Below are 130,368 nucleotides of genomic sequence, written 5' to 3'. Positions count from 1 at the left end.
GTGTTTCTTTTCACTCAAGTAATACTTTAAATAAAAAAAAGAGTGAAAAATAATAAAAAAATCAAAAAATTCAAAAAAATAAAAATTTACTAAGGCTCATTTTTGCACCACGTTTTGGCTATAACTCGGTCGGTATCCAACGGATCGCCAATCTTTAACCTGTGGTCGATAGATGGCACCAATGGCTACATTTTCTTCTTGGACGGACATGCCCTCAGATGTCTATGCTAAAAGTTATCTGAGAAGCCAAGTTCCATACCCTGTTTGAGAAAATGTAAAATTTTCCTCATTTTTGCGCCAAGTTTTGGCTATAACTCGGTCGGTATCCAACGGATCGCCAATCTTTAACCTGTGGTCGAATGATGGCACCAATGGCTACATTTTCTTCTTGGGCGGACATGCCCTCAGATGTCTATGCTAGAAGTTATCTGAGAAGCCAAGTTCCATACCCTGTTTGAGAAAATGTAAAATTTTCCTCATTTTTGCTCCAAGTTTTGGCTATAACTCGGTCGGTATCCAACGGATCGCCAATCTTTAAAATGTGGTCAATAGATGGTACTGATGGCTACATTTTCTTCTTGGACGGCCATGCCCTCAGATGTCTATGCTAGAAGTTATCTGAGAAACCAAGTTCCTTACCCTGTTTGAGAAAATGTAAAATTTTCGTAATTTTTGAGCAATGTAGCAAAATTTTTAAATGTGATATATTTGAATGCGAATTTGTTGCAATAAGTTTCTTTTCACTCAAATAATGCTTCAAATTAAAAAAAGAACAAAAAATCAGAAAAAAAAATTTTAAAAATTTTCAACTCGAAAATTTCATAAGGGGTACCCCTTGCCATTTTTTTGAGAAAATTTGGAAAAAAAATGAAATTGATTTATTTTAATGCCAATTGGTTGCAATGTGTTTCTTTTCACTCAAGTAATACTTTAAATAAAAAAAAGAGTGAAAAATAATAAAAAAATCAAAAAATTCAAAAAAATAAAAATTTACTAAGGCTCATTTTTGCACCAAGTTTTGGCTATAACTCGGTCGGTATCCAACGGATCGCCAATCTTTAACCTGTGGTCGAATGATGGCACCAATGGCTACATTTTCTTCTTGGGCGGACATGCCCTCAGATGTCTATGCTAGAAGTTATCTGAGAAGCCAAGTTCCATACCCTGTTTGAGAAAATGTAAAATTTTCCTCATTTTTGCGCCAAGTTTTGGCTATAACTCGGTCGGTATCCAACGGATCGCCAATCTTTAAAATGTGGTCGATAGATGGTACTGATGGCTACATTTTCTTCTTGGACGGCCATGCCCTCAGATGTCTATGCTAGAAGTTATCTGAGAAACCAAGTTCCTTACCCTGTTTGAGAAAATGTAAAATTTTCGTCATTTTTGAGCAATGTAGCAAAATTTTTAAATGTGATATATTTGAATGCGAATTTGTTGCAATAAGTTTCTTTTCACTCGAATAATGCTTCAAATTAAAAAAAGAACAAAAAATCAGAAAAAAAATTTTAAAAATTTTCTACTCGAAAATTTCATAAGGGGTACCCCTTGCCATTTTTTTGAGAAAATTTGGAAAAAAAATGAAATTGATTTATTTTAATGCCAATTGGTTGCAATGTGTTTCTTTTCACTCAAGTAATACTTTAAATAAAAAAAAGAGTGAAAAATAATAAAAAAATCAAAAAATTCAAAAAAATAAAAATTTACTAAGGCTCATTTTTGCACCAAGTTTTGGCTATAACTCGGTCGGTATCCAACGGATCGCCAATCTTTAACCTGTGGTCGAATGATGGCACTAATGGCTACATTTTCTTCTTGGACGGACATGTCCTCAGATGTCTATGCTAGAAGTTATCTGAGAAGCCAAGTTCCATACCCTGTTTGAGAAAATGTAAAATTTTCCTCATTTTTGCGCCAAGTTTTGGCTATAACTCGGTCGGTATCCAACGGATCGCCAATCTTTAAAATGTGGTCGATAGATGGTACTGATGGCTACATTTTCTTCTTGGACGGCCATGCCCTCAGATGTCTATGCTAGAAGTTATCTGAGAAACCAAGTTCCTTACCCTGTTTGAGAAAATGTAAAATTTTCGTAATTTTTGAGCAATGTAGCAAAATTTTTAAATGTGATATATTTGAATGCGAATTTGTTGCAATAAGTTTCTTTTCACTCAAATAATGCTTCAAATTAAAAAAAGAACAAAAAATCAGAAAAAAAAATTTTAAAAATTTTCAACTCGAAAATTTCATAAGGGGTACCCCTTGCCATTTTTTTGAGAAAATTTGGAAAAAAAATGAAATTGATTTATTTTAATGCCAATTGGTTGCAATGTGTTTCTTTCCACTCAAGTAATACTTTAAATAAAAAAAAGAGTGAAAAATAATAAAAAAATCAAAAAATTCAAAAAAATAAAAATTTACTAAGGCTCATTTTTGCACCAAGTTTTGGCTATAACTCGGTCGGTATCCAACGGATCGCCAATCTTTAACCTGTGGTCGATAGATGGCACCAATGGCTACATTTTCTTCTTGGACGGACATGCCCTCAGATGTCTATGCTAGAAGTTATCTGAGAAGCCAAGTTCCATACCCTGTTTGAGAAAATGTAAAATTTTCCTCATTTTTGCGCCAAATTTTGGCTATAACTCGGTCGGTATCCAACGGATCGCCAATCTTTAAAATGTGGTCGATAGATGGTACTGATGGCTACATTTTCTTCTTGGACGGCCATGCCCTCAGATGTCTATGCTAGAAGTTATCTGAGAAACCAAGTTCCTTACCCTGTTTGAGAAAATGTAAAATTTTCGTCATTTTTGAGCAATGTAGCAAAATTTTTAAATGTGATATATTTGAATGCGAATTTGTTGCAATAAGTTTCTTTTCACTCGAATAATGCTTCAAATTAAAAAAAGAACAAAAAATCAGAAAAAAAAATTTTAAAAATTTTCAACTCGAAAATTTCATAAGGGGTACCCCTTGCCACTTTTTTTGAGAAAATTTGGAAAAAAAATGAAATTGATTTATTTTAATGCCAATTGGTTGCAATGTGTTTCTTTTCACTCAAGTAATACTTTAAATAAAAAAAGAGTGAAAAATAATAAAAAAATCAAAAAATTCAAAAAAATAAAAATTTACTAAGGCTCATTTTTGCACCAAGTTTTGGCTATAACTCGGTCGGTATCCAACGGATCGCCAATCTTTAACCTGTGGTCGATAGATGGCACCTATGGCTACATTTTCTTCTTGGACGGACATGCCCTCAGATGTCTATGCTAGAAGTTATCTGAGAAGCCAAGTTCCATACCCTATTAGAGATAATGTAAAATTTTCCTCATTTTTGCGCCAAGTTTTGGCTATAACTCGGTCGGTATCCAACGGATCGCCAATCTTTAACCTGTGGTCGAATGATGGCACCAATGGCTACATTTTCTTCTTGAGCGGACATGCCCTCAGATGTCTATGCTAGAAGTTATCTGAGAAGCCAAGTTCCATACCCTGTTTGAGAAAATGTAAAATTTTCCTCATTTTTGCGCCAAGTTTTGGCTATAACTCGGTCGGTATCCAACAGATCGCCAATCTTTAACCTGTGGTCGATAGATGGTACTAATGGCTACATTTTCTTCTTGGACGTACATGCCCTCAGATGTCTATGCTAGAAGTTATCTGAGAAACCAAGTTCCTTACCCTGTTTGAGAAAATGTAAAATTTTCGTCATTTTTGCGCCAAGTTTTGGCTATAACTCGGTCGGTATCCAACAGATCGCCAATCTTTAACCTGTGGTCGATAGATGGTACTAATGGCTACATTTTCTTCTTGGACGTACATGTCCTCAGATGTCTATGCTAGAAGTTATCTGAGAAACCAAGTTCCTTACCCTGTTTGAGAAAATGTAAAATTTTCGTCATTTTTGAGCAATGTAGCAAAATTTTTAAATGTGATATATTTGAATGCGAATTTGTTGCAATAAGTTTCTTTTCACTCAAATAATGCTTCAAATTAAAAAACGAACAAAAAATCAGAAAAAAAAATTTTAAAAATTTTCAACTCGAAAATTTCATAAGGGGTACCCCTTGCCATTTTTTTGAGAAAATTTGGAAAAAAAATTTAAATTGATTTATTTTAATGCCAATTGGTTGCAATGTGTTTTATTTCACTCAAGTAATACTTTAAATAAAAAAAAGAGTCAAAAATAATAAAAAAATCAAAAAATTCAAAAAAATAAAAATTTACTAAGGCTCATTTTTGCACCAAGTTTTGGCTATAACTCGGTCGGTATCCAACGGATCGCCAATCTTTAACCTGTGGTCGAATGATGGCACCAATGGCTACATTTTCTTCTTGGGCGGACATGCCCTCAGATGTCTATGCTAGAAGTTATCTGAGAAGCCAAGTTCCATACCCTGTTTGAGAAAATGTAAAATTTTCCTCATTTTTGCGCCAAGTTTTGGCTATAACTCGGTCGGTATCCAACAGATCGCCAATCTTTAACCTGTGGTCGATAGATGGTACTGATGGCTACATTTCCTTCTTGGACGTACATGCCCTCAGATGTCTATGCTAGAAGTTATCTGAGAAACCAAGTTCCTTACCCTGTTTGAGAAAATGTAAAATTTTCGTCATTTTTGCGCCAAGTTTTGGCTATAACTCGGTCGGTATCCAACAGATCGCCAATCTTTAACCTGTGGTCGATAGATGGTACTAATGGCTACATTTTCTTCTTGGACGTACATGTCCTCAGATGTCTATGCTAGAAGTTATCTGAGAAACCAAGTTCCATACCCTGTTTGAGAAAATGTAAAATTTTCGTCATTTTTGCGCCAAGTTTTGGCTATAACTCGGTCGGTATCCAACAGATCGCCAATCTTTAACCTGTGGTCGATAGATGGTACTAATGGCTACATTTTCTTCTTGGACGTACATGTCCTCAGATGTCTATGCTAGAAGTTATCTGAGAAACCAAGTTCCTTACCCTGTTTGAGAAAATGTAAAATTTTCGTCATTTTTGAGCAATGTAGCAAAATTTTTAAATGTGATATATTTGAATGCGAATTTGTTGCAATAAGTTTCCTTTTACTCAAATAATGCTTCAAATTAAAAAAAGAATAAAAAATCAGAAAAAAAAATTTTAAAAATTTTCAACTCAAAAATTTCATAAGGGGTACCCCTTGCCATTTTTTTGAGAAAATTTGGAAAAAAAAATTAAATTGATTTATTTTAATGCCAATTGGTTGCAATGTGTTTCTTTTCACTCAAGTAATGCTTTAAATAAAAAAAAGAGTCAAAAATAATAAAAAAATCAAAAAATTCAAAAAAATAAAAATTTACTAAGGCTCATTTTTGCACCAAGTTTTGGCTATAACTCGGTCGGTATCCAACGGATCGCCAATCTTTAACCTGTGGTCGAATGATGGCACCAATGGCTACATTTTCTTCTTGGGCGGACATGCCCTCAGATGTCTATGCTAGAAGTTATCTGAGAAGCCAAGTTCCATACCCTGTTTGAGAAAATGTAAAATTTTCCTCATTTTTGCGCCAAGTTTTGCCTATAACTCGGTCGGTATCCAACAGATCGCCAATCTTTAACCTGTGGTCGATAGATGGTACTAATGGCTACATTTTCTTCTTGGACGTACATGCCCTCAGATGTCTATGCTAGAAGTTATCTGAGAAACCAAGTTCCTTACCCTGTTTGAGAAAATGTAAAATTTTCCTCATTTTTGAGCAATGTAGCAAAATTTTTAAATGTGATATATTTGAATGCGAATTTGTTGCAATAAGTTTCTTTTCACTCAAATAATGCTTCAAATTAAAAAAAGAACAAAAAATCAGAAAAAAAAATTTAAAAAATTTTCAACTCGAAAATTTCATAAGGGGTACCCCTTGCCATTTTTTTGAGAAAATTTGGAAAAAAAATTTAAATTGATTTATTTTAATGCCAATTGGTTGCAATGTGTTTCTTTTCACTCAAGTAATGCTTTAAATAAAAAAAAGAGTGAAAAATAATAAAAAAATCAAAAAATTCAAAAAAATAAAAATTTACTAAGGCTCATTTTTGCACCAAGTTTTGGCTATAACTCGGTCGGTATCCAACGGATCGCCAATCTTTAACCTGTGGTCGAATGATGGCACCAATGGCTACATTTTCTTCTTGGACGGACATGTCCTCAGATGTCTATGCTAGAAGTTATCTGAGAAGCCAAGTTCCATACCCTGTTTGAGAAAATGTAAAATTTTCCTCATTTTTGCGCCAAGTTTTGGCTATAACTCGGTCCGTATCCAACGGATCGCCAATCTTTAAAATGTGGTCGATAGATGGTACTGATGGCTACATTTTCTTCTTGGACGGCCATGCCCTCAGATGTCTATGCTAGAAGTTATCTGAGAAACCAAGTTCCTTACCCTGTTTGAGAAAATGTAAAATTTTCGTCATTTTTGAGCAATGTAGCAAAATTTTTAAATGTGATATATTTGAATGCGAATTTGTTGCAATAAGTTTCTTTTCACTCAAATAATGCTTCAAATTAAAAAAAGAACAAAAAATCAGAAAAAAATTTTTTAAAAATTTTCAACTCGAAAATTTCATAAGGGGTACCCCTTGCCATTTTTTTGAGAAAATTTGGAAAAAAAAATTAAATTGATTTATTTTAATGCCAATTGGTTGCAATGTGTTTCTTTTCACTCAAGTAATGCTTTAAATAAAAAAAAAGAGTCAAAAATAATAAAAAAATCAAAAAATTCAAAAAAATAAAAATTTACTAAGGCTCATTTTTGCACCAAGTTTTGGCTATAACTCGGTCGGTATCCAACGGATCGCCAATCTTTAACCTGTGGTCGAATGATGGCACCAATGGCTACATTTTCTTCTTGGACGGACATGTCCTCAGATGTCTATGCTAGAAGTTATCTGAGAAGCCAAGTTCCATACCCTGTTTGAGAAAATGTAAAATTTTCCTCATTTTTGCGCCAAGTTTTGGCTATAACTCGGTCGGTATCCAACGGATCGCCAATCTTTAACCTGTGGTCGATAGATGGCACCAATGGCTACATTTTCTTCTTGGACGGACATGCCCTCAGATGTCTATGCTAGAAGTTATCTGAGAAGCCAAGTTCCATACCCTGTTTGAGAAAATGTAAAATTTTCCTCATTTTTGCGCCAAGTTTTGGCTATAACTCGGTCGGTATCCAACAGATCGCCAATCTTTAAAATGTGGTCGATAGATGGTACTGATGGCTACATTTTCTTCTTGGACGGCCATGCCCTCAGATGTCTATGCTAGAAGTTATCTGAGAAACCAAGTTCCTTACCCTGTTTGAGAAAATGTAAAATTTTCGTCATTTTTGAGCAATGTAGCAAAATTTTTAAATGTGATATATTTGAATGCGAATTTGTTGCAATAAGTTTCTTTTCACTCAAATAATGCTTCAAATTAAAAAAAGAACAAAAAATCAGAAAAAAAAATTTTAAAAATTTTCAACTCGAAAATTTCATAAGGGGTACCCCTTGCCAGTTTTTTGAGAAAATTTGGAAAAAAAATGAAATTGATTTATTTTAATGCCAATTGGTTGCAATGTGTTTCTTTCCACTCAAGTAATACTTTAAATAAAAAAAAGAGTGAAAAATAATAAAAAAATCAAAAAATTCAAAAAAATAAAAATTTACTAAGGCTCATTTTTGCACCAAGTTTTGGCTATAACTCGGTCGGTATCCAACGGATCGCCAATCTTTAACCTGTGGTCGATAGATGGCACCAATGGCTACATTTTCTTCTTGGACGGACATGCCCTCAGATGTCTATGCTAGAAGTTATCTGAGAAGCCAAGTTCCATACCCTGTTTGAGAAAATGTAAAATTTTCCTCATTTTTGCGCCAAGTTTTGGCTATAACTCGGTCGGTATCCAACGGATCGCCAATCTTTAAAATGTGGTCGAATGATGGTACTGATGGCTACATTTTCTTCTTGGACGGCCATGCCCTCAGATGTCTATGCTAGAAGTTATCTGAGAAACCAAGTTCCTTACCCTGTTTGAGAAAATGTAAAATTTTCGTCATTTTTGAGCAATGTAGCAAAATTTTTAAATGTGATATATTTGAATGCGAATTTGTTGCAATAAGTTTCTTTTCACTCGAATAATGCTTCAAATTAAAAAAAGAACAAAAAATCAGAAAAAAAAATTTTAAAAATTTTCAACTCGAAAATTTCATAAGGGGTACCCCTTGCCATTTTTTTGAGAAAATTTGGAAAAAAAATGAAATTGATTTATTTTAATGCCAATTGGTTGCAATGTGTTTCTTTTCACTCAAGTAATACTTTAAATAAAAAAAGAGTGAAAAATAATAAAAAAATCAAAAAATTCAAAAAAATAAAAATTTACTAAGGCTCATTTTTGCACCAAGTTTTGGCTATAACTCGGTCGGTATCCAACGGATCGCCAATCTTTAACCTGTGGTCGATAGATGGCACCAATGGCTACATTTTCTTCTTGGACGGACATGCCCTCAGATGTCTATGCTAGAAGTTATCTGAGAAGCCAAGTTCCATACCCTATTAGAGATAATGTAAAATTTTCCTCATTTTTGCGCCAAGTTTTGGCTATAACTCGGTCGGTATCCAACGGATCGCCAATCTTTAACCTGTGGTCGAATGATGGCACCAATGGCTACATTTTCTTCTTGAGCGGACATGCCCTCAGATGTCTATGCTAGAAGTTATCTGAGAAGCCAAGTTCCATACCCTGTTTGAGAAAATGTAAAATTTTCCTCATTTTTGCGCCAAGTTTTGGCTATAACTCGGTCGGTATCCAACAGATCGCCAATCTTTAACCTGTGGTCGATAGATGGTACTAATGGCTACATTTTCTTCTTGGACGTACATGCCCTCAGATGTCTATGCTAGAAGTTATCTGAGAAACCAAGTTCCTTACCCTGTTTGAGAAAATGTAAAATTTTCGTCATTTTTGCGCCAAGTTTTGGCTATAACTCGGTCGGTATCCAACAGATCGCCAATCTTTAACCTGTGGTCGATAGATGGTACTAATGGCTACATTTTCTTCTTGGACGTACATGTCCTCAGATGTCTATGCTAGAAGTTATCTGAGAAACCAAGTTCCTTACCCTGTTTGAGAAAATGTAAAATTTTCGTCATTTTTGAGCAATGTAGCAAAATTTTTAAATGTGATATATTTGAATGCGAATTTGTTGCAATAAGTTTCTTTTCACTCAAATAATGCTTCAAATTAAAAAACGAACAAAAAATCAGAAAAAAAAATTTTAAAAATTTTCAACTCGAAAATTTCATAAGGGGTACCCCTTGCCATTTTTTTGAGAAAATTTGGAAAAAAAATTTAAATTGATTTATTTTAATGCCAATTGGTTGCAATGTGTTTTATTTCACTCAAGTAATACTTTAAATAAAAAAAAGAGTCAAAAATAATAAAAAAATCAAAAAATTCAAAAAAATAAAAATTTACTAAGGCTCATTTTTGCACCAAGTTTTGGCTATAACTCGGTCGGTATCCAACGGATCGCCAATCTTTAACCTGTGGTCGAATGATGGCACCAATGGCTACATTTTCTTCTTGGACGGACATGCCCTCAGATGTCTATGCTAGAAGTTATCTGAGAAGCCAAGTTCCATACCCTATTTGAGAAAATGTAAAATTTTCCTCATTTTTGCGCCAAGTTTTGCCTATAACTCGGTCGGTATCCAACGGATCGGCAATCTTTAACCTGTGGTCGAATGATGGCACCAATGGCTACATTTTCTTCTTGGGCGGACATGCCCTCAGATGTCTATGCTAGAAGTTATCTGAGAAGCCAAGTTCCATACCCTGTTTGAGAAAATGTAAAATTTTCCTCATTTTTGCGCCAAGTTTTGGCTATAACTCGGTCGGTATCCAACAGATCGCCAATCTTTAACCTGTGGTCGATAGATGGTACTAATGGCTACATTTCCTTCTTGGACGTACATGCCCTCAGATGTCTATGCTAGAAGTTATCTGAGAAACCAAGTTCCTTACCCTGTTTGAGAAAATGTAAAATTTTCGTCATTTTTGCGCCAAGTTTTGGCTATAACTCGGTCGGTATCCAACAGATCGCCAATCTTTAACCTGTGGTCGATAGATGGTACTAATGGCTACATTTTCTTCTTGGACGTACATGTCCTCAGATGTCTATGCTAGAAGTTATCTGAGAAACCAAGTTCCATACCCTGTTTGAGAAAATGTAAAATTTTCCTCATTTTTGAGCAATGTAGCAAAATTTTTAAATGTGATATATTTGAATGCGAATTTGTTGCAATAAGTTTCCTTCTACTCAAATAATGCTTCAAATTAAAAAAAGAATAAAAAATCAGAAAAAAAAATTTTAAAAATTTTCAACTCAAAAATTTCATAAGGGGTACCCCTTGCCATTTTTTTGAGAAAATTTGGAAAAAAAATTTAAATTGATTTATTTTAATGCCAATTGGTGGCAATGTGTTTCTTTTCACTCAAGTAATGCTTTAAATAAAAAAAAGAGTCAAAAATAATAAAAAAATCAAAAAATTCAAAAAAATAAAAATTTACTAAGGGTCATTTTTGCACCAAGTTTTGGCTATAACTCGGTCGGTATCCAACGGATCGCCAATCTTTAACCTGTGGTCGAATGATGGCACCAATGGCTACATTTTCTTCTTGGGCGGACATGCCCTCAGATGTCTATGCTAGAAGTTATCTGAGAAGCCAAGTTCCATACCCTGTTTGAGAAAATGTAAAATTTTCCTCATTTTTGCGCCAAGTTTTGCCTATAACTCGGTCGGTATCCAACAGATCGCCAATCTTTAACCTGTGGTCGATAGATGGTACTAATGGCTACATTTTCTTCTTGGACGTACATGCCCTCAGATGTCTATGCTAGAAGTTATCTGAGAAACCAAGTTCCTTACCCTGTTTGAGAAAATGTAAAATTTTCCTCATTTTTGAGCAATGTAGCAAAATTTTTAAATGTGATATATTTGAATGCGAATTTGTTGCAATAAGTTTCTTTTCACTCAAATAATGCTTCAAATTAAAAAAAGAACAAAAAATCAGAAAAAAAAATTTAAAAAATTTTCAACTCGAAAATTTCATAAGGGGTACCCCTTGCCATTTTTTTGAGAAAATTTGGAAAAAAAATTTAAATTGATTTATTTTAATGCCAATTGGTTGCAATGTGTTTCTTTTCACTCAAGTAATGCTTTAAATAAAAAAAAGAGTGAAAAATAATAAAAAAATCAAAAAATTCAAAAAAATAAAAATTTACTAAGGCTCATTTTTGCACCAAGTTTTGGCTATAACTCGGTCGGTATCCAACGGATCGCCAATCTTTAACCTGTGGTCGAATGATGGCACCAATGGCTACATTTTCTTCTTGGACGGACATGTCCTCAGATGTCTATGCTAGAAGTTATCTGAGAAGCCAAGTTCCATACCCTGTTTGAGAAAATGTAAAATTTTCCTCATTTTTGCGCCAAGTTTTGGCTATAACTCGGTCGGTATCCAACGGATCGCCAATCTTTAAAATGTGGTCGATAGATGGTACTGATGGCTACATTTTCTTCTTGGACGGCCATGCCCTCAGATGTCTATGCTAGAAGTTATCTGAGAAACCAAGTTCCTTACCCTGTTTGAGAAAATGTAAAATTTTCGTCATTTTTGAGCAATGTAGCAAAATTTTTAAATGTGATATATTTGAATGCGAATTTGTTGCAATAAGTTTCTTTTCACTCAAATAATGCTTCAAATTAAAAAAAGAACAAAAAATCAGAAAAAAATTTTTTAAAAATTTTCAACTCGAAAATTTCATAAGGGGTACCCCTTGCCATTTTTTTGAGAAAATTTGGAAAAAAAAATTAAATTGATTTATTTTAATGCCAATTGGTTGCAATGTGTTTCTTTTCACTCAAGTAATGCTTTAAATAAAAAAAAGAGTCAAAAATAATAAAAAAATCAAAAAATTCAAAAAAATAAAAATTTACTAAGGCTCATTTTTGCACCAAGTTTTGGCTATAACTCGGTCGGTATCCAACGGATCGCCAATCTTTAACCTGTGGTCGATAGATGGCACCAATGGCTACATTTTCTTCTTGGACGGACATGTCCTCAGATGTCTATGCTAGAAGTTATCTGAGAAGCCAAGTTCCATACCCTGTTTGAGAAAATGTAAAATTTTCCTCATTTTTGCGCCAAGTTTTGGCTATAACTCGGTCGGTATCCAACGGATCGCCAATCTTTAACCTGTGGTCGAATGATGGCACCAATGGCTACATTTTCTTCTTGGGCGGACATGCCCTCAGATGTCTATGCTAGAAGTTATCTGAGAAGCCAAGTTCCATACCCTGTTTGAGAAAATGTAAAATTTTCCTCATTTTTGCGCCAAGTTTTGGCTATAACTCGGTCGGTATCCAACAGATCGCCAATCTTTAACCTGTGGTCGATAGATGGTACTAATGGCTACATTTTCTTCTTGGACGTACATGCCCTCAGATGTCTATGCTAGAAGTTATCTGAGAAACCAAGTTCCTTACCCTGTTTGAGAAAATGTAAAATTTTCGTCATTTTTGAGCAATGTAGCAAAATTTTTAAATGTGATATATTTGAATGCGAATTTGTTGCAATAAGTTTCTTTTCACTCAAATAATGCTTCAAATTAAAAAAAGAACAAAAAATCAGAAAAAAAAATAAAAAAATTTTCAACTCGAAAATTACGTTTTTTTTGAGAAATTTTGCAAAAAGAATGAAATTGATTTATTTTAATGCCAATTGGTTGCAATGTGTTTCTTTTCACTCAAGTAATGCTTTAAATAAAAAAAAGAGTGAAAAATAATAAAAAAATCAAAAAATTTAACAAAATGAAAATTTACCAAGGCTCATTTTTGCCCCAATTTTTGTCTATAAGTCAATCGGTATCCAACGGATCGCCAATCTTTAACCTGTGGTCGAATGATGGCACCAATGGCTACATTTTCTTCTTGGACAGGCATGCTCTCAGGTGTCCGTACGGGAAGTTATTCGAGGAACCAAGTTCCATACGCTGTTTGAGAAAATGTAAAATTTTCCTCATTTTTGAGCCATGTAGCAAAATTTTTTAAATGTGATATATTTGAATGCGAATTTGTTGCAATAAGTTTCTTTTCACTCCAATAATACTTTAAATTAAAAAAAGAATAAAAAATCAGAAAAAAAATTTAAAAAAAAATTCCACTCGAAAATTTGATAAGGCTTACCCCTTACGTTTTTTTGGGTAATTTTGAAAAAAAAAAATTAAATTGATTTATTTTAATGCCAATTGGTTGAACTAAGTTTCTTTTCACTCATATAATGATTGAAATAAAAAAAACAAGTGAAAATTTTATAAAAAATAAAAAACTTATAAAAATTTGAGAATTTCCTAAGGAAATCGGTGAAAACCCGGAAAAACGGATTTCCGCTGCAGTTTTCCTCCTCTGGTGGGCGGGAGGTGGGCGTTGGGTGATCGGGGAAGTGTTTTCCACGCTCCTCTCGGCGAGACGCGTCGATTGAGGGGTCACACGATGGTGTTTGGCCGGAAAATGTGGTACCCCCAGAAACGCTTTTCCGGCTGGTGTGCCCTGGTGGTGTGGAAATCGGTGCGGAAGGGAGTGGAACTAGGTGGAGGACTTCCACCCGCGCATTTCCGCCGAACACCCCAAAGCCGTAGCTCGGCTAGAAATCGGTGAAAACACGGAAAAACGGATTTGCACTGCAGTTTTCCTCCACTGGTGGGCGTGAGGGGGGTGGTGGGTGATCGGGGAAGTGTTTTCCACGCTCCTCTTGGCGAGACGCGTCGATTGAGGGGTCACACGATGGTGTTTGGCCGGAAAATGTGGTACCCCCAAAAACGCTTTTCCGGCTGGTGTGCCCTGGGGGTGTGGAAATCGGTGCGGGTGGGAGTGGAACTAGATGGAGGACTTCCACCCGCGCATTTCCGCCGAACACCCCAAAGCCGTAGCTCGGCTAGAAATCGGTGAAAACACGGAAAAACCGATTTCCGCTGCAGTTTTCCTCCTCTGGTGCGCGGGAGGGGGGTAGTGGGTGGTCGAGGAGGTGTTTTCCACGCTCCTCCCGGCGAGACGCGTCGATTGAGGGGTCACACGATGGTGTTTGGCCGGAAAATGTGGTACCCCCAGAAACGCTTTTCCGGCTGGTGTGCCCTGGTGGTGTGGAAATCGGTACGGAAGGGAGTGGAACTAGGTGGAGGACTTCCACCCGCGCATTTCCGCCGAATACCCCAAAGCCGTAGCTCGGCTAGAAATCGGTGAAAACACGGAAAAACGGATTTGCACTGCAGTTTTCCTCCACTGGTGGGCGTGAGGGGGGTGGTGGGTGATCGGGGAAGTGTTTTCCACGCTCCTCTTGGCGAGACGCGTCGATTGAGGGGTCACACGATGGTGTTTGGCCGGAAAATTTGGTACCCCCAAAAACGCTTTTCCGGCTGGTGTGCCCTGGGGGTGTGGAAATCGGTGCGGGTGGGAGTGGAACTAGATGGAGGACTTCCACCCGCGCATTTCCGCCGAACACCCCAAAGCCGTAGCTCGGCTAGAAATCGGTGAAAACACGGAAAAACCGATTTCCGCTGCAGTTTTCCTCCTCTGGTGCGCGGGAGGGGGGTGGTGGGTGGTCGAGGAGGTGTTTTCCACGCTCCTCCCGGCGAGACGCGTCGATTGAGGGGTCACACGATGGTGTTTGGCCGGAAAATTTGGTACCCCCAAAAACGCTTTTCCGGCTGGTGTGCCCTGAGGGTGTGGAAATCGGTGCGGGTAGGAGTGGAACTAGGTGGAGGACTTCCACCCGCGCATTTCCGCCGAATACCCCAAAGCCGTAGCTTGGCTAGAAATCGGTGAAAACACGGAAAAACCGATTTCCGCTGCAGTTTTCCTCCTCTGGTGGGCGTGAGGGGGGTGGTGGGTGGTCGGAAAACTGTTTTCCACGCTCCTCTCGGCGAGACGCGTCGATTGAGGGGTCACACGATGGTGTTTGGCCGGAAAATGTGGTACCCCCAGAAACGCTTTTCCGGCTGGTGTGCCCTGGTGGTGTGGAAATCGGTGCGGGTGGGAGTGGAACTAGGTGGAGGACTTCCACCCGCGCATTTCCGCCGAACACCCCAAAGCCGTAGCTCGGCTAGAAATCGGTGAAAACACGGAAAAACGGATTTGCACTGCAGTTTTCCTCCACTGGTGGGCGTGAGGGGGGTGGTGGGTGATCGGGAAATTGTTTTCCACGCTCCTCTTGGCGAGACGCGTCGATTGAGGGGTCACACGATGGTGTTTGGCCGGAAAATTTGGTACCCCCAAAAACGCTTTTCCGGCTGGTGTGCCCTGAGGGTGTGGAAATCGGTGCGGGTAGGAGTGGAACTAGATGGAGGACTTCCACCCGCGCATTTCCGCCGAACACCCCAAAGCCGTAGCTCGGCTAGAAATCGGTGAAAACACGGAAAAACCGATTTGCACTGCAGTTTTCCTCCTCTGGTGGGCGGGAGGGGGGTGTTGGGTGATCGGGGAGGCGTTTTCCACGCTCCTCTCGGCGAGACGCGTCGATTGAGGGGTCACACGATGGTGTTTGGCCGGAAAATGTGGTACCCCCAAAAACGCTTTTCCGGCTGGTGTGCCCTGGGGGTGTGGAAATCGGTGCGGAAGGGAGTGGAACTAGGTGGAGGACTTCCACCCGCGCATTTCCGCCGAATACCCCAAAGCCGTAGCTCGGCTAGAAATCGGTGAAAACACGGAAAAACCGATTTGCACTGCAGTTTTCCTCCTCTGGTGGCCGAGAGGGGGGTGGTGGGTGGTCGGAAAACTGTTTTCCACGCTCCTCTCGGCGAGACGCGTCGATTGAGGGGTCACACGATGGTGTTTGGCCGGAAAATTTGGTACCCCTAAAAACGCTTTTCCGGCTGGTGTGCCCTGAGGGTGTGGAAATAGGTGCGGAAGGGAGTGGAACTAGATGCAGGACTTCCACCCGCGCATTTCCGCCGAACACTCCAAAGCCGTAGCTCGGCTAGAAATCGGTGAAAACACGGAAAAACGGATTTCCGCTGCAGTTTTCCTCCTCTGGTGGGCGTGAGGGGGGTGGTGGGTGATCGGGGAGGTGTTTTCCACGCTCCTCTCGGCGAGACGCGTCGATTGAGGGGTCACACGATGGTGTTTGGCCGGAAAATGTGGTACCCCCAAAAACGCTTTTCCGGCTGGTGTGCCCTGGGAGTGTGGAAATCGGTGCGGGTAGGAGTAGAACTAGGTGGAGGACTTCCACCCGCGCATTTCCGCCGAACACCCCAAAGCCGTAGCTCGGCTAGAAATCTGTGAAAACACGGAAAAACCGATTTGCACTGCAGTTTTCCTCCACTGGTGGGCGTGAGGGGGGTGGTAGACGGTCGGGGAGGTGTTTTCCACGCTCCTCTCGGCGAGACGCGTCGATTGAGGGGTCACACGATGGTGTTTGGCCGGAAAATTTGGTACCCCCAAAAACGCTTTTCCGGCTGGTGTGCCCTGGGAGTGTGGAAATCGGTGCGGGTAGGAGTGGAACTAGGTGGAGGACTTCCACCCGCGCATTTCCGCCGAACACCCCAAAGCCGTAGCTCGGCTGGAAATCGGTGAAAACACGGAAAAACCGATTTGCACTGCAGTTTTCTCCCTCTGGTGGGCGAGAGGGGGGTGGTGGGTGGTCGGGCGTTCGTTTTTCACGATCCTCCCGGCGAGACGCGTCGATTGAGGGGTCACACAATGGTGTTTGGTCGGTCATTCGTCAGCTGGTCCCAAACAATTATCACGAAAACGAACGTTTTTCTGAATTTTGGTACCAGGAGAACATCCAGGCAAGAGGTAACACTAATGCTGGTGCGCAAACGTTTGCATACTTTTCGGCTGATTATTTAAATTAAAAATGTATCGCTAATTGCATACATTTAGGCGCAAAACGATATGTCGACTAATGAGCGCCATCTATTAGTCAATTTTTTAAACTTATCTCCGTACTGCTTTTAGCGCCATCTATTAGTCAGATATAAGTTTTTATAGCACATTTCGTTTTTCGCCTAAATGTATGCAATTAGCGATACATTTTTAATTTAAATAATCAGCCGAAAGGTATGCAAACGTTTGCGCACCAGGATTAGTGTTACCTCTTGCCTGGATGTTCTCCTGGTACCAAAATTCAGAAAAACGTTCGTTTTCGTGATAATTGTTTGGGACCAGCTGACGAATGACCGACCAAACACCATTGTTTGACCCCTCAATCGACGCGTCTCGCCGGGAGGATCGTGAAAAACGACTGCCCGACCACCCACCACCCCCCTCACGCCCACCAGTGGAGGAAAACTGCAGTGCAAATCGGTTTTTCCGTGTTTTCACCGATTTCTAGCCGAGCTACGGCTTTGGGGTGTTCGGCGGAAATGCGCGGGTGGAAGTCCTCCACCTAGTTCTACTCCTACCCGCACCGATTTCCACACTCCCAGGGCACACCAGCCGGAAAAGCGTTTTTGGGGGTACCAAATTTTCCGGTCAAACACCATCGTGTGACCCCTCAATCGACGCGTCTCGCCGAGAGGAGCGTGGAAAACACCTCCCCGATCACCCACCACCCCCCTCTCGCCCACCAGAGGAGGAAAACTGCAGCGGAAATCGGTTTTTCCGTGTTTTCACAGATTTCTAGCCGAGCTACGGCTTTGGGGTGTTCGGCGGAAATGCGCGGGTGGACGTCCTCCACCTAGTTCCACTCCCACCCGCACCAATTTCCACACCCTCAGGGCACACCAGCCGGAAAAGCGTTTTTGGGGGTACCACATTTTCCGGGAAAACACCATCGTGTGACCCCTCAATCGACGCGTCTCGTCGAGAGGAGCGTGGAAAACAGTTTTCCGACCACCCACCACCCCCCTCACGCCCACCAGAGGAGGAAAACTGCAGCGGAAATCGGTTTTTCCGTGTTTTCACCGATTTCTAGCCAAGCTACGGCTTTGGGGTATTCGGCGGAAATGCGCGGGTGGAAGTCCTCCACCTAGTTCCACTCCTACCCGCACCGATTTCCACACCCTCAGGGCACACCAGCCGGAAAAGCGTTTTTAGGGGTACCAAATTTTCCGGCCAAACACCATCGTGTGACCCCTCAATCGACGCGTCTCGCCGGGAGGAGCGTGGAAAACACCTCCTCGACCACCCACCACCCCCCTCCCGCGCACCAGAGGAGGAAAACTGCAGCGGAAATCGGTTTTTTCCGTGTTTTCACCGATTTCTAGCCGAGCTACGGCTTTGGGGTGTTCGGCGGAAATGCGCGGGTGGAAGTCCTCCATCTAGTTCCACTCCCACCCGCACCGATTTCCACACCCCCAGGGCACACCAGCCGGAAAAGCGTTTTTGGGGGTACCAAATTTTCCGGCCAAACACCATCGTGTGACCCCTCAATCGACGCGTCTCGCCGAGAAGAGCGTGGAAAACACTTCCCCGATCATCCACCACCCCCCTCACGCCCACCAGAGGAGGAATACTGCAGTGGAAATCGGTTTTTCCGTGTTTTCACCGATTTCTAGCCGAGCTACGGCTTTGGGGTGTAGGGCGGGAATGCGCGGGTGGAAGTCCTCCACCTAGTTCCACTCCCTTCCGCACCGATTTCCACACCCCCAGGGCACACCAGCCGGAAAAGCGTTTTTGGGGGTACCACATTTTCCGGCCAAACACCATCGTGTGACCCCTCAATCGACGCGTCTCGCCGAGAGGAGCGTGGAAAACACCTCCCCGATCACCCACCACCCCCCTCACGCCCACCAGAGGAGGAAAACTGCAGCGGAAATCCGTTTTTCCGTGTTTTCACCGATTTCTAGCCGAGCTACGGCTTTGGGGTGTTCGGCGGAAATGCGCGGGTGGAAGTCCTGCATCTAGTTCCTTTCCCTTCCGCACCTATTTCCACACCCTCAGGGCACACCAGCCGGAAAAGCGTTTTTGGGGGTACCAAATTTTCCGGCCAAACACCATCGTGTGACCCCTCAATCGACGCGTCTCGCCGAGAGGAGCGTGGAAAACAGTTTTCCGACCACCCACCACCCCCCTCTCGCCCACCAGAGGAGGAAAACTGCAGTGCAAATCGGTTTTTACGTGTTTTCACCGATTTCTAGCCGAGCTACGGCTTTGGGGTATTCGGCGGAAATGCGCGGGTGGAAGTCCTCCACCTAGTTCCACTCCCTTCCGCACCGATTTCCACACCCCCAGGGCACACCAGCCGGAAAAGCGTTTTTGGGGGTACCACATTTTCCGGCCAAACACCATCGTGTGACCCCTCAATCGACGCGTCTCGCCGAGAGGAGCGTGGAAAACGCCTCCCCGATCACCCAACACCCCCCTCCCGCCCACCAGAGGAGGAAAACTGCAGTGCAAATCGGTTTTTCCGTGTTTTCACCGATTTCTAGCCGAGCTACGGCTTTGGGGTGTTCGGCGGAAATGCGCGGGTGGAAGTCCTGCATCTAGTTCCACTCCTACCCGCACCGATTTCCACACCCTCAGGGCACACCAGCCGGAAAAGCGTTTTTGGGGGTACCACATTTTCCGGCCAAACACCATCGTGTGACCCCTCAATCGACGCGTCTCGCCGAGAGGAGCGTGGAAAACGCCTCCCCGATCACCCAACACCCCCCTCACGCCCACCAGAGGAGGAATACTGCAGTGGAAATCGGTTTTTCCGTGTTTTCACCGATTTCTAGCCGAGCTACGGCTTTGGGGTGTAGGGCGGGAATGCGCGGGTGGAAGTCCTCCACCTAGTTCCACTCCCACCCGCACCGAGAGGAGCGTGGAAAACACCTTCTCGATCACAAGCCACCCCTCTCTCGCCCACCGGAGGAGGAAAACTGCAGTACAAATCAGGTTTCTCGTGATTTCTCCGATTTCTAGATCTACGGCTTTGGGGTAGAGTTGAGAATAACAATTCTTTTTAATGAATAAACTCTGAGTGACTGAGTCTTAGCTTTTTTTGAGTAATTTAGCAAACTTTTAGAAATTGATGTATTTTAATACGAATTTGTTGAAATAAGTTTCTTTTCATTCAAATAATGCTTTAAATAAAAAAAAGAATAAAAGCAATAAAGAAAAATAAAAAAAACCTATAAAAATGCCAATATTGTAAGGCTATAGAATTAGTAAGTTTGAATCTTGACGTCTGTCTTCGTTTTGCAAAATATGTTTCTGTGTTGATTCAAATTTCATAACTCCTTCCCGTGGCGGCAGAAGTAACGAAAACACATTTCCAACATTCCAACAACATTCTTTTCTGTCAATCACATACCAGTTTTCAAAATTACCCGTGGCGAATTAATAGCAAAGCGGCCATTGCTTTTTTGAGCTCAACGTTGTGTACTTTTATGACTTTGTACCGTGACCATGTTCACTCTGTAATTACTGGAAGAAAGAAAACTATCCAAACACACACACACACACACAAGCATGCAGCACACCTCAATAAACACAGCGCCCAGGAGGATTTATTGCCACAGCAACAGTGCCATATAAGCCCACACCCGTTATGTCCTCGGTTGATGTCCTCATCGACAACAACGTCATTGGATTTCCGAAGAATTTTAATTACTTTCCTTCGCAACAACATCACAACATCGACCGGTGCATCGCATGCAACAGGCACTATTAAGCTTGGGAGCGTATAATAAGCGAGTGAGGCGTTCGTTGTTTGCAAGCTGTAATTAGTTTTCAAAGCGATTGTCCTAGTTAATCAGTGAAAATAAGGAAAGCAAGGGATTAGTCCTAAGGAAACTCATGTGAGACAACTTTTTTGCTTTCTTTCTTGTACTTTGGATGAGAGTTTAGTTAGCTCAACTTTGTGGAAAAGGTTATAAACAATAAAACAATAATCGAACTACCGATTTAATGGAGTTTTTAACGTATGCGCCTGAAGGTATGCAATACATAAATTTGTTGACACATTTCTATTTTCCGCATACCATAATTTTATTCTGAGAATAATAAACACGGTTGTTGCTAACGTTTCGTCTTACAAGGTAAAGGTGTCAATTGATATTATCATTTATCATGCAATACTCTTTCGGAGGCTTTTCTAGAACGGTAGCGAAAGTGTCCTTAACAACAGCTGTAATTACTCCAAAAACAAAAACCCCGCCCCGCCAAACCCTTGTTGATGTTGGCTCAATCTGCCCCATATACCAGATGACCGACTGGATGACGGTTTCGGTTTTGCTTATTTAGAGAAGGTTAAGAAGCGATGATACTACGATGGCCAACGTACCGGCTGTCCATCAAAACAGACTCATAGGAATTGGTATGAAACAAACATGGCGACAATATGTGGGTGCATAAATTTAGCTTCCTCGCATTACGTACGGCTTCGGATGTGTTTTTTGGAAAGAGCTATAACGAATCCACCGTCTGAGGCAATCTCTTAAAATCAGCTACACGATTCGTACGGCGCGAAGGAAAACTCTCCTCGAAATGGAGTACAATTGACCGGTTACCCCATTTTTGTAACGGAAAGCTGTCAATCAAGCGTGTTATCATGGTGCGAACGAACGCGAACGCGTTGACGTACCAGCTCATCAGTACGATCTTGGTAAGACACCTTCGTTGCGTTCGCATGCCTCGCCCGATCACCGGTGTGTGAAAGAGATACGACACGTGCAGCCGGGGCCAGAGAGGGACAAGGATCAAACATAAACAAAGAAGAGAAGGAAAACAAAACGCCTTGAGTCTTGAGAAGAACGAAAAATGTGAATGGCCATCACTGGTGGCGCCACCTCGCGTTTCTCTCTTCACTCGGTGTGTGTATTTGTTTTTCTTGCGTGGAAAGCTAATTGCGATACGTCACCACATGGCAACGGTTGCTACCTTCACTCACACCACACGTCAACGCGTGTATCGCGTGAAAGGGCGGTGTCGAAAACACGTTGCGTTCGAACTCAGTTAACAAACCTATTTTCTTTCATGATTTTCTTTTCAATTTTTCCTTTTTAACTACAATGTTTCACTTACTCTGGGTCTACTTTAAAAGGGAAAAAGAAAATCAACCATTCACGGTAGTTAAGTAAATAAGCGGAACAAAATCTACATAAACGATTGTTCGCACAATGAAATCCGAATCAATCAGTTCGGTGTGTGAATTTATGAACCATAAAAGGTACGGAAAACTAACACATAAAAATGTACATTTAGTGATCGTTTCCTTTTTCCACCCCCGCAAAAATCGATGAGTGTTTTAAAGGCTCGCTTCTTTTTTTTGCCTTTCCGATCGTAACAACCTGCCACGTGCTTGTTCGAAGTGAATAAACTTTGAATCTCGTCAAAAATTTTACTACCTCTCGTAAAGTTATAAAAATGGCCAACACCATGCGGCACGTCCGTTTGTTTATTTCCTTGTGTGTGTCTGTGTTTGTGTGTGTCTGTGTCTCTGGCAGAGCTCCACTACTTCTTTACACTACTGTGAGAAAATGGCAAGCTGCAACCATATTGCACTAAACGTCCATCCAAAATGGAAGGAAGAACAGTTCCACGCGGTGCAATTGCAGCTGCATCTGAACCACAGTTCTATCGCGGAAAAGCCATTTCATCCTCTCTCTCTCTCTCTCTCTCTCTCTTCCATCCCCACCTGTTTCAGTCTTTGAAGGACCAACAATTTAATTGACGCCAGCCACATTAACGAGACAAGAGAGGGCGCATTCTTCCGCGCGTTGTTTTATTTTCCGCACGGGTTGAGCACGAGGCGCCGTAAAAAATGCACTCGTTCGGGGTTCGCGCTTCAATCAATCAATTTTTCGCTCCGCACCAGATGGGAATCGATTGAAGATGAACTTCTGCTTCCGCTAGCAGATGACTCGAACGAGGTCATAGACGGTTTCCAGTTTACTATCGGATTTTTTTATGGGATTTCCCTCACAGGCAGATCTTGATACGGGGCGCGTTAATGGTATTGCAAAAGTGTACTGTTAAGGGTGCCACGAATCGTAAACGCAGATCCTTGATAAAGTGGATACAAATTGATTACAAACGGTTTAAAGTGTCGATAAACAAGAGTACAGTAACAAAACAAAACTGTCGCGCAAAAAAACACATAACAAAAGCATGTAACAAATGTCTAGTTAAGATGTTCATTCTTTGTAGAATAATTCTATCCGAATAACAGGAAATCTATGAAGAAATGTAAAACCTTATCCTTATCCAAAACACCAACAAACTAGTACGATAAGCATTGTACTTCCTGCTTGACTTTATGAAGCTATTTCCGCTTGATTACATACCAGAGGCCTCGATTTGCGTTGAAAGGTCAATTAGTTAAGCCGTTTTGCTAAAAACAAAGTTGCCTAACGGTGGCTTACGGTTATTAGACGAACGTGTTAAAGCGTGTTATCGTGGTACCGGAATCTTCGTCGAGCACGAATTCGGTTTGGGCTTCATTCCATCACGCACAGGCGAATGGTGCCGGACACCGAGCCGAACAATAAATTAGTGCAATTTATGCACTATTTTAAGAGCAAATCATTAGTAAGCTGCTTGCCGCGTTCGCGCGTCTATGGTCTCGTGTGCCACCCCCCGAGGTCTGTTCAGGTCCATTTGTTTATGAAGCGTTACCGGAGACCACCCCTGAAACGAATGGCGAGCAAAATCGTCGCTGTCGATAGGAACACCTGGTGTTGCCATTCTGCCTGATAGTTGACTTGCTTGTGACAGTATTTGTGCGAAAAGAAGAGACACGTAATTTATAAACACTTGAGCAATGTTTCTGTTCATTTATTGAGTGTTTTATTAACAAAAAAAATGTGTTATAGTTCTTTATTCGACTTTTTTTTATCTTTTTAATCACTTCGCCTGGATCATCTCAAATCAGCTTAAATACATAGGTTTAAGTTTAATTAAACTCCCCAGCATAATGCATAAATTAAAAAGGGCAAAAATTAATGAAGTCTTCCAAAACGGCATCGGTACGACTGCTAGCAAACTTTTCACACCCTTGCACGATCCATTCAGACGCACCTGTATATTTATAGTGGATTATCATGAAACAAACGGACACAGCGGACTCCATCCTTCCTCCATTTTTTACCCTTACCGCGCGGAATGGAATGCTCACACCGTCATCACTTGATGTGGCCACTCTTAACCTTTCCTGCGCCTGCATTGCGCTTCCCGTGCCAATTCTTAGGCGGCAACCCTGTTCAACACCTGGCCCCTAGGGGTAGATTCATCGTCAAACGATGCGCAAAACAGCCAGCAAAACAGCCGGCAAAAGCGTTTGGAAAGCAGTCCACACACACACATATACATTCAACATGGATGGATTGGGTCGGAAGAGATTCATTGAAATTATGTAAACCACACTCTTGTTCTGCTGTTTTTTTGTGTGTGGTTGCGTACGTGTAAGATATGAAACTGTTCGAGTGTCAAAGTGCGGATTTCCCGTTTGGAATGATGGATCGAAGGATGCCATGCACTCGTATGGAACCGAACGACCGAACGACCGAACGACCGTACGGCATGGAGACGGTGTGAAGGCGAATGAATGTTTCCTTCGCTTATTTCTTTCTTCCTTTCCTGCCTTTCCACACACACAGAGACACGGCTGGGGGAGAAGGCCAACGGTTGGGACTGGCAATCGGGTTTGTTACGCCTCACTCACAGCACGTTTCCAAATGCCGGTACAGAGTGCGGCTACGAAACGAAAACCGCTACCGATCCGGACGGGTATCCGAATGGAAAAAGTATACACGCTTGCTAGTGCTACTTATAGCGATTTTTCCTGCCCATTGCGACTGACGGCCACGTTTCGGGGCAAGAACGTCATACACTCAGCGCCATCCTCAGCGCTAGTGTGCTTCTCTTTCGCACCGGTAGCGACCTTCCCTTGGCGTCCGACGAGATGAACCTTTTTCGGAGGTCGTTTTCTTTTCGACCGTCTGGACCATGTATCGGTCCATCTCGGTTTGGAAAACGGAAAGAGACGAGATAACTCGCATGCAGCAAGCGTCCGCCTGTGTGCCTTCGATGTGTGTAAGTGTTTGGAAAGTAGTTTTGTTTTTCCTTTTTGGCTCTGTCAAGTAGAAATATTCAACATTTACCGATCGAGTGAGGGAATACCAGTGCAATACACACACACACCCGCGAGAGAGTGGTCGGACTCCTCACGCATGCTGCGACTCATGGCTGCCTTCCATCTTTCCCCTCTCTCTCTCGTCCCTTGCAACTTTCGCTTTTCCACTCCACAGCAACACTGTGTGTGGAAAACACGGTGCGGTCAATATTGTGCGGAGGAGTTTTTAAATATAAATGATGTTGAATGATATTTTTCGCCTCTAGTTGCCTATTGAACCGCCTTCGGTTAATTAACTGTTTCGGTTTGAAGCGTACACCGACCAAGTCGATCGGTACGTGCGGAGAGTCTTTCGGTGTCTTTCGGTGCGTTCAGTTCGACGTTCGCGGCCGTTTGTGCGTTTGCAAAAGGCACACCTGTGTACGAGTGGCAGTCTTGTGTGGTTGGTCCAGTAACCGCTTTTTCCCTCCCGGACGGAGCAACAGTTTTACGCCACCCTTCGACAGCAAACGACACTACACGCGACAAAATGGTAATGTACTGTGCACGAAAATGCGATACAAATATTTATATAGTTTGCACCGAGCGTCACGCGTGCTTTTCCACGTACGCAGCCACCTAAGTAGAGTGAGGTACCAGGCGTCTCCATTACAAACGAGTACGCGCCAAAGCTAAGGTTTTGCATTCCGGAAATATTGCCAACCGAACGCCCACTAACGCCAATCGGGATGGGAGAAGCAGATAATCAAACCACTCATTATGGGCAGTAAAAGTTGTGATCAATCAAATGTGGCATACAGGCAGAAAAATTGGAAGTGAAACGATGCGTCATTGCTGGCTTTAACCGATCACGAGTTAAAGTGTCGCCCGTTAGTGAGGATGAGGCACACCGCAGTGTCTAAAGGTGGCAGCTAATGTTACGGTTACAATTGCCAAAAACAGCGAACTATTTTGACATTACTCGTCACATTCGCCAGGCACATATTAATTAACCCCAGAGAGGAATCAATGACGAGATCCAATCATATGTGCCCCGCTCGAACACCAACCTGAGCTCCGGTCGAAGGTGTAAAGGAACGAATCATTTTTGTTGGGAATTTGCTTCCTTACTCCACTATCGCGGATGTGTTGATCTATGAAAAAGGGCGTGAAATTGACGATCACCCATCACCCGGCATCCATTGCTCGTGCCGATTCTAGAATGTTTGGCGTGTCCGCCTTCGCTTGATTCCATTTGTTCAGAAGTCACCGTTCGTGGGATTTTATTAATAAATCTCAACTCATTCCACGGTTATTAATCATCAGCTATGTCGCTCCTCCCCTGGTGCGATGCCGTTGGGTGAGTGATGGGACTTTGCAAATGATTCATTAACGATGGAACGCAGCTATGCTACGCCATGTTAGTCTTCTCTATGTACTGTGAAAAGGTTGGTGTAACCCTGCATTGCACCATTATAACAACATTGATCGAACGCCAAACGAACACATTTCTTTAGAAAGCCAAGAGAGCAAAAGATAGGTCCACATCAATCTCGTAAGGGCAAAAAGTGTATTAAAGATAGCCATGAATTTGTTAATATATCTGAGCAAAGGTTCTAATTTAAATAAACAATTCGCGCAATCACTGCACGTTCCATGAAAAGATCAATAATCAATTAATCAACCGTGTTTATTGCATTTACTCAGACAACCGATTATGAGTTATTTTCCAGCACATTTCAAACGGAAGACGGTTACTTTTCCAGATCAAAAACACGACGATAGCAGAAGATTGATTTGCCTGAAGCGAACTTTGATGTTGCTTTATTAATATAAGCTGAGCAGTTAGTTGTCGATGCGCGTAGTATAATTATAGCTTTTCGTTGATTAGCATCCCAGACCACTGAAGTATTTTCTATTTGATAAACATTAACTTAGATTTATTCATTTCAATGATGACGTTCCAATGGTTTCAATGACGATCTCAAAACGTGAATTTATGATATTTTTCAATAAACATATTTTCTTGCTTTCACATGAAACTGAACCGTGAATGGAAATTTTCCAACCAATTGCTTGTTTAAATAGTTTCGAAATGAACTTAACATTCCTGTCAACGAAGCAGAACAAAGAAAGTCACATAATCATTACCACATCGAGCTTCCAAAGATATTTTTTCCTCTTTAAAGGCCGTTATCTGCTTGTTTACATTATCTTTTTTTTTTCTTTTTGCACGGCTGCTCGAGTAGATTAATTAATGAGTCGTTATTTTTAATCCATCTTCCCGTAGCTTTATTTAGCACGGTTTCCTCCCGTTTGTGCACTTAACGCACCACATTACCATCCGTTTGCAGCAATTATATGCCTTAGAACGAACCAGTACAGTATATACACCTTGGTGTGTGGGAGGAGGACAGAATGATAGAGGCAAAAAGAGAGAGAGAAAAAAAATCATCGTAAAAATACCGCACATGAAATAATGTCCATTTTTAGGAGGATAAATTATCCACACTCATTCATCTTGTTCTCGTTCATCTGCAGCTTGAATTTAGCTGGCCATTTTGAAAAAAAAAATGCAAACGAAACAAGGTTCATCATATTTAACCACTTAAGTGAGCGATACAACGACATGACGCGTCGGTTTTTGGAGGCCAATGCGATGGTTTATCTCACACCGTATCCCCGCTGCGTTCCGTCATGTACCCACGTCCTCCAGATGCCAGATGCAGGTGTAAATAAATAAAAGTTTAATTTCTCAATTTTCCCATCAACGGAGGTAAGCCTGTCTGTTGAAAACCATTTCCTGGTGTCCGTTTCGAAACTCTACCCAGGAGAAATATGCACCAACACGCGCATGGATGTAGATGTTTGCCAGGGACGATGATGCGTTCGATGATTGGATCTCAATCGAAGATCACCGGATCGGGATGGGGCACTATTATTGCTGGCGATCGCTCTCTCCCTTTTGCACCCTTAAAATCGAGCATGCACCCTTTTTTTCGATCAAGAGAGCTGACAAGAGCGAGAGACACTTGCACACCTACTGGCTGGTGCTTGCAGGCTTGCAGTACTGCGCCTCCTCGACATCTTTGTTTCGGTACCGATTGGCAAAAGCACTTCGGTGTGTCGGTGCTTAATTCGATCCGACCACAATCGATCGGTGCATCGGGCCTGCAGGTGCTGATCACAATTCACGGCCAGTCTCAGTCGGAAACTGTTTGGTCGCTGTGCTTGCAACGCGTAACGCGTGACCCTGCTGTAGTTTGCCAGCTGTCGGAAGTGGTGTCGTTCAAGTGGTGCTCGTGATCGATAAATATCCCAACCCCAACACGTCTGGAGCATCAAGATGTCGGATTTTTTTGTGAGTTGTAGCTAAGCGTAGTGTGCCCTACTGTCTTCGAATTTAAAGCGTGTGCAAATAACCGTACCTAGCCAATTCCAATTAGTGTTCAGTGCCTCCACGCCTGTCACGATATTCTGTTTCGAACGGAATCAACAAAAAATCCTTTGCCCAAAGCCAAACCGTCCCCGAAAATGGAACGATCAATTCTGCACTAATGGAGCGGACAGTGTGACACATTTCCATCTGTCAGCAGACCGATTTTTCGTTCCCCCTTTCCATATGGGCAAACGTTTTGCAAAGTGGCGGAATGTCATATCGTGGTGGGTGACGAGCATCACTTAATTAGTATCCAGTGACGAAAGAGACGGAATTTCCCCCGAGGCGAACTACTTTCAACTTCAACTCAATTAGTACGAATGCAACACACTCAAACATGTGCCACGCACACTTTAGTTAGGTGGCCGCAAAAATGTGATTAAAATATTGTTTAAATCGATTTCTGCTGATAGACGACCGTTTGATGTTTTTTTGCATCGTTTTTAAATCCCGGGGGTAAAACATAAATTATTGCTCTTTTTTCTCTGCTGCTGCTAACTCCCATGAAGCATGATAATATATGCAATCATGATGTTTGTTAGTGTGTAAAAAGCAATTAAAATTACAGTAAATATTTAATCATATACGAGGTCTATGAAAAAACTGATTCATTTATTAAGAGAAATCCCATTAATAATCAAAATCAGTTGATTTGAATATTAAAATGAATTGCAATATAAATTTTTAAAGCTAAACGCTACAACTAAAGTTCAAACTGAGCTTCTACAGAACTTCTACAGAACTTTCGCCTTTCTAGTGTTTATTAATAAGATTTTTTTGCTAAATAATTTTTGGCTCAGTAATTTAATACGCCAAAAAAAGCCCTTATTAAACCGTTCCTGTTCACCACGGCGACGTAAATTTCCCTCCTAATTGTGTTTATGCATTAGAGTTGAAGCGTATGACAGATAACAAAAACAAAACGGCCCAACCAACAACATCCATTTGCTCCGGTATTCATGTTCCTATCATGTTTCCGACAATGTGTTTGTCTGTGGCGCACACTACATCACCCGGAGCGCTTGCTCTCGCTCTCTTTCTATCGCACGCAACTGGTTCCTATTGTTTATTGTGACAAGCAGAATGCTCCCTGACAGCTGCTCGCTACTGCTGCTGCTGCTGTTCGGCTATTGATGCAATGTGCGACCGAAAAACCAATAAATCATAGCCAAACTGTGCCGCAGGATAAATTTTTCGCGGTCATCGAGCACTCAACTTAACCGGGTCGCAAAACCGAAGAAAAAAATATATAAAAAAGCTACATAACAGTGGACGAAATCATCGCGGGACTTGGAGTGGAGTGTGTCAATCAAAAATCCGAACCGCGCCCTCGAAGATCAAAAAACTCGAGCTCGCCACGGATCATTTCCTGCGCGCTCAGCTCCCACCCCATTCACTGCGGAGATGGGAGATATATTTTTAACGCAACGTTTTTTTTTCTTCTTCCATATTTTCATAAGGGACGTTTCTCGGTTAGATATATAATGAAACGTAGGAGAAAAATATATAGGCGTAACACGAGATGCTCGTGGGGGTCCCTGGGCGATCGTGTCACCGCGTGATGATCATGAATCAATCGTTAATAATTACATCAGGGTCCGTAGCGGTAGTGCTTGACCACATCTTGCTACCATGTTGGCTGCGGGCCAAAAATTCGGTAAGCCAGTGTGGCCCTTACCGATGCCAAATGGTCTGTCTTATGTTTCCCCTGCAGCCGACCGAGGAAGAAATCTGTGAAGGTGAATTGGAGAAGAAAATGATTAATGCTGCAACATAGGCGGGGGCCCAGTACGGGAAGGTTGCGTTGACCATCGTGCCAGTTGGTGCCGTTACCAGTCGCGCACTAAAAATTCCTCTCCATTAATATTTATATCGGAATCAAGACTGAAGCATTTTCGGGTTCGCCATTTGCAGTAGCTCGCAGGCTTGCTCTCTTTGATTCCGATCATCGGTAGGGAAAACGATTAAAGGCGGCACTGAAATGACCCAAACGGAATGCCATTACGATGGCTAAATGCAAAAAAAGCACCCAACGATTTCCCACCCCGGCACGACATCCGGCATTTAGCGGAAAATGAGGAGAGGCCGAATACGGTTTCAGACGCTCTTCAAAAGGGGTTTCGATTTCACAGTCCATTTGAGTGGTGCATGAATATTTCCGTTTCCCGCACACCCAACCCGTTGAAGTGTCCAATTGAAGCGGCAAGCGAAGGGAATTCAAAATACTTCAAGAGCGGCACTGTGGCAATGGACAGTTTGATCGACACCTGTTTATGCGAACGGGGCAGGGTTTTTGCAGTCGATGCAGAGGATACGCAAGGGGGCGGATAGAAGGGTAGGACAGCACATTTAGTTTGCCGATCGGATATGTCGTATAAACATGGCGGGATTATGAGGTACGGCGTAGTTCGATCCGATTTTGCTACATGAAGCAACAAAGTATTACTACACGAAACGCAATTAGTTGGAGCGAACAAGGTCGTCGATTAGTGTTTAAATAAATTGTGTACTGTTGCGATTCGTCAAACTAATACGTTGCAAGCTGTCAGTTGGAAGTACGGAAAACCTGCAGTTGCCAAAAAACAAAATAACAATGGAAACACACACAAATTATTTATATTAACGTATTATTGTTTATCATTTACTTCCCGCTGCAGGATGATGAGGAACAGAGAATGCTGATCATGCGCAAAGCATTCCAGATGTTTGACACGGCGAAAACGGGCTTCATCGAGACAATCAAGATCTCGACGATTCTCAACACGATGGGCCAACTGTTCGACGAGGGCGAGCTGCAGGACCTGATCGATGAGGAGGACCCCGAAAGTACGGGCCGCGTTAACTTTGACGGGTTCGCCAACATCGCCTCGAACTTCCTGCAGGAGGAGGAAGATGCCGAAGCGATGCAGCAGGAGCTGAAGGAAGCCTTCCGGTTGTATGACCGTGAGGGTAACGGCTACATCACCACTAGGTAAGGTTCGGGGCACCAAACATGCTGGGAAGCCTACAGAAGTTGCCGTTGTCGATGGCGTGACAAGTCCTCTTTCAGCACTCTTACACACACCAACACACGGTTCCGTTTCATGTCCAACTGTTTGCCCCCCTCCCCCTCCCGTTCGACCCCCTATCACTCCCTTGCATTTGCACGTGTAGTACGTCAAATAAGCCTTTAATTTATCGCCCGTTCATGCTACACGGTTTACCGGGCATCGGTTTTGGCAAGTTCCTACGAGCCGTACGCTTGATTTATCGCTGTTTACCGTGTACGATAGTGTCATTATTTTTACTTTTCACCCCAAAAAAACCCATCCAAACCGGCCAGGTTAAAGCATAGTCGCTTGTGGGATTTGGTTTCCACATTGCTACTGATATGGGTTCGCTTTCTTCTTAGCTAGAAATTATGCTCAGTGACCTCTTGGCGAACTGGCTATAGACGTTCGACATGATATCCAAGTGAACAGAAATATATGAAGGAAGAAAAAAAATCACCACCATGTGAGCACAAACATTTAACGATCACAAATATTCGTTGTTCGTTGGTGGAAAGATAAAGCACTCACGGGTGAATGGTGACCGGAAATGGTAACGGCGCTCAATTCGCCTTATCCTTAGACGACGCGTGACGACAATGCCAACAAGAATTGGATACGACCGGAGTGTGTCCGGCTGTTTTAGGTTAGAAGTCACAACAATATTCCAAGAAATTTGGCCAAACTCTTTATTTTTTTTATTATTGTTTGTAGTTATTTGCATTTCATTCCGAAGGGTTTACGAGTACAAACCAAATGGTATTTGGGCTTCTTTAACATGCAAAATTGAGTTTCGTTAGCAACGGTGTTTGTACGGTTATTTTATATTGGATTAGAATTCATCCGAACTTTATGTGTTTGCTCATATCTGTGTGGTATGTTGTGGATTTGTCTTGCCAATGCTTGGCAACTACCATCAACATCCAACGCATTTTATTTCAACGATTGGTTTAATTCTACCATAAAATGATGCCAACTTCGCACGATTGTGGTAAAACTTTGTTCACACCTCGTCGAGTGGAGCCGAATCGAGAACACTATCTTCTCATCCGATGTGTCCGAAGCGCAGGATGAAGGCGGATGTGAAAAGGTGGAAGAGAAGCTCACATTTTTACTGCCAACGGTAAAATCGAGCATTTCCCATAAAATACGCTTGCCTGATGGTGAAAAACTAATTACTGGTGAAAAGTAGTTTGCATACGCACACACACACACACACCTAGCTCTCGCACGGTTTTTGCCGTTCTGTTTGTGGTTTGGTGAAAATTTATTGCCACCATATGTATGCTTGCTTGTGGCAGTTTTTTTTTGTTTTGCTCGCTGCCACGCTTCGAACATCGACCGACCGGAAACGCTTTAAATCCAACGAGAGCTCAATAAACCTTGTCTCCCTTTTGGCAACAACGACACATACGCGACAGAGAGAGAGAGAGCCGAGCATTAAAAAGGGAAGGTAAAAATATAACAAACGTAATAAATAACGCGTTTCCACGGACGCTGGACTCATTTGTGTATCATATTTTCATCGTTTCAAACCAACCAGACCGAAGCAGATTATGACTGCGACCATACCACCCGGTTTTGGGGAGTGGGAAGTTAATTTTGCATCGCTGACAAAATATTTCGAAATTTTCAACACCACCACCACCACCAACCGCCAGTGATGAATTAGAGCGATGGTGCGGAGAAACACTGCAGACGCCACATTCCAATGGTTTGTCCAATGATCGGCCTACGCACATTTCCATCTGCTTTTCATCTACGGAAATCCACTTAATCTACCGCGTCACCTGAACCTGGAACCGTTCTTCCGTTTCGTGCGCGAATAAACAAAATGATCTCGCCGACCCCCCTCGAAACATGGTCGAATCACACGTTACGGTAAGCGTGTAGCGACCGGGAACGCTAAAGTACGCAGCCAATTTTTCTTCACAAACTACCGGGCGCCTCCATCAGGCTGTATGTTCCCCGCTACTGCCACAAAACTTTACGTTTGTCGTTCCGTTCCCTGCACACCGTCACTTCACATTCGTTACGGGTCAAGTTATGTTTACTCGGCACAGGAATTTCACATAACGTCCAAGCTGCAGTGCGTAGCAAAGGCAAAAAAGGCGGAAACGGCCGGCGGAGCATAAATATCATCATCACCAGCGATGCGCAACCGAGTCGTGGACGGGAATTGGTTGCTCTTTTTCCTACGTCTACTATATCTTAGGGTCGAATGGAACACGGCAGCATCACGATGGGGTAGCATAATGGTCCTTGATTTCGGAAGCAGCATCTTTTTTTTTTGTTGGCCGCTGAAGCTGCCAGCTGCCAACGATGAAAAGTCATCGTGCAGTGCTAGCTGCTGCTTAAATTATAAATGCTCTGGATGTGTTATAAGTTATGTGCCGTACCTGGTACCGGTTTGTTGCCTTTTTTTCCCCAGCTGCTGGATCCTTCATTCCGCCAGCAAGATGAATCGATGTTACGCTTCGCATGAAACGCTTCCGTCCAAGGACAGCGAGCAACTTTCCCGTGGCAATGGGCAGCGAATTGAAAGTGAAGCATCGTATAAGAAAGCACACTACGCACACGTACCGACATTTTTCCACACCAAATGAGAGCATTTCACGTGAATGTTTAACATTCTTTTCCTCTTTATTTTTTTTCCACCCCCAGCACGCTGAAGGAAATCCTTAAGGCACTCGACGATAAACTGTCCAACGAAGATCTGGATGGCATAATCGGGGAAATCGATACGGACGGTTCCGGAACAGTAGATTTCGATGGTAAGACAACACCGGACGCCACCGAAAACACATGTACTGACCGGTTCCGCTTCCCTTCCCTTATTACAGAGTTCATGGAGATGATGACGGGTGAATAAGCGCAAACCCTTGCCAAACCTTAATACGAGTACGCACACACACGCGCGCTAATTTTCCAGTCACCGTACTTCTTTCCAATCGTATATCCCTGTTACGCTGGTCAACATGAAGCGAAACGTAGGATGCCACCAGCGGACTAGTCATTGCCACGTTGCACACATCGGTTGGATGTATTTTTGTTAGCTGTTATTAAATCACTCTCTATATGCGCTCCAACTTCCTTGTGAATCATGCAAGTGTCTTCTTATACATGAAAAAATCATAAAAAAACGTGCCGAAAAAAAAACATGTTGCGTTCGTTCAAAATTATACTTTAATAAGCGAATAAGTGTGCTGAGCAGTGCAACCGTGTTTTGTTCCATGTTTTCATCTTTCCTTAGGTGTTTATCCTGTCGCAAGAAGAAGCTATCCAAACCGACCTATTTCATCAAACCAATATTAACCCGATCAAAGCACAAAAAAACGTCTGTTTGCAAACGAAAACAAGTGAAAGCTCTGCCCAATCAAAAAGCATTTCACAAACAATCCGTTTCCGCATTACACCCCGGTGCAACCGTTCCGGGTTTTTTTTGTCTCCTCTTCTTCATCCCTGGCGAGGATTTCCATAATCCCATTGTGTCCTCTGGTGCTCACTCGTGAATATTTATTTCCACATCAATCTACCGTTTTATATGTACATGGCAACTGTGGTACCGTGGTGTTTTTCCTCAAAATAGGGTAGAATTTTCACTACTTTTTTTTGTCTTTTCTTTCCCCATTCTCTATTTGTTGTTTTTCGTCTATTACTCCTTTTGCTCCAATGTCTCTCTTTTCCGTTCTACGAATGCTGATTTTAGTGCTGTTTTGAAAACCGAACAGGATGCGACGTGAATTGCAATTTGAATTTCATTTGAAAGTATTATCACCTTCATTGCAGGAACAGTGCTTCTGGAATCATTGAGAAAAATTGAAGAGAACAATCAAACCGTACGCAGTGTCATATTTTCTTTTTTGTGGCTACCAACAGTGAAGTGTCCTGAAAAAAACTTAAAAGGGGATTAATTTTTCTTAAGGAACTAAATTAAATTATTTCACCTTTTGTTTGTGTTTTTTTTTTCGTAAAATTTGTTACCCGTACAACTGTGTGGTAAGATTTATTTGCTTTAATTTAAACACAAATAAAAATGATAAACTTTTGCCACCTGTTTACTCTAGTACCATGGCCATGGCCGCCTGTTTTATGTTGTTTCGCGATTTGCGAATTAATACCTTTCCGTTTCTCGCACTGTTCTCGAACCACGGTTTTTGGGGGGGAGCCTCAGTTATAAGGATCAGCCGCTTGGGAGTAGTCGAAGCGTTGAGCTGCTGATGAAAATTAATGATAGCAGAAATCAATTATACTTCCCAGCGCGTCCGAACGTGCCAATTCGGAGTGGAACGGAGAAACAAACACACAGAAAAAAGTGTAATGGTTATTGCCAGCTAATAGGGCTATTAACGCGTGTAACATCCGGTAAAATAGACTTCCACGGTTCAGTTTGTACCGGTAGCAGAAGGATAATTATTTTAAACTGGCTGCAGTTAGCATTGTAGCTCGCTTTAGGGGCATTTCGTTTCGTGGTGATTTGATGTTATTTCTTTATCGTTTTAACGGTAGTAAGAAGCAGAATTACTTAACATTCCTAGAAAAAATACACGGATCGGTTTAGTTTTAATTATGTAAAAAGGGAAATATGTTAAAGAATGCATCGCTTTAACCGCCTGAAAGTATGCAATTAACATACCTAGCGCTCTTTGAATTGATTCTCGATTATTCGAGTTATCAACTTTGACTAAAACAATCCAAGTTTTTATATTCCAATAGTCAAATCGGATTGCAATTTTAATTTTTCTTTAACCAACACATGTGCTTATTGGAAGTGCACAAAGTGAAATAAATAATCAATTTTTCTTTACCACAAATTCATACTTATAATTAACAACTTATCCGTAAGCTTTCAGAAATTTAGCCATCTCATGGGATTTTCGTTATATTTTTGATGCATCTTTTAATTAAGTATTATCATGTACGATACAATGATGGTATGGCACAATGATACATATACATACATACAACACAGAATTCCAATAATTAATATGAGCAACCATTAAAAAATCCAGTTTCCATATCCATCAGAGGACAGGTTGGTGGCAAGACACTCCATGGATGTATTTGTAAGTTGCGTTACACACCACAGGAGTAAAACAAAAACTTTACGATCGCAAAAGATTCATGCTCTCTTTAATTTTCTCATGAAAAATGACACACTCATCCATAATTCAGTGAACCCTTTGCCGTCGCTTCGGTTATGGTCCGTCTACGTTGCGCGTTTGCGGAAACCTCGTACTTCGTGTAGTATAATAAAGCATCGTTTTAATTAATATTTTATAAGCCACCAATTAATCATACTTATCCGACAACAAAACAGGCACCATGATGCTGTGTGCCGATGGTTCGCTGAGTGGGCAAGGACATGGTTTTTTGAAAAATCAATTTCCTTCGGCACGAAACAAACGCTTCCTCCCGTACAGTTGTGTGTCAGGGAACAACCCAAAACGTGACGCATCGTCTCATGCTGTAATGCGATACGGTCGAAGCATAAGGTGCGGCAACGATTTACATTATTCAACATTAGCGCTGGCGTCGGTGGCGTCGTTGCTCGGTAGGCACAAAAAATGTACCTCAAGTTAAAGTCCAAAGCCTACCCAACACCGGAACCAACGTCCAAACCGCCATGGAAATAGAAAGCCCCCACCGACATCTATTTGACCGAAATGATGGTGCCAGCTTCTGTTTAGTTTTAACAACCGATCGTAAAATCGAAAGAAGAAGGTAACCGACGTGCGTCGGTGCGTCAACAAAGGTGTATCTAGACACGGGTTTCGCTTTAAGCAGAATGCATCCTGCAAAGATAACCTTAAGCTCGTTTCCTACGGCCACTGTTTAGCTTTATCTCCGAAGCTCGTAAAATCGGAGCTCACCGTACCCGCACACCATTGTTGCCGGCTAGCCTCAGGCAAACCGTACCGGGACATTTTAATCCCACAGGGCATTTAGATGCGGCGCCAAAAGTTTTGTATCGTTGCCCGTCCTGCTAAACGCACATCCCAGTTCCCAGTGAAAGGTGAAAAGCCTCCTGTTCGCAAAAGGAGGAAAAGCCGGGGAGATGAAGAACCTACCGGGAAGGTTCGTAATAAAGAGGTTATTTGTGGGCAACAAAAAACGACTACGATGGCTGCGAAAAAAAATGCTAGGTGATTGTACTTTTTTTATTCCTCTTTTAAAATGCGAATTGCTCATCATAGCAGCACATTGAATAGGGAAAATAAACTCACCATACGTGGTTGTAGGAGTCGCAAAAATAGAAAACTCCCCACCACCCGGCGCCCGTAGGAAATGAGATGAATGGAAACTGTAATTTCATGAGAAGAAATTTATGAATCTTCCTCACGAGCTTGTGCTTGTGGGGAAAGAAAAACCTTTTGGTATGATTGGCGAAAACAGACTGCTTTCAACAGACGGTTTTTTGTTTTCACTATGTCCTCTACGTGCGTCGATTGTGGAAGCAAGCGATTCGATAGGGACAAAACATTCTTTCTCTTATTGAAAGTGACAAACAGTCCTGTTTTGAAAGTACTTTTTGGTTATCTAAATAGAATAAATTTAGACCTAATTGTACTAACCCTGTTAATAATCGTTCGTGGAACAGTGCAACCTGCAGGATAACAACGCCTACAGCTATTCAATTTGCATGTCAAAAACGTCTTGTTTAAACCTTGTTACCGTCTTACTGGTCTTGTTCCCCGTCAGTCTATTGACAGTGAACCTATACCACAACGCATTCAATTCTTGCAGAACGCTTCGGGCGATTATGTCGGTGCTCCATTCAGTTTTATTTCTTTCACCTACACACTACCTTAAAACCGAACCGAACTACTGTTCGTAGCGCACTGAGTGGGACCCATGTGCAACAACCACACGACACAACTCTTCGGCAGAAAACAAAAAAAACCAAGTTCGGATTGTGTCGTGGCCAGTTGGGGGAAAAAGTTTGTCCCAAAACTCCTGCGGCAAGAGTGGAAAGAAAATTCGTAAAAGCAAAATAAAGTGCTTGATAAAACATTTCGCCCATCCAGTGTATGCCTTTCCCTTTTACTAGCAAAGCAAGTGTACACCAATCGGCCAAATTATAATACACAACACAACACGCAAGGTACGTGTACCAAGGTTCGGATGCCGTTGGTAATAAGTAGGAGAAAGTCGCTACCATTGACCATAAAAAGAAAGCTCAATGATACAGCGTGGTACATGGGTATGGCTCCTCAAGAGCAACACGCTCGCCCGTTACGTAAAGGCCCTTCTGAGGACGCGCATTTGGAGTACATTCGAGCCGCCGAGAACTTCCCATCCTCGATTATGCAAGCAGACTGCTGAGAGCAAGTACTTCTTGCTTAGTGGCAGGCAAAGTATACAGAAAATAAAATCCCTTTCCAACAACAGGAATCGTTACACCGATCGAGCAAGGCGTAAGAATTCGCTGAGGAGGAAAAACAGCAACACACGATACCACACGAGTGCCACCTCTGACGTCAGCGTCTAAGAAACCGTTCTTGAAGCAATTGTGCGGTGAAGTGGATGGCACCTCGCAACACATTCCCTTATCCGTATCTTTACCCAGGTCATCGGTCGGTTAAGTGATCGAATTCCGGCGAGGATTCGATTATCGATTGTGTGTATCCGATATTTATACATCCCCACGCGTTCATATACCATCTTTGGTGATGAATCGTCTTGTAGTTTCACAATTTGAGGAAATTCGTTAAAAGCTCATTTCATTGTTAACGCAAATCCGTGCATTCAAAACACATACAGCTTACGAAGGAAACGAGTAATCCCCCAACTTAATCGGCTCAACAGTAATTGCGTTCAACACTTACTATACGTGTAAATAAATTACACATAATTATGCACACGCATGGAACCCACGTTCGTGGATGCAGTGAAATTATGTGATTAATCTACTCTATACATCGTCAAAGGAAAGACCTCGCGTCTCTTCAGGTTTCGCTACAGAAAGCGAAAGAAAGAGAACAAAGGCGTGAGAAGAAAGGGAAACAAAAAGAAATAGGCCATAATCATTCCGACTTTCATGCGAGGACATGCAGGTTAATTCAGCTCAAGCCAATGACCAACTCCCTTTCGTCCAATTACTAAACACATCATTATGTAGTGCGCTTTGTTTACGAAAAGTGCATATCGCGGACGTCTCGTTGTTAAATTTCCGCCCGAAAGTATGCAATTCACATTCATCCCTCTCAGCGGGATGTTCTTAAAGACTCATATGCCTCTTTAAAAACAAACCCGGTCAACGGGACAAATGAACGACAAGTGAACGAGAGCATGAAAGAGCCCGCTTTCCACCTTTTTCTCATAATTTTCATCACGTTTCTTGTACCGATTGTGCTCCTAATCCCGCTATTTCCTAGTCATTAACATTCCACAGGCACCGCATTGTTCTCATCATCCCACTCTCTCCACCACGTTTCTCTCACTTATCCCTCCCCCCCCCCCCCCCCAAACCCCACCCTTCGTCTCGCTCATTCGCATGTTGCTGATTATGTTTAAATCGGAAAATCGCATCTTTATGATTTCCCACTCCCGTACCACCCTGCAAACAGGTGCATTATTTCCATTCCCTACTCGCTACCCCTCCCCCCTAATGAAACAAGAGACGGGACATGGGAAAACTCCCCATTTCCCCAGCTCTTTATCAAGAGAAGCAATACTCTCATACACACGTTACCACAAACCCTTTTGCGTCTCACCACTTTGTACCGCTTTCTTCTGGCCAGGTTTGTGTGGTGTAAGTGAAATAAAATGCAAAATGTGTGTCATTGTTATAAACCACTGCCAACCCGTCTTCCGTCTCGCTCACACGTGATAAAGAAAAGAAAAACTTGTATTTAAAATGAATGGGGATAAACTCATATACACGCGTGTGGTACAGTGCAATGCACAGCATAGCGTGAGAGGAAAATTTTAGAAACAGTCAACAAAAAAAAGTACACACGCTCAGTCGGAAAGAGCGCCAGAGTGGATTATGCTCTCGTTTGTTGTGCTAAGATGAACTCTCCGCTAGGATGCGTTGTTGATATGCATCTAGGGGAAAAACTGGCCTGCTGCGATTCTCTGTTGTTATGGGAGCGTGGAAAACCTTTTTGGAATACGCACGCTCGCATATTCACGCTCACCATAGCTGGCGCGGATAAAAACCGTTTTCCTAAAAATATTTAAAACTCGCTCAAGAGTGAAAGATGCGATGCTCTCCGCATGGTGCGGAGAGGATTCATCTGCGTCCCTTATAAGCTTCACACCTGTGCTCGCGTTCGTGTGTGTACGTGTGCAAGAGCACTCTCTTCTTCCTGAACCGTTGAGTAAGGAAATAGTTCGTTTTTTCCTATGTAGGCTTAGGAAAATTCGGCTTCCATTCAGTCGAAGGGAGAAGCTATTCCGGAGTGCACGTACGTCACCATCGTAGCTCACGCGGAAGTGTCCGATAGGAATCGACGTTTTCTGCTGGTGCGGGGTTTTGATTCGTATTCCCAATTCCCGTCCATAGTTGTGCAGGCATTTTGGGGAAAACCCGTACCCATCACCGAATGGTTTGGCGCTTCGTGACGGGCCGCGAGTTGTGTGCATGCAATTTTTGGCCGCATTTCAATAAAACGGAAAACGGTCCACAAACGCACACGCACGAGCATGAGCATTCGCAAGGGTGAGCAGGAAGCTCCAGACGAAAAATAGGACAAACCGGGGGCTACGACGACGACGACGATGAAATCGTGCAGCCGAGCGCCGAACCCAGATTCCGAGCCCGAGTAACTAAGCATCGAGAACCAAGTGAGAAAGCGCGAAAGAGAGCGGTAAAACTGCGTGCGTCTAGAGACAGGGCACAAAGATACAGCAAAACACAGTGCGTTTGGCTAATTGAGCCGGATACTGCACAAAAGGATTAGAGGGCCGCCTTGACTAGGGCTTTCCTTTTTTTGCCGTTAATCGTCCGCCCGTATTAGGAGCAAAGCAACATTCACACACAAACACGCCCGGAACCTGCTGTAGTGGAAAACCTGCAAAACGACGAACGGACGATTACGACCGATTAGTGTTACTGCAGGAAGCAAACCAAGTGAGCAAAACAAAATCCGCTTCATTGCGGAAAACTACCCCCGGACTGGTGGAAACGGACGTGGAGCTTGCTTCGATGACGAAATACAGTGTGTGGCGTGTGCGTGCATTACGTTTGATGCTTTTCGAGAAATGTGAAAACTCTCTGGAAAAGTAGGGAAATAGCAAAACACTGTTACTACTTATCCAAGAAGCCAAACACAAGCCAAATATCGCGTGGGTTTGCTACATTTACAAGTGCTTTGTGTAACTGCTTCTGTGTGTCTTTGCCTGCGTTTATACACACTTGGGTGGGTGCTATTGTGTATGTGTGCGTGTGTGTGTGTTTGTGTGTGTGTGCGTGCCTGAGCGTGGTTTGAATATGATGTCAAACAAGCAAGTACGATACACGGCTGCCCTACGGCTGTGGTGGTGAGAGTGTCGAAAATTCGTACAACGTCATCACCACGGTTTGGCGTGTTTTGTCATCGTTTTCCATTTTCCACCTGCTACGTCATTACTTTCAGTGAAGGAAACTGCTGCTTGGTGCGTCGCTGTATGTGTATTTATATATGTGTGTGTGTGAGTGAATAAATAGTACAGAAAAAGAGGGAAAACCGCCTACTGCTGCTGTACCGCTAACTTCCAAACCGTCGTGGGTTTTTGGTCAACCGTTTTTCTTCAAAACCATTTTCTCCCTCCGGACCGGTTTTAATACAGCACCAAGCAAACCTCCCCCTCCCGTATATCGACCCCACCTAAACAATTGGTTTTTGAAGGGAGGAAACGATGCCAAGGTAAAAACAAAAATTATAGCCACTTTTTTTTGATAGCCCTCTTGGTGGAGAAAACTCCTCCGCAATTGAATTTTATTTCCTTTGCTCAATGATTTTCCTCCTCGTTTTGTTTTTAGTCTTTATTGGTGTGTTTTGGTTGTTTCGCTCGTACTGACTGTGTTTTCGGAAAAATCCCGGGCAATCCTTTTTAAAGGTTTCTTTTCTTTTCTTTTTTGGGGGCTAACTTCATCGTATCGCCAACGGAAATGAGCATGAAAAGAAGCCATTTTCTTATCGATGCGCGTGTTCGGGTTTCTTTTAAACTTCCGGTGTTTCCTTTTTTACGTTATTTCTGCACATGTACGTGTGAATCATCTAGTAGGTCCTGTTGCTAAAAGGCAACATTAAGGCTCCGCTTCACTAATGCGAGGAAAATGCTGTCGTTTGCACGTGCTTCGCGTCTCCTTTCGCACAGGAGGATAAACGTTCCAACGACACAGCAAGGATAGGCGTCTAGTTTCTAATCTTGATGTGAGCCGCGAATGTACACAAGGTGTACACAACTATTTGCATTTTAACGACCACTTGAACGACAAGCTGTTGCGTTGCAGTGGTACCGTCGGTCTGTTTGACACGGGCACCGGAACGTACGGAAATCTGGATATCTCAATGGATGTTGTCTTCGGTACGAGATTGCAGCTATTCAGGCGCATAAGCATCATAAGCCATCGGAATAGTGTTCTGGGGATAAGTGATGCCATTTTCCACTGTTAAGACGTGTCAAAAGACTCACTTAACATTGCGCTGATTTCTTCTTAATTTGCGGTATTATTATCGCACCATAATGAAAATGATTTATTACGTGATACCAGTGGGAAAAGGTGTGTGAGGGATCGCAATGATCCTTTTACATCACAAAATTAGCTTGCCCACTCAATTTCTCCCCACAATGAAACCCCACAAGCATGAAAAGCCTACGTACACTGGTATACTAATCACGCTCCTAACACGAACACGAACCTTGCGTTGTATATCGTGATGGAAGTTTATCCATCACAAACAGCCACATCACAGCTTGCACATACTCACGGACTCGTGTGCATCTCGCAATGGCCTCTCAACCGAACAAATTGGCATTGAGTTTCAATTATTATTCCACCCATCATAGCTGGGCGCGTACGAAACCCGTTTTTCCGGGGAAAACTCATTCAATCCCGTCACGGGACCAGGATGCAAGCGAGAAACAGCGATTCAACGTATAGACCGATATCCTTTGCCAGGTGGATGATTCCTTGCCTTTCGATACGCGTTCCAGATGCCAAGATAGTCCTCGTAGCGGGTTCCACGAAAAAAACAAACAAACGCATTTGGCCGGGTTCTTCCGGGAAGGAAAAAGTGAATCGGGCAATCTTTTCGCTTTTCCAGCTGCAATCAATTGGAAAATCACGACCTACATCACTACCGATCAACGGTTGCTAAGAAACACGATGCCGGAAGGTGAGAGATGAAATATCATCACCATCAAGTCAAGGCGAAGACGTACAAGTACACTTTTGTGCCCAAAAGGAATGGCGTCGGCTTGACGTGACACATTTGGCATAGATGTGTATTGAATTAGAAATTAAATGTCACATGCATTTTCAACGCTCGGTACCGGGAAGGTTTCCTCTTCTTCAACCTGTACCATTGCATTTAGGTCAGAGAGTGAGAGACTAATGAAAAATGCTGGTTTTATAAAACAAAAAACGGATCATTTGAAACTCATCAAACAACAATAATAAGAATGCTCGGATTGGAACGGATTTTCGTACGATGAAATGATGAAGAAAAAAAGCACAATAATTTGTTTTATCGAGTAGCAAGACAGAGATAAAGACAATACATGTTCTTTTGGAGTGGGTACCATCCCAACGAATGCGAAATATGTCGGCAGCGAAAGGCTCGGAATATTGTGCATTGATTTTTAATTTGCATCTCATTCGAACAGACGAAAGCAACCGTTCGGGATGAGTTTTTCCACTGTCCTTCCTTTTCTCCTTTTGCACTATTCATCGCTTGACGCTCGTTTCTAACCGCGCCAGCAAACAATTACCGAGGGCTTAGGCGTTGTTGACACGTTTATTTCAATAGCTCTCTGACAAATAAACGAATCATCATCACCCAAAAATAAATCCCAACCCATGGAAAGGATCCAGATTGAGTGGATATAATCTAATATTTTTCCTCACTTTTCCTTTCGGTCACTATTGTGCCGATCTTGCGCGTTGATGGAACAGATTCACCATTAGGGTTTTCGGTAAAACTTTAAATCGCTACACGCCTAAACTTTGAACCCCGTCCGACGGATCGTGGAAAGTTGAAAATTCAACCGAATTAAAATCAATTTTCACGACTTCATTAGCGATAGCACAACTTTGTGTTTTTCAAGGGTGCGTTCGGGATCTTTGAACAAAAAATTAACCATCACTTAACATTAAATGAAAATTCTGTGAAAAACAAACATAACATTTTTCCCTTTCTTTGGATGTGTACCTACAACACAAAAATAATTCTACCATCCAGTCTAAGTTATGGGGGAAAATCAAAAGCTTTGTGCGCTTTCGCACACCAGCCGTTCGGCCAAAGATCAAACCCTTTTCGGTTTTTAATTATCACCCCCATTTAATCCCTATCCCAATCCCGGCGATTTTGCTGAAAATGTTTTAAAACTTTTGTTATTTTCCTGCTTGCTTTTCGCTACCGATAGATACGTTGGGTGGCGCTTCATTGAAGCTTGAAATACGATCGGATCCGGAAGGAAAAACTGAAAAAATCAAACATCATTCACGAACTTAACCTTAACACAAAATCAACACACGCGCCATCGAGATGGCTTAATTGCTTCCGACAAAAAGAAAGAGATAAACAGAGAGAGAGAAAGAGAGTAAAGAATAGTAAGGATTGATACCGGAAGCTTGCTCTTCCCTGCGCAGAGAGTTAGAGGTCGAAGCGGAGGTTAATTATTGCGAATGTTTTGATAATCTCTTTTCGGTTTGTTTTCCCACCCACTTTGGGTCATATTCGTTTTGTTCTTATGATTGAATGGCCACGGGTGATCTGCTTAGCAAGCTTATGATATTCGAGTATTTGGTCGGGACCGGGTCGATTTTTGTTATTCATCGACCGTTAACGAATTACCGACCGAAGCATGATAAGATCGCTGGCGAAGTTATTATAAATTTAAATAATGGTAATGCCTATACATCTGCTTTATAGCTTCTGCTTCGTGCAACTCCAGTGGGATGGTTTTGAAGCCTAAATTGCTTGAAAGTATGTAATCACTATTATTAGCATCAGTTATGATGCTTGTTGAGAAGCTATAATGAGTTAATTCGTATGCTATTTGACCAATGTATGTCAGAGAAATATTAAATCCCCAAATCTTCCAAACTGCACACCTTTAGGTTCGATTTTCCTTTAATTGAATGAATGGAAACAGCAAGACATTAATGTACATAACTTTTACAATAACATTAACTGTAAAACAAACATTTTGTTCATCGTTTTGCATACCTTTAGGCGTTTTGTGTATTTTTCTTTTGATTCACTGAAGCTGCCCCTTAAAAATGAGCAATAATAATATTTATTTTCCCAGTAAGGCATTTTAACGCTTATTCAAACACGCTGCCGATCCAATCCGCGCAATCCGTTCCATGCTTGCAATCCGTTCCAAAGTACTTAATTTTCTCGATTAGAGCTTACTAAAGGGAAAATGATTTCGCATAAAAATAACCACATGCTGCTGATTCCAATCGAACCGACATTAGCGCAAAAATGCTATTCCCGCTATTGCATTATTAACCGATTCGATTGATGGTGTAATGATTGATTGGGTCCTGCTACTTCCCTGCTACTGCCACCGTGGCGCTCATCCGACGCGCTCATACATATTGGATGATATGGATCGACCATTTCGCAAAACCCCCAACCCCAAGCGTTGGTTTTGCGCGGCATGCGAAAGTGCAGACGCCCGGTTCAACGATGAACTTTCCCTGTCCAAGAGTCGGTCAATAATTTATGCCGCTTTGCTACACCACGCGAAGCGGCACATTCGAGTGTTCGTGGATTGAAAAGTGTGCGGCTGCCGGTGGTGGGACGCCTGGCTGGATAAAAATAACACTGTTTCATTCAAGTCGATAATGATAAGTAGAATCGAAACGCCGTTTTGTTACTGGGAGAGGAATGATTCCAGCGAGCTGTAAGATGACTAGAAAACCTAGCGTACAGCACAACCACTCATCCACTCACAAACAGCAGCCACAAAGACTAACCGACGGGTGACAAAGGCAGCAGAAGCATGATAACGACATGCGAGCACCCGCGTTCGCGATCCCGGACAGACCGTCCACGGACGGCGACAAAATGGGCGCATAAAAAACAACCTTTATTGTTCGATACATTTATTCAATAGCCTGTATACCGTCCGTTTGTCGCCTGCTTATTCGGTCCGAGTGGGGACCACCCTACTCATTTCCCATTCGTTCGGCGCATAAAATCAGTAAAGAGCAACCCGTAGTGGATTGTGACGGACTCGCATATAAATTTAGATTTGAGCCGGAAGGAAATCAAGGACACTGGCTGGAAGGAAGCAAAAGCTAGCTACCCGTTGTTTCTTCGTTTTTATCGGTAAACGGGTGGTTCACTTTGTTTTGCTTTTATTATCTTCATCGCTTCCATTCGTGTGATTTCCTTTCCGCGTACTCCAAAATACAAGCGTCAGCAAATAGTGCCCGAAATCCTCAGGAAAGGACAACAGTTATATCGTTCAACTGGGCGACCGGTTGCAGAAATTCGTATCGGCCGCCCCCACTGGGTTCCGGGAGGTGACATTTGTAGCGACACCATCCGCCACCAAGACGCCGTCAGCTTCTTGGGACTTGTGTTGTATTATTGATTCGTCGTTTGTCAGCGCGAATGTGTGAGGGTGTGCAGAACTCGGGGCAGGCTCATCAAATGTGCGTTTCCACTATCGTTCCAGATAAGGTAGTTTCATTTCTGTTCACAACCATGTTTGGATTATTTCCATTTTTCTTTTTCTTCGCTCATGGTTTCTCGTTGTTAGTCTTGCGAAAAAGCAACAATCAAGTTGTTAACGAAGGAAATTTGTTATGCGATGTGTATAACTTTAGGCTACTGTGTACTGCGAATTGCATACTTTGTGAAAGAATTGTTGTCAAATAGTGGAGACAGTATCTATACTACACAATTGTGTTTGAATCTGTTGATACATTTTGTTTCTAAACCCCAACAAAAACATCACTGATAAACTGTTGATGTTGATTCAGATTGTTTGTTTGTTGATTGTCCGAGCGAATACGATTTAAATAGGAGTTGCCATTTCCTGTTCAAACTAACCACCCGGTTCTTAAACAAAATGGCCACCAAATTGACATCGATCGTGATTCAACCACCATCGAATGGTGCATCGAAGTTCAGTGAACCTTCCTTGTACGGTACGGTATGCAATGAAATATAAATCTCCTAAATTGCATCCGTAGCAGGTTTGTCCAGCATGGACAGGGACACGGTCGTTCGTTTCCATGCGATCGATTTACAGTCTGAATCGTCCCAGCACTTCTCGGGCAGGGTGAAATTAGAGATAAAGATAGGGTCAATAAACGGCGTGACAGTTCTGTACCGGGTAGGCGAAAGCAATTCCATAAATCGTTCATATCACCCAACAGATCCACATTGAATTATGCGACCTGCCCCGTTCGAAGTTGGCATTGTGGCAGGCTGCAACAATGCTCTCCGCACCGGATCTAATTAACGATGGGTTTCAATTAATTTAACGGTCAATGATACAATTGCTGTAGCGCTGGCAATATCCCGCATGGTTGAGGCTTACGTGAAATTGAAACAGAACCAACAGTCGCAATTCCATTTCAGACTTTAATTGTACTAAACTTTTACCCTTCTCTTACGTATTATGGACAGTAGTTGAGCCAAAGCTTCAACTCGTCGTTAGTTTATATTTAATTTTACAATTTAATTTCCAATCAAATCCTCTTTCTATCACGATCATCCTAAGACCGAATCCTTACAATTACATTTACAATACCTTCTTCCTCTCGCGCACTTCCTTTTTTCTCTCGATACGTAAAATCCATCATGCTTGTTACGAAAAATTGTCAATCCATGATCTTCACTCCACCGACTATCGACAGCCGGTCTCTCTTTTCGCTGACTTTTCGTCTTTTCCAAACGCCGCCACTGTACCAGTCAGTACCTTTGCCCCTGCATTCCAATTACAATGACAGAGATTTTCACACTCGACCTCACCTCCATCGATGTCCAACGGTTTGGTTCGCTCCAGCGCGAAGCCAATCCCATTAAGTGAGAACACTCTCTCCATCACATTTTAAGCCGCATAAATCCGTTAATGCCCCTGCCAGGGCGTACCGTGGCGCGTGCAGACTCGTCCATCCGGTCGTGCTGGTTGCTCTAAAACTACGGCCCTTCAACGGCCCTTCCTATCCGATTGACGCCACAGTTCCAGCGTGAAAAGTAATCTCTTACGTAAGCGTAAGTAAGCGTGGGCCTCGCGTTGAAAAATCTTTCCAACCACCCAACGTTGAAGGTGGAACGGAATTGACCAATCGGAAAGGGCACGATGGGTTGATGGGCTACTCGAAACGAGCGTTGCCGTGCTAGTGAATCCATCTAGCGTTTTGCACTGGCACGACTAAAACATTCGCAATTTCGGAACCTTCGGGACCTTTTGTTTCGATGCTTAGCTGCATGAAATGGTTCACCGGGAGACAGTCCCACACCTGACAGCATTATCTAATCAAAACCGCCTACCCGGCTGTTACCACAAATGTGACCACACCGACGAGATGGGGCTCTCCGAGACGTGTGACAGTTTCAATCATTTCGTTAGCGCACGTAAATCTTGGGCTAACCGTGCTACAGATCAGAAAATTGGAACCCTTGCAGTTACCACTTTGAGAAATTGCGAAGTCTCATTTATGTAGAAGCAGGACCAACGCAGGGGTCGTATTTCACTATCATTTCAGCTTCATTTTTTATAAGTATTTAATATTTGTTGTTTTTCATCCGCATCATCACCCCCGTACGCAGCCTATTCTAAAGGAGAGTCAAAAATGTCATATAAAAAGAAGTATTTATTGTTGCTTCTTTTATCATACAATTGATTTATGAATTTTCCAATTCCAAAAAACCAAAATAACTATTCAAGCTATTTCACAATATTCTACTAACCGTTTAACGATAGCGAACCCTGCAGAGTATTGCATTTGACAGCTGTCGTCGAGCACGACCGAGTTCTTAGCACAAAGCAATGCGACCGTAAAGGGGATCCTTCCACAGCCCTTATCGGATTTAACCCCTTCCCATTGTATGTGCGTGAGAATCACGGCATCCCTTAACGGTGGTTTCCTACCGGCCTACAACGATGAACACTTGATGGAGACGCCTGGTCACGCGTATCATGCGCTTTGGCTGCGTACTGATCCTTCGTGTCAAGGGTCACACATCGGATCAGAACTATAAAGCGAGTAAAGCTTTTACGTTCTGCTTACCGAACAGAGGCTGTGTATTGACCGGTTGATGGAGTATAATTAGAGCTAAATGAAGTATATTGTCAAAGCAAAGTGTCATTGATAATGGCAGCATCTGTAAATATCCCCATCTCATGGAGATGTGAATCAAGGAATGGGATCGTATTCATAAGAAAACATGACTTTACTATTTACCTTTCATTTATGCTTTTCTCTTCTCCATTTCGCTTTTTCCAGGTCAACGTGACTTTGCGCTTAAAGGGAAATGAAAGTTGATTTACATCACAACAATAGCTACAGCTCATCGCCGCATTATTGGATTGTAAGTATCACCACACGCTGACATTTAACAGACACACATACCGGTGTGGGCATCACACGGTCATTAATTTACCACACCCCGACCCTTTTTCCTGTTTGGTGGTTGGAACTTTTCTTGGGTAGCGTTTGTTATTTCATTTATGCTGACCTTTCCTTCAACGAACGATTAAAACCTTCCAAGCGCGCGATGTATGCGGTAGCTACCTTCATTTGTGGATGTGTGTGTACGCATCACAAAATGAGCAGAATTTATTACCTTGCCAGATCAAAGCGGCACAGATCCCACAACTTTTCCGGTGCACCCAAAAAACCTTCATCATCAGAAGTTTCCGTTTTCTCGATTTCGTGAAAATTAAGTGCAAATTTAATGAGCTCCACGTGGAAAATAGGAAGTAGTTCGGTGTCTGCCAAAATGAGGGGTAAAAAAGGGTGGTTCAGAACGCCCAGGTGCGTAACCGAGTGTGGTTTTGCTTTGAAGTTTTGGGCTGAGAAAAGAAAGGCAACAACAAAAGTTCTTCCTCGTTCTGGGCGAGCGCCGGTGTGGAGCAGAATGGAATTTTTGAAATAAATTACTGTACAGCCAGTTTGGCAGATTGAATTATTGCCGACAGGTAATCATCGGGCTGATGGATGTCTAGCGCATCCAGCAACGATCGATACAATTCTTAAACTTTTTATTCCTTGAGGATTTGGAAAGTGTACCCAGATGGCAAGTCGAAATTTTAAGCTATTACATGGATTGAAAGCTCTTGTTAGTTGAAACCAATGCGTTCGTGCGTGGTAACATCAAATGCTCGAGTTTTCATGAAACTCATTTGATAGAATACCTTTTTGGGTTGTTATACACACCTTGTTTAATACATTAGAGAGCGCTGCTACTTGGGTACGTTGTAAATAAAGTAGAATAAGCATTATTATCTTGAAAATGCCAACCATAATCCACAATGTGTTATAGTAGTTTTCACTTCAATGCCCTATAAATGATTTCCCTCCTTTTGCTCTACCTTTACTCATCCAACGTTGATTAAAACTCGATCTCTCTCGCTCTCTCTCCCTTGTTTCCTCTTTCTTTCTTATGAATCTCTTTCTTTCCAACTTTCCAGGGTGCACTCTGGTGTACGGTCGGTATCATCATATTCGGCGCTGTGGCTGTGATTTCATGTTGGATAAAACGATGCAGGTAAATAGGGTTGTGCTGGGGAAAAAGTAAGAAGAAAAAAAAAGTATCAGAGAAGCAAAAATAATCCATTGAACAAGAAAATAAAGTTGCTCGCTAAACAAGCACCACACACAAGCACAGTGCTGTCAGGCATCTACTATTCTTATGTGTCTGTGTCTGCTGTGGGAAAATGGCAACTCTCACTGATCCACATGAGCTTTTGTATACTGGAAAGCTTGCGAGCAGCCTTTGGCACTGGATAGCGAATAAAAAAGAAACGACAAGATACGGTACCCGTTGTGGGCCAACGTAAGTGGGTGTGTGTGTAAACGTGTGTGCACACATCGAGTGCAATGTAATGAAATGCAGTGAAAGGTGAATTGTGCAAAAATATGCCATAAACAGTGTGTCAACAGTCGGGATTCGCCTACGTGCTCGTGGGAGTGCCTGTTTTCCCTTACCACTTACTCTGTTGTGCATGTTTGCCAGGACACGAGCAGCATAAAATGTTGCAATACTGCTATGATACTCAGGTGAATCAGCGTCTGGCATGTGGTATAAAATGTAACAATCGATTCTCTGTTCAGGAACAGCGAAGAAGTAGGGTACCGGTTCATTGCGATAGAAACAAGCAAAAAAAAACAAGAACTGGTTACAACAAATCAAACACAGTATGAAGGTAAAACAAAAACAAAAAAAAAACACTGGCGGCTACATGCAGCAAGGCTACGTGAGAACTTCAAATCAACTATTGCTGGCAGTGCTGTTTTCAATAGATGGGTTATCGAAAAGAGCTGCAACGGTTTTCGGGGCGAAATCCAATTCAAATCACATTTCAGAGGCTCCGCTGTGAATACGAAATGAAATTTACATCTCGTTCCAACTCGACAATGTGAAGCTCGTCCATTTGTAAATGTTGTTCCGTTTTTTCCACTTCGTTAAACAACGCCAACGCGGCTTGACGAGTGCCCATGTCCATTGTAAAGTGTAATGAAATTGGGCTTACAGCTAAAACAAGAGAGGAGAGAGCATCTAGAACAAGGATGTAAAAAATACAGAAGGAAAAAAATCCAGCACAATAAGTGATATGGGTGTGGAATGGAAGGAAATTATACTAACAGACGACACAAATCCAGACATGTCAAACTTACACAATCACAAAAGCCGGCTACTTTTAGGTGGAATGTATTTTTCAAGTTACATATTTACTTCTTAACTTCAGACAAATTTTAAGGGCAATATAAACTCGTCGAAAATTTTGAACTTTTGTAGCAAATTTGTTACTTTTCCAATTTTTTATCTAAAATCGAAACATGTTTGATTACTCTGCATGCAAAGACAACATGAAGATTTTACAGGAGATTACTCGGTAGAAATAGAAGAACACATTTGCATACAAAAATCCCTGTTCCAATTCCTAGTTGTAACACAGAAAAACATATAACCCCCTTCCAAGGACAAAAAATGATTGAGTGCAAAAGGAATCATTAAACACGACGCATTTATGTCCTTCAAGCCTTCCACACCTTCTACACTCAATGCCACTGTTTATTTTTAATCCATCCTATACGCCTATGGATCTAGTATAGTCGACCCTGTAGGTTCTGTATTCCGACAAGCAAACTACGCAGAAGGATCCTTACGTTCTATTCTTCTCCCTGGAAGCCATAAGAGAAGTAGGTGCGCCTACAGGCTGGAAACAAGAAAAACACAAATGATTGATTATTTTGTAACCCATGGAAATTGATTTTAGATTATCTTGGCTTACAATATCACCGGAATGCTTCCTCTACTTCGGCCCTGCTAACTAGTGTTGTGGCTCTGTTTGATGCAAATAAACTATGCGAGATGGTCAACCATATGGATCCACTCTTCCGGTTACCGGTCCATACAGAAAAAGCAACAAACACTAGATCCCCTATCCGTTTGTATCATTTAGTGAGTCGATTTGCCTGTTTGTCTGTGCAAATCCACCCTGGAAGCGGTTTGTTTTTGGTTTCGTTTTTTTTTTGTTAGCTTTCCTGTCCTTTACCCATATTGTGTTGGGTTCGTGCTGTGTAGGTAACGAGTTTTTAACGATGGTTTTACATTTGACCCTTCGGCCGATCGAGATGTTTCGGTTGGAATGGAAGTTTTAGAGTACGCGATGAATAAATATCCATGAAAGTTGAAAAGGGATTGGTGTACGTAAAACATCCTAATTGATCGATCGTGGAAATTTTATTCCTCCCTAACAAAGCTATCAAACAAGCAGTCGCTGCAAAATTACAAATCAACCTAAATTCGAATTTAGGAACTAGATTTCAACAGCAAAACCATGCAAGTTCCATGCAACCTTTCGCCATCAACAAATCTACATCTAACTTAATGCCAGCACGTACAAAAGTTTCCCATCCCAACGCAGAACTTGTTGTTTGGCCTGAAATTCCCATTTTCGAATGCCATCGTTTTCGATCCATATATCAGTGGTGGAACCACCAACAACCTACATCCACAAGTTGTGCAATGATTTATTATTCATGTGCACCACCGATTTTATGCACCGATTGTTTACCATAGTGACACTTTTGGGACCGAAAATGTCTATAACTGCGAACGGCGCACTGTGGCCAGTAAGGCTAACTTTCCATTTCAGTTTCGAGTGGGATAAGAAGTGGATCAGCGAACGTCCGAAAGGACGAGACGGTTTGGAGGTAGCGGTAGCAGTACCTTCGCCGTTTTAACCGCAGCATTCGATTGCAGAAATGTAAGTCGGTTTTATTTTCCACTAAGGGCACGCTTTCAAATCGACCAGGGATTATGCCGTGTTTCCCCCTAGACTGCTTATCTTCATACATGGCTGAGTTTGGATGCACAGTTTGCAAAAGTTTTAAGTGGCTTCTTGAAACGTACATTCGCTCTGACCGCTGCAGTATCTGTGACAAGGGAGAATGATCTATTTTCTTTTCTTTATGTTTGTTTGTATTTTCCAACCCAAAACGGTTTTCCCTCGCCCCACCTCTGCCCAACCTCCTCACACGGTGCATTTGCTGACGGATTCTAAAGATGAAACGTTCAACCTTTCCAGTACGCCCACCATCTTCTATCTACCCTTCCATTCAACGGCGCGATCCAAAAGGTCAAAGGGTAAGGGAGAATTTCTCGATCATAATTTCTTGCTGCCGTGGGCATAAAAAAACCCCCTTCACTGCTCTGCCCTGGTCGGTTGAACACACTTCACAGCGCGTTCATCTTTGCGTGTATCGCCCGACAGCGGGTTGGATGGAAATGGGAAAAATTATAACTCCTCTCTATTCACCCTTTTGTATCCGTACCTTACCACCTACGCAATTCATTTGGATGATCACTTCATTCCAAAAGCTCCCCTTCACGCCTGTTTTCGGGCGTGCTTTTGTTTTGAAATTTTAATTTTGACATTTTGCGTCCGCTTTCCAACAGCTCTTTTCTCGCGTTTTGCTTATCCTGGCAGTTGTTGCTCTTCCTTCTGCGGAATCCACCAAAGCAAAATCATTTGTACTGCGCACTGGTGTGTTTTAGCTCATGTGGGACGATGAAAATATATATATTTCACAATGTAACCGCCGGCGGGGGAGAAAGGCCTTACAACTAACACACTAGCTCCTGCTCACTTGTTGATGAGTAGATAGAGGTACAAACACAGTGTGTTGTGCAGCACACTCAACGCAAACGGAGCATTAAAACGGTTTACGGTTTCACTTGTGCGACACTTCGGGCTGACAAGCACTGGCTGGCGTAAAGGCCTGTCTCGTTGCTTCGCTAAATCTCGATGGGTGTTGGTGAAATGAAATTTTAAAAATTCATAACTCAAACCATTCCAAACCCTTGTCACGCCTGTCCGCCGGAAGCTGTTTGACGATGAACATGCATTCCACGACAGGCCTAGCATTTCCATCAAAGTGTCATTTTCTGGACATCCAGTAGGGTTTATGTTTATAAACACACACGCTTGTCGGCTGTCTTTCTTTGGCCTTTCTTTTCGACACTCATCGACACTACCACAATGTCCTAGCATTTCCAAACATCGAACCAACCTTCTAAGCGCCTGGACATCTTGCTGCTACGAGTCGTTCCCTTCAACAAAAACTGAGTAATTTCCTACCTGGATTGGTGCACTCCGGGCATGCTGGGTTTTATTCGCCTGTATCTCTTCTGCGTATTTTGGTTCCGTTTCTTCACGCTACAAGCCGCTACTTCCTAACCATCTTCATCAAACAGACTGCTGGGAAAATGTACCCATAGGGCTTCGATGTTTCTTCTTCCGACCGGAGAAAGCAAAGAATGGTGTACACTTCTTTCATCCGCCACCAACCTCTAAAGCTTTCCATCTTCGTTAACCGCCCACGTACGCAAGGTATATAAGACTCAGAGAAAAAACTCAACCGTACCAAATGTCAAAGGTTGCAGATGGTTGGAAAGAAATTTCAAGATCTCAGTACATCTCGGCGTAGAGTTGAATGCCATTTTCGTTCACTTCTAATTCTGTCAATAATGTCTAAAAATGGCCGCTTTTCCAATTCAACTAAATCGCTCTGTTTAACATAATAGTATTTGTCTCGGTGTGTTCTTCGACTTAGTACCCCCGAAAGAGGTTGTCGGCAAATACATGATTAATTAACCGACCGATGCCAATGTTGATGTTGAAGCCTACATCCAACGGTGCAAACCGTGCTAAAACCAATTCCGATGACCGAAAGATACGGTGCAAAGTTTGGTCACCACCAACACACGTACGTAGCGATGGATCTACCGAACGAGCAAATGGCAAAGGCAACGAAGTGAAATAACCAGTTCCACAATTTTCCACCGACGCTCGAAACAAAAACCTTCTTTACACACGCGGGTTGGGCCCGGGACCGTCGGTCGGTCGGTCGGTTTTGCTTCGTTCGCCAACGCAACCCACACAAACATTTGAGCTGTTAATACGCCCGCGACAAAGGCCGCAGCTAGGTGGCTTCACCGGCCGTTTCCCAGGATTCATATCCGTTCCGTCCGTCCGACGACACTGACAGGCTTTTTGTCGCGTGCTTAGTACCAGAAACACAGTAGTGGAAAATCGCGGAAATTTTTTTTTTGTTCCTTACCCGGGGCCACCACCACACACCCAGCAGGTGGTTGGTCTCCAGTGTGCGTGCAATGTGCGTTCTATTGGCAAACGCTAAACCGGATGTAAACGTTCTTCCGCTAAAAGTGCTGATGATGATGTGCAGTTGAGTTGTTTGCGTAAAAATGTCGATGAAGGGCTGTGAAGTTCCGGTGCAGTTGCAAATCTCGCGTATGTTGCAAGTGTGTTGATCCGTTGCGTTGGCGTTTGTTCGTTCGTTTAGAAAACATTTCAAAATCACGTCGAACTTTGATCCAAAAACGGCTTCCGGCGCTTGGATGGTGGTGGTGCATGGTAAAGTTACGCTCTTATGGATGCAATTTATTCTTTTCCATCGTATCGGCTAGCAGCACACCATTAGTACGCGTTTTGTGCGATACTGCTGCCTTACAAGGTGGCAATAAGAAGTGGTATACTGGAAGGCGGTCTGACAGTGTAAAAACGTATGGCAAAATGGCAGAAACGATGCTTTTGAAAGCTAACGGAAAAGCTAAGTGACAGTGTGGCATGAGTTTTCACTTTTTAAAATGGCAGGGAATGACTGACGTTCCTTAAACTGGACGAGTGAACAGCTCAAATACGCCACAGTCATGCTGGTTGCAAAAGCTTTCATGTTGATGGCTTCTCCCTCAACCACTGCTATGGAAAGGTTGAAAATTTAATAAAGTTCCTTATGTTTTTACACTAACATTTTACTTGTAAAAATTATAGCATTAATTTTTTAATTCAAAAAAAGTGTATACGCTGATTGATTATAACAAAAAAAATCCCAACCTTACAATAAAACTAAACCATTCCAGTGTCCTTAATTGTTTCCTTCGTGCTATGTCTTCACACGTGATCACCGATATATAGCGACCGACAGTTGGTTGCCACCAGGTGATTTAATGCGCTTACTTGCATCGCCATTGGTTCCTCCCACCTTGCCGCCACCCATCCTTCCCTTTTCCTCTCACAAATGTGTGAGAACTTAAATGGAGACGCCCGCATACAAAGCCGCTACACTTTTATGCCATTGGCTTCTTGCCTCGTGGCTATTCACGGCACAGCTACACGTGTATCGGCCAGGTGATGGAATCAGTTTGAAAATGGACATTTTTTTTTCTTATGCATATCGACTACTTGCATGTTGCTATAGCTTACCTGTTTGATTTGAGCTACACGATCTAAACCATAAACCCGCCAAATGCCCCTGCGATAAGGCTGTAACTAAATGCACGTTTCACAAGGCGCAATCGACACGTGCGTGAGGTTTGATTCTTTCCTTTGTTTCACTCATAAAAAACAAGAAAACCGCTACAGTAACTTCCCGTTGTGACAAAGTTTGTCACACATTTTAAGTAACCGCTGCTTCTCGCTGCTATCGGCCGTACATTGAGTTTTCGAGTGTGTGTTTTTTTTCACTGGCAATCGCTTTTAAACATTTCCCTTCGTGCACTTCGTTCACTTGCTTCGTGCCGCCGAACGTCACGCCACTAGGATACAACGAACAAGCAGCCACCAGCAGCGGCTAGATCACAACATCCAAAAACTCATCCCGAACAGCAGAAAAGACTGCGTACGGTGGACACTACATCATCACCTTCATCACAGCAACCGAGCAACACGGTGCAAAGGGAACAACTATTGCCGACGGTACCGCTGTCACAGCAAAACCGCCAGCAACCGCAACAACAACAACAACCATCGAAACAGCTCCAGCTGCACATACAGCAGGAGGAACTGTCGGCTTTACAGGAAAAACCATCAGAACACGTCCAAATTCATTGCCAGCCGGTTGGGTCGGCGGGAGCGACGGTACCGCGGCTTGAAACGCCGTGCAAACCGCCCAAGGACGGAACAGGTACCGGTGCGCCAGTGTCCTTTTCCTTCTACAAGACAATCAATACGGTGATCAAAAGCAGCCGCAAAATTATAGTGCGCGTTTGCGAGGTAACCAATGTAAAGACCAAGCTCAAGATGTTCAATCTCTACTCGACGATGAACAAGCGCAATGGCGCGGACGATAAGGAAGCGAAGGAGGTCGAAACTACCGGTCACGATCGGTTCTGTCAGGAGCGACCCTCAAGGTAAGTACGGTGTGGTATACCGGCACCAGTGTCGTGCTGGCCACTGGTAAAGTTCCTCCCGACTGTGAAGCCAGAATGCAGAGCAAAGAAAATCTAAAAATCTAAGAGAAAAAATAGTTTACTATTCAAAGAATCGGCCTGTTTGCCAGTTTTAACCACAGTTAAAGTGCTTATGATAGTAGAGAAAGGGGCCAGTTCATGTAATGTGTTATTTAGAGAACGAAATGTTAACATAATATGATTTTGTTATGCGTATTGCATAATTTTAGGCGACTTGGAAAGTTTTTAAAGAAAAAGTACAGTTGTCGTCCGAATTGCATACCTTTAGGCACTTTATTGTGCAGATTTCGTTAGATAATCAGATCAGAATATTCAAAAAACTTGATTCTAATGGCATAGTGAAATTTATGCTTGAAAGCATTATTAACCTATGTTCATAAGAATTGCCAACGCTCTTCACAAAGATTGCTAATTAACCGCTAACAATAGGAGAATGATTTAAATAAAACTGGCCATAAATTACTGCAGCTTTCAAAACCGCACCACTTCTTTGTTCTAACAATTACCCCTTTGCGTCTGCTGCACATCGGGAGAAGCTTACAGCTTTTCCACTACCAACACCCACAACAACTCTCTTCTCCAATCCCTCTGCAGCCCACAGCACCGCGTTCGCACGACAGCTTATTAAAACTAAAATTGTGTTTTGCTTTTATTCTCTCTCTTTTTTTCTCTCTCTCTCTCTCTTCCCTTACTCTCTGATTTCCAATTCCTTATTACTAACTCCTTGTTGCATCGTTTGTTCCAATTGTTTCTATGTGTCTGCCTGTGTTCGTTTTTCTATCTTCCTCTTCTTTCGTTCTTCTCTCCACGGAATCCTCACTTTACCACACGATTGCATCCGATTGCATCCACATCCTGTTTAATTTCCTAACCTCCCTGTTTGCCAACTGCATCACTTCCATTACCCTTTCTGCCTATGCATGGTATGGCCTATTCGCGAAACTACTGCCCGCAAACAAACAAACACACACGTATGCGCCGCCAACATTTCCTAGGTCGAGCTACCGGCGGAAAAAGAGAAAAATGAGACGTGCCCAGTCGGCGGCCGAATTCCAGGAACCGCGCACTGAACCACCCCTAACAGCGGCCAGCAAACGCATGCTGTTCAGGTAATTGAATGCTCTCACTTTTCCCGCCCCGCTTCATCCATCGCTGCAAACGTCCCATTGCAAACGTCCCAATAAACTCAACTCATTCTCTTCAAAAGAATGTGGCTTTCAGATTGCGTTTTGTTCAATTTTGCCTTCGGTTCGTGCTTAATTGTTTCCCTTCTTTATTGTGCAGCATTATAAGTTCTGTTTCTGGGTATTTTTTCTTTCTTTTAAATGTTTCGGTTTCATTCACTCCTCGCGCCAACCATTTACGCTTACCGCACGCGCCATTCTGCTCTTCGTCTTTCAGAGGTCGATCCATCAGCTCCGAGCACGACAACAACTCGGAAACTGAACATTCCGAACGATCGCCGCTGGTCAGCGCTAAGCTCGACTCGCTGGCCAAGTTCCTCTTCAGCCGGAGCCTGCTGCAGGATAGTACGGGCGCGACCAAAGAGAATGAATCGCCGACAAGGTTTCTATGCCCTTCATACTACTCCATACCTACTACTTCTTCATACTACCTACCTTCTACTACTACTACTACTACTACTACTACTGTTACTACTACCTCTTCTAACACTACCGCTACAACAATGTTCAACTGTGCCCTCTACCATACCGTAGCCACTTTATCAATTTACTTTATTGTTGGTTAATGTTCTGTATCTGCATTTGAATGTATACATGCACAGTCTACTCATACACGAATACATTTACCTTTACCGTTCCCCTTCCCAATAGCATTCTTCAGTAAGGATAATTTATTTATGTTCGTAATATACAACAATCGCTGATTAACTTTCTCCTAAATCTTAAAAAAAAAGCTTAACAATGCGGCAAACTTCCAATGCAAGCGAATTGTATAGTTCTTACTGTCTATCTTATACCCCTTTAAGTATGCAGTTCTCATGCAAATTTTACCTAACATGTTTTTGTTTTCTCTTTTAGCAAACAAACACTAGCTGATTTTTGTATCGTTTACTTTTCCACAATATTATTTAACAAATTCTTAAATATGCGTTTTGTTGTAGTTCAACAAATTCGCATTAAAACAAATCATTTTTTTTTCTAAATTTCCAAAAAAAAAAGCTGAGGCTAAATAGCCTTAAGAAAATTTCAAATTTTTAGAATTTTTTTAAGTTTTTGATTTTTTTATTATTTTTTAACTTTTTTTTTATTTCAAGCATTATTAGAGTGAAAAGAAACTCATTGCAACCCATTGGCATTAATATAAAACAATTTCATTTTTTTTCAAAATTTCCCAAAAAAATCGTAAGGGGTAAGCCTTATGAAATTTTCGAGTGGAAAATTTTTTTGAATTTTTTTTCTGATTTTTTATTCTTTTTTAAATTTAAAGCACTATTCAAGCGAAAAGAAACTTATTGCAACAAATTCCCTTCAAAATACATCACATTAAAAATTTTGCTACATTGCTCAAAAATGAGGAAAATTTTACATTTTCTCAAACAGGGTAAGGAACTTGGTTTCTCGAATAACTTCTGGCACAGACATCTGAGGGCATGGCTGTCCAAGAAGAAAATGTAGCCATTGGTGCCATCTATCGACCACAAGTTAAAGATTGGCGATTCGTTGGATACCGACCGAGTTATAGGCAAAATTTGGTGCAAAAATGAAGAAAATTTTACATTTTTTTTTAATTTTTTGATTTTTTTATTATTTTTCACTCTTTTTTTTATTTCAGGTATTATTAGAGTGAAAAGAAACTCATTGCAACCCATTGGCATTAAAATAAATCAATTTAATTTTTTTGCAAAATTTCCCAAAAAAATCGTAAGGGGTAAGCCTTATGAAATTTTCGAGTGGAAATTTTTTTTAAAATTTTTTTCTGATTTTTAATTATTTTTTTAATTTAAAGCATTATTTGAGTGAAAAGAAACACATTGCAAAAAATTTGCATGAAAATATATCACATTTATAAATTTTGCTAAATTGCTCAAAAATGAGGAAAATTTTACATTTTCTCAAACAGGGTAAGGAACTTGGTTCCTCGAATAACTTCCGGCACAGACATCTGAGGGCATGGCCGTGCAAGAAGAAAATGTAGCCATTGGTGCCATCTATCGACCACAGGTTAAAGATTGGCAATCCGTTGGATACCGACCGAGTTATAGCCACAACTTGGTGCAAAAATTAGCCTTAGGAAATTTCAAATTTTTAGATTTTTTTTTATTTTCTCCACTGATATCCGTCCTTACCATCTTATTAGCTACCATTAACAACCCTGTTTTATTTTCTCCACTCCCGCCTACACTTCTTATTCTCTCATGACCGTACCACATACACTCACAACCATACCAATACACATACATCATGTCACACATACATCTAGTGTTGTGTTGCCTTGCAAAGCAAAATAGATAATTCATTCGATGAAGTTTTTCATACTCATAAAATAATGAGAACCGACCCAATGCGAAAGATCTAGGGTCAAGAGTCTGTGTATAATTGTTCTTCACTCTGTGCACTCTTGTTGTTTTGCGTTTGTTTCCAAAACAAAAACAGATGCCTTTCCCTTTTTTAACATGTTTTTTTCTTCTTTATTGTTCACTAATGATGTATTAAGCTAGTACTAGTTGCTTTTACACCAAATTTAGGTTCTTCGTCTTTTTATAAGTTTTTCTTAATATTTACAATTCTTAGAGTAGCTGTCATGTTGTTCTATTCTTTCTAAAGGCAATTTATACAGACATACAGATCTATTAGCTTTAAAACGACTTGTAGATTATGAAAAAAATATTATTAGAAACAAAGCTAATGTATCGTGGTACAAGAACTTTTTCTCATGTTGTGAAGTTAAACCATCTTTAGCAGCTCTCGACCGTGTAGATAAGCTATTAAAATGTTTGCATCGTATCACATAAAATTCTGCCTGGTTCATCTTGTTCGGTAAAAATCTACTATTTTCCAAGATAAGGTCTAACAATTTTGTATATTCAAGCTTCCATTTCTCTAGCACAAAGATAAAAGAACTTGTTTCCATAAATAATACCCCAGAGCGAAAAGTTACCCATGAATTCCACGATCGAGGAAAACCTTATCTCTAGCCACTTTTGCTCAGCTCTCTTTGTGGCCAAAGAACAACAGGAACTTTTATTTACCTTTCAGTAAATGATAAATAGAGGCAAACGAGAAAGGTTCACATTATTCCAATCCTTGCAGCAAGCAAACCGTTTGCAATTTTCTCGCTTAAGTAGATATACGTTTCCATTTTTCCTGCTACCCTTGCCTCGGTTTCTAGCAAATGGACGGCTCATCAGAAAAAAAACAGGTCAACAACTCGGTACTTCATACTAATTGGGATTCGCAATGTATTTACTAGCACTGCCGCCTCCACACATATCGCCGTCATCTAGGACGATGGTTCGTCCTTTATGTGCAGCAATCTTGAAATCTATCACTAGGGGAGGAAAAAAGACTCCCGATGAAGGAAAGTAAAAACAAATCGTGGTGAAAAATTACGCTTCTGCGTTCTGACGAGATACTACGAACCGAATCCGTGTCCAAGGTGGCACAATTAATGAGTCTGCCAACACTCAGACAATGAAGTTGGCTTCAACTGACATCGGAAAGAACTCTTGTACCTACGTGCACGGATGCTTGCTTTCGGAAGAACAAATTCTCATTCGTGCGATAAGAATACGCCATTCCATTAGGGAACGTTTCATATTACATTACTGTTGCCATCAGTTGACATGTTTGTTTCCCGTTCATCTGTTCCGAACAATTATCTGTACCGCATTTTATTTGTCCCATGTTGTGGGTTTTCTTTCATTTCTTACCCGGGTTTCTCTGAAAGATTTTGGTTTTGTTACACTTACTAAATGAAACTTTGTTTAGCATTTTCTTCTGTTCGATCCAGTACAAGAGCATTCCACTCCATAATTGAAAGAGTATATGTACGTGTAGCGTACGATTGTGATTGAATTAATAACAAAAGCAACCAATTCGAACACAAAAACTCACAAAATACACACAACAAAAAACTAACCAACTACCTGCCAAAACGACTGCCTCCCTAAAACGAAGGGATCATTAAGTACAATTAATCAACAATAAGTAATTTAGTAATACGCTAAGCACTAGATAACCCACCATCCCAGATTGTTGTAATGTAAGCCAACCAATTAAGAGACAATAAAGTAGCCCACCAGCGTGTGGTTCCAAAAAAAAAACTAATCGATTCCAAATTTTCCTGATACACCGGATTGCCGTAGATGTCGCTCCAGCTTCGACAGCTACTCCGTCCGATGTCAGTTGTCAATTAAACTGTCAAAAAATAAATACTACAATATTACGCATACTGCAATATACGCACACACACTGTCAAATGTTGGGAAAATGTTACTTAAGCTTTAAACATTCAAACACACGCACACTCTCACGCAATTGAAGAGGAAAATTTTACATTAAGCATACGAAGAAAAGAACACAGCAATGCACTTACGCTAGTTCGTTGCGAATAAGCCAGATGCAGTTCGATAATGGAGTGCCATTTGTTTTTGAGTTTATATTACTCGAATGAAACGTTAGCCTTGATTTAAGTTACTGAATGTGTCTTTGTTTTGTTCATTCTCATATTCTGTATCTATATTGTACGATTTTTATCTATTTTTTCTGTCACACTGTCACGCAGTTCTACTCTCTCCCACTCTTTCTCTTTCTCGTTTCACTTTTTCTCATATTTAACAATCTATTCTAAGATTGCATTTTAGCTTTTTAGAGTTTTCTTATATTTCTAACTCTATTTATATTTGCAGTCAGTTTTTTTATAATAGAACACTTTCGGTTGTTTCCATGGTAGGCGAATTAGCGTGGTTAGTGCTATTTTTTGTACACTACTGTATAAGTTACAATTTGTTTCGAACAGCTACATTGCCGTTTTTTATCCAAGGCTAAGCTTTCGCCTTGTGCAGCCTGTCATTCATTTCGCTTTCCACTGCAACACTAGCTATCTCTCGAGTCCTTCGGGAATGGATAATTTAATGGTTCTTCCTTCCTTCCTTCTTATCTAACCATCAAAACCATCATTCCATTGCATTGTTTCTCATCCGCTTCACTGGCCTTCCCAGCGTACATTGCATCCTGAAAGTGTATACCTTCCACTCACTTGCCTGGCAATGCTCTTCTTATTCGTTTCATTTTTGGCAGAAAACTACTTCAATTGGAAACGGGCGGTAGCCAAGTGTGTGAATATTGCATTACCCTGCTCGGAGTAACTTTCAAGCTAATCTTTTCGCTTGAGCTATATTTATGTCGCTCTGCTACCGTTGTGCGTTAGTATGACTGACAGGCTTACTACACGCCTTCCGTTTCCGCTGCACGGAGGTTGTCCATTATCAATTTAGTGCGAAACTTTTGCTCTATCTGTCAGTTACATGTTGTCCTTGTTAGTCGTCAAGTGTAAATTCACATTTCCCACATCCTGAACATTTGGGATTGTTGTTCAAAAACTATTTTATACGATGTGATTCCTTCTTTATACTATATCACTTTCTAGATATTCATTGTTTTCTCTTCAATTTCTATTTCTATTGCTTTTTGGAAAAAATGTTGATTTGATGTTTATGATATTCAACAAAAAATAATGTTTCTAAGTATAGCTATGTGTATGTGAGAATGTGTGAAATCATTCACCTGATTGATTGTTCTAAAACCCTTTCAAGTGTGTTGCTGTTGTTATGCTCTCCTTTTCGATGTTTTCCTACTGCTATTCTTTTATACTACGAAAATGCAAATTATTTCATACATTCATCAATGGCTGGAAAACTGCTGTTAATTGAACGTAATTATCACGTTGACCTTTTTCTTAACGTGTTGCGTAAAACACTCCTGCATGTCCAACCCCTGAACAATGTGCAGAAACCTCAGTCGAGACTCCGAGTCTCACTTATCCGTTTTCCAACTGACTCCGAAACAATAACAACAACAAAACGCATTTTTTCTTTTATTGAAACAAAACAAAAGAAACTAAACCACGCCATCAGCAGACAAACGAATACCCATCAATAATGACTTAGCACCGGAAAAGCCATCCAACCGATGGAGGCGCCTGGTCATTGTCACCGTAAGACGTCGACCGGCCGGGTCTGCGACTGTTCGTCGACAGTAATGCGATTAGGTGAAACGCTTTGTACCGTTACCAGCCGGCTGTGCACGTGGACTTCGGTACCGTACCGCGCACTAAGGCCCATCGATTATTGACAGCTCCGAGCCACATGCAATTACCGTGCCACCAAAACGCACGTGGCCCTACAATTTCAAACAAAGCAAAGCTCATGATGGGATACCTCACCGAGCGTGGGAAGTGGGTGGTGGGAAACTATCACAAAAGCTCATTGTTTTGCGCTGGGTCATAGAGCAATTTTTACGTACAATAAAAGATTCCCGCCCGTTCATCGCCGTCGTCATCGATTATTGTGTGGAATGCCTGAATGTTTGTACACTTTTCCCCTTTCTGTCCCGTTTCCTGGTTTTTTGGGGGCGGTTATCGAATCTGTCGCTGTTTCACTTTCCATTCTGAATTTCGTCTAGTGCTCATCATTTTCTGTACATAGTCCAGTGCTCGCTAGCGTCCAATTAGCTCGCACGAATTAGTATACACTGACGAGCTAGGCGTCAGAGGCGTTTGTTTGCCATACCGTTAACGTACCGTTGCATATGTTGCATAGCCCACAGGTTTGTATAGTCGTGTTCCGGTGTTGTTGCATTCGATATTTCAATATGTTCGTTTTTCTATAGCGTTTCCATTTAGTATTTCTTTCTCTGTTCCATCCAAAATATCAATTAGTGATTTCTTAGTGCTGTGGAAAAGAAAAAAAATAAGAAGGGTGTGATGGGGGAAACTGAAGGGAGCAAGGGAGAAGGGGTTGTAATGGGAAGGAAAAAGAACACTACATGGCTAAAGCCCACCGGCTTGGACGTTCCATAGTTTCTACTAACCTTTGCTTTGGGGTCGATTTGCTCTTTGTTTCTCTCTATACATGCAGACACAGCGTGCGCTACCAGCAGTATACGGCTCTGGACAGTGGTATCGGAGCGCCGGATCGCAGTCCACGGGAGCGAGCGGCACGGGAACGGGCGTATGCCGCATGCCAGGAATGGCTACAGAACACAGGCGGCCGGTACGAGTCCATCGCACACCTAGATGACATCGGATCGCGCTCGAATAAGCACTGGTTCCTGCTAAACGATTGCACGGTGCGCACCATCACCAACTTTCCTACCTTTTAATTACTCATTCCAGCTTTTTGTGTTCGATCTTGCATCGCCCACAGATACGTACCGATCGGCTTATGACGCTGCTACCATTACCTCCCGATTGTATTGCCTTAGAAGAGTTGCCGCCCTCCGAATGTCCCCAGGGAGTGCTGATGGAGCTGCTCGGCTCGCTGCAGCATCCGTACATTTATCCGGTGCTAGATCTAGGTTTTTTCCCCTCCGATTCCCACCAGTACACCAGTCTTGTGATGCCATTCAATCCCCGCGGTAGTCTCAAGGATCTTATCTACAAGGTAGGGCGACAAAAAGCGATGCAGTGCGTACACTAAGTAATATTCATCTTATCTCCGCAATATTCTAGTCTCAATGGAACGAACCGTGGAGTCGAAAGTATACACGAAAGTCTACCTGTTTGCCCCTGTCCCAGGTACAGCGGCTAGGGCGACAGATTCTGGAGGCACTGTTGTTCCTACGCGAGCGCGGTATTCCTTCGCACGGTCATCTGCATAGCGGTAATGTCATCCTGCAGAATGGGGTCGCTCGGTAAGTTTGTAACACATCGCCATTCATTCTCAAAGAAAACTAGGAAGCTTGCAACTAGGAAAAACAAGCAGCAACAATTGTTTATCGTCTAAGCTATGTGTTTGGGCCGTCCATTCGATAGAACAACAAGTTGAGCTACGAGCATAAAGTAAAGCATACGTAATTTCAACAAATTTAAAACGAATTTCTACTTGCAAAGAGCTCAAGCATTAAGATAAATCTCGTCGGAAAATATATTGAACATATTATTTTTCCAATTCCCCGGCAAAGCGCTCTTTAAGGGTGTTTCCAATCACACCAACCGTTTGGACGTAACACGGGCCTTTCAATTCGGCTATATGTACCTACAAATGAAAAACTTTTCAAATCATCCAAAGTTCAATATACACCCGGTCCGGTGACGAAACCGACAAGTGAACCAAACCCGTTTCGGAGAACATTGTTCAAAGTCGACCTGCGACATGCTACTACTATACTCGCTGGCCTTCCGATGTCCAACCATTCTTCGTATGATCCATGGCACGTACACTGCTGCCATGTTCGTACGTTCATTTTGCCAGTTCGTGTGCCAGGAAGTGATCTGCTGGAGTATAGCTATGCCCACGCACATATGCCCACAGGCACAAGGATACAGACGACTAGTAGGATCGGATTTCCATCCGGAAAGGGAAAACTTTCGACCATATCCTATCCGTGACCAACCTGAACGGAATGAGTACATCCATGTGTTAGGGCGCACTTCAATCACGCGTGTTCCATCGTGTTGGGTGGCACACATTATGGATGACGTTAATGTGACTTTCAATGCATCGGACGTCAACGTCCTACCACCTTCACAAACGTGTGGGTGTGTCAAACTTCACGGAACCACTTTGACAAATGAAGCTCTTGATGTGTAAAGAGAAGGAAAAACGTAAGCAACCCTTTCCTATTTAAAGGCGCCGGCATCGGTGTAGCCAGCAAAGAATGTACTAAATGGAAAATGAATGGACAAAGCTCGAACTGGTTGCGGCTTTGCCGATGATTCTCTATACGGGGTTTCTTTATACAGTGGAAAAAAGCATTGCAAAAACCTTACCCACCGGTAAACGTGACAATGGAAGCGGCTTACCGAGAGGAATGTTGATTATTGTGGGTCTCGATTCAAACCAAAGTCCCGGAGTTACTGATGCATGTAACGGACATTTACCGACAACACCTTACCGCAATATCAAGAATCCGGTCATCAATGGACGTGCTCGGGTAGAAAATTAGGGTTTTTCGCCTTTTTGTTGACTTGTTTACCCTATTTTACAGTGCCGGGAACGAATTTCCGGAATTCCTGGACGAGTGTCCTGGGCGTAACATCGGACAACGCTCAATAAAAATTTTCTGCTTCACTATTTCGATAGATTATCCGGCCTAGAAAATGGACTGCTTGGATTGAACTCGCGCGTCAACGCCGTCATCTGGGCACGATCCGCGCCGGACATCGATAACATCGACGTCATCTGCTTCGGTCACCTGCTGTTCGAGATGTGTGCCGGATATGAGCTGACATCACCGCAGCCAACACCCGGCCACTACCAACTCGATCTCGAGCGATATCCACAGGTAATTGGATGGTGGTAACCAAGTGGCCCAAACGCTAGTAGTGCTAATCATACGTTCTTCAACCCGACTCTCAACAGGTGGTCGATGTACTGCAGATGATCTTCGAGTCACCGGATGGCCGCTACCCGACGGTAGAGGAGCTCGTGCTTTGTGATATTTTCCGCAATATCGATTTAAGAGAAATGCGAGGAACATGTGTGCCTGTACGTATATTGGCCGGTGACCCCACCAAAAGCCCGATAATTAGATTCACCATTCAACGTATCGTTCTGCTCATTTCTTCTCTCTTTACCACAGTCCTTCAAACACGGTTTGAGCAGCTCCACCTTGAGCTTACTGAATGCGGTCCGGCGTCGCCAGGGAGCCATCCTAAGCGGTTCATATAGCGAGGGAAGCTCGCCCTGCACACCACCATCGACGCCACGTGATCGGAAAACCGGGTGTGTAGTCTATGTCTAATCTACTGCCGCCTTCTGGCTCCGCTCCATCATCACCCTTCATCGCCATCTTCAAACCACTACTATTACTACTTATTATCACTTCGTTCGCACACACTTCACCTCATTATCGCATCATTTTCTTTCTCTCTCTCTTCTTCTTCCTCTATCTTTCTCACTCACATATACCAAGCAAGCGACCAAGACGTCGACGATAACTGCCATGACCGGAAAACATGCATTCTTTCATACACCACATTCATTACCCTATGCGCTCCATCCGAGACACTGCTCATTCAAATCGTAGCCATTGTTTTTCCATTGCCTAACGACATATTAAGACAGATTCCGCAGGATAGGGTGTGCAGTTGTTTTCCGTTCTATTTTTTTTAGCAATGGTTCTTTTAATTTCCATGATTTGAATCTTTGTAATGCTTTGTTATTTGGTTTTTTTCCGCCGATTAGTGGCCTTTTTTTCATAAACAAGAATCTCAATCCAAACGCAATTCTCTGCTCGAAGGATCACTTACGATTGAGCTGCTTCTTGAGTATTTCGAGTCTGAAGGTATTTAATATTGCTTTCATTTTATTGGCCATCACATGAGTCTTATACCTTTCGGTATAGGCTACTGATTTCGTACAAAATATTGAAATACGAATTTTTAAGCATTAAAACCCATGCATACCTTAAAGGGCTGGTAATGCAAGAAGCAGTTCATCGGTAGCAGGCCAGATTCACAGAGCTCACAGAGAATTTCTTTTTCGAATCGTGTTCCATTTTTTCCGACTTCTTTCTACAGATTCATATGCTTCATTTGTCGTGAAATCGTTTTCTTTCTGTTTTTTTCTTGTTTTCAACTATCAACCACGCTCTCTGATTCAAAGTCTAATATTTAACCGTTGTATGTCTTTGTCATCCGATGTTATGCCAACAAAACACAACTGCTACCACCAACAACTACTACTACAATCTTAACCAACAAAACTCACATTTGTCCACACGAAAACGATCCTCCTGCTCTGATAAATCCTTTGACTTTGAAGCAAGCAGAAAACGATGTGAATCTTTTCCGATTACATGTCGTGCAGCAAGGCAATAAACACGTTGCAGACAAGAACACGGGCAACATGTGGTACATGAGGATAGTGGATTCCAAACAGTGGACCGTATCTAACACACTGCTCCTTATCCACATTAAAATATGAAAAAATAATCTCTCCGAGCAGTACACTCTTATCTGCAGCTATAGCGTGCTTAAAATGTATCAAGCTCGTATGGAAGAGGTGTATTGTGGTTCAAGAATCGGACACTATTTTAGAATAATATGTGCCCATCAGATGTGTGTGATCTATCTGCGACAAGGCCCCTTCTCACTAATTTATGATATTTCAACGACACCACAAAAAGAACACAAAATTGTCCTTCCAAAAAACCTTTCCACCCTTACCTACACTTCATCCACTCCATCCGGCCTGCTGGGACACTCCGCCGAAGTACTCCGTTCTCGGCCCCGATGATGTGATCGACAGTAAGTAAAATGCATTAAGAAAGCTAAAACTACACAAACAGACACCAACACCACATGCCCAGACGGAATTGAGCGAGAGCAACTTCTCATTTCAATAACACTGAACGCTTGAATTATTCCCGTTCAGTTGCGTGCTTTTTGCGTTTCGAATTTGAGTCATTTTTTTACATCTTATCGTTTCCTTCTGTTTGCGAATCTGTTGGATATGTTCCTCGTTGATGGCGTTGTTAGGAGAAAAACAAAACTACAAACCGATACAAAAGTAACTTTGTCTTGCAGATGCGATGATTTTATCGTGTTAATAATACACTCCATTTACACAATCTGCATGACAAAATTGCTTTATTATTTCATTAACAACGTTATCCAAAACGGGATAGTTTGCTTGTCCTTCTCATAGCCTGCCTTCAATTGGTAGTTTATGCGAAAGCAGATCAAACGCAGATGGCATCACTAGTATTTGCGGAATGCTACAGTAGGTTTCTTGAATTGCATTAAGGACTTATTCTCTACTCCCAACACAAAACATACACAGCTATACTTTCTTCTCACACGCTCATACACAATCGTAGCATAGAAGTTCTTTGGCGCGCTAAAGGTAATTAGCACATGTTTCGTCACGTCAAGGTATCTATTCACCACACGCCGTACGCTTTCCTCCATTTTCGCGTTCGAGGTATCCTTTATGCCCAACACGCAATACACAAAAAAACACACTTTTCCAAAGACCACGGCATAACATCGGCATGAAATCGGCAAGAGAGTCGAGCATCCTTTTCAGCTTTCATTTCTTTGTCTCTTTGCTTACGTTTTGCAACTCTCGTTTGCCGTTGTAATTGTTTCATTTTAATAGATTGTTACATGTATGTACTAGCAAAGAAAATATTTGTTCGGTTTTCAATTTTCTAATACACGACGCGAAATATCATGTTATAGAAGTTTTTATATTTTGCTTACTATTTGCATACCAGCGTTGTTTAGACTTGTTTCATAGTCGATCGCATTGTATCACTTCGTTCACAAATCTGTTCTAGCATTATCAAACATTGAGTAACGTCTGAAACAAGAGATACAAATAAAATCAATCCGTCATTCTATTGACAACCGTTTTGGCGTTGCAAAAACGTGCTGGAAAATCTGCGTTTTTCATGACTCATGACTTTCATCATCCTTACCCAATCATATCACGCCCTACACCATCTGGCCGCTCTTCTACAGGACATTATGTAAACATGAGTGTGTTGTTGTGTACTTCGGTTCGTATTTGTTATGTTGTTTCTATATTATTATTTTCCACACGTCCCATTCGTCATTGCATCTCGCCACGGGTCGGTTCTTTACGGGCAAACATCAACAACAACAACCACAACAACAAACCGTCCCACTTCTTCTCATCCATGGTGCATATCGGAATTGGGCCCACGATTCAATCGTCCACGCGCGGGCATCTTCGATGATCGATCCACACGTCAAAACACGCATGCCAGCTATTACCATCAAGTTCATTACGATGAGTTCGAGTTTCGTTTGGCCTAACGAAGCTAACCACTCTCGTTCCGGTCCGATCGGTGGTCGTTCTTTCTTATACTTTATGATTATTTTCTTCCCGAAACGCTTCATCACGCTCCCTCACACGATGGGGAGGAACCGGATGGAGCGTTGTTTTTTTTTTGCAAGCCACGCTGACGCATCGACACCGGCCACATCCACCAAATGGCACCAGCTGTTGCTTGCCTTTGTTGCTCTGTTCGTTTCGCAAAGAAAATAACCTTCATAACAAATGGTTACGCCGATTCAGCTGACAAGATCCTTGATGCGTTGAGGTAAAGAAAAACACGCAAACTTGCACCCTCCCCATCTCTCACGAAACAAACGCGTGTACACACGTGTGGCAGTTCAGTAATCTATTCTCGTGGGTTAACATAATTGTGTGTCTGTGTGTGACTGGAGTAAAGTATAAATTCATTGCCCTTTTCGAGCAGTATTTCTTGCTTTAATACAAGAATACAAGAACAGCGGTATTCGTCGAAACATCTTCTCCGAGCAACATCTTTGGTTTAGGTAAGACAGAGTAACAAATTATCTAAATCCCGTTGTTTCTGCTACTGAACAAAACCCGGAACAGTATCAATTTTAAGGTGTACGAACAGACTTATCGTTAAAGTAATTTTGTAATGCAAATTGCATACATTAAGGCACAGTTTCACAGTCGCCAAACGTCAAACAATTTGTCAGATAAATGGTCGCAAGTTATGCAAGTTATTTTGTCGTATTGACAAAATTATTTTGCAATGATGATGTCTGTTTCTGAGCCTTAACAAATCCTTCACCCGGGCACCAATCAAAGGCACTAGTGCTAGCCGCCCTCGTTTGTATCCACAGCAAGCTTCAACTCCGAACTCGCGTCCACTAATTACTACTTAACCGATTGAGCGATCCTCGGCAAACGGTTTTGGAAGGCATTCATTACCAACCGCTAGTACCTACAGCTTCCTGGAGTAGCTTACAAATAGTTCCATTTATTATCTGCTACTATCTTCCAATTCATCGATAAATCGAAACACATAAGGTATACTTATCACCCCGTTGCCGTTCGTTAGCGTGTGGAGCGAAAGCTAATCAGTACTATTTGGTTCCAACCGCTTCTCCAACTCTGTTGCAGGTTCTCTTGGGTGTTTTTGCGACGTCCTTGACATAGATATTGCTATCATTGCCGTTATCATTCGCATACCCTTATCGTTGATCCACCTGAACGCGTTGGTCATCACAAAAGCGACGAACGTTATCATATTTTCCCCTTTGTCACTTCGTAACGTTCACTTTACAGATGTGCAAAGAGAGTAAGAGTGAGATAGTTAAAGAGGATCCGCCTCTGCTTTTAACTTTTTTTTGTTTAAAGCATTACTTGAGTGAAAAGAAACACATTGCAACCAATTGGCATTAAAATAAAACAATTTAATTTTTTTTGCAAAATTTCTCAAAAAAAACGTAAGGGGTAAGCCTTATGAAATTTTCGAGTTAAAATTTTTTTAAAAATTTTTTTCTGATTTTTAATTCTTTTTTTAATTTAAAGCATTATTTGAGTGAAAAGAAACTTATTGCAACAAATTTGCATTAAAATATATCACATTTTAAAATTTTGCTACATTGCTCAAAAATGAGGAAAATTTTACATTTTCTCAAACAGGGTATGGAACTTGGTTTCTCAGATAGCTTCTAGCATAGACATCTGAGGACATGGCCGTCCAAGAAGAAAATGTAGCCATTGGTATCATCTATCGACCACAGGTTAAAGATTGGCGATTCGTTGGATACCGACCGAGTTATAGCCAAAACTTGGTGCAAAAATGAGGAAAATTTTGCATTTTCTCAAACAGGTTATGGAACTTGGTTCCTCAGATAGCTTCTATCATAGACATCTGAGGGCATGGCCGTCCAAGAAGAAAATGTAGCCATTGGTGCCATCTATCGACCACAGGTTAAAGATTGGCGATCCGTTGGATACCGACCGAGTTATAGCCAAAACTTGGTGCAAAAATGAGGAAAATTTTGCATTTTCTCAAACAGGTTATGGAACTTGGTTCCTCAGATAGCTTCTATCATAGACATCTGAGGGCATGGCCGTCCAAGAAGAAAATGTAGCCATTGGTGCCATCTATCGACCACAGGTTAAAGATTGGCGATCCGTTGGATACCGACCGAGTTATAGCCAAAACTTGGCGCAAAAATGAGGAAAATTTTACTTTTTCTCAAACAGGGTATGGAACATGGCTTCTCAGATAACTTCTAGCATAGACATCTGAGGGCATGTCCGTCCAAGAAGAAAATGTAGCCATTGGTGCCATCTATCGACCACAGGTTAAAGATTGGCGATCCGTTGGATACCGACCGAGTTATAGCCAAAACTTGGTGCAAAAATGAGCCTTAGTAAATTTTTATTTGTTTGAATTTTTTGATTTTTTTATTACTTTTCACTCTTTTTTTTATTTAAAGCATTACTTGAGTGAAAAGAAACACATTGCAACCAATTGGCATTAAAATAAATCAATTTAATTTTTTTTTCAAATTTTTTCAAAAAAATGGCAAGGGGTACCCCTTATGAAATTTTCGAGTTGAAAATTTTTAAAACATTTTTTTCTGATTTTTTATTCTTTTTTTAATTTGAAGCATTATTTGAGTGAAAAGAAACTTATTGCAACAAATTCGCATTCAAATATATCACATTTAAAAATTTTGCTACATTGCTCAAAAATGAGGAAAATTTTACATTTTCTCAAACAGGGTAAGGAACTTGGTTTCTCAGATAACTTCTAGCATAGACATCTGAGGGCATGTCCGTCCAAGAAGAAAATGTAGCCATTGGTGCCATCTATCGACCACAGGTTAAAGATTGGCGATCCGTTGGATACCGACCGAGTTATAGCCAAAACTTGGTGCAAAAATGAGGAAAATTTTGCATTTTCTCAAACAGGTTATGGAACTTGGTTCCTCAGATAGCTTCTATCATAGACATCTGAGGGCATGGCCGTCCAAGAAGAAAATGTAGCCATTGGTGCCATCTATCGACCACAGGTTAAAGATTGGCGATCCGTTGGATACCGACCGAGTTATAGCCAAAACTTGGCGCAAAAATGAGGAAAATTTTACTTTTTCTCAAACAGGGTATGGAACATGGCTTCTCAGATAACTTCTAGCATAGACATCTGAGGGCATGTCCGTCCAAGAAGAAAATGTAGCCATTGGTGCCATCTATCGACCACAGGTTAAAGATTGGCGATCCGTTGGATACCGACCGAGTTATAGCCAAAACTTGGTGCAAAAATGAGCCTTAGTAAATTTTTATTTGTTTGAATTTTTTGATTTTTTTATTACTTTTCACTCTTTTTTTTATTTAAAGCATTACTTGAGTGAAAAGAAACACATTGCAACCAATTGGCATTAAAATAAATCAATTTAATTTTTTTTTCAAATTTTTTCAAAAAAATGGCAAGGGGTACCCCTTATGAAATTTTCGAGTTGAAAATTTTTAAAACATTTTTTTCTGATTTTTTATTCTTTTTTTAATTTGAAGCATTATTTGAGTGAAAAGAAACTTATTGCAACAAATTCGCATTCAAATATATCACATTTAAAAATTTTGCTACATTGCTCAAAAATGAGGAAAATTTTACATTTTCTCAAACAGGGTATGGAACTTGGCTTCCCAGATAACTTCTAGTATAGACATCTGAGGGCATGTCCGTCCAAGAAGAAAATGTAGCCATTAATACCATCTATCGACCACAGGTTAAAGATTGGCGATCCGTTGGATACCGACCGAGTTATAGCCAAAACTTGGTGCAAAAATGAGCCTTAGTAAATTTTTATTTTTTTGAATTTTTTGATTTTTTTATTATTTTTCACTCTTTTTTTTATTTAAAGCATTACTTGAGTGAAAAGAAACACATTGCAATCAATTGGCATTAAAATAAATCAATTTAATTTTTTTCCTAATTTTCTCAAAAAAATGGCAAGGGGTACCCCTTATGAAATTTTCGAGTTGAAAATTTTAAAAAAAATTTTTTCTGATTTTTTATTCTTTTTTTAATTTGAAGCATTATTTGAGTGAAAAGAAACTTATTGCAACAAATTCGCATTCAAATATATCACATTTAAAAATTTTGCTACATTGCTCAAAAATGAGGAAAATTTTACATTTTCTCAAACAGGGTAAGGAACTTGGTTTCTCAGATAACTTCTAGTATAGACATCTGAGGGCATGTCCGTCCAAGAAGAAAATGTAGCCATTAGTACCATCTATCGACCACATTTTAAAGATTGGCGATCCGTTGGATACCGACCGAGTTATAGCCAAAACTTGGTGCAAAAATGAGGAAAATTTTACTTTTTCTCAAACAGGGTATGGAACTTGGCTTCTCAGATAACTTCTAGCATAGACATCTGAGGGCATGTCCGTCCAAGAAGAAAATGTAGCCATTGGTGCCATCTATCGACCACAGGTTAAAGATTGGCGATCCGTTGAATACCGACCGAGCTATAGGCAAAACTTGGTGCAAAAATGAGCCTTAGTAAATTTTTATTTTTTTGAATTTTTTGATTTTTTTATTATTTTTCACTCTTTTTTTTATTTAAAGCATTACTTGAGTGAAAAGAAACACATTGCAACCAATTGGCATTAAAATAAATCAATTTCATTTTTTTTCCAAATTTTCTCAAAAAAATGGCAAGGGGTACCCCTTATGAAATTTTCAAGTTGAAAATTTTTAAAATTTTTTTTTCTGATTTTTTATTTTTTTTTAATTTGAAGCATTATTTGAGTGAAAAGAAACTTATTGCAACCAATTTTCATTAAAATAAATCAATTTTATTTTTTTTTTTCTAAATTTTCCAAAAAAAGCTAAGGTCTTAGGAGATTTACGGGGTTTTTTATGACTCCGAAATGAGTCGTTAAACGAGCTGACTCCTAATAACGACTCATTTACTCTAGGTTGACTCACTAAAAAGAGTTGTTATTTTCATCTCTAGTTCACTCATTGCCACAATGCGTTGGTTGAAGTATAAATCAATTTCACCTAAACCTGTTGTCCTCATCGACATTACAACTGTATCGTTCGCTAGTCCACCGTCTCTTGGGTCATTTTGCTTAATGAGCATAGACCCAACTTCTCTTATCCTTACCCATCTCCCCAAAAAGTGTTACTCTAGTGTTACTGTTGTGTTCGTTCATCCAACGTTGATGCACATTACATATAGAGCAAATACCTAATAATGTCCGGATACATTCCACAGCTTTATTCGTACTTCAATTTCGTTAGGTTCATTTCATGTTAATCTGGTAGCAGATCTGGTAGCCGGCTAAGTAGTTAATCGATTCTATAAGACACGGGAAGATTAGTAGTTGTCCATCCATCACTATAGCGACCGTACAGTTTCACCGTTGAAGCATTCGTTTCGTTTTTGTCTCGTAGTTTGCTTTGATTTGATGCTACTTACTACACTTGTTCACTTGTTCACTGTTTCGCTTTTGTTTTATCTTGCACAGACACATACACACACGCACAACCACACGTACACAGCTATTCATACATACTATCTAGGCCAAGCTCTATCCAGTGACTGGCACTATACCTTTGTGTGTTGTACTGTGTTGTCATGTGTGGCATTGAACGTTGTTCGTGTGGATTTATCTATATCGTCCCGTCCGGTCTTTTCCTTCGTCCTTTTCCACCACAACCAACGGTGCACAACCGATGGACAACTCCTATCCTGCCGCTAATCCCATTCCCACGTCCGTATCGAATCCGTCTTTTTTCTTTATAGTGATGTAGAATCCTCCGATCTGTCTAGTAGTGATTCTGAAGATCTGTTAGATGAAATAGTTATAGCGTCAGCCCGCATCGACGATCCATGCCATTACGATCCACTGAGCTCGCCGATACATTACTGTGACAATAATGTCCACTCGGACGACAACAGCAATAGTAACAACAACACAATCATTCGTATAGATTCGATCGAAGAAGCGCACGGGGCCGGCACGTCAGCCACGGGGGCATCGGTGGGAGCGGTTGCGGGCGGTTCGGGTGGGTCGGGTGCCGTCAGCCTCAATCCGTCCTCCGCATACAAGAACTCCAAGTCGCGCCGAATGGAGTACAGCCGCCGCGGTATGATACTCGGGCTCAGCAACCCGTCGCAAGACTCCGCGTTCGGTTCCATGACGGACGGCGAATCGTCCAGGGCGTCCAGCTTTAAGCTGAGCAGCTTTGCCTCCATGAACTCTCCGATAGACGAGGGTGTGGAAGATCTGCTTGTAGAACAGGGCGCTACTAGTACTGCCGACAATCTTGCGACCACGATTGCCAACATGAAGTACATTGATTCTACCGGTTCGTCACCTTGTCACGACTATCATCACCATTCCCAGTCGCAGGTGCTGCCGCAAACCTCGGGATATAATGCAGCCGGACCATGTGCTGTGAGCAGCTCTCGGACGGAACCCTCGATCGCTTCGAGAGACATTTCGCCGAGTCGTTCAAGGTTCCTGGAACCACCCAAGCTCGTCATCAACAATCATTCGTCGTCCACGACGAACTCTTCGCTGTGTTACACACTTTCCCCACTGCGCAAGTGTGCCACTACCGAGGTCTTCTCGCAGAAATACCGTGTGTCTTCGTTCGAGGACATGTCGTACAACTCCACGCGCAAGTCAATCAAAAACACGAGCCGCAAAATCTTCCGCTCGTTCGAAGAGGAGCGACGCATCGATTCGGCCTTCATGCCGATCGATACGTCGCGCTCACAGCAAACCCGTCCGACGGGACAGCTACAACCGCAACTCTCGCTACCACCGATGCTGGCCCCACCGTCAACGCCATCGCCAAAGCATGCACCAGTGCCAGTGTCCCCATCGAGAAAAACCCATGCATCCTACCAAAATCTGCACACGATCGTACCCACGGCTCGAGAGCGCGGTCTCCAATGGCGCAACAATTTGATCAAATCAAACGAGTGTCTGTTCGAGACATCCTTCAACTGTGTTCCCGCTACACACCAGCAGCAACAACACCCACAACAGTTCCGCTCGGTTCCCAGTTTCTCGGGTGGTCCCCATTCGGAGGTGGATCGTATGCTCAGAACGCACGGTTCACAGGATCTACCTACAACCGAAAGTGGTAGCATTGGGGAGATGAGTTGTGATCGCTTCATACTTACCCCGGAACCACTGCCGCCCGGTAGTCCCTCCTGCACCTCCTCGGTGACGTCCACAACGACATCCTCGCCCGCCGCATCGGGCTCCTCGACGAGCCGCTTGCGTCCGAACCGAACCGATCGGCAGCAACTATTCTCTCTGGCACGGTTCAAGCACAGCACAATCCTGGACAGTGTGTCCATCGAAGACTTCTCCTCGGAAACTTCACTCCGAGCAGCTACCGGGCGTTCCACTAGCCCCGCCAGCCCGTGCCGTAGTGCGGCCAGTGCCGCTTCATCATCGTCGACCGGTGATGGGGCTACACTAGAGTTTGAGGTAAAGCCACTCTCTTCGGACGTAACCTGCACATCGGATGCTTCGGACACGGCCAGCGAGGATGCAACAAGTGTCAGCACTACGGACACTTCCTTGCTCAAGTCACCCGTCCCACAGCGCTCGTCGAACGCGGGCAGCGATCACAACCGACACAAGCATGCCCCGCGCGATGTACGACAGTACCTGGACGATGCTGCTGGCAGCGATGAGTTTGGAAGTGGCAATGAGGAGAAAACGCCACTGCTGGATGGGATGGAGCTGTCACCGATCTCGCCGACGGAATCGGAACAAATGTTGTGATAATATCTGGGCACGGTCGGGTGCGCAAACCGCTTTTCCGATGACTTCGGTGACTCTGTTCAGGCCGAGATACTGCTGTAAAGGGGAACGATGTGACCACCTTGAGCTAGCTGCAGCTAGTCAAAAGTGAAAGAGAGATAGAGAGAATGGTAATTTTGAAAAGAGAAGAAACAAAACAGGTCTTTTTAATAGCAACATTTAGGGAAAAATGTTACATTTTATTAACCTTTTCCTAATAATAGCAATCCCGTAACTGTTCCAACTGGTAGTCAGCATGATGTTTTCCTTCTAAAGTCTAGTTAGAGATTAAACGGAACCGGTAACAGCAGTAGTTGTAGCAGAATTCATAGCAAAACCGTTGGTTCGATTTTAAGAATTTCTTAGGATGAAACAGTTTTCTCAAGGAAAGTCGGATGGACGTCCATCGATCTGCTCCCTGTACAATACATACTGAATTTTTCCATCCAAAGTCGCAGTCTTTTTAGCGTAGTCAACTTCAAGTAAATCCGGATACAATGAAACAGGGATAGAATGCTAATGACTTCTTTGCTTTCTGCGGCAATACTTCTGAATCTTCTAAAGTAGGACAAATAACAATTCAAACTTTACACAAATTTCCTCTCGAAAACCAAAAGTAACAAACTCTTTCATGCGCATCGACATCCCTAGAACATGTGCAGTCCTCCCCTTGAACAGAATTAGACGACGTTAAAGAACCCGATCCAGGAACCCGAAAATACAGGCGTGAAATGTAAACCAAAGGAACTAAGAACAAACGTCAATCAAGGTAAAATCAGTATTTAAAGCATAACGTTAATATGAAGAGATAAACACAGAATGCAATGTATCACTTAGTGCTAGGTAAGCAACAGTATATTTTGAAAGTCAACCTCGAATTAACGCATTCATGCTCATGCTGGCACTAGAAACAGAAGCGAGTTCAGATAAAACCGATCTGAAGAAATGATCTCGCTTGCGTGAACGTGCTCAGTACACGATCCAAAACCGAGGAAATACGATGCTATACAACATTTTCTAACTAAACGTAAAGAAATTGCATTCGGGCAACTATATCCAGCGATGGCGCCAATCGAAGACGCAATGTGATGTGGTCTGGATGAAGGCAGAACGAATAGTATTAGGCTATATACATTCATACAATTATTTTAAACAACAACACGATTCGTATGAAGGCGACCACTCTACCGCACGGAAGATCGCTACTGATCGTCATTGTGCGTTAGTGTAAAAGATGCTACTTAGAAGAGAGAAAGAAAATCGTCAGTAATATCTCGACTATAGTCCTGTAAGAAACTAGCAAAATTCGAAATAATTCCCAAAAAAGAAGTACTACTTACGTTCTTCAGACGACTTTAAAAACACAGCTCGGATAATAATAAGCCAACCGTCGTAAGTAATACTCCGCATTACTCAAAACCTGTACACGTGGATGCCAAACATAAAAGAGCAAATGAATGTGTTCGATGTTTGATTGATTTTTAACTAAAAAGTCGAGTTACACACATAAGCTGACAGCAGTTTACTGTAAGTGTGTTTATTCTTTCATATCGATTAATTTAATTTCCATGTTTTAACTGTTTCTTCTGTATCTTTAAGGCTACAGCTTTCTGTCTTGCATGTTCCATCTTCTTTCTAGTTTGCACACCATTTCCTTTCGACTGATAATCAGTACATCTGTACAAAGATTCATCACAAAGTAATGCAATCGTAAGACGAGCAGTCGAGATCGATCGGAAGTATAAAAGGGCATAGATTGCTGTAACCGTTGATAGAACAATTTCAGAACCGTCCCTAATAATCACAATACCTTTTTAGGAGTTAATGCAGATACACGCAAACAGGATATTTGATTTCCCTGGTACTTGTCGAAATATTTGCCATCCCATACACACACAAACAAACACAAATACCTTTCAATTTGAAGCCTACCAAGCAACTTTACTAGGTACATGTGTAGCGAAACACTAAACTCTTAAACAAACAGGAAAATACTTAACTGCTCAATTGACACATACCAATAAGAGTAACTAGTAAACTAGAGACAACCCACAATAAATGGTTTTATTTTGATGGGTCCAATGCTAAACATCGAGCGGTTTTCGTAAATGGGCTAAATGTGGGATAAATGTAAGAAAAAGGAAAACATTTTAGTTTTACATGCTGTAATTGTAATCTGATCGTTTCATTTCACGCTTGCAGATACAAACACACACATAGCCCCGTTAGCTATCGCAAAAATGGAAAACTCTAAGGAAACTGCTAACTACACATATTCAAAAAAGAAGGAAAAATAACAGAATACAATCAGTGAGAAGCGGCCATGTTGACGAAAGATGAAACACATAATAGTTCATTAAAACTTCCGAGCTTGATCATTATAGAGACAAAAAAGATGAATATAACGTACACCCACGATCCTAGCAGATGGAACAAAACATCAAACCAACAAAAACATCTTATTACTAAAACAGAATAGAATGTAATTATTGCCAACTGATGAACAAATGATACCCAGCCTAAGAGGCACACATCAATAAAATTAAAGAACGGAACGCTAGCAAACAATTCAAGACTAGAATGATGATTCGATCAATAAATATTTCGCGATAACATACCGCTAACAAACAAAACCGTGGAGTACGTATATAAAGTGTAGGGAAAGAAGTTTCATAACCATTTACTGTTTCGCCAGCTCATTGAGTTCTACATTCTAACCCGTTTGCGGAATAAACCCCCTTCCAGTGGAAAAGCTTTAAAAGCCCCATTTCATTAACTTTGAGAAGTATAAAAAAAAACAAAACAAACATTACGTTCGCGTTTGTTGAAGGACTATAGAACATAGCTAATGGTAACACACACAGTTGTTCAAACTTTCTAAAAGTTCGGTTTAAGTTTGGGGTTTAGGAGAAGGTTGCAAAACACAACCCTTTCCATATGCCCGTTCCGATCATCGCCAATTTTCTTCGCGCATTCGCGAAGCCATATCAAAGTCCAAATTCAAAACGAATTCTAGCAATAAAATGGAACAAACTTTCAAGTGTGGCGTTTGGTTGTTTCTGTTTAGATCCGAATTTCGTCAGATAGTAAGTGATTTAGCCTGTAAATTAAACCGTAAATTTTAATATCTCCCGTGTTAGATCGATTTTTTTTTATTAATTTGATCAATTTCTTTCTATCTCATCTAACAGACCCATAGCTTATTTTGGATTAACTTTATTCATATGTATATAGTAATTCATTTCATTTAAAAAAACGATAGAAAACAAAATAACATCATGTTTCAATAAACACATTTTTCTTCCATGCACTTTTTCCATTTTTTTGTTTGTTTTGTTTTGTTTCGTGCTTTCAATTTTGTTTTCTGTTTTCTGTTTCTCTTCTGCTAGTTTTGTTTCAAATATGTACTTTCTACAATAATGCGCTTTTGTTGTATACGGTGTATGCAATATTAGGTGTATATGTATAGAGATATTGTATCAATAAACGTAAACGATACCCGATCGAAGGCTCTCACTTCCAATGTAAAGCAACAATTATCCTCCACATTTGCAAGGGATCACTGAGTGAGGGTGTGATACGGTAACAATCCGCATTCACACTCGCAATGCAACGTTCAACTTCCGTACTGTACTACTGCTACTGTAAATCCTTCGCATAAGCATTTTTCGTTGATTGGGATCATGTTTCATTTAGGTAAACTACTATCGCTTTTTTTTAATGCTCTTTTATATCAGGTTAACTTGCGTTTTCACAGGGACATTTAAATTCTTGGCTGGTTACTGACTTATTTTCTCACCCCAATGCGAGGATTAATGTTTTGCTACGGAAACGTAACGATACTATCATCGTCCAATAAGTAACGATCAAATTTTAACTGTTGCACCGTGAGAGCACCCCGTAGGGCACGCGCAATCTTTCTACCATTAAATGATACGTAAAAGGTTCAGCATAAATGAATGAAAGTGATTATGGCTCATTAAGCTTGTACTCTACATTATTAAGTCTCGTTGCTAGAGAATTCGGTAATTATTGTTTTGTTACATCATCATCATCATCGTCACTATGCATTATCTTCATCACCATCGAGCGGGAACATGACCATGGTCCGGATCTTACTGGCATGTAGCCATCACCAGATTAGCAACCGCAGAAAGGTCGTCGTACGTTCATGAGCAGCAACAAAAAATCCCACAGACACCGAAACCAATTACGCCATCAATGCAAATGTGTAAAGGTTCCTTTCCCACGCCTTAGGGTAGGTCGAAAACAAGCTGGGAGACTTATTATTTCATGTCACATTGGATCGGTGGTTTGGCACTTCATTTGTAATTTTTGGTTATTAATAACGGTTGATCGGGTTGTTTACTGTGTGTACCGTATGAAGGGCACCATATCAATTGGACGCATATGGGGGGGAGAACGTGGTTAAGGGGTTTTGTTGACGCTTATCGTGCTGTTGGAAACACACTGTTGATCTTGGATGACCCGGTGCTATTTTTAAAACACTAATTATGCATGTCCGTTTGTTTTTTTCTTTAGCCACAACGCAAAGCCGACCAATGCGCATTAATGTGCAATTTTCCTAAGGCTGCTAGCCGCCTTTTCTGACGCCAATCAGACGCCCATGAACGAACACGGCGGATGTCGACAGTTTTTTTCCGTCTCCAAACTGACACACTGAATAACATCATTCCAATGGCGAGCGAATATTCGTTGCACTTGATAGGATTTTAACATTCATCATACGACACAACGCATGACTCATTTTGGTATTTTCGACTAATGGTGTGACCCCGCGCTGTTGTTGTTTGGCTTCCTCAAACTACAGAGCTGAAGAGGGGCTACTAGAGTAAATACATTATTTGTCCTGTTGCTGTTGCTGTGCACGTCCGTGAACAGACATTCGCACCTATTACTACAAACGGTGTGGTACAAAAAAAACAAAGCCTATTTGTACTTATTTTGACTGTTTGTGCTGCTTGTTTGTCTCACAGAGTACCTCTCTCTCTAGCAATTACCAATTATTTCGCACCAAATCCTGCCCAATTAACATAATTGTTCTAAATGGCAAATAAGATTAACCTTTTCCGTCCCATTGCACAAATGGAAGATTCAGCTTTATTTCTCTACAGCTATTGTCTGCCTCTATCATAGCAAAAAGAAAAACCTGTCCCTTTAGCCATAACCACTGCAACATTGACACCGATGCATGCGTAACAAAAACGGTAGATGTGCGTTGTTCGTTTGGAATTTTTTGCTGGTGTTAAGCATTCTTCCTCTTTGTGTTGAATGCTTTTTTCACCACTCGTTTCTATAGTCGCTAATGAAGCGGGATTGAGTTTCGACAAAAAATTAATATAATTTTCCCTGAACTCCCTCGCTTCAGAAAACAATTCTCCTTATCCTTTCATACCGTTTGTTTTGTCAAGTGTTAAAACCGGGAAAATAAACAGTACGAAAGAAAGGAAAACATCCTTATCGTTTTTAGGGTTCTTGTATGGAAATAAAACAAATATAATGCTACCATTAATAGAACTAACTCGTTCCTACGCAGTTAACACACTACGGCTATAACGGAAGAAACTATGATCAAGAAAAATAAACCGCATTCGTATCAACGAAAGGACATATACCTTCTACTAACGGAACGTAATGTGAAATATTTAAACAAAACAATAAACATACAAATTTAACGTAAAACCAATCAGCTATGATTTCTTTGATTCCGTTTCCAGCATATGCTTGCATCATACGAACAATCAGTCTATGTAGGACAAAAAAAGGTGCCACCAGAGAAGGGTGAACCCTTTTCGCTCCTGTGAATCTATTCCCTATTATCCGGTTTACTTCTTTGTGCAGGAATATAGCTTCCCTCATGTTGCGTTCTTCGTGTGCCTTTCCTGCGCTTCCGTCTGAGCTTTCTCAACGCCAATGAGTGGCGGGTCCTTAAATTGCATAAATACTCATTCTAACCATACTCTGTAGTTAGTTATATGTTTCGTCCCTCCCATCGCTAAAATCTACTCGTTTTATCGGCAAAACTTACATACTATCAAAAACCACAGTAATATCATCCCTTCCCTAGACCTTACAGATCCACGAAGAAATCACAAATACAATGCACAATCAATGCAGGGCTAACGGTGCCCACCGTTTCCTCTTCTACGGCCGTGCTTGGCGCCTCAACGATGGGGTTTTGTTGTTCATCGGTGGCTGTTGTACTGCTGATGTTGCGTGTGCTCTCCACCAGTGTAGCCAAAGCAGTCGACAGCAAGGCCAACGATGGTGGCGGTAAGGCATCATCCTCTTGCAACAGAAAGTCACCAACGACGGTTGCGTCTCGTAACATTTCCCCCTCGAGCGGCGCCTGAAGCCCAGCGGCAGCCCGATCTCAGTTACCCGCGCCGGTTGGCAACAGACTGGCACTGGCCGGGTTCGTCAACACGTACACGACAGCTTCATACGTAGCCATCATGATCGCGGTATTCGGAATCTGTCGTACCAGCTGGGTACCAAGACCGCTGGATGGAGATAATAGAACGAAACCAAACGAAACATACATTAACGTTCATGTACGACACAATGTAGCGCATTAGTGCTATATTTACTTACCGGTAGAGGCCGGCTTTGCCTTCCTCTTTCCACACGGTAAGCAGCGTCTGCCAGAAATTACGGTACTTGTTGCCCTCTTCGCGAAGCCGTGTGCGAGCGACTTCGTGTGGGTACGCCACCACCGATGCGATCGTCTTGGATGTAGCACCGGCCGCCATGAATTCCAGAAAGTCGCGTGACGTTTTACCACCTTCACGTCCAGCTGAAGAGTCTCCGGCCGAAATGGCTTTAGCAGCCGGGGATGACTGACGTAGCTCGAGCTATATCGGTAGCGAAACAAGGAGGAAAAAAATGGAGATTAGTTCAACTCAACGTTCTGTGATCGCGCAACCAAATCTCTTCTGCGGCAACGCATTGTTGCCGTTCAGCTACCAGGACGTACGTCACCTTCGAAACTCTTGCCCGCTAACGACGAGCACTTGGCCTAACGGCCATTGCTCCTCTTTTTTGTGTGCATGTATGTGTATGTATGTGTAAGTGTGTAACGTATCGTGTAGTACGATGTTCAGAGGACAACAGTTTCGAACGAGATGATCAGCGCCCCCCAGCCCAGAAGATGGTAACGTTATGAGAATGAGCAAGAGAGTTTTGTAGGCATTCGCTTAATGAGTAGGAATTAATAAAGTAAATGTTAAGAGTAACTTGTTTCTTGTTCTATCGCGTCTGAGATTGCGTCTCAACACGAGCTACACGTGGGTTATAACATTCAGACTGACACTGACACAGGCGCTTATCGAGTGTGATGATGAGAGGCGGTTCTGAAATGGTACGAAACGATTACGTGCGCCCTTTACGTGGCAAAGTGGGTGGATGATGATTTGGTTTGAATTTGGTTTGCTGTTTGGGTGTAGACGACTGCAGAACTTAGCGAGGGAACCATCAAAACGCATCAAAGGAAATTCGATTAGTGAGCATTTTGTAATGCGTGTACGTTTCTCAATTAATCGGAAAACTAATTTCTATATACAATTCTGTCATTTGCCGTTTCAATTTCCACGATCGGATTTCCTTCAACGATCTGACGGTACCCAGCGCAGCTAGGAACTGGACGCTACACCCAGAACACAACGATACCTTGGCCCATGGGGTTTGGACACAAGTCTGGAGAGGAAGCCAGAGCACGCGCAGGAGGCGATGTTCTTCGCTGCTTTTCCTCTATCTCTCAGTTTTTCCCCATCTTTCAATCTCTCCCTTTCTCTCCCTTTCTCTCTGTCTCTTGTCTGTTTGGGTGTGGGTCTCCGCAGCTTCACGTACGTACGAAAAGCATTCGACCTACAAAACTATGACTGAGTGTGTATAGGAGGAAATGTTTTGCCGCTGATTACAATTTACCAGGGATCTCTTACGCTTCTCGCGGAATACGGACTAACCACCGGATATCCGTTGCCACCATTTATTCTTCTGCCTTTCACGACCCTGTGCAGTGGGTGGGGTGGGGCTTTTTCCACTTTTCTCGGTATGGCTTGGTCATATCCATCTATTATCATTCTCTTTCTTCTCTCGTTTTCTCTCTCGAGATGTGTGCCATTCGGTAGTATTAGAGATCACTTGCGCTAGGAGCTCTAGCGTTAAGGAAGCATGCATCACCATGAAACCACGCAAACAATGACATGAACAACACACAGATACGATGATGGACGACGACGCCACAGGATGAGCGAGCGGACAATGTGAACGGCATAAAGCACACCGGAGGACTGAAGTGGAAAGAGAAGTGGCATTTGATGCGATTAGGGAGCTGCCGGTTTGGCCGCTTCGATACATACCAGTTTCTTTTTCAGAGCCTCGTAGATGACGAAGTGGATCACGGTCTCCGAGATGCCGACATAGCTGGCGGTGATGCCCTTGTAGAATCCACGGACTCCCTGCGATTCGTAAATGCGCCGTACGCACTCACCTACCGTCATCCGACCGTTGGCATTGCTGTCCAGCTGCATTCGCGTCTTGATGAACCATATCGGATTGGTAGCCGTGGACGAAACGAATCCGGCACAAGATGCGCTCAGAATGTGCACCAAGGGGGAATTGGCCGGAATAATTCTGTTTGATGTGTACGAAAGGAAAATGGGTAAAATATTAAATAAATATTACCTCGACAATCTGCTTAGAAATATGAATGGATGAATCACATACCCAACAGTGTTCAGTGTATTCTTTGTCTTAGAATATGCGCAGAAGTAGATTGCCCGAGAAGGAGCCACACCGACGATATTCGGGCCGAGACCCTTGAACAGGGCCCGTGATCCTTCGGTTTGGACGATATGCTTCAAACATTGCCAGATACTAATCGATTGTACCGAGGTAGACAAACCACATTGCGGAATGGCCAGTATCTGAAACGGTAATAAGAAAATGTCGAGACACTTTATTATACAACAGATTCACAGATAAATAAAAACAGGCGTAACAATAGTCGTTGGTACAAATATTTGCTTAACGAGTCAAGATAAAAATGCTGCATACATGTCGTAAAACAGCATTCGCACAACTACTGTGCCCGCAGATGATTCGCTTGTATTTGGCTATTTTTGGTATCATTGATTGGTAATTTTCCGCCGCTCAGGAATTATCTAGAACAAGTCGCCCATATTTCACAGCAATCTTCATTTGCGTTCAGCCACAAGGAGTAAAAGTACGCTGGTAAAAACATGGCGATAAGAACAGAATTGGCCACATCATTACGTGACCCATGATGCCTCACAGGTCCAGCACGGTGGCGGCGGCCTCCCTTTTTTCCCAACTAGAACGCTTCTCTGCCAGTTCAAACCGGACTGGTCCAGATTTTCCTTCAGTAGCATCATACCACTTCACTCCCTGATTTGATAACCGGCCCGGCTAGAGAGATCGGTGGCTCGTGCTCGGTTAAAAGGTTACGTGCTGCGCCACTATCATCAATTGTTTTACAGGTTCGCTTTTCTGCGTCCAGCTTAAAACCAGACTAGTAAACAAGTTGACTCTGGTTTTGATTGGCCTACACGGCTCGACGGGTGCATTACAATCGCATTACAGCTGTCTGTTTTTCCCCCAACACGCCGGAAGATTATGCAACACAGTATCAATGATAGGGATAAAGGGAGGAGGTCCAGCATGTAGAAGTGGTGACCCCGTGTGTGCGCTACATTAGATTTGCCTTCCAAAGTACAGTTTGAGAACTGGACCCGTATGTGCTCGCTCCGAGCCAGTTTGAAGCGGCTTGCCGTTCGACCATGGACCTAATGTCATAGGGATGTCAAAGATCCTTCAGCGCAGCGCATGCACAAAAGCAACATATTCTTATGAAAACTGGTTCGTTCTAATCTCCGTTACTAAAACCTACCGAAGGACGACGACGGGTCAGGATCGTGCTAGCGCATACTCGGGACTGATGATGGCGGGCCGTGCTGTGATGCCGATCGGATGCTGAGGATGCGTTATTGACGGCGGACACGTGACGTACGTGATGATGATGATCGGTCAATTTCCCTCCATCGGTAACGAGCGGATGTCTAGTGGTGGTGGCCGCATGGATAAACGATGACGACGAACTTTGCAGACGTGTTTTTACCACCTCTAATGGACATGTCACTACGGCGCCAGCAGTACCAGCGATACTAAAACGAAAACAAGCATGGAAAATTTCAATTAATCACTGCAAGAAGCCTAAGACGATTTTGGTTTTCTTAGCATTATCAAAGTAATTCGTTGTAATTTTTAGCCTTGTAAGAATGACGACAGCATGGATGAACCTTTCCCGGCCAAAACCGGATTGCTTTCCAAAGTTATTTGTGTTCACTTCATCATTAATTACGCTCGAAATGGGTCTTCTTCCAAAACGCGTCACACCCCGTAAAACCTAATCAGCCCTTAGCACCACGACTAACCAATGTGCGCTAAAGGCAATTCGTGATGCGCAAAGCTAAGCAAGAGTAAATAAAAGACATCATCTAATTCTTTTACGTCCCAGGAGAACTGACAGCCGGCCACTATCAGCATCAGCAGCACTTGGTGTGGATTTGCTTTGCTCTCCTGTCGCGGTACCACACCGTCACTGTCTGCGTAACCGATCAATCAATCAAATTGAAATATGTTCACTCTCCATCGCAAGAAAGCGAACAACGGACGGAGACGTCTGTCCATACGTTTCACGCCATCTTTTTCTCGGACAACAACTCATAGGCCGTGAGTTGACTCGTAAATAGACTAGACCGTACTTCGTTCGATCGATTGATACCGATCGTTATGATGTTCGATTCTCGTCAACAACGTGCAGCGCAGCAGTGTTCTGCAGTGCGGCTGGCTGCCCTGCTTGAAAACCAGATCGGGTAAGATTGTGTACCGGATTAAGCTGCCCTTTTTAGCAACCCCTTTTGCGGCTATCATACCACACGCGATCATCCACAGCAAGCTCGATCGCGCGTGATCCTTTCAAATAGTCGACAAACCGAGTACACATCATGATACTGCTGACGATGATCGACAACCGCCACATCTCGAACAGCAAGATTGCACCACTGTGCAGGCTATCTCGGGGCGCTGATTCTAATTCCGGATCGGTTTGAAATGAAAACATGAGGCTAAAAATAAAAAGGATGGCAATTATTCGCTGGTTAGGTAGGGATTATCACCCAGACCAGTAAGGAAAAGCTCATTAGAAGCTGCCACTTTTGCTCTTTCGATAATGGGGCTGTTGTGATTCTTTTACACAATCAATACGGCTTTTCTTCATGAATCGCCGGAAACACTTTCTTATCATCCCGTCGCTACTTCGCTAAATGAAATGAACAGTTTCTTCTTTCGCAAGAAGCTTCCTACCTGTTCTCATTTTCTTTCCCATTTTAAGTGGGCTTACGTGACCAAGGAGTCGACTCCGACAGGCAACCGCCATTCATCTCAATCCGACGTTTATGCAGCTTTTTTATGTGTCATTGCAAAAAAGGTCATTCCACACCACCTTCCTCTCGGGGCTGTTCCTTCCATCGCTTTCACTACCTTTACCTGTCCAGGCGGATTTCAAATACAAACAACAACGACCTCTAGAGCCTGAGCGTAGTCCACGATAAGAGAATACCAATTAACATGATCACCCCCCTTGGCGTGTGTGTGTTGTTGTGGTGGCGCCAGATTTCTGCTGTGTTCTTTACTTTTCGCCCCAAATCATTCATCAACCATGAAGCGATGCGTGGATGTTTTCCTTTTAGTTGCGATCGTCGAAAATTTAAACTGCTTCGTCTAATTACAGCAACCGTTCGTGGGTGTGGTTGATGATTTCGTTTGCCATTTGCTCGGCACAATCGATGCAATACACCAGCGACAACAATCAGACGTACAACACATCACAATAATAAACACAATCTGTTTGTGCGCACGGGGAGTAAGGCTGAACAGATCACAACAGGAAACCAGCTGCCCTAGGGCAGGAAGGACGAAAGGCCTACAAAGCAAGCAGAGCAAACATTATTGCACAACCAAACAGGCTGACATTTAACGAACAAAAATGTTGTCACCTCGATCTTAAATATCACACCATGTTTTAGACGCTTTCTGTTAAATAAATTCTAATCTCTGCGTGATAAAAATCGTTCTAAACAGCAACATGTGAAAGAAGCGTGAGCGATGCACACAAGAAAACACAACTTGAAATGTCCGAAGAAGCTGCCACACGTTCTATAATGAAAAAATAGTCTGCCTCCTCAATCGAAATGGTTTTGTTTCCCATTTTTAGCACGTCCTGGTCTCCCTGAACGTCTCTCCCCTTCTTCTCGCTACCAACATATATTCGGTAAGATGATTGCAAGTGGAAACCCCCGCCATGAGTAAATATACCAACAGGTTTTCGATATTTTTAATGCCACATCGTTTCTGTGACATTACGGGCGGGTTGTGTGCATCTTGCGATGTCGTGTACAGCTGAGTGCCAGAGTGCTAAATGAATGTAAGAGCAAACGGATCAACAGCCAAAAGGAAAAGTGATCAGTATTGGCTGACATGGGGTAGACTAGTACGCGTCCTTGTGCGTGTTTCTTATTTTAGTTTGCTTTTTTTTGTTGTAAATAAAGAAACGTTTGCCATCGACCTTTGATCGCGGCTATAAACCTGACACACACACACAAGCTACGAAAAGAAAGAACTGACAACAACTGTATCGACTTCTTTCTGTTATTATCCTGTGTTTGTAGATTTGATTTGCATGAATCATCAGACATACGGTATAAGAAACACTTCCGTTTTTAATCCTTGTGTGTCACATCATGTCTCCTGTAAGCGTCCCACATAAGCGTATATATCAGACAATTCCAAAATTAAATCCCTGTGCAATTGTCACCTGTCGTGGTACGTTGAGCTCAAAGGTTGAAAGACACGGACACACATCTACAACTCTGTGTCGCATGAAAGATACAAAACCTGTAGTCCCACTGCCATCTTATCTCCATTTAAAAAAAAACAAGAACATTGGAAAGATATCATAGAAAATGGCCCCATAGTTTCGCAGCTCGTTAGAAACGATCCAACCTAATCTTATCTTATCGTGGCAATAACAATGTTAAATAAATAAAACATGTTAAGCAACGTACTATAAACCTGTGATAATATAAACCACACGATGCTGATAAGAGCCGTAACATGAATAGAGAGTTGAGAAGAAAAAAATCATAAAAGAGAAGACATCATGGGAAAAATAACTTAGATAACTGCTTTATTATTTTCATTTATTCTGAACGATGAAGAACTCATTTATCTTCCACTGATAGTCTTTGGCTTCAAAGTTTTAAAGTCGGAAAAGCAAGACTATCGATTAAATAAAAGAACATCAACTATCGTTCGAAAGTTCGTAAACGTTCCTGAAGGTCATATCAAGTTGGGGATTTATTCATGTGTCAACGTAATTGGTCTCTGTCACGGAATCTGTCCTAAAAGCGTAACGAATGTGCTCCATCGTTCCGTTTGATCAATACAATTAGGTTTCCAATTTCTACTTTTTCATATCACACATTTCTTGCATAACGCGCTTGGACCATCGATCCAAACTCCTCCAATGTACAAAATTGTCTCATTTTTGGAACGATGTGATCGTTATGTTTATTCGCCACTTAGCGTTCAATTTAAATCTAGCAACTACAACGCCCCAAGAAGATGTCGACGAAAGTTTACCAGTTTCGTGAACTTCGAATTCCGGATTGAACTAATTTTCTTTCCGCGATTTTGCCGTTGCAAATGAACGTAATAAATATCAGCAATGGTGCAAGGTGGTGTCATTCGCTGCTCTTATGGACAAATTAGCAACTTACAGCAAATTCCGTCAGAACATTGTGCATTGTGTCTGATCGACACGTTCAGCAAGTAGTACATACGTGGTGCTGTGTACACTACTAGGAGAAGATAATTGTCGTTGACCTGTTACTTCAAACAAGTGCGCACGCGAATGGCGCAGTTGATGCTTCCGTTCCGGGTGATGAGATTCCATTTTCCAGACACCGGATGAAGGTTGGCGCCCTCCCGTTCAACATCATCGTCGATTGCGAGCAAATTAGCATACCATCGATTATGAACTACATCAATACGTCTGACGGGATATGTCGCATGGAAAATTTTTACATTTTCATACTCTTCTGCAGATGGCAAAAGGATTACATTTCCGAAGATATGTTAATTATGGCACAATAAGTAAAATGAAACACTAGTATCTAACGTTTGTAACAATGAGTGTTTGCTCGCAAATAGAAGATACTCATCGAAACGGTTGCTATATTGCTTCATCCATCGGCTTTGCGCTAAGTAACGTGTGGGCTAGGGATCTCTCAAGAAGTGCCACTCTATTTGTGACTTGCACGACTTAACACAACACCGTACCACCGGTTAATACCGTCCGGTTAATACTGGAAATGTCGCTGCATTAAGGCTGAAGAAATGAGGCAGAATGGTGGTCGGTTTCCCTTATCAATACCGGTGGGGTCAGTTGACCCGTACGGGAAGCTTGGATCGAGACGCGACGTGCTTCATCAAATCATTTCCCCTTAGACATCGTCGCCACCTTCACCAATAGATCTTCCCGTAAAGAATACTTGCCGAGCTCTTGAGAGGTCTTGAGATAGAGATACACCAATCTGCCACAAGGAGGCTGGAACTGCGATGATGCTTGAGAATTGCTGCTTCATCGCCCGAATTCGACGAATCAGAATGTCGTTATGGTTTGGCCTTTTTTTTAAACATCATCATCAGCGGAACCAATCCCGGCGGCAGGTTTAATCGCAACAGGGTATAACATGACTGGTGCAAATAATGGTAAACAATTATTTTCAGAACAAAATCCCTCCAGCCGTTGGTTTAATCTCGCTGCTGCTCTGGACACGTTCCACGAACGACGGCAGATCAGGCGATCCGTTCTTCTGTGTATTTTTGGAACACGTCGGAACGCTCGAACGGACGTCATTCGGGACAGATCTCGCCGTAGGGTCAGAACCTATCGGCTATTTATTTATTTCGGAGTCGTTTACTTTGTGTGTCCAAATGGATCGCTTTGAATGAATCTCGCATCGGGTTTATTTGAGTGTATGCCCTTTATCAATGTTCCATTTGGTTTGTGCCGCCAGTATCGCGCACGCATTATCGCAAATTTAGAAGCTACAACGAAAAAAAAAACCATCGAAACATGTTTTTCTTTTGATTCGGGCCACTCACTACTCCCAGAAACCTTACGGAAACGTGATTTTCGAACCGGTTTACGGTGGTTCAGGAGATAGTTATGCTGCATGTTTCGAAATATGGGCCCAGGGGATGTACCTTCTACACGCGAGTGTTTCGAGTCTGGCAGACGTGTTTCTCTTGCTTTGTGTGCACAATTTTACGACACATCCCCGTTGTCAATGTTCCGTTGATTTCCGTATGCAACTGTTTTTGCAAGGTGATCAAGCTCCGGCAGGGACAGGATAGTCATCGTTACAAGACGCTTCGCAGCACACTTTGCGCCACCTTAATCCACCGTAATGAAAGTGAATTGATCAACGCGACAAACAACCTAAATGTTTTCCCTCCCTTAAGAAACGAAAAAACAAGGCCCTGCAAGTGAACTTCTGCTAGCTCGCGAGCGAAAAGGGCCCATCGTAAAGGAACGCAGGGTTGCTGGTGTGTGGTCAACAACAGCACGGCTATTTTTAGCTTGATCGTATCCAATTGCCCATATCTTGTGCTCGCGGTCATCAGCAGCTCACACAGCTGCAGTTGTAGTTGTGCAAGCAATTGTGCGTTTACGCATACCGCGGCATTCAACACACGACGATCTTCGTTAAAACATGGCGTCGTGCAGATACAGTGGAAATCACGTTCTCGCGCCGTCTCCCGTCAGTAGCGTGTAGTAAATTTCGTAATGTGAATAATTCTAGTAGCCAGAGTTGACGTAGGGCGTACACAGGTTTGCGAGGTAGGTCGCGAACAGAATACTAATCAACATCTCGAGATGTGTGGTACTCACGAGAGTCGTTGAATATTTGCACGAGACTGTCCTCAACTGACAAACCGAGGACTAACGTAAGTCCCTCAATAACGCGAGACGACTTTGCGTGGCATTGGACAACAAGTTCTACAGCATTGGAATAAGGAACATGTGGTCTCTTCCATAATTAAAAATGATTCTTTCTTCACCCCAAGCAAGACGACAACTAATCGAAGCCATGATAAGAAATCACAAGATAAGCTGCAGTTCCTGAAGATCATTCAAAAAATGAATCATACGTAAAAGCAGATGTCTATTGGGAAAATGCGATTCCTGCTTTTGTCTTTATATCATATTACCTTTATTATGTTCACAATAAATCCACAGAAAATAAACTCTTAATTACTAAAAATATCTATTGTAAGCTATTCTTAGTTAGAAGCAGATATAACGCTTTAAGAAAAAGCGCAAACTCTTGACCCAATGACCACGATTTCCAAAACCGATATAGAATCACCTTCCATTACATCACCAACCAACAACCTTAAAAGTATCAAATAAACAGCGCATTTTGTGTTGTTCGTTTCGAATTTCGTTCGAATGTCTGTGATCGAAGGGAGGTTATGCAATGCAACGTGACAACACCACTTTGATGGATGCATCGGCAGTTTTCGGAAGTTTAGAACACTCCGTCGACGTTCTAATGTATCAGATTCAAGGTCATGGATGAAATTGCGTCTCAAATTATTGCAACTCCTTTATGTATCTATCTAGCTCATTCCTTTGCGAGGTTCTATATCGCATTCTCGTTCTTCTCCATGACCCAAGATGGCGTTCGCGTCATGGCAGCGGCAGCAAGCCGGATTCTGATTAACGAGCAAATATTCCAGCCAGCAATGATTGCGAATGCACGGAATGCAATCGGCCACCGGTTTTCTAAGCTAAAAATAATCATAGCTGTAATAGTAGTGTCAGGGGATGAAACAATATCACAACCCATAGCCGGTATGTACATATATGCGCCCTTGCAATGGTGGCGCTTGTGAGTAAACAAGATAAAACATCTACTCTCTGGAATTGCACAAATCCATTTCACCTCGTTTGTACGGGCCCTTCACAGCCCTTCTGTGGAGGTATTATTGCGTCGCAAATTATGGTCGAAACCGGCCCAATTTTGAACCCACAAAAATAAACCTGTTCCAGCCCATCGTGTGCGGTGTGTTGAACCGATATGCCTACGCTCGTTGGTAGTCGGTGGTGCGTACGTGTCGTTTGTATCGTACGCACCAGCCTCCATAACAAAGTAGGCAAAGACCATAACCGTCCCTTTCCCATTGCCGAGGCGAAGGCAGAAAAGAGTCCTCACGCATACCACTGTATCGAGGGGTAAGTGTGTCTACGAGATGAAAAAAAAACACCCTGCTCCCCGTGACTAGCTGCAAGGAATGCACTTTCCCATTTGCATATCACACTATTTGCATTGAACTCGTGCCTGTAGGGGGTTGAGTTTTCTAATCTGTAATGCAAATTCAGCAAGACTAAAATAGTACGAAGTGAAGTACACTTACCCTCCGGCGAATAAGTGAATGAAGGATTCCCTGTCACGCTGTGACATAATTTATCGGCGATGACTTTTGTTGTGAAGATTTGCCTCCGAAGGCCTCCTATTTCTTATCTTTACACGATCAAGAAGTAAGAAAAATGTATCTGCACAATGTTTCTTATTTTTCAGTGTTTTTTTTTACTGAAAACTTCACACACGCACACAGTCACCAGGTTCGTTTCTATGGAATTTCACGCACACACACACACGGACAAAACTTCTGCTTTTCTTACTCTCGTGACGAAACGAATCCAATCATTTGTGTTTCCTTTGTAATGCTTTCACTTATGCTGATAAGGATGTGCCAATTATTACAGCCAACCCCACCGCCGTTCTAGCCCGGGTCCTATTAGCCCTATTCCAGGCTCACGTTGCCGTCCGCCTTGTGGCGAAAATGCACAGCGCCGTGCCGCGAACTACGCGGTGATGTAACCCAACTCAGAACGCGTGCTTTTGGGGGGATGTTACCGCGTAGAAGTAGGAAACAAAACGGAAATAATAATCGTGTCCGCGAATGATGCCGGGCAAACAATTTAGGGTGAAAACAATAATAAAGCCCCTCTTTCACTTGATTTATCCTACACACGCATACACACTCAACGGGGGTAACACACAATTTCTTTTTCACACACCACGTACAATAGACACGAAAACAGCTATGTTTGTGCCACAGATGTGAACGAAATTGTACGATAGCTTCAATGTACGGTTTCACAGCAAGCAATTTAGTCAAATCAATATTATTTTCGCTTTTCAATAGTTCCAATTATAAGTTTATTTTCAACTGAATAGTTTTTGATCACACTAGTCGCAGTAACTTCTTTTCACATCCGCACACCTTGACGTTCGGAACGAGAATGCTTCGGCTGACAGCTTCAGCCGAGATCTTTTGAACCGTGAGGCCGAGCTGGTGCAATAGGCCTTTTTGACAACTTGTTGGAATAGCAATAAACAACAACATGGGTTGTGAGAAGTGCGTCGTTGAAGATTATTTTGCGTTTCGTATAACCATTTCGATTACTCGTAGTAATGAGCAAAACAGCTCTTTACTCTGCAATGAATCATATGATCGTCCTGCACAAAGAAATACTAAAAGTCAATGTAACTCTGTAGGACTATGGACCGATGTAGAACGGTAGAATTTTTCAGGGGATATTTTGAAAAAATACCGTTTGGTCGAAACTTTTGGTGGCTGCATTTGTGGCATGTTCATACAATAAATTGGAAACCATGATAAAATGTATAAGTTGTTCGCAATACACTGAAAAATGAAAATTTAATTGAGAACAGGACAACCTCGTTAAACAGCATCTGCGCTGCTTAGGAGTACCATTGAGCTACTTGAAGAGCATTCATAAAATACAGTAACAGATAATGAAATGCTTTTTACGGGAAGCCGATCTAGACGAGATAAGATACACGACCTTCAGTATATTAGGTCGAACCCGCAGGCACTACTATTGGATGGCTGCCTCCCAAAGTTTATCTTTGGTCATTTCTTTGATTGCTGCTGTAATACGGATTGTGACGAGCGACCACATTATAAGACATTCTAAACTTGATGTGTTAAATAATTTAATGTACACAAAATTTTTTGAATTGTGAAACTAACAAAACTTCCGTGAGCTTGGTTTGGGAGAAAAGTTTATTATATACTCATTGCGTTCGATACATCGCACATTCTTTGATCGAGTCTCACAATTAAGCTAGGGGAGGGAGGAATAATGGTGAGTAATGTTACATATATCAAGTACATTTTCTTTTTGTCTATACACAATGAATCCTATCAGACAGAAGAGTAGGAAAAAAAGTAGTACATAACGAAACAAAATAAAGTATACCATCGCAACGGACGTTTATCAATATACACAGCGACAGGATATACAACATTACGGATGTTGAGTGCTTCTCCTTCCCACTCCCTGGTTTCAAACTTCCTCCAGCATGCAATGACGGTACGTCGATGGAAGAATGTGACGGAGTTGATGGAATTTTCGGAAAGGTCCGTCCGTGGGATGCAGCAGCATGGGCAGGGAGGCTCTGATCTTAAAACGGTGCGCATACTTTACATACTTGGAATGGCCAAACAAACAGTGCTGTCCTCGTGAGGACTGGTTCTAGCAAATTAAATAACAATAATCTTAAACACCATGATTATCCATGATAAGTCCTCGCTTTTTGCTGTGGCCGATATTAGGCAGCTGAATTGTAGAATACTTTTGGAATTCTGAAATCGAAAGAAAATATTTTAAAAAATGTATGGTCTTGTTAAAGAAAAATCTAAACGTACCATTTCGGTAGGACTTCATATGTTTGTTTTCTTTTGGGGAAATGGATGGCAATGGTGCTTTCCGGTTGACATATGGTGTATGTTTGCCTTCCCCATTTTTCGCTGCTTACTCCTTGTCACCCATCTTCACCTTTGAGGTCATGTAAATACCGACGATCAGACCGAACAGACCGATGGCAGAACCGAAGATTTCGACGATCAGGATCTTCACGAACAGGGCCGAGTTGGCAGCATCGGCCAGGGCTGCACCTGATCCGACGATACCGACGGCAATACCGCAGAACAGATTCACCAATCCGACAGCCATTCCAGCACCGAACATTACATAACCGGACATCCAGTTGTTGTTGCGAATGTTCTCATTGCCCGCCACCACGGACCACTTGAAGCTGTCCAGCATACCGGACAATACGATGGCTGTGATCAGACCGTAGATGGCGACCGCCTCGCAGAAAATAACCGAGATCAAGTTCTTCGTTTTGATGCGCGGAGCCTTTACACCACCACCGACAATGCTCACACCGGTTGTGTGGATACCCATGGCCGCACCAACGACGGATAGAGCCACGGCGAACCCAATCCCAAGGGTTGCCCACATGTACGGGGACGTTTCCTCCAGGAACCACCCAACGCTGACTCGCTCGCCCTTGCCCGTAAGGACATGGTAAAGTATCAATACAGTCGCTACCGACACGAACGACGTCGAGAAGATGTAACCGAGTGTGTATCTCATCTTTGCCTTCCTGTGGAAACGGAACGTCAGTCAGATGGGACGGAGCAGCACTTACAAATCGATCCGTTTTACTCACTTTTGCGCGATTGGACCACAAATTTTCAGCAGCAACAAATACACAAAATTTCAGTCACAAGATCAAGACGTCATATGACCAAGAAAAGAGGAAAACCAACAAGAAATACCCCACTCTCCTGTCACTGTCAACCGAAAGGTTCCGTTTATCCGGGCTGATTTTACGCACCACAAAAAATGTTAAATCTACTCTTTAATTAATTCATTGATGTTTAAATTTTTCCTCGATCAATTCTTTGAATTTCCTGAGTTTTCTGTATCACACATTTCGTATTTCTTTGCTCACAGTACGAAACAAAATCCAACCAACAAGGTTACTACAGCCTCCGCACCTTTTTAAACGTCAAATGTCTCATTTTTTATCTGCGCTACAAAACAAAATCAAAACATTACGTGCAAAAAAAAGAAAAGAAACTATTTAAGTGCTCTGCGAAGGATAGTAATACGCATATTATAAATGCTGCTGATAGTGGAAGAAAATAAGCATCCTAAAAGCAGCAATCATCCCCCAATTTACGCCTAGCGCCGTGTGTCTGTTCCTGCTGATGTTCAATGGCGGACAGCGACAACGATAACGATGGGTTGAGCCTATTCGATATCGTCTGGGAAGACGTGCTGTACGTGAAGCTGTTTCCGCTGCTATCGCTGAAGGATCTATTCAGCCTTCGGTGTTGCTCTCGTCTCGCCAAAACCTTCGTCGACAATGGTCTCCGCCGGCTGCAGGAGATCAACCTGTCCGGGAACAATTCGCCCCATCTCGACCTTGCTTTCGCGGTGCTGGCCGAGAACTGTCGCAACGTTCGCGTGATTAATCTGGCACGCTGTAACTGGCTGCAGGATAGCATCCTCTGTCCGTTGTTAAAATACAACCACAAGTTGACCAAAATCAATCTAAGCCAATGTCTCAACATAACGCCCCGCTCGATGCAACCGATCATCATCGGGTGTAAACAGCTCACCACATTGAAGCTCTCCCATTGCCATTGGCTAACGATTGGCGCGATGGAAGCATTGACACTGCACCATACCAAAATCCAGGAGTTGGACATTTCACACTGTGCCGCACTGAACGAACGATGCATCTCGGTGTTTCTGCTGAACTGTCGCATGCTGAAGACGCTATCACTGTCGAATGTACCAGCAGTAACGGATAATTTGCTTTTGGCTATTGCCAAACATTCCAAATTTATCAAAAACCTCAACCTAGTCGGTTGCTACCTGATAACTGATCGAGGAGTTTTGTAAGTATCGTCGATTTGGAGAGAATTGTGTCGATACTAATACTAATCATCTATTGCTAATTTTGCAGAGCGATTTCCATCTGCTGCAAGGAGCTGGAATCGCTCATGGTGCGCGAGTGTCCTCACGTGACGGAAAGAAGCCTGGCAGTGCTACGAGGACGCGTATTCATCGATCGTCCTCGCGTTTTCCAACCGGATATGAATATGGTTCCAAACATGGGCTTCCCGAGGCTGTTTTTGCAGGTTTAATTGTGCTGGATGCCTCTCTACTCGGCACACGCTACACCTGCCATATTGGGATAATAATTTACAGATAAACATGGAAAAAGGGTGTGATAGTTAGTATAATAGTTAACAAACGTGACATATATACATACAGCACGTAGCATTGTAAATATAGTGTGACACACGCAGTAGGCGATACTTGCATATTTATATACAGAGTCGTAAAGTTTAAAGCAAAAAATACACGTAATTTATTGATTTCGTCTATCGGCTAAACAAACGATTGACTTATCATTATTTTGTCACCTTTTTTCCTTTCGATTCCTTCTTCTTAGTACCTTTTGCTTCACCGGCAGGCTTCGCTGGTTTACTCGTTTGAGCGATTGCAGCAGATTTTGCGACTTCTTTCCCTTTGCCTTGTTTCTTACTACCCTCCTTCTTGTTGGTTTTGTCTTTCTTCTTTTGCCCTTTACCGTTTACCACGGTGGAAGGTTCCTTTTTCTCAACACCTGCCGCCTGCTGCTTTGCCATTTTGCGGCGTTCTAACTTCTTCTTTTTCGTTCGAAGTTTTTTCTTCTCTTTCAGTGCACTTTCCCTATCAAGGAACTTCGAAGGTTCAATAACAATCGAATGCCCATTAAGTAGTCTTCCGTTCAGATCGATCGCCTTCTCAGCCTGTTCGACACTCTCTAGCAGTACCATCGCCAGAGCCTTGCTTCGCACACGTCTAATTACGGTACATTTGCCAGCCGTAGAAAAGAAGTTTACGATATCCTTATCGGTATGGATCGGTTTAACATGCTTCAAGCAAACGGTCCGTTTTAAACGATCCGAACGCGCATCCTTTGCTTTTAGCGCAAGATCGGATTGTTTCGTACCATTCTTCGCCTTTTTCTCCTTAGGTTCAGCTCCCTTTCCTTTCAGTTCCTTAGAGACCGATTTATCCTTTGCCAGCTTCGTCTTTTTGGCCTTCTTTGGTGGCTGATCTTCCATCTCCTCGTCATCATCGGAATCAGCAACGTCCGGTGCAATGGATTCATCATCTTCTAGCTCCATCATATCGTCATCTTCCTTTTCACTATCCAGCACGTCGTCTTTGCCAGAATTCAGATCTTTTTTCTTTCCAGCGGCTTTCTTCACCGCCGATGCATTTTTCTTTGTAGGTGTTTGATTTTTGCTCTTTACTGCCATTTTTGGGAGAGGTTTTTCTACGCAACAACGCGTATACAAGACGAATTATCAAACAAAACTGCAAGAATTTCACACGCTTCGCACGTGTTGATAAATTAGAACAGAAATAGGGAAATGTCAGTGCGGTGGCGGGATTGATCAAGATCATCATAATGCAGATGTGCTCCCGTTCACACCTTCATAAACAATCTCTAACAACCGCGATAATGGGATTGTTTATGTTTTTACTTGTTGGCTTATTATGTGCTATTTTTGTTAAACGCTGTTTAACTTTCCTTCATTTCTTAGTAAATGGCTTTAGTACATTCGGACACAAATGTTCCGGCAGAGAACAATGCTGTACAGTGTCGTGTCTGCAACAAATCGATCCAATCTCACAAGGCGTTATGTATTTTTTCGTCCCCGGATGAAACCAAGGGGAAAAATTCAGCAAGAACCATCGCCGAGCTAATGGGAGAATTCGCGGATGTTACGGTATTTTTATGTTTTGAGCTTTACTCTGAGGAAAATACTAAACCTACGTTTTTATTGTTATCTGTAGATTAATCCTGAAGACGGCCGTTCGAAACATATTTGTCTGATTTGCAAGATAGCGATCGAGAAAGCAGCCAATCTTCGGGAACAGATACGGGCAGCCGAAAAAGTAATACCAACGATTTTACAGTACGTAGCGGATGGATTTGAAAGTAATTCGGTTAAAATGATTTACTTATTGCTTCGAATCTTTATTGCAGATCGTTGGAGATCGAAAATATCACGGAACAGGATTACTCTTTGGAATATTTGGAAGAATTTAAAGACGAAATAGATGCAATTCCGTTGCAGAAAACACTTCAGCCAATGGATGAAACCTCCCTGCCAGATGAGCTGCTGTCCGAGGAAGAAATGAACCCGTGTCAAGACGATATGCTCGAACAAGGCAAGCTCCCGTTCGTAATGCCTTCGCCCGAACTGATCGGCATTCGGATAGAGTTTGAGTATTTTGAATACTTGGAAATTCGTGGTGAACGGTGTTGCGGCTGCGAACACATTGCGACATCCCGTGATGCATTGATGGCACATGCGAAGGACAAGCATTCACAAAAATACTACGCCGACAGTAGCTACACGTGTCCCACATGCTACCAAAAGTTTGCCACGGCAGAAGCGCTTGAAAAACACAGTCAATACTACCTGTACAGCGATGTGTTCCTGTGTACCGTGTGCCAGGAAGCATACAATTCCCAAGGTAATCTGTTGCGCCACCTACAGCAAAGTCACCAACTGCAGCAAGACCAAGACCAGCGAAGTGAACGAGACACGCAGAAAAGGAAACCTTCTGCTAAGCAACATCGCGTTACATCGTCAGAGCTCACGCTTCCAGATGCAAAGTTTATCAAAGAAACGCGAGACTATCCCCAATATCGGATGTACACGGTCTTCGGCGAGCGGTGCTGTGCATGCGACGTCCATGTAATGGATCTTGAACCACACGCCGCTGAATGGCATATCGATATGGTGGACATGTTGGAAACCTCAGCAAACGAACGGCGGTGCATTATATGCCGGCAAACGTTTGAATCTCGTCAGGAACAAATACTGCACGAGGAAGAACGAAGGAATTTGAAGCAAATATACCAATGCAAACTATGCCAGATGCTTTTCGCTCGGAAAACTCAGCTACTAAAACATTTCCAATCCACAAGTAAAAACCGATGCAGTGCTGTGGCCGCGAATGAACGAAAGAGTACATCTCACCCAAAGGAAGGTGAACCGACCCAGAAAATCGCAAGCCTGACTGAGTCTTCCAAGGTGGACAAGGTGGATTATTTCTGTTGTTGCTTTACACGCTGCAAAGAAGAATACACCTGCGAGAAGGATCTTCTTGACCATGCCCGTGCAATGCACGGCGGGAGAAGAAAGGAAAACGAAAGCAAACTTTGGGAAAACGGGTCAGAAATAGAGGAAAATCTCATCTGTCCAGTTTGTCGGCGGATGTTTGGAAACGAGGAAAAGGTTCGAAAGCATCGATCCTACAAGCTGACACTGCCCAAGGAAACGTGCCGCCAGTGTGGACGGATTTTTATGAAAGCATCCGGTCTGCGGGAACACCAACTGCGGGAACATTTGAATCTTAAGCCCGAGTTTGTGTGCGAAGTGTGTGGCAAACATTTCGTCACGCGTTCCACACTGACCAAACATCGACGGGTGCATGAACCGTCCCAAAACTGTCCATGTTCCGCGGACGGTTGTGAGGCCGTGTTTCGAAATGAACAGCTGATGCAGCGACACTATCGGAATGTGCACATGGAAATCAAGCCATACGAGTGTGCCCACTGCCAGAAGCTGTTCCGGACGAAGGAATCGCTCGATATACACCAGCGATGCCATACGGGTGAACGTCCGTTTGCCTGTAGGTTCGACGGGTGTACCAAGCGCTACGCACATGGCACCGACCGAAAACGACACGAACGTTCGGCGCACACGGGTGAAAAGCCACACACGTGTCCGGTGTGTAATGCAGGCTTTTTCCGCAAGCGGGAAATGCGCTTACACGTAGAAAAGGTACACTGATAGGTGCGCGGAAGGGGATCTCTTTGACTGTGCTATAAAAATAAAGTAGACAATTTAATAAAAGTGAACCGGAAAACTATTGAAATAATCACAAGTTTATTAACGGATTAATACATATTCTACAATTGAGTACAATCAAAGTCAAAAAAACATATTAAAAGCATATAGAGCATTATCTACCGGTACACTAAAACACGAAAATTTTCAGTCATTTTGCATTCCAAACTACGGCACTTGCTAGAAACCATTGGCATTTGGTTCCATTCACCAGGAATAGGGCAGCTTTTCGGATACGTGCAACACACATACCCTTCTCTCTCTTCTCCTATCGCATGCTCTGCTTCAGTAGGCTGGGTTTCTCCCGAACAGCTGACTTCTCCTTCTTCGCCAGCAGCGGATCTGGCGTGAAGCAATTCCACAGCCGAAGCGTTTCATCGGCCCCGGCACTCATCACCGTGCTGCCGTCCGGTGACATAGCGATCTGCAGCACACGACCCGTGTGTCCCATCAGATCCACTTGCTTCGTCATCGACGGATACTTCCAAATCGACAGCTGATTGTTCACGTAACCGTGTGCGGAAATGAGCTCTTTGTATGTCTTCGAAAACAGCAACCCACAAACCTGGGACTTGGTGTCGACCGAGTTCATCAACTGACCGTTGGCGACATTCCAGAACTTGATGGTGCGATCGGCCGTACCACCACCGCTGGCCAATACATTCGGTTGCCATGGACACCAGGCAAGCGCGCGGATAGCGGCTTGATGTGCGTTGAACACGTGCAGTGGGTCTCCGGCCGCATGTGGGGCTCCGTTCGCTGCTGACCACACGTGTACGAGGTTGTCGTTTCCACCGCTGGCCAAATACTTCCCATCCGGGGACCATTTTAGCCCGCAAACTTCCTGCGTGTGACCCTGGAGCATGCCTATATTATGCTGGCGCGTTCGTACATCGTGGTTGATGATCATACCGTCCCGGCTGCCCGAACAAAGCACGTACGAGTTCCATGCCAGCACACCAACGCGTGCCGAGTGTCCATTCATCACCCGTAGTCGTTTGATGTTTTCACAATCCCACAGTTCCACTGTGCCGGCGCTGGTGCCTACCGCCAGAATGTGGCCCTCGTGGATCCAGCTTAACGAGCAAGCGTGATCATTTCCTTCATTTTCAAACAACATCTCGATCGTCCCGGTGGCCGCATTCCACAGGTATACGGAGGAACCCAGCGCCACGGCAATCACGTTGTCCATGCTCCAGTCCATCAGGTTGAGGTAGTAATCGTTCATAATTTCAGGGGCATCTAATATGCGCTCCGGCGCGTTTGGAATGTAACGGCTTCCGCTCTTGACGGACATGGGCGTTTTCACAGAGTAGATTGCCTTCAGCGGGTTAACATGACCTTCTGGCGGGGGCGGAACTTTCGTTCGGAAGGAAAGTAACCTGTGTTTGCTTATATCGCAACCACTCATCGCTTCCGATAAACTTTTCATTCGTTCGCTTTGTTTCGGGCTGGTAGGGACGTTTGTGGCCACCGCTGAACCCTCCTCATTTTCCGTATCCTCCTCGTGACCGGATGCGCCTTGTTTCACGATGTAATGTCCGAGATCGAAATCTGTGGTCGTTCGACTCGGTATGAAGCGATCGCCGCCGCCCGTTTGGCTTTGTCCGTTGCTAACACCTTTGCTAGGTGTTTGTGAAGTTTTCTTTGTCGATGACGCCACCACGGTTTTGACTCCATTCTTTCGAGGCGTCTTTAGAGAATTTCCCGTCGTCGATAGCTGGAGCGTATTGTTTGCATTGCCGGTCATGGACACCGACAGCGTTTGTCTGGCGGACGTATTCGCCAACGCGCTACTGTTGAAGCTAGCTGAGGCGGCAGAGAGGTTCAGCTTGCGCTGCCACCGCGGCACGGGCCCTTTTACATTTTCGCCATCCATCGATAAAAAGCTGTTCAATTCTGCCAGATGCTTAAACTGCGCCATTCTTATTGTTTTCTTCTTTCGTGATGTTAAGCAAGGAGCAAAGGAAAAAAGGAATCAATTAGAAACCAAACAGTGAGTATTGCTAAGATTTGTTACCTGTAGCTGATTAGAAAGCGTTCGTTGCGTTCAAAATTTAGCGCAAAGCTTCAAGTGAAAATGGACGACGATGGACGATTTTGACAGCTCGTTCTGTACCGAGGTGTATTGAATACGTATGCGACTACATAAGTCGCTTGGATGACAGCATTTTCTCTTGAGGTACTTGCTGCAACCTATTTCTTTTTAATGCCTTTTAATATTGCAAAAAGCTTTTGTTCATAGATTTCTTCCTGTTTGGTGTAATCAAATAATGATTATTTAATTGATTTTTGTTATTTGCTTTTTTGTGTGTAACTAGTATGTAAGTATCTTGTGGAAACTGTTTCATTGTCATATTGTTTGTTTACAAAATTCGGAACAGAAAATCGGAAAGAAACTCTTTTTCTCCTGTGCATCAAAAGCGTGTCTCATTATTTCAATCCACAGCACACCAGGGAATCAGTCAGGGAATGTGTAATGATGCGGTTTTCGAAACGTAGAAAAGTCGCCAACACGGAAGAGAATGTCGCATCATCTCCAAACCATGATGACCAAAGCGATTGCCCGAGATGCTGCATCTGCTCTGTGCAGTCGAAAGAAGATCTACTTGAACTTTCTACGATTGTAGAAAACAGCGAACTTTCAACAATTGCCGCAATAGTCGAACATGTGGCCGGTATTAAGGTGAGATGCTGTTTTTAGTCTGCTACTATATGAGCGAGTTTGCACTTCAGTGTTCTTTTTTTTAGGTAAAACATGTTCAGAAAAGCATTTGCACTGGTTGTTGGAAGAAGATTCAAGCAGCCTACTCCATACAAAACGAAATCAGAAACTCAAAATGCATAGAACAACAGGAGAATGATGAGAGTGACGAACAGGACATTGAGCATGTCTATGTCGATGAAGAGGAATTCAACACTAGGGACACCGATAATGGCAGTGACGAGCAACATTTAGAAAAATCGGAAGACAAGGACAGGACAGGACAGGAAAGCGAATACGAGATCGAATATCTCGAGGATAATCCGCTTGAACTTGCGGACGATAAGGAGCAACAGTCCGCGAATGACAATGAACTAGACATCGTAATTGAAATATCTGATGAACAGCAGCATGAGGACGTTAAACCAGAATATGGTAAAGTAACGCGTCAGTTTAAAATGCCCAATGGCGCCACGATCGTTAATGCTGAACTGCACGAGCACTACCGCGTGTATCAGGTGGCAGGCGAACGTTGCTGTGGATGCAGTTTCGTTGCCCAAACGCGCAAAGAGCTCTTGCAGCACTCGGAAACCGCGCATTGCGTTGAAATCAACGACTATGGTGACTATTGTCCGATTTGTTTCTACAAGTTTTCGACCGATCAGCAGCTCGAACGACACATCGAAGAGTTTAAGCTAAACAAGATGTTTGTCTGCTTGCGCTGCAATTATTTCTTCAATCTGCGTTCCCAGCTAGTTGACCATCTTCAGAGATGCAGGCAAGCTAAAGAAAGTGGTGACATGTTGCCGATAGAAAGCGATGAAGTGGATAACGATGAAGTATCCATCGAACCCATTCAGGAGGACGATGATGAGTTTGAAGAATATTATTTGCAAATTGACGCGGACACAATGGAACCGCACGACGCACGTCTCCAAAACGCAAAGGATCCACGTGTTATGCATTGCTACAAAACACTTTTCGAGGAGATACTATCTGATGAAAAGTTGTCTAGTACACTGACCGAAGCGGAACTGAACGTGCAGGACACACAAATAGCTGCCCAGCATGTTTTCGAAACGTTTAAGTACGTTCGCCTGCGAGGCCTTAGGTGCTGCGGCTGTTCCTATACCTGCTTTTCGAGTACGCTATTGGTGGAGCACAGTAAAACAAGCCATCCTACAGAAGGCAATGTTGTCACCGACCGTTCCTGTGGATTGTGTTTGGCAAAGTTCCCAAACGAAACGGAGCTTGTGAAGCATTGGTGCTTTTTCATCACCAAGCAGCTGTTCTTCTGCACGGTGTGCGACGAAACTTTTCTTAACAAAGAAAGCTTGCGAAATCATCAGCGGCACAACGATCGGCACCGGAAACAGGAGAGCCACAAGCTTCAACGGGGAAACGAAATTGTCGGATCTGAAGCATTTGTTGAGATCGACCAACCGGGCGTTGCTGACGAGCTGGGTAAACTGTTGGCGGAAAAGATCACTTACCGCACGAAAATAATACCGATGCCCGATGAGCGGTTCATAAAGATCAAACAAGAGTACAACAATTACAGCACCATCACCGTGGAAGGTGAATATTGCTGTGGGTGTGCGAAATTATTCGATACAATGGATGAATTGCGGATACATTGCAAGACAGAGCACTATTCGCCGCTAAACTCACGTATTTACGGCCATCAGTGCGAATTCTGCTACGCCGTGTTTGATTTCGAACGGGGGCTTTTTATGCACAACGCTATTCGGCGCTCAAAGATAAAAATGCTGTTTGTTTGCAAGCTTTGCGGAATGCTCTTTTCGAAGAAGTTTTGTCTAGCGCGCCACATGCAATCAGCACCGAACCATCTGTCGAGGTTGATTGTCGATGCCAATGCAAACGCGAACCGGATTGGCGAGGGCGACGAGCTTGAGGAAGATTCGGAAGCATCCGGCAGCGCCCCGGCCGACACGGTTGAATCGGATCCACGTGTTTTGGAGGCATTGCAGCTACACCGATCGGTTGAAGAAACGGGACTGGAGAAGGTCGGCCATCTCGTATGGTATCACTGCTGCTTCACAAAGTGTACGGAAACGTTTACGAAAGAGGAGGAACTTCTGGATCATGCGCAGGAGGAGCATAATGGGCAACGGCGGGAAAATGCAATCGAACGAAAGCACGACGCAAACGTGTGTCCCGCCTGCTGCAAACCATTCCAAACGATTGCCAAACTGATGTGGCATCGAGTGAAACGATTTGTGCCCCGCAAATATCCCTGCAAGCAGTGCGAAAAGACGTTTAATAGTTGGCTCAAGCTGAAGATGCACGTGGAGCTTGACCACAGCGAAACACCACCCAGCTTCCCGTGTCCACAGTGTGGCAAATCGTTCGTAGTCAGGTCCAGATTGAAGGCACACCTAAAGATACACAGCGCACGGAAAGAACACACGTGTGACGTTTGCGGCAGTTCGTTCGTTAACAAGGGACTGCTGAAGCGCCACCGACGATCACTGCACTCCACCGATCTGCTGTTTGAATGTAAGCTTTGCTCGAAGAAGTTCGCAGTGGTGGAAAAGCTCAAAATTCATCAGCGGGTTCATACCGGAGAGCGACCGTTCGAGTGTTCGTACTGTCCTCGTACGTTTCTTCACTTTTCTGATCGAAAGCGGCACGAAATGGCCACCCATACAGGGGAAAGACCTTTTAAGTGTAAGCTCTGCCCTGCGTCGTACATTCGCAACAGGGAACTGAATCTGCACATGCAAAAGCACAAGTTAGACGGACACGGACAAAGTTGATTAAACAAGTAGCAACAATTATTTTCTCAATTAGAATTACTTTCGGTACATAATAATAGTTTAAGGTGTAAACGGTTTATGAAGCAAAACCTGGAAGTCGAATATCGTTCAATAAAGAGGCACTTATGTTTTACATTATTTTAACAATGATATAGTATAGTAATAGTATAGCAATCATGCGCGACAACATTTATGGACACGGTCATACATAGCTGTGGGAAAATTAAATCTCCGCTAAGTAATAATTTGAATATACAAACCAATAAGGTAGAGTGGAGATGAACAAGCAAGAGAACAAAATGCCAAATTACCTCTTTGTGAAATATATTAGATAAACGTATGTAAAAATGATAATTTTAAAATTGCCCGTTTGCTTCGCGCAATGAACTTCTCGAGTTGGTCGACTAAACGTAGCCTACGTTCAGGCTACGTCGAGAGCTGTCAAAAACAGAAGAAGATTGCTGTCAACTAGCTGAGTGTTTTCTTTTCGTGATTGTGTGCTCTCGATTGCACAGGCAAGAAAGAAAAAAAGGAACGCAATCCTGCATCTATTTGATCCACTTCTCTTTTCCGAAGTTTTCCGTGCCCAAACGCCGCACCGAGAGTTTTTATTGTAGTGCAACCATACGCATAAAATTAGAACTTGTCGTTTCGTATCCAGCTGCCATCGGGTATATTGTGTGTGCATGTTTTTTTCTTGTTGGTCTCTCCTAAGCTGGGCTTCCTTCGTAGTGCCGTGTGTCCGGTTCGTTTCCGGAAGGTTTTCACACACCCAGTGTGTGTGCAGTGAAGAAAGCACCGACAGTTGCTGAAACCAGATTGACGAAAGCTGGCAGCAAACAAATAACCGACGCTCACGGGGCTCAAGTGGGTGTGAATCGTTTCCCTCCCCCCGCCCCCTGGTGTATACAGCAGTGTGTGTTTTTTTCGTTTTTCGCGTGTGCACGAATTTCAAATTATCGAAGAAAATCGCTGCGACCAAACAGTAGAGCAGTAGGTAGTAGTTGGTGGTGTGTACGCGTGAGAGTTGTGTGTGCTATCACGGCGGATCGTGGGAAGAAAAGTAGTGCCGGAGTAGCACGGAGGAACAGGAACGAAGGAACAGGCGAGTGCATGTAAGGGAGGGTTTGCAAATGTATTGACGACCCTCATCTACAGCAATCGGCCCAATCGATTTGATGTGTGTTGGGTCATATTCGCCAGCGTAAAACGGATCTTTGTGCGGTGGCGTGTGAGTCGTTCCCCGTTCGCGAAAAGTGCAGTTCCGATCAATGTAAAACGCGCTAGCAAGTGTTATTCGGGCGGTTCGCGAGAAGTCAAGAAGACACTTATCCAAGTGGCATGCCGAAAATGGACTAAGCTAGCTGCTGCAGCAGTAGGTGCACACTTTTTTCGCTGACAGTTTTGTTTTATGTTTTCTCCATAACTCCGCTACCGCAGCATCAATCATAATAGTTGGGGCATTAGCATTAGCACCACACCAAACACACAAAAGCTACCACACCGTAACCGTAAGCGCAGTGGAAGTGAAACGGTGGAATCTCTCTCTCTTCAGGGAACAGGGGAGAAAGGAGAAGGTTCAAGATGACACTGAACGATGAGAATGGGGCCAGCAGCAATAATGTTGTTGTCACGGCAGCAAGTGGAACGGGACTGTTGACGGCGGGAACCGGATCAGATCGACCGGGTACGGTTGGTGTGTCCGGGGCAGCGGGAGGCAACACAACCGGCACGAACACAAATGGGGGCAACGGAGCGAACAGCAATAATAATAACAACAACAACAACAACACCGGCAACGGCAACGGCAACAGTGGCAATGGAAGCAGCGGCATCACGCTGGCGACCACCGCCGTACCGAATGGTGGTAGCAATGCGATTGGCAATACAATTAATAATAACAACCTAAATTCTAATATCACCCCAGTGGCTACGACGGCAACGGCACTAAGCAACAATAGCATTAGTATTAACAACGGCAACGGACAGAATGGCAAGCAGCCGGCACCGCCGATGGGCAGTCTGGAGAAGCGGCCGACCAGCAGCAGTGGCAGCGGTGCGGGCGCGAACAGCACTACCAGCGCCAACAGCAGCAGCGGCCGTTACATCATACCGAAGTTCTACGAGATTGAAACGCTTCCCCCGCTAAAGGATGCGGACCCGTCCGAGCGGGAGGAACTGTTCATCCAGAAGCTTCACCAGTGCTGCGTGCTGTTCGACTTCTCCGAGCCCCTGAACGATCTGAAGTACAAGGAGATCAAGCGGTGCGCGCTGCAGGAGATAGTCGAGCATCTGAACAACCAGAGCAACGTGATTACGGAGGCGATCTATCCGGAAGCGTTCCATATGGTGGCGATCAATCTGTTCCGCACGCTCCCGCCCTCGTCCAACCCGAACGGGGCCGAATTCGATCCGGAAGAGGACGAACCGACGCTCGAGGTGTCGTGGCCGCATCTGCAGTTCGTGTACGAGCTGTTTCTGCGATTTCTCGAGTCACCCGACTTCCAGCCGAACGTGGCGAAACGGTATATCGATCACTGCTTCATACTGAATCTGCTCGAGCTGTTCGATTCGGAGGATCCTCGCGAGCGAGATTTCCTCAAGACGGTGCTGCACCGAGTGTATGGCAAGTTTCTCGGGCTGCGTGCCTTCATCCGCAAGCAGATCAACAACATCTTCTACAAGTTCATCTACGAGACGGAGCACCACAACGGGATTGCCGAGCTACTCGAAATCCTGGGCAGTATTATAAACGGGTTTGCCTTACCGTTGAAGGAGGAGCACAAGCAGTTCCTGCTAAAGGTGCTGCTGCCGCTGCACAAGGTGAAAAGTCTCTCCGTCTACCATCCGCAGCTCGCCTACTGTGTGGTGCAGTTCCTCGAGAAGGACGCCAGTCTGACGCAGCCCGTAATCAAGTGTTTGTTAAAATTTTGGCCAAAAACCCACAGCCCGAAGGAGGTGATGTTTCTGAACGAGTTCGAAGAAATACTGGACGTGATCGAGCCGGCCGAGTTTCAGAAGGTGATGGAACCACTGTTCCGCCAGATCGCCAAATGCGTTTCCAGCCCACACTTTCAGGTGGCCGAGCGGGCCCTCTACTACTGGAACAATGACTACATCATGTCGCTAATATCGGAAAATTCCAAAGTCATCATGCCGATCATGTTTCCGGCACTGTACAGCAACAGCAAATCGCACTGGAACAAAACGATCCACGGGCTTATCTACAACGCGAGCAAGTTGTTCATGGAGATGAATCAGCTGCTGTTTGACGAGTGCCACCGGAAGTACCAGGCGGAGCAGGAAATGGAACAGGAAAACCTGGCGCAGCGGGAAACGCTCTGGCAGCAGATGGAGGATCTGGCCGTCCGCAACAGTAAGTTAACGCTGCACGATGAGCCGAGCAGTATGGGGGAACCGGGCAACAGCCGATCGACCGGCAGCAGTAACTTTAGCCACAGCCAGCAGCAACAACACCGTCAAATGAACGGGATGGCAGACGGTCGGACGACATCGTCCGGTGCAACGGGACCATCGTCTGCCGTGTACGATCGGCGTTCGATGCAACACAGTAGCACCTAAGCTGGCATGCCACCAAGTGGCCTCCCTAAAACAACACACGCACAGACACACACACACACATACATAAACGTATAGAGATAAATACACAAGAGCATCCTGAACTTCCATTTCTTGCGCGAGCTCACAAAACAGGATCTGACGTCCCTAAGCCCGTCGTTGCTTAATATACTTTCTTGCATACTTGCAGGAAAGCGAATACTAACCTTTAAAATAATGAAAAAAACCGTGTTTGAAGAAACAAAACTAATCTACAAAGAGAAGAAAAGGATAGATGAAAGCTAAACATTGCGTAACGTTGGATTCGAATTTTTCATACTTAATAACACGAAATCGGTCTTCTTTGTTAACCTTCGGCTGGGAAATATTGTTCGGAATTGTACATACAGCTTATCGCAAGACGGTCATCCTTCTGGTTTGCTTCACGATTTGACTCCTTGGTTAGGGATTGTGAGGGCCGAAGGAAGCGAAACTGTTCCGACCGATCACGATCAGAAGGTTATTGGTGATGTGCGCACACATTCTCAAAGGATGGTGAATAAATGATGTAAGAAAGTTTTGCCGCAGATTAAAGTAGATTCGCTGTGGATGTTACTAGCATATCGCGTGTTTTTTCTGTTTTTTTTTCGTAAGAATCAATTGTTATTAGTTGTTACGATGCATAAGCACCGTGTCTGATCACCGCTTACCCTACCCTCTCTCTCATCTGTAAACTAACACGAATTCCTTCAACCAAACCAAAATGCAATGCGCTAAGCTAATTCGTTTGATATTAATAGAGACACGTACCTTAGGACACGCGTGCACATTTGTACGAGTGTGGTGAAGGGCCCCCGATGGTTTTTTTGTCTGTCCCCATATTTAACGGTGGTATTATTTTAGTAAAACAGCAAAGATTACATATTAAGGCACCGTACAATGCGGAAAATCGGCCAGCGAAAAGATGATCGACAGATGGATCCGAATTTCAGCCCCACCTTGATATGGCATGTAGTGTCGAGAATACATGTAAAGCTTTATTGGCAAAGGGTTTGTTAGAAGGACAGTTAGCGCGTGGCTTCATATTCGCGTATTAGATTCCTGGAAAAAAAACGTCCCCTTAGTCTTGTGGAATGACGGTATTAGGTGGTATGAATCGTTGGCCGAACGGTGTATTTATATTTTATCGAACAACTCTCGGATGTGCATAAATATGTATATTTTTGTGTAGGTTTATTTTTACCCTCTTTTTCCTATAGATCGCTCTTCCTCATTCATTAACTCTCTCTCTCTTCTCTCTCTCTCTCTATCTCCTTCTCTTGCTCTATCACTATCTGTCCCTTCCGGTATTGGTTTACCATTTCCCTACCCAACTCCACCACGTGTCGTTTGCATCTTCTTTGTCGTCTAGGTTTTGGGTTGATGCCAGGGCGCAAGTGAGCTTGCGTGTGGCCAGTCAACTCGAAGACGACAAATGGGGAGAAAAAAAAGATGGTTACTTATGAGAATAAGCAGCGAAAATGGTTACAATAATAGTGAACGGTGCAATGAAGAGAGGCGCCCACGTTGTTCACAAACAGCAAGTTAGGGATATTAAATAACGTACACACTATACACACAATTACGCAGATAGAAGAGATACACGCAAGTACACTAATTCCAGTAGATGCATAAGAGCAGGGTAGCTTAAATATATACACACATACGTACACACACACATAGTACACGAATGGACAAACAGGACTTTTTACCTGAATGATAAAATAAGGAACTGAAATGCATTCATACCACACGCCAACATATACGGGAAGGAAGACTAGATGATGGGGGCGGGAGATGCTGAAGATTGGTGACAAACATGTCACGCATGTCGAATTAAGGAAGCATACATAAAAGCAGGGCTTAATATAGAAGAGAACGAGTGTGTGTGGAGTAGTAACAGAAGAGAGAAAAAATCAAAGTTTGTGCGAAGGCAAATAAAGATGTAAAACGATTCGGGGAGAAGTGAAGAAAAGAGAAAAGGAGGAGAAGAATGATGCAAAACTTAGTGTACGATGGATGGTGAGCCCTTGGTTGTCGTGCATAAATGTTACAATATACAAACATTAAGCTATATGTTGAAAAAGTAAACTAAAAACAAAACAAAATATGTAAAAGAAAGTGTGTTGGTGGAGAAGAAATAGGAAACAAAAAAAACAAACAAAAAACGACAGTAAGGCGACAGGTTGAGAGTCAGTGGCAACATAACTGTTAGCATTTTACACTAATAAGAAAAAAAGGAACACTAATAAAAACGCAACATCTAAGTATGGAAAACAAAACTAAAAAAGAAACAACAAATCAGCAAATAATTCTTTGCGGTACAATGCAGATGTTTTATGAGTGTGGATTGGAGTGGAAGAAAGAAGGAGCGTTTTGTTTGTTTTCGCACGTTCACAAGATGTGTCCCTCCGGTTGCGTTGCGGCGGGGTGTAACGTTCAGTCAACATAAGCTGTAAAAATCCGTCCGCGGTCTCATTGATCAATTCGTTAGGGCTCTTCTTCCCAGTGTGGATGCTTATGAGATAGGTCAATTCGTTGCTCGTTGACGGGTCAGGTGGGATCGTAAAAAAAAACTGCGACAACCCTGGAATGTGCTAATGCATAATGATGTTTCTCATTATTCATCCAAACGTATGTCACGACGCGAAGGGGAGCTCGACAGTGAAGGAAGTTGCCATCACAAATTGTTGGTTGTGTGAGAAGATGATTTCTCGGCGAAGTTCGCACAGCTGACCAGCATTGACCTTCATTAGGCCCCACGTCCCTCTCTAGGGTGTGTGTGTCCCCTGATTCCATTTCTCGTTCATCTGCTGACGGTGGTCAATTTACTACTCAATTAAGCATCTCTACAAACCGGCTGCATCCAATTTCCACAAACGTCTGTCCCGCCTGTTTGTGGATAAGGTAGAATGGCGGAATGGGAACTCCACTCTCCGAACCACGACATCTTCACTGGACTGGACGAACACGGCACGTGCCACTCGGCCACTAATAACTGTAACTGGGACTCGTACAAGCATGTCTGACCTGTTCTTGGCGGGTGCTAAAAATGTGGTCCCGAACCTGTTGTCTTCCTTCTTTTGAAACGGAAGAAAAAGAGAGAGAGAGAAAGGAAAAGGAGAAAGAGAAACAAACAACCCACCTAACTACCACCCCTTTACCAATGGGGTTGTTTTGCCCTCCCACCCCCCTGTAATATTGTTCATCTTCTTTTGCAAAAAGATGTTCTCATCGTTATGATTGCCACCGTCTCGGAAAAGAACGGCTAAAGATGGGTGGAAACTGTAACTTGAATGTACTGAACAAATGCATTGGCAACATGCAACACACACAGACATATGCATGCACATTTGCTTGCATTTGTTGCATTTGCTTGCACTGCGCTCTTGAGCGATAAGTGTGTTTGATTCAAAACGGGTATCTAACGTCAACAGTGACTCATTTTAGCGACAAGTTGGTGACCTTCAGTTGCCGAAGGGTTTTTGCTGGGTTTGGATTTATTCTCTCTCTCTCTCGTCTTGGCTTTAACGACCTTACTACAGGGTTAAGCCGGCCATTTTTGACTTACTAGACTTATTTTAGCACGTAGCCCGATAGTCAGTCCTTGCTACGGGGGAACGGTCCGTATGGGATTTGAACTCGGTACTGCCGTGTGGACGTACGATACGCAAACTAGCCAAATGAATATACTGCTCGCTCTGCCTAATTATCAAATATAATAGGCTATAATAGGCTATAGCCTTATAAAATTTTCAAATTTTTAGAATTTTTTTAATTTTTTATTATTTTTTACTCTTTTTTGTGTTTAAAGCATTATTTGAGTGAAAAGAAACACATTGCAACCAATTGGCATTAAAATAAATCAATTTCATTTTTTTTACAAAATTTCTCAAAAAAAACGTAAGGGGTAAGCCTTATGAAATTTTCGGGTTGAAAATTTTTTAAAAATTTTTTTCTGATTTTTTATTCTTTTCTTAATTTAAAGCATTATTTGAATGAAAAGAAACTTATTGCAACAAATTCGCATTCAAATATATCGCATTTAAAAATTTTGCTACATGGCTCAAAAATGAGGAAAATTTTATATTTTCTCAAACAGGGTATGGAACATGGTTCCTCGAATAATTTCTGGCACAGACATCTGAGAGCATGGCCGTCCAAGAAGAAAATATAGCCATTGATGCCATCTATCGACCACAGGTTAAAGATTGGCGATCCGTTGGATACCGACCGAGTTATAGACAAAATTTGGTGCAAAAATGAGGAAAATTTTACATTTTCTCAAACAGGGTAAGGAACTTGGTTCCTCGAATAACTTCCGGCACGGACTCCTGAGGGCATGGCTGTCCAAGAAGAAAATGTAGCCATTGGTGCCATCTATCGACCACAGGTTAAAGATTGGCGATCCGTTGGATACCGATCGACTTATAGGCAAAATTTGGGGCAAAACTGAGCCTTAGTAAATTTTCATTTTTTTGAATTTTTTGATTTTTTTATTATTTTTGACTCTTTTTTTTATTTAAAGCATTACTTGAGTGAAAAGAAACTTATTTGAACCAATTGGCATTAAAATAAAACAATTTCATTTTTTTTCCAAATTTTCTCAAAAAAATGGCAAGGGGTACCCCTTATGAAATTTTCGAGTTGAAAATTTTTAAAAAAAATTTTTCTGATTTTTTATTCTTTTTTTAATTTGAAGCATTATTTGAGTGAAAAGAAACTTATTGCAATAAATTCGCATTCAAATATATCACATTTAAAAATTTTGCTACATTGCTCAAAAATGAGGAAAATGTTACATTTTCTCAAACAGGGTATGGAACTTGGCTTCTCAGATAACTTCTAGCATAGACATCTGAGGGCATGTCCGTCCAAGAAGAAAATGTAGCCATTGGTGCCATCTATCGACCACAGGTTAAAGATTGGCGATCCGTTGGATACCGACCGAGTTATAGCCAAAACTTGGTGCAAAAATGAGCCTTAGTAAATTTTTATTTTTTTGAATTTTTTGATTTTTTTATTATTTTTGACTCTTTTTTTTATTTAAAGCATTACTTGAGTGAAAAGAAACACATTGCAACCAATTGGCATTAAAATAAATCAATTTATTTTTTTTTCCAAATTTTCTCAAAAAAATGGCAAGGGGTACCCCTTATGAAATTTTCGAGTTGAAAATTTTTAAAAATTTTTTTTCTGATTTTTTATTCTTTTTTTAATTTGAAGCATTATTTGAGTGAAAAGAAACTTATTGCAACAAATTCGCATTCAAATATATCACATTTAAAAATTTTACTACATTGCTCAAAAATGAGGAAAATTTTACATTTTCTCAAACAGGGTAAGGAACTTGGTTTCTCAGATAACTTCTAGCATAGACATCTGAGGGCATGTCCGTCCAAGAAGAAAATGTAGCCATTAGTACCATCTATCGACCACATTTTAAAGATTGGCGATTCGTTGGATACCGACCGAGTTATAGCCAAAACTTGGCGCAAAAATGAGGAAAATTTTACATTTTCTCAAACAGGGTAAGGAACTGGGATTCTCAGATAACTTCTAGCATAGACATCTGAAGGCATGGCCGTCCAAGAAGAAAATGTAGCCATTAGTACCATCTATCGACCACATTTTAAAGATTGGCGATTCGTTGGATACCGACCGAGTTATAGCCAAAACTTGGCGCAAAAATGAGGAAAATTTTACATTTTCACAAACAGGGTATGGAACTTGGCTTCTCAGATAACTTCTAGCATAGACATCTGAGGGCATGTCCGTCCAAGAAGAAAATGTAGCCATTGGTGCCATCTATCGACCACAGGTTAAAGATTGGCGATCCGTTGGATACCGACCGAGTTATAGCCAAAACTTGGTGCAAAAATGAGCCTTAGTAAATTTTTATTTTTTTGAATTTTTTGATTTTTTTATTATTTTTGACTCTTTTTTTTATTTAAAGCATTACTTGAGTGAAAAGAAACACATTGCAACCAATTGGCATTAAAATAAATCAATTTATTTTTTTTCCAAATTTTCTCAAAAAAATGGCAAGGGGTACCCCTTATGAAATTTTCGAGTTGAAAATTTTTAAAATTTTTTTTTCTGATTTTTTATTCTTTTTTTAATTTGAAGCATTATTTGAGTGAAAAGAAATTTATTGCAACAAATTCGCATTCAAATATATCACATTTAAAAATTTTGCTACATTGCTCAAAAATGAGGAAAATTTTACATTTTCTCAAACAGGGTAAGGAACTTGGTTTCTCAGATAACTTCTAGCATAGACATCTGAGGGCATGTCCGTCCAAGAAGAAAATGTAGCCATTGGTGCCATCTATCGACCACAGGTTAAAGATTGGCGATCCGTTGGATACCGACCGAGTTATAGTCAAAACTTGGCGCAAAAATGAGGAAAATTTTACATTTTCTCAAACAGGGTATGGAACTTGGCTTCTCAGATAACTTCTAGCATAGACATCTGAGGGCATGTCCGTCCAAGAAGAAAATGTAGCCATTGGTGCCATCTATCGACCACAGGTTAAAGATTGGCGATCCGTTGGATACCGACCGAGTTATAGCCATAACTTGGTGCAAAAATGAGCCTTAGTAAATTTTTATTTTTTTGAATTTTTTGATTTTTTTATTATTTTTGACTCTTTTTTTTATTTAAAGCATTACTTGAGTGAAAAGAAACACATTGCAACCAATTGGCATTAAAATAAATCAATTTAATTTTTTTTCCAAATTTTCTCAAAAAAATGGCAAGGGGTACCCCTTATGAAATTTTCGAGTTGAAAATTTTTAAAATTTTTTTTTCTGATTTTTTATTCTTTTTTTAATTTGAAGCATTATTTGAGTGAAAAGAAATTTATTGCAACAAATTCGCATTCAAATATATCACATTTAAAAATTTTGCTACATTGCTCAAAAATGAGGAAAATTTTACATTTTCTCAAACAGGGTAAGGAACTTGGTTTCTCAGATAACTTCTAGCATAGACATCTGAGGGCATGTCCGTCCAAGAAGAAAATGTAGCCATTGGTGCCATCTATCGACCACAGGTTAAAGATTGGCGATCCGTTGGATACCGACCGAGTTATAGCCAAAACTTGGCGCAAAAATGAGGAAAATTTTACATTTTCTCAAACAGGGTATGGAACTTGGCTTCTCAGATAACTTCTAGCATAGACATCTGAGGGCATGTCCGTCCAAGAAGAAAATGTAGCCATTGGTGCCATCTATCGACCACAGGTTAAAGATTGGCGATCCGTTGGATACCGACCGAGTTATAGCCAAAACTTGGTGCAAAAATGAGCCTTAGTAAATTTTTATTTTTTTGAATTTTTTGATTTTTTTATTATTTTTGACTCTTTTTTTTATTTAAAGCATTACTTGAGTGAAAAGAAACACATTGCAACCAATTGGCATTAAAATAAATCAATTTAATTTTTTTCCAAATTTTCTCAAAAAAATGGCAAGGGGTACCCCTTATGAAATTTTCGAGTTGAAAATTTTTTAAAATTTTTTTTCTGATTTTTTATTCTTTTCTTAATTTAAAGCATTATTTGAGTGAAAAGAAACTTATTGCAATAAATTCGCATTCAAATATATCACATTTAAAAATTTTGCTACATTGCTCAAAAATGAGGAAAATTTTACATTTTCTCAAACAGGGTAAGGAACTTGGTTTCTCAGATAACTTCTAGCATAGACATCTGAGGGCATGTCCGTCCAAGAAGAAAATGTAGCCATTGGTGCCATCTATCGACCACAGGTTAAAGATTGGCGATCCGTTGGATACCGACCGAGTTATAGCCATAACTTGGTGCAAAAATGAGCCTTAGTAAATTTTTATTTTTTTGAATTTTTTGATTTTTTTATTATTTTTGACTCTTTTTTTTATTTAAAGCATTACTTGAGTGAAAAGAAACACATTGCAACCAATTGGCATTAAAATAAATCAATTTAATTTTTTTTCCAAATTTTCTCAAAAAAATGGCAAGGGGTACCCCTTATGAAATTTTCGAGTTGAAAATTTAAAAAAAATTTTTTTCTGATTTTTTATTCTTTTTTTAATTTGAAGCATTATTTGAGTGAAAAGAAACTTATTGCAATAAATTCGCATTCAAATATATCACATTTAAAAATTTTGCTACATTGCTCAAAAATGAGGAAAATTTTACATTTTCTCAAACAGGGTAAGGAACTTGGCTTCTCAGATAACTTCTAGCATAGACATCTGAGGGCATGTCCGTCCAAGAAGAAAATGTAGCCATTGGTGCCATCTATCGACCACAGGTTAAAGATTGGCGATCCGTTGGATACCGACCGAGTTATAGCCAAAACTTGGCGCAAAAATGAGGAAAATTTTACATTTTCTCAAACAGGGTATGGAACTTGGCTTCTCAGATAACTTCTAGCATAGACATCTGAGGGCATGTCCGTCCAAGAAGAAAATGTAGCCATTGGTGCCATCTATCGACCACAGGTTAAAGATTGGCGATCCGTTGGATACCGACCGAGTTATAGCCAAAACTTGGTGCAAAAATGAGCCTTAGTAAATTTTTATTTTTTTGAATTTTTTGATTTTTTTATTATTTTTGACTCTTTTTTTTATTTAAAGCATTACTTGAGTGAAAAGAAACACATTGCAACCAATTGGCATTAAAATAAATCAATTTAATTTTTTTACCAAATTTTCTCAAAAAAATGGCAAGGGGTACCCCTTATGAAATTTTCGAGTTGAAAATTTTTAAAAAATTTTTTTCTGATTTTTTATTCTTTTTTTAATTTCAAGCATTATTTGAGTGAAAAGAAACTTATTGCAATAAATTCGCATTCAAATATATCACATTTAAAAATTTTGCTACATTGCTCAAAAATGAGGAAAATTTTACATTTTCTCAAACAGGGTAAGGAACTTGGTTTCTCAGATAACTTCTAACATAGACATCTGAGGGCATGGCCGTCCAAGAAGAAAATGTAGCCATTAGTACCATCTATCGACCACATTTTAAAGATTGGCGATCCGTTGGATACCGACCGAGTTATAGCCAAAACTTGGCGCAAAAATGAGGAAAATTTTACATTTTCTCAAACAGGGTAAGGAACTTGGCTTCTCAGATAACTTCTAGCATAGACATCTGAGGGCATGGCCGTCCAAGAAGAAAATGTAGCCATTGGTGCCATCTATCGACCACAGGTTAAAGATTGGCGATCCGTTGGATACCGACCGAGTTATAGCCAAAACTTGGTGCAAAAATGAGCCTTAGTAAATTTTTATTTTTTTGAATTTTTTGATTTTTTTATTATTTTTGACTCTTTTTTTTATTTAAAGCATTACTTGAGTGAAAAGAAACACATTGCAACCAATTGGCATTAAAATAAATCAATTTAATTTTTTTCCAAATTTTCTCAAAAAAATGGCAAGGGGTACCCCTTATGAAATTTTCGAGTTGAAAATTTTTTAAAATTTTTTTTCTGATTTTTTATTCTTTTCTTAATTTAAAGCATTATTTGAGTGAAAAGAAACTTATTGCAATAAATTCGCATTCAAATATATCACATTTAAAAATTTTGCTACATTGCTCAAAAATGAGGAAAATTTTACATTTTCTCAAACAGGGTAAGGAACTTGGCTTCTCAGATAACTTCTAGCATAGACATCTGAGGGCATGGCCGTCCAAGAAGAAAATGTAGCCATTGGTGCCATCTATCGACCACAGGTTAAAGATTGGCGATCCGTTGGATACCGACCGAGTTATAGCCAAAACTTGGTGCAAAAATGAGCCTTAGTAAATTTTTATTTTTTTGAATTTTTTGATTTTTTTATTATTTTTGACTCTTTTTTTTATTTAAAGCATTACTTGAGTGAAAAGAAACACATTGCAACCAATTGGCATTAAAATAAATCAATTTAATTTTTTTCCAAATTTTCTCAAAAAAAATGGCAAGGGGTACCCCTTATGAAATTTTCGAGTTGAAAATTTTTTAAAATTTTTTTTCTGATTTTTTATTCTTTTCTTAATTTAAAGCATTATTTGAGTGAAAAGAAACTTATTGCAATAAATTCGCATTCAAATATATCACATTTAAAAATTTTGCTACATTGCTCAAAAATGAGGAAAATTTTACATTTTCTCAAACAGGGTAAGGAACTTGGTTTCTCAGATAACTTCTAGCATAGACATCTGAGGGCATGTCCGTCCAAGAAGAAAATGTAGCCATTGGTGCCATCTATCGACCACAGGTTAAAGATTGGCGATCCGTTGGATACCGACCGAGTTATAGTCAAAACTTGGCGCAAAAATGAGGAAAATTTTACATTTTCTCAAACAGGGTATGGAACTTGGCTTCTCAGATAACTTCTAGCATAGACATCTGAGGGCATGTCCGTCCAAGAAGAAAATGTAGCCATTGGTGCCATCTATCGACCACAGGTTAAAGATTGGCGATCCGTTGGATACCGACCGAGTTATAGCCATAACTTGGTGCAAAAATGAGCCTTAGTAAATTTTTATTTTTTTGAATTTTTTGATTTTTTTATTATTTTTGACTCTTTTTTTTATTTAAAGCATTACTTGAGTGAAAAGAAACACATTGCAACCAATTGGCATTAAAATAAATCAATTTAATTTTTTTTCCAAATTTTCTCAAAAAAATGGCAAGGGGTACCCCTTATGAAATTTTCGAGTTGAAAATTTTTTAAAATTTTTTTTCTGATTTTTTATTATTTTTCTAATTTAAAGCATTATTTGAGTGAAAAGAAACTTATTGCAATAAATTTTCATTAAAATAAATCAATTTTATTTTTTTTTCTAAATTTTCAAGGCCTTCAAGGCTAAGGCCTTAGGAGATTTACGGGTTTTTTATGACTCCGAAATGAGTCGTTAAACGAGCTGACTCCTAATAACGACTCATTCACTCTGAGTAGATTCACTAAAAAGAGTTGTTATTCTCATCTCTAGTGGGAGTGTGGGAGTAAGAAAATTTGTATTATTTATGGTGAAAATAAGTCTAGCATGCCAGAAATGGCCGGCATGACCTTCAGTGGTTGTTAAGCCAAGAAGAATTGTAGTTGCTTTCCCAAACTTTCCTAAACACTAAGTATTTTCTCTCGATCAATAAGGTAAGGTAAAGTAAGACTCATCTGAAATCAAACTATTGATGGATCAGACGCGATGCACTGTTAAACTCCATGTTGCATATGGGCGCCGAAAGGTATGCAACTCACATATTTTCAGCACTAAAGCTTACCAGAAACTATAGAACAAGTCGTTGTCTAACTAACTTAAATTATGGTTTTTACCTAACATAAAACTTTCAACATGTTCATGTCCTTTAAACATTTTTCATGCAAGAAATCCTCCACCAAGCACCTTTCATCCCCGATCCCCGGTATCCTTTAGCTACAGAGAATCCTATGCATACATGACGAATGTGTTCCCATGATTACCGTGTTTCCGTGCTTTAATTGTCCTTCGGAACCGTTTACAAAGCGGACCAACGCGCAACAAACACGGACCTGGGTGGGTTTAAAAGCGTAAACCATTACGTGAGTCCTTACCAGTCGGCACCAAGTATTCCTGCGAACAGGACGTACACATCCTATCTTTCCTACACGTGGTGTGATATTCTGTGGTTTAGAACAAAGGAACACGAGGATGGCTCCACTGATTCTGTACCATTTTCCCGGATCTCCGCCATCGCGATCGGCTCTGCTTGCTGTACGAAATTTAGATCTCGATGCCGAGGTAAGCATAAAAGTGAAGTGATATTGGATGTTTAAATTAACAGCTTACGTGGTGATGAATTTACTAGGTTTTTGAAGTTACTAAGTTTACTAGTTTTCCAATTTCTTGCCTTTCTAAAAGAAACAAGACTCAAAAAGCTCGAAGCTGTGATAGTTGTACTAAAAGTTAGAATAGTTTTCCAAACAATTGGCCCACTTTATTCCATTCTTTTCTGGGTGGAAATCAAGGTCAACCAGCACCGTCTTAACAATCTATTGGGACATTCTCACATCACTACACCTGCTCTTAAGCACATCACATTTAAACATCTGGTAAATAAGTATATCTTTCCCATGATGAATTTTTTACTGCCTAGACGCCATGGCCCCCTTTTTTCCAACCAATAATAAACTGTAAAACATCCTATCAAGTTCATATTCAAACAACTGGTCAGTTACATTGTAAGGGAGTTTTTTTTTTAAATGTTTCAATAGATCGATACTTTCCATTTGCTCGACTACTGAGGGCGGTAGTGGCACGAATGTGCAATTGCAAAACGAAGACATCGAGTCGCCCATAGTGTAATGATTTATTTATTGTCCAAGTCAAACTACCGAAGAATAAACACAGCTCTTCTGCCCAACGAATGTGTCCGGGGGAGCTTTCTGGCTGTCTGTTTATTGATTCTTGGACATTTACATTGAAACTAGGTTAGGTGTTTGTCCATGCAGGTTTCGCGTGCTATTACCCATTCATTATTCCAAATTTCCTCCATCTGGCGACACAGAGTGACGAGGAGAGATTGTTTATATAGCTACTAATGTACTAGAAGGCCGCTCATTAGGATGTATAATTAGGAGAAGTCGATTACTCCAAACGAAACGGACGAAAGCCCGCTTAGACATTAATCTAACCCCAATTGTCTTATCTAGCGCGATAACATCTTGAGCAACCGTAATCATCAGGATATTCGTTTCGACTCTCGCTGGGTCCATCATTAATAACCACTATTCTCTCACACTACCTACACCTCCCCAGGTAAAAATAGTGAACCTTTTCGCCGGCGAACATTTGGCGGAAGAATTTATCGCAATCAATCCCGAACACACGGTACCGACGCTCGTTGACGAGGATTACATTCTGTGGGAGTCGAAAGCGATCATAACGTATCTGGCGGAGCAGTACAAACCGGGCTGCTCGCTTTACCCGAACGAACCGAAAAAGCGTGGCCTAATCAACCATCGGCTGTACTTCGATTCGGGCACTTTGTTTGTGGCGCTACGGGACGTGATAATGGCGGTGCTGCGATCGGGTGCAACCGTTATCGCACAGGACAAGAAGGACAACGTGCATAAGGCGCTGGACAAGCTGGAAACGTATCTGGATGGGTGTGATTGGCTAGCAGGCGACGAATGCACCCTGGCTGATCTGTGCGCACTGGCTAATGTGGCCACGCTAAAGCATGTGGGCGTTACGTTTGATGCTTACCCGAACGTTAGTGGATGGTACGAGCGTTGCCAGGAGTTGCCCGGTTTCGATGAGAATGACGAAGGCGCCAGCTTCTTAGGGAACGCCATCAAGTCGAAGCTTGAGGAAGCATTCTAGGATGGTTACACAGCAAACAATGAACAACTATGCGCACCTAAAGCTGTGTTACACGATCCGGCAGTGCACTACTTTCTAACGCACACTGTTGATCAACTATCTAAATAATACAACACAATAAAGCAGCACTTCAATTGCACTGAAATGACTAGTACTGTAAGGACTTTAGATTATTTTCTGGGCTAAAGAATACGATATTACGATTGAACTCACGGTTTTCAAATTTATTTAAATTCGTTTTTTATGAGAATCACAACTCAACCTCACACACTGTATGTACAATGGTAGTGTATTTTTTTGCAGACAAGACCCCCTTTTTATTCCCTCCCAATTCCCTCTTATTTGTGTTAGCGATTGTTTATCTCGCAATCAGTTCTTATTTTTCGCTCTCTAACCCCGTTCTTGACGTGCTCGGAGTCCTTGCTACTACTAAAGCGATCTCTACACTTATCCTACACAGCACCACATTACACATCGAACTAACATGCCGAAAAGTTAACCCTCTCTCATTTCCAGGGGTACATACATTCCAAAAGTGAAAAGATCTTGTCTCATTTTGTTTGCAATTTTAGTTCGACCCTGTTAGTTATTATAGCATAGATTTCCATTCCACTTACGATTAATACTCTACACAACCTTTACGGGATTTCTGGTTTGATTTGTTTTGGTTTGATGAAAAAAAAATCCCTACGCATTACGCATACGCTGTCACGATTAGCATCACTTCATGGGTTTATTTTCTCGTTGTGTTAATAATTTTGTGCGTTTGCAGTTAATTTATGTTTCATAGCTTATTGGTAAAGTGGCGTTAAAATGCTTTACTCCCCCATCATTATCCTAACAGTTTACAGGATACTTGAACAGCTTCGTTTTCATGCTATCCAGCAGCTTAATTTAAATGATGGATTTAACCCATAATAGTTCCTTTTTCACCATGGCTAGCTATTGGAGTTTATCGAGGTTTAACCAGCATCGGTAACCTTCATGGAGACCTAGGAGACATTGAGACACGACCCTCCGCTAATCGACAGGATTCACATTATACCGATGTACATTATCATGAAGAATTAGACACCAACAATGCTAATTCTTCTGTCCACTATTTTTACTGTGATCTACTCTTGTTTTTACACTAGCAAAAGCATTTTATTGCAATGTTTTCCATCTGGTTCAGACCCCTCCTCCGTTGTTGCGTATTAACCAACCTATTTTAAGATATCTACGATACAATAAATTAAATATTCCTAATTAATTTATTAGCAAAATTATCAATTAAAAGTTGTGAACAAAGTATGTACATGATAGTCTGACAACAGCAATATATTTTGCTTGTTCTAGTGTAGACATTAAAATTCTTTCCCTTCAACATCAGCCACCCAATAGGACCGCTTCATGTATGAGATTATCAACAGAAAAACCATACTGTGGCTAGCAAACACATTAAAATGTACATAAAGGTAATACGCTATAGGTATTAGTGTTTCTTGAAATCTTTGCAAGTTGCCCAAAGCTGGCTTTGTTTATGATCAACAGTCTGGGCAAATTTCGTATAAGCGTAATG

The 130,368-nt window shown here is 42.1% G+C and overlaps 10 protein-coding genes and 1 long non-coding RNA gene across 19 annotated transcripts; 7 read left to right on the top strand and 4 right to left on the bottom strand.

The window, feature by feature from the left end:
* The first annotated feature begins 25,369 nt into the window (after positions 1-25,369).
* Positions 25,370-34,589, top strand: LOC125763607 (troponin C). 2 transcript variants are annotated; one of them, XM_049426953.1, is made up of 4 exons: positions 25,370-25,585; positions 31,129-31,442; positions 34,165-34,274; positions 34,344-34,589. In XM_049426953.1, exons 1-4 carry the CDS (start codon positions 25,583-25,585, stop codon positions 34,370-34,372), a joined length of 456 nt encoding a protein of 151 aa, XP_049282910.1. In that variant the 5' UTR covers positions 25,370-25,582; the 3' UTR covers positions 34,373-34,589. The 2 variants fall into 2 exon arrangements, with proteins under 2 accessions (XP_049282910.1, XP_049282908.1); XM_049426951.1 differs by lacking the exon at positions 25,370-25,585 and adding an exon at positions 28,149-28,393.
* A 6,276-nt stretch (positions 34,590-40,865) lies between these two features.
* On the top strand, positions 40,866-83,443 carry LOC125763365 (uncharacterized). 6 transcript variants are annotated; one of them, XM_049426442.1, is made up of 12 exons: positions 50,178-50,216; positions 51,319-51,395; positions 57,976-58,565; positions 59,621-59,734; positions 60,027-60,191; positions 66,727-66,937; positions 67,015-67,251; positions 67,320-67,501; positions 68,893-69,094; positions 69,172-69,297; positions 69,392-69,534; positions 78,381-83,443. In XM_049426442.1, exons 2-12 carry the CDS (start codon positions 51,375-51,377, stop codon positions 80,383-80,385), a joined length of 3,996 nt encoding a protein of 1,331 aa, XP_049282399.1. In that variant the 5' UTR covers positions 50,178-50,216; positions 51,319-51,374; the 3' UTR covers positions 80,386-83,443. The 6 variants fall into 6 exon arrangements, with proteins under 6 accessions (XP_049282401.1, XP_049282404.1, XP_049282402.1 ...); XM_049426444.1 differs by lacking the exons at positions 57,976-58,565; positions 59,621-59,734; positions 60,027-60,191 and adding exons at positions 40,866-40,971; positions 42,084-42,353 and having other exon boundaries at positions 50,132-50,216; XM_049426447.1 differs by lacking the exons at positions 57,976-58,565; positions 59,621-59,734; positions 60,027-60,191 and adding exons at positions 40,872-41,578; positions 42,084-42,353 and having other exon boundaries at positions 50,132-50,216.
* On the top strand, positions 73,139-76,762 carry LOC125763640 (uncharacterized). 2 transcript variants are annotated; one of them, XR_007418376.1, is made up of 3 exons: positions 73,139-74,728; positions 74,919-75,531; positions 75,722-76,762. It is a non-coding gene; the product is annotated as an uncharacterized LOC125763640 (long non-coding RNA). The 2 variants fall into 2 exon arrangements; XR_007418375.1 differs by having other exon boundaries at positions 74,919-75,632; positions 75,823-76,762.
* Positions 83,444-83,603: 160 nt separating the features above from the next.
* LOC125763496 (mitochondrial carrier protein Rim2) lies at positions 83,604-98,903 on the bottom strand. Its single transcript, XM_049426753.1, has 6 exons — positions 97,993-98,903; positions 90,335-90,608; positions 89,152-89,351; positions 88,785-89,058; positions 87,019-87,278; positions 83,604-86,927 (listed from the first exon to the last, which is right to left on the bottom strand). Exons 1-6 carry the CDS (start codon positions 98,037-98,039, stop codon positions 86,798-86,800), a joined length of 1,185 nt encoding a protein of 394 aa, XP_049282710.1. The 5' UTR covers positions 98,040-98,903; the 3' UTR covers positions 83,604-86,797.
* Positions 98,904-99,654: 751 nt separating this feature from the next.
* Positions 99,655-101,248, bottom strand: LOC125763591 (V-type proton ATPase 21 kDa proteolipid subunit c''). Its single transcript, XM_049426928.1, has 3 exons — positions 101,127-101,248; positions 100,318-101,060; positions 99,655-100,254 (listed from the first exon to the last, which is right to left on the bottom strand). Exon 2 carries the CDS (start codon positions 101,048-101,050, stop codon positions 100,424-100,426), a length of 627 nt encoding a protein of 208 aa, XP_049282885.1. The 5' UTR covers positions 101,051-101,060; positions 101,127-101,248; the 3' UTR covers positions 99,655-100,254; positions 100,318-100,423.
* Positions 101,249-101,430: 182 nt separating this feature from the next.
* On the top strand, positions 101,431-102,888 carry LOC125763549 (F-box/LRR-repeat protein 15). Its single transcript, XM_049426834.1, has 2 exons — positions 101,431-102,366; positions 102,435-102,888. Exons 1-2 carry the CDS (start codon positions 101,678-101,680, stop codon positions 102,613-102,615), a joined length of 870 nt encoding a protein of 289 aa, XP_049282791.1. The 5' UTR covers positions 101,431-101,677; the 3' UTR covers positions 102,616-102,888.
* Positions 102,886-103,782, bottom strand: LOC125775018 (uncharacterized). Its single transcript, XM_049445398.1, has one exon. It carries the CDS (start codon positions 103,780-103,782, stop codon positions 102,886-102,888), a length of 897 nt encoding a protein of 298 aa, XP_049301355.1.
* A 180-nt stretch (positions 103,783-103,962) lies between these two features.
* Positions 103,963-112,033, top strand: LOC125775017 (zinc finger protein Xfin-like). Its single transcript, XM_049445397.1, has 5 exons — positions 103,963-104,256; positions 104,324-104,445; positions 104,517-106,333; positions 108,714-109,078; positions 109,144-112,033. Exons 1-5 carry the CDS (start codon positions 104,074-104,076, stop codon positions 111,874-111,876), a joined length of 5,220 nt encoding a protein of 1,739 aa, XP_049301354.1. The 5' UTR covers positions 103,963-104,073; the 3' UTR covers positions 111,877-112,033.
* Positions 106,413-108,475, bottom strand: LOC125763450 (cell division cycle protein 20 homolog). 2 transcript variants are annotated; one of them, XM_049426665.1, is made up of 2 exons: positions 108,413-108,475; positions 106,413-108,331 (listed from the first exon to the last, which is right to left on the bottom strand). In XM_049426665.1, the coding sequence occupies exon 2, from the start codon at positions 108,314-108,316 to the stop codon at positions 106,661-106,663; it is 1,656 nt and encodes a 551-aa protein (XP_049282622.1). In that variant the 5' UTR covers positions 108,317-108,331; positions 108,413-108,475; the 3' UTR covers positions 106,413-106,660. The 2 variants fall into 2 exon arrangements, with proteins under 2 accessions (XP_049282622.1, XP_049282623.1); XM_049426666.1 differs by having other exon boundaries at positions 106,413-108,328; positions 108,413-108,456.
* A 310-nt stretch (positions 112,034-112,343) lies between the features above and the next one.
* Positions 112,344-117,433, top strand: LOC125763422 (serine/threonine-protein phosphatase 2A 56 kDa regulatory subunit gamma isoform-like). The gene has a single exon (XM_049426614.1). It carries the CDS (start codon positions 113,461-113,463, stop codon positions 115,456-115,458), a length of 1,998 nt encoding a protein of 665 aa, XP_049282571.1. The 5' UTR covers positions 112,344-113,460; the 3' UTR covers positions 115,459-117,433.
* An 8,884-nt stretch (positions 117,434-126,317) lies between these two features.
* Positions 126,318-128,952, top strand: LOC125763585 (glutathione S-transferase 1-1-like). The gene is made up of 2 exons (XM_049426915.1): positions 126,318-127,223; positions 128,241-128,952. The coding sequence occupies exons 1-2, from the start codon at positions 127,134-127,136 to the stop codon at positions 128,805-128,807; spliced, it is 657 nt and encodes a 218-aa protein (XP_049282872.1). The 5' UTR covers positions 126,318-127,133; the 3' UTR covers positions 128,808-128,952.
* Positions 128,953-130,368: the final 1,416 nt, after the last annotated feature.

Source organism: Anopheles funestus, chromosome 2RL, assembly GCF_943734845.2.
Source record: "Anopheles funestus chromosome 2RL, idAnoFuneDA-416_04, whole genome shotgun sequence".
Lineage (NCBI taxonomy): Eukaryota > Metazoa > Arthropoda > Insecta > Diptera > Culicidae > Anopheles > Anopheles funestus.
The sequence above is the reverse complement of the archived record's forward strand: the minus strand, read 5'-3'. Positions and strand labels throughout refer to the sequence as shown.

Coding starts and splice junctions, on each gene's coding strand:
- LOC125763450 (XM_049426665.1), bottom strand. CDS start 108,316: ATGGCGCAGTTTAAGCATCTGGCAGAATTGAACAGCTTTTTATCGATG.
- LOC125763549 (XM_049426834.1), top strand. CDS start 101,678: ATGGCGGACAGCGACAACGATAACGATGGGTTGAGCCTATTCGATATC. Junction 102,367..102,434: donor ATAACTGATCGAGGAGTTTT/GTAAGTATCGTC, acceptor CTAATTTTGCAG/AGCGATTTCCATCTGCTGCA.
- LOC125775018 (XM_049445398.1), bottom strand. CDS start 103,782: ATGGCAGTAAAGAGCAAAAATCAAACACCTACAAAGAAAAATGCATCG.
- LOC125775017 (XM_049445397.1), top strand. CDS start 104,074: ATGGCTTTAGTACATTCGGACACAAATGTTCCGGCAGAGAACAATGCT. Junction 104,257..104,323: donor GAGAATTCGCGGATGTTACG/GTATTTTTATGT, acceptor TGTTATCTGTAG/ATTAATCCTGAAGACGGCCG. Junction 109,079..109,143: donor AACATGTGGCCGGTATTAAG/GTGAGATGCTGT, acceptor TCTTTTTTTTAG/GTAAAACATGTTCAGAAAAG.
- LOC125763607 (XM_049426951.1), top strand. Junction 31,443..34,164: donor AACGGCTACATCACCACTAG/GTAAGGTTCGGG, acceptor TTCCACCCCCAG/CACGCTGAAGGAAATCCTTA. Junction 34,275..34,343: donor CGGAACAGTAGATTTCGATG/GTAAGACAACAC, acceptor CCCTTATTACAG/AGTTCATGGAGATGATGACG.
- LOC125763585 (XM_049426915.1), top strand. CDS start 127,134: ATGGCTCCACTGATTCTGTACCATTTTCCCGGATCTCCGCCATCGCGA. Junction 127,224..128,240: donor ATTTAGATCTCGATGCCGAG/GTAAGCATAAAA, acceptor ACACCTCCCCAG/GTAAAAATAGTGAACCTTTT.
- LOC125763422 (XM_049426614.1), top strand. CDS start 113,461: ATGACACTGAACGATGAGAATGGGGCCAGCAGCAATAATGTTGTTGTC.
- LOC125763496 (XM_049426753.1), bottom strand. CDS start 98,039: ATGTCACAGCGTGACAGGGAATCCTTCATTCACTTATTCGCCGGAGG. Junction 89,352..90,334: donor TGACCCGTCGTCGTCCTTCG/GTAGGTTTTAGT, acceptor TTACCGTTTCAG/ATACTGGCCATTCCGCAATG. Junction 87,279..88,784: donor AGGCTCTGAAAAAGAAACTG/GTATGTATCGAA, acceptor CTACCGATATAG/CTCGAGCTACGTCAGTCATC.
- LOC125763591 (XM_049426928.1), bottom strand. CDS start 101,050: ATGAGATACACACTCGGTTACATCTTCTCGACGTCGTTCGTGTCGGTA.
- LOC125763365 (XM_049426442.1), top strand. CDS start 51,375: ATGTTGGATAAAACGATGCAG. Junction 67,502..68,892: donor CTGCAGAATGGGGTCGCTCG/GTAAGTTTGTAA, acceptor CTATTTCGATAG/ATTATCCGGCCTAGAAAATG. Junction 69,298..69,391: donor TGCGAGGAACATGTGTGCCT/GTACGTATATTG, acceptor TCTTTACCACAG/TCCTTCAAACACGGTTTGAG.